Source organism: Tetrao urogallus, assembly GCF_951394365.1.
Source record: "Tetrao urogallus genome assembly, chromosome: 1".
In the NCBI taxonomy this organism is placed as follows: domain Eukaryota; kingdom Metazoa; phylum Chordata; class Aves; order Galliformes; family Phasianidae; genus Tetrao; species Tetrao urogallus.
In genome coordinates, this window is record NC_136813.1 from 16,631,357 (window position 1) to 16,775,535 (window position 144,179).

At 44.1% G+C, this 144,179-nt stretch overlaps 2 protein-coding genes across 2 annotated transcripts in view; one reads left to right on the forward strand and one right to left on the reverse strand.

The window, feature by feature from the left end:
- Positions 1 to 13,189, forward strand: part of FDX1 (ferredoxin 1) — a gene marked incomplete at both ends in the record, with an annotated part of 13,625 nt that extends 436 nt beyond the window's left edge. Inside the window, 3 exons of the mRNA XM_079537201.1 lie at positions 3,840 to 3,964; positions 8,022 to 8,151; positions 13,075 to 13,189. Coding sequence (XP_079393327.1) covers positions 3,840 to 3,964; positions 8,022 to 8,151; positions 13,075 to 13,189 — 370 coding nt within the window. The remainder of the gene's footprint in view (positions 1 to 3,839; positions 3,965 to 8,021; positions 8,152 to 13,074) is intronic.
- Positions 13,190 to 34,380: 21,191 nt separating this feature from the next.
- ARHGAP20 (Rho GTPase activating protein 20) lies at positions 34,381 to 101,522 on the reverse strand (the record flags this gene model as incomplete). The annotated part of the gene is made up of 15 exons (XM_079549378.1): positions 34,381 to 35,450; positions 37,516 to 37,627; positions 38,402 to 38,591; positions 39,275 to 39,384; positions 40,616 to 40,777; positions 43,646 to 43,824; positions 48,937 to 49,119; positions 51,726 to 51,792; positions 55,019 to 55,096; positions 57,811 to 57,895; positions 59,176 to 59,217; positions 61,038 to 61,187; positions 66,857 to 67,027; positions 91,652 to 91,740; positions 101,424 to 101,522. The coding sequence occupies 15 exons, from the start codon at positions 101,520 to 101,522 to the stop codon at positions 34,381 to 34,383; spliced, it is 2,787 nt and encodes a 928-aa protein (XP_079405504.1).
- Positions 101,523 to 144,179: the final 42,657 nt, after the last annotated feature.

Here is a 144,179-nt window from a genome sequence, read left to right on the forward strand (position 1 = left end):
TGGAGGTGTTCAAGGCCAGATTGGTTGGGGCCCTGGGCAATCAGCTCTGGTATTAATGGGGAGGTTGGTGGCCCTGTATTGTGGCGGGGGGGTTGGAGATTCATGATCCTTGAGGTCCCTTCCAACCCGGGCCATTCTTTGGTTCTGTGTTTCTGGGACTGCTGGGTGGCTCTCACCACCGTGGTTGGAATCAATCCCAAGTTGGAAGGGACCTGTAAGAATCATCGAGTCCAACTCCTCTAGAATTACAGAAGTTGTTTCAGTAGTTCACTTTTAAGCTCTCCTCTAGGTGCTCTTATTTTGTTCCAGCAAATGTTCTTAGTACAGAATGCAAGGAACTTTTTAATCCAGGTCTCCTGTATGCCTGCTTAGATCTCTTCTCTGAGTGACCCAGCCCAGTGCCCTAAAATAAGTCTCCAGTGACTTGCCCAGGCTATCAGTTATTTTGAGGTCAAAACATAGAAAGGTCTTTTAAAGCGTTGCCAAGACTTCAAAAATCAAAGTTTCTGCACTAGTTACAAATGGGAGGAGATGGATCACTTAACAGTTCTCTGCTGCTGTTCAGTTCATTTGCTGTATGCTTAATTTGGGGTACCCTAGTGACGCTTGATAATAATGTCGATAGTACTGTGGCAATCATATGAAGGAATGAATTTTATTAGCAGATAGCTTAAAAAAAGAAGTTAATCTAAGCATGAATTGGGATATTTATGCTTTATGTAAATCACATGAAATATGTTTGGTTCTTTCCGGGAATCCTGAGGCTATTTATGCTTGCGTAAGATCTGGCATCTATTTCATGTTAATCTTCCACGTGCAGTTCACAAAGTGGTGGGGGTTTTGTTGCTCTTGTTGTTTTTGTTCTTGCTTTTTTTTTTCTCCATGTAGACAAAAGCCATGTTGCTTGAAATTCATAAACCCTAAGCACTGTTCCACGTAGGTCTGATTTTTCTTTCAGTGGAATCTCTCAGTTGAAAAGATCTGCCCAGTGTGCATTCTGACCCTCTGACTAGTGATGTACTTGCGCTCCTGGAAGCATTTTCACAGTCAGGCTCATGTACTATAACACCGCAGTGATCTGTAAATTGAACTTTTTGTCTGTGTCAGGGGGACTTAAGATGGCAATCGCAGGAATCACAGAATGGCCCAGGTTGGAAGGGACCTCAAGGATCATGAAGCTCCAAGCCCCCTGCCACGGGTAGAGCCACCAACCTCTACAATTAATACTAGATTAGATTGCTCAGGGCCCCGTCCAACCTGGCCTTGAACGCCTCCAGGGACGGGGCATCCACAGCTTCTCTGGGCAGCCTGTTCCAGCACCAGGAAGACAGATCCTACTGGGAGACCAAAGTGTCTTAAACTTTGTTACAAATAAATCTCAGTTTCGGTGATCAACCAGGTGGATTAATTCTCATAGGAAGGATTAATTTTGTAATGTCCTTTAACAAAAGCTGATGACTTAAAGGCGGTGCTTCACTTGGGCATGTCCAGCCCTAGCACTGCCCCATAGCTGGCTAAAGCCAGTGTAAGATGGTGGCTGCAGAAAGAGGGGTGCTATTCCTGTCGTCTTCTTTTAACCAGATGTGTCATGTAACAGGTAGATCTGACTGTACCAGTTCTGCTGTTCATATGGCCGCAGGCTTCCAAGACTGGTTTTCAGCCCATTCTGTTTCTGGCCCAGTTCATTGCAGAGCACTGTGAGTGCTGGAGGAGGAGGGAACAAAGGAGGGACCAGAAAGCCGTTGTTTATCTGACACTGCTGTTACTGCAGTCTGAAGTGTGATCACCCAGGAAGATAGCCCTATGCGTGTTGTGAAAACCACCTGGGGAGGATCTCTTAAGGAGCCTCTTAGGAAGGTTCCTGTCATCCCACAGGATTGTAGTCAGACATCTTGGTATTTGGACTGTGTTACTGGTGACTGCCTTCTTTTGTAGGGGAAGAAAGGATGTGCTTTAGATATAGAACAAATATTTAGCACTTACATGGGCATAGATGTCTATGCATGCAACTGCATCCCTGTCTCCTGCTAGCATCATGTTTGTCATATTGACAGAAATGTTTTGGTAAATGAGTGTTTCGGTGAGCTCTGGAAGGACTTCTTGAAGAACCTAAAATAAATAAATAAATAAAACCAATTAAACAAAACAAACAAAACGTTGTTGGTGGTTTTCTTTAGCTGTCAGAATTGTAATCTATACTTTTGTGGATGCAATCTAAACCTGTCAGTGAAGTTGACTTTTGGTGAAGGCAGTGAATTTTGCACTTGTGTATCTGGGAGAAGGATGCTGGTTTCCTCTCTTTGCTGTGGGAAGTAGTAATGCTGAGCAAGGGAGTGGAAAGAAGAACACAGTGGTAACTTAAACCTTTGCAGAATGGCTTGCTGGAAGTGCTGCCCTGATACCACAGGTGGCTGCAGAACACAAATTATATGATGTGAAGATGCATCTTCTAAGATTTCTGAATTTCATTATAGTGTGAGCTTCATTTGAATCATGTGGGCCCAGAGGGTTGATCCTTCCTTATTGATTATTATTTTGGAATGAATTTATGATTAATAGTCACCTGCAGTTGCCTTCCGAAGTAGGCTGAGGGGTGACAGGACAGGAGTTGGACACCACATCATGATGTGATAGCAGGTACTGCTGCCAACTGAGCTTATGGCTGGTGCAAGTGCATTAAGTGTAGAGTAGTGAGCATGTCTGTTTTCCAAAATGAGCTTCAACTTTAATTGCTAGAACTGCATTTTCTTTTCTAGCCAGTTCCAAGGATGGTTGACTTGCTGATGTTTCAGTAAGGCCACTTTTAATTTTTTAATATTCAGCCCTATAAGTTAGTTTCCTAGGAGGTGGCTTGGTTTTTCAGGCTTGTATGTGTTCTGTGTTGTAGATCACCTAAAGCCTGCAGTTATTACAAAGAGCATGTGTAATATGGAGTGAGCAGTTCTTAAACATGGATTTCACGATGAGGTATAGATGTTGCATTAGCTTTCAGTTTTTTATTTGTATCTCTCAGCATGTTTCTTCCCTGTTTCTCTAAGGAGTTTTTCTGGTGTTACTCACCCTGAGAAAGAGCATAGTCAATTGTAATGAACTGTATTTTATTTGCTATTATATTAATGACTTTCCTTTAATTTGCATGTGAAAGGAAACCATATGGAACATACGCAAAAAAACCCTGTTTTTCCATATCAAAAGCATTAGTCTTAAGAAAAATAATTCCCTTACATTCTGCATAAAAATTTAAGTATACACAAGTGCCTGAAAAGCAAAGCAGGAGACTTTTTCTTTGGTGTCTGTGTTGAGATTTTGATGCACTTCACTAGAATAAATATTTACAAGGTGAAATTCTAAGAGAACCTGCAGTCAAAAAAGACAAATACATTTGGACTATTTCTGCTATTGAAAGGAGAACAGAATTAGATTTTAGAGGTAATAAAATGCCTTAAGTTCTAACCATACATGGGAAAATTCTGAACTCGTTAATTCTTTTTAGTGTTATCTACTAGATCATTTTGTAAATGCAAAGTGTGAGTTCACAGAGAAGTGCAAAGCACTTAAAGTCAGTTCTTTTATTTGTCAAAAATACAAATAGTCTGCCTAGAAGAAAGCTTTGAATCCCTTTGGCAAAAGGTGAAGCATCAGGATGCTGTATGGCTTCTAGTGACAAAACGTAAGTGAAGGGGTTTTTGGTGTTGTTTTTCATGTCTTTGTGTTTAATGTCACCACTGAATGCCTGCACCTGTTACAGCTTTGAAAAGTGTTGTAGCAGTATTCAATCAAATTTAAAGGTCTGGAAAATAATGCATTTGCTTCTTTGGTTTTATTTTGCCCTTTTTCAGCTCAGAAGATAAAATAACTGTTCATTTCATCAACCGCGATGGTGACAAGCTAACAGCCAAAGGAAAACCTGGAGATTCATTGCTGGATGTTGTTGTTGATAATAATCTAGACATAGATGGTTTTGGTAAGTGGATTCCTTAAATACTACATTCAGTGTCTGGAAATTAGGATCTCTTACCAGTTTGTTCATAAATATTTATGAATGTATTTGTAAAACCTAGGTGTGGAAAAGAGACCAAATAAAATACTTTTTTTTTTTTTTTCCCTGTGGGTGCATAGAATATTTTGGATCTAGTTCTTAAAAGTTGGTGTGAGCCTTGCTTGAAGGAATTAAAGGAGGATAATGGTGACAGAATGGTGTCAGGGAGGAATCTGAAAAATAGTAGAATGGTTTAGCTTGAAACAGACCTTGAAGACCCTCCAGTTCCACCCTCTGCCATGGGCAAGGACATCTCTCACTAGACCAGATTGCCCAAAGCCCCATCCAGCCTGGCCTTGGAACACTTCCAGGGATGGAGCAGCCACTACATCTCTGGGCAGCCTGCTCCAGTATCTTATGCCATCTGTGTAAATAATTTTGTCGTAGCATCAAATCTAAACTTAGCATTACCCTTTGTCCTATAACTTACACTCCCTGATAAAGCGTCCCTCTCCAGCTTTCCTGTAGGTACCTTTCTTTAGGTATTAGAAGGCTACTGTAAGTTCTCCCTGGAGCATTCTCTTTGCCAGGCTCAACAAGCCCAATTCTCTCAGCATGTCTTCACAGGAGAGGTGCTCCAGCCCTCTGATCATCCTCATGGCCTCCTCTGGTTCTGCTCCAACAGCTCCATGTCCTTCTTACATGGGTGCCCCCAAAGCTGAATGCAGTGCTGCAGGTTGGGATCTTACAAGAGTAAAGTGCATGAGAACAATAATTTCCCTTACCCTGCTGTCCAGGTTACAGTTGGCTTTTTGGCCTGCAAGTGGCATGTTGCCAGCTTATATTGAGTTTTTCATCGTCTTCCTTCTCCTTCCACCCTCCCCCTTCCCAAGTCCTTCACTTCATAGCTGCTCTCAATTCATTTTCCACCCAGCCTGTATTTGTGCTTGGAATTGCCCCAACCTGGGTGCAGGACCTTACACGTGGCCTTATTGAACTTCATAAGATTTGCACAGGCCCACTTCTCCAGACTGTCCAAGTCCCTCTGGATGTATTCATTCCCTCTGCTGTATCCTGATCATACCACTCAGCTGAGTGTTGTCTGCAGGCTTTTTGAAGTTGCAGTCAATCTCACTGTTTATGTCATTGACAAAAACGTTAAATTTTGTCAGTGCCTCAAGGGACACCACTTGTCATTGATCTGTACCTAGGCACGACCACAACTCTGAGTGTGACCATCCAGCCAATTCTTTATCCACTCAGTGGTCCATCTGTCAGATCCATGTCTCCAGTGCAGAGACAAGAATGCTGTGTGGAGCAGTTTCAAATGCTTTGTACAAGTCCAAGTAGATGACTCTTCCCTTATCCTCCAACACTGTTATGTCACAGATGGTCACCAGATTTTCCAGGCACGATTTGCCCTTAATGAAATCATATTGGCTGTCACCAGTCACCTCCCTATTTTCTATGTGCGTTAGCATAGTTTCCATGAGGATCTGCTCTGTGATCTTGACAGTCACAGAGGTGAGAGTGACTGGCCTGTAGTTCACTGGGCCTTCCTTTTTTTACTTTTTAAAAAATAAGGGTTATATTTCTCCTTTTCCAGTCTGTAGGAACTTCACTGAACTGCTACAGCTTCACAAATACGATGGATAGTGGCTTCGCGACTTCATCTGCCAGTTCTTTTGGAATGCTCAGATGCATCTCGTCAGATCCCGTGGACTTGTGTGCGTGTTCAGGGTCCTTAGATGCCTCGAGTCTGATCTCTTCCTACAGCGGGCAGTTCTTCATCCTCCCAGTCCCTTTGCCCTCTGTGACTTAGTGTGGCTAGAGCAGTTGCTGATTAAGGCTGAAGCAAGTAAGTTTGACAACTTCAGCCTTCTGCATATCTCACATAATCAGCTCTTGTTTCCTTCCAGAGGGGGCTCATGTTTTCCTTAGCCTTCATTGTATTGCTAGCAGTGCTTAAAGAAGCTTTTCTTGTTGCTCTCCGTGTCTCTGGCCGCACTCAATTTTATCAGGGCTTTAACTTTCCTAACCTGATCTCTGTCTGTGTGGACAATTTCTCTGTGAAGATGAGAGATGCCACCTGTGAGATTTCTGAGCTGAAAGCTTCTGAAGGCCACACAAAAAATGGTGTATTTCTGACAGTGTTGAGTTACTTCCCTGTTGTCGTGTGATTTGAATTTATTATTTGGCTTTTTGTAAGACATGTCGCTGTAGTACTTGAATGACCAATGAAAGAAGCAGCCAGGTATGTCAGTTTGCAAAGAAGAGCAAACACTTCTTACAGAAGAGGTGAGGTAAAGGAGACCAATGTGTTAGGGATATTCTAACTCAGTACAAGTTCTGTTTAAAATCAAAACAGAAGGAAGCTTACCTCCTTTTCCTCCAAACTTTGAACTTTCCTCAGTTAATTCACAGAATCACAGAATCGTAGGGGTTGGAAGGGACCTCCAGAGATCATCGAGTCCAACCCCCCTGCCAAAGCAGGTTCCCTACAGCAGGTCACACAGGTAGGCATCCAGGCAGGTCTTGAACATCGCCAGAGAAGGAGACTCCACCACCTCCCTGGGCAGCCTGTTCCAGTGCTCCGTCACCTCACTGTAAAGAAGTTCTTGCGCATGTTTGTGCGGAACTTCCTATGCTGCAGTTTCCGGCCGTTCCCCCTTGTCCTGTCTCCACTCACTGCTGAAAAGAGTCTGGCCTCACCACTCTGTCCTCCACACCTCAGATATTTATAGACCTGGATCAGGTCCCCTCTCAGTCTTCTTTTTCTCAAGGCTGAACAGACCCAGTTCACTCAGCCTTTCTTCATAGCAGAGATGCTCCAGGCCCCTCACCATCTTTGTGGCCCTAAGTTCTGTAGTGGTTACAGGCTTCTGACTATACAAAGCAAACTTTCAGAGCATATGTTTAAGAAATAACAATACAAGTAAAGCAGAAAGTGGGATTACAGTTTTCATGAATGAATATATAGCACAGAGCAATTCCAGAGTGGGGACAAAGTATGCTAGTTCAGCACAGCTTGAAATGTGACCTGTGTTTTATTTAAGTATGAATACATGCCATTGCTAGTAATGAATCTTTAAGATTCTAAGGAATATTGTTATGGGTTGTATACATTTGAAGAATAAACTAAAAAATGCACAACACATTGACATAGCTACCTTCATTTATTATTATATGAATCTATTGTATAGGCTTATGGCTACTCTTTAGTCTACAGTTTAAGGTCCTCTCATTTCATGTTAATATCAGCCATGTTAAAACATGTAACAGTAAGGTGGAGTAAAAAGGATAATGTTGTCAACAGACTATAAATAATGTCCAAAATTAACATTTGAGATACTTTACTAAACTTTAATTTACAACATACTGTATTAACTTCAATAATAATTTGGTAATGAAGCATCATACTAGAGCAGAGAAATAATGCATTGGAAATAATGTGGAAATGTATGCTCATTTTAGAGGGGGGACAGATGATGAAGAAAAATGTAAAATGCAGGTGTTATGTGTTTACTTATATCACTAGGGGGCATCCTACGTGCAGTAATGGTAGAAATGTGTGCATAGAAAGTGAACTATTGTACAATTCAGGTGCCTTTGAATAGTTTGCTGCTGCCTTGCAGTTGCAGTAAGACCTCCCACTGCTCAAACAGTCACTTGGTGTGATTTTTCTTTTCTTTTTAACTTATTTATTACTATTTTCCCCAGTGTTAGAATGCACAGATTGTTGATGTGGCAGCTTCTACATTAAGCACTTTACAGTTCTTTAAAGTTTTCCACATGTATTTTTGTGTACGTAAAGACATATTTTCAAAACTGAATCATGCAGTACAGTATCGTGCTTGGTTTGAATATGTGCTGCTGATCCCATTGTGAAGTGTAGCAGCACAGTGCTTTCTGTGCAGTTCTTACTGTGCAGTCTGATGACGAGTGACACTGCTATTATGTTAGCATAAACATGTTCTCTATTAAAGCATTGTTGTGAAGTTCAGTTATTTGGAGTTTTCTGTTAACTTGCTGTTCTCTTTAGGTGCATGTGAAGGAACATTAGCCTGTTCAACTTGTCATTTAATCTTTGAAGACCACATATTTGAGAAACTAGATGCAATTACTGATGAAGAGATGGACATGCTAGACCTGGCGTATGGTCTCACAGAAACGTAAGGCAACGTAATGCTTTGCTATGTCACTAAATGGAAAGGAGGGTTTGCAAGTGGAGCAGTCCAGTGTTCTTAAAGTGCTTTAGTGAGCTTGTAGTGAATAGCTGCATTCTGTTACGTGGATAGGACTGGCAAGTTGAAATTTTGAGTTCATACTAATGTTGGTACTGCTGATGAAATGTTGATGAGAATGCTGTCCATTTTTGTGAACCTGAACAATGGCTCTTCATAGTTGTCTGACGTAGGAGTGTCAGGTACTGAGGTATGATCAAAATCCCAGTTTCTTCACCAAAAACTTTGCTACTGCAGTCCTGTTTGTGAACTTCCTTCTTCTTTCCCTTCTGTTTTCTGATCCCATCAACCAGCACTTAGTTTATTTTATGGATGTGTTTACACTGGTATTTTAGTTTGTATCAGACCTTCTTTCACAGAACCATAGAATAGTTAAACTTGGAAGCCATCTTTGGGCTCCTCTGGTCCAGCCCCTGCTCAAGCAGGGCTACCCAGAGTAGGGTGCCCAGGACCATGTCCAGGAGGCTTTTGAATATCTCAGAAGAGGAGACTCCACAGCTTCTCAGGCATTTGTATCTGCTGATGAGATCTCCCTTGAGCCTTCTTTTCTCCAGGCTGAAGTGTTCCACACAGCTGTGTCCCTACTCATGTCAGAGTGTTTCTCAAACATATAACCCAGATATCACTTGGGTGAAACTAAGCCCAGTGTGCTCCAATTCTGAATGGGCACTTCAGTGCCTACAACTAGACTAGCACAAGTTTGAAGGACCCCTCTGTTCTTCATCCCCCCCCCACTGTCACATGCATAACACAGACGTCACGTTCTCATCTCGGAGCATTTCATTTCACACATCTGTTCCTAGCAGGCTGGACCACTGTTCCTAGTGGGCTGCACATAGCCTGTCTCAGAGAACATAGCCCACATGAGGTGTAAGCAGTTGTGCTGAGTGAGGTTTATTAGCTTTTTCCTTCAGGTTTCAAAGGAACTGCTTGCTGAAGTTTCTGCAAGTCTTTCCAGTGATTTCAGAGGACCTTATACCTGGTCTGTATAGTATTTATTTTTCAGTGTCTCTGCAAGGAATTATTTTGAATTAAGCCTTTTATCTTCTTTTTCCAATGACACTGGAATCTTGTACAGATCTTTTCTGCATGACAGTACAATCTTTTTCCTCATTTCAGCCAAGTGTTATCTTTTTAGGAGATTGAGAAGGCAAAGAAGTCAAGCTGAGAAACCTGTTTCAGCTTCTATTTTACTCTGTCTGTCTTTTAATTAAAGGCTTAAAACAAGTTTGTTTTTTTTAATTGAACAACTGAAAAGCAGTAGAAAGCCAGAGTTCTCTGTTTAAATATTAGTTTAGTCTGAAGAATTTTGAGAGAAAATAAGTTTCAGACCTTCTGAAGACTTCGGTGTTTTGTTGGTTTTTCCTATCATCGTGTTATTCCTGCGGCCAGAAATCTTTCATGTGTGAAAGGACAGTTTTCTGAAGGAGAATGCTGGAGTGATCCTTATGTTTACTACAGGTTGCCTGGTGTCATGCTAGTGCAAAGCTTTGTAACGGCGATGGGGCAGAGCATTGCAGGAAGTTTAAGGATAAAAGTTATTTCTTGTCAGTGACTCTGGAATTGGAAAGTTTCAACTAGCAGCTGTTGTGAGTACTAATACCTCTTAAATGAGGGACTGATTAGAAAGGCTAAAACAAACTTGTTTTGAACAACTTCAGAATAATAGGGGTTATTCAACATAGGAAAATGAGAGGGGAAGAAAGCAAACCCTGACAAATTGAATGTTTAAAAAATACCAAGATAAAAACCAAACAAATACCTTTCTACTTTTCAACAAGCTGTTTGTTCTTATCAGAAGCAAAAAGGTCATCTGTACGAGGATCTAATAGATGATGCAGGAGCTGCACTTAGAATACAAAGAGATGATGTAACAGCAAACATTTTTTGCATTGTTTGCTCTGGAGATGTTACAGGATCTCCATGCACTGGAAGCTTTCTTGGCATGGGATTTCCTGGAAGATCTCTCTTAGGTGTCCATGGAAGAAGCAGTACTACAAATAAATCAGTAGTAACACATAGAAAGGGTAGGTAGTATTCACTCAGGAGCTCTAAAGGAACTCAGTATGACATTGCTGAGCTACTCTCTGTCAGGTTTAATTAGTTAACTTAGAGTGGCTTCCAAGCGATAGGAATGGAAGGTAGCAGGCTATTAAAATAACGTTATTGGCTATAGAGGGCAGTCAGTCCAGTTCCATACTGGATGTATTAGGCCTGTGTCTATTGCCTGTTGCTTTTTATAGCTTTTGCTGAATAGTGGTAAGGAAACAATTCAACAGAGCTTTATAGACAGAAGTAACAGATATCGGAGTTCTGAAATGAATCACAGAGAAGTGACTTGGCTTCCAAGTCCTTTACTGAGTACTGCATTGCTGCAGGGTAAGAGCAGGGGCCCTGCAGAGGATCAATGGTTGGTCAAAAAGAGCTGTTTTTCAACAGGATAGAAGGACATGAGTGTCTTACAAATGTAGGTGGTCAAGTGGGATCTGAAGTTCATCTGTGCTAGATTTTATGCGTTGACCATATCTGGGAAATAATAAGGTGAACACAAAGATGACGAAGTTTGTATGTAGTACTGTGTTACTGTGTAAGGGAAAAAAATCAACCCTGATTGCACCTTGGAGAATCTTCTCCAATTGATTGATGGGAACAAAATTTGATGTTGATTAGATCACAAAATCATAGGGGCTGGAAGGGACCTCTGGAGATCACCTAGTCAAACCCCCTGCCAAAGCATGTTTCCTACTGGAGATGACACAGGAAAATGTCTGGAAGGGTTTTAGATATCCGCAGAGGAGACACCACGATGTCTTTGGGAAGCCTGTTTCAGTGCTCTGTCAGCCTTCTGCTAAAGAAGTTCTTCCTCATGTTTTACAGAACTTCCTGTGCTCCTGTTCGTGCCTGTTGCCCCTTGTCCTGGGGTTGAGCAGCAATGAAAATAGAACAGCCTGTCCACTTGACTCCTGTCCTGTAGATATTTATGAGCATTGATAAAATCCCTTCTATCTTCTCTTCTCCAGGCCGAACAGTCCAGATCTCAGCTCTTCCTTAGAGGATGCTGCAGGCCTTAATTATGTTTGTGGCCCTCTGCTGTTCTCTCTCTAGGGTTCCCAATCATTCTTGAACTGGGAAGCCCAGAACTGGACACAGTACTCTAGCTGTGGTCCCATCAGGGGAGAGTATAGTGGGGAAGGATCACCTCCCTGGACCTGCTGTGTATGCTTGTCTTCATGCACTCCATAATGATGGAGAGGCAGGTGGAACAGTGGTGGCTTTACATACTTGAAATGGGCTGTCAGCTAGCTAGTGTCTTTCCAGGAATGTCTCTTTAAAGTTTGATATTTAAAAAAAAAAAAAAAAAAAAAAAAAAAAAAAAAAGGAGAGGGACATCTTTAATTTGAGGTAAAAATAGATGAAAAAACCACAGCAACAAACAAAACCCAACCAGAAAAAACTGCTGTGCCTAAATACTGATTAACTATCAGCCTTTATACTTGTGCAGCACTGACTTCCTACTTAAATACCAAGGTGTATAGGTTGAATTAACTTTGAATTAACTGAATTCCTTGAAAAAGCAGGGAAGTTAGCCTTGGACTCTGATGTTAAAACAGTGGAGAAAGATGCTGCGCCTTGCTAGGCTGAAGAAACAAAAATGGGAGAGAGGATTAATTCAGTAGTGACTACTGAGATTAAAAGATTTTTGAGATTGAGATTTGAAGAAGCTGTTTAAGTCTGTCTTATCCAATACACAAGCTGTGTTCAATCACTTATTTCTGTGAACATGTTTTGATTGGGTGGGTGAATTTTTAGGGTCAATAAAGATGCTTTTCAGAATATATTCCTGTTTTTTTCATGGAGTACCATCATCCACTTTCTCATTTAAAAAAATCCAGTTATCCTCAGCTGTAGTTTGCTTCTTTGTTTATGAACTGCTAAAAAGTTGGTAGGCTTCTTTAATGTGTGTAATTTCTGGCAACTGTTGTGCTAAGCTTGCAGTGAGAGAATTGTGAAGAGACAAAATTTTAGACTTTAGAAGTTGCTGAAGCTGTAATTTGTGCATGATAATAAATCTAGTTGTGTCCCATGCGGTTCCATTACCTTACCACAGAGGTTTTTTTTGTGAATTTAAGTCATGGGAAGATACATTTTCTTAGATACCTGCCTAAGCACTAACCATGTTAGGAGGAGGTAATTGGATATTTTGTCCTGTAAATATTTAAGGAAAAATGTAGAACTTCAGGTAGAAATTTTGTAAAAATCAAAAATGTTTGACTTGGGTGTGAACTTTTAGAAAGATACAAATGACACAAATGGAAGAAGTTCCTAATCTCTTCTCAGGCTCTAGCTTGTTGGGAAGCTGTAGAAGTTAAACTAGCCCAAGCTGTCAGGTGAGCTGTAGAAACGTGTGCTCTGTTTTCTTGAGCTGTCTTAAGACTGCAGGTGAGTCAGTCTCTGCTTTTACTGAAGCTTTCCATCTGAGTGTCTCGGTCTCTTCAGGGATGCTGAGTGTTCCGTGGCAGATCAAGTGTCTGCCTACCTTTGGCTGAACTATGAGTGAGTCATTGGGAATGGGAGGGTCACTGTCTGTACAGCAGTGAGAAGCACTCAGGTTAAACTTCCCAACATAAATATCCCAAGTTAAGGATGTAAATCTGTGACCATGATTGATATCATGTATATTTGTGTTCATGCAAGCAGTTCACTGCTGGTCTTGGTTATGACCATGCAGTAGTAGGGGATTGGTTTCTGGACCATAAAGTGTTTGGGCTGGCTGAATGTTGGGGAAGCAGGGCTGTAAATACTGGTAGGTGTGTGGTTGGCTAGAACTAAAAACAGTGTTATTTCTTACAGATCACGTTTAGGCTGCCAGATCTGCTTGAAGAAGTCAATGGATAATATGACTGTTCGAGTACCAGAAGCTGTTGCTGATGCTAGACAATCAGTAGATTTGAGTAAAAACTCCTAAAAGAAAGCATCATAGGAGTTTTGAAGAAGCTTGATTATTTTTATAACTTATTTTTAAATGTGTAATTAAATATGGAAACTTACATAATTGTGAGTTATTTTATATGACTATCTGTACTAGATTAATGCTATTTTAATTTTTCTTTACAGAACCTCCTATATTTTTACGCTTCAGATGCAATAATACTTCTAACTGATCATTGGACTATAAATGCTAACAAGTGTATTACAGATTTCATATAATTTTACTCTGCCAAAACCTTTGTTGATGACTGAAAACTGAATCACTTCTACAAGACTTGCAAAACCCCTGGGCATTGCTAGGTGTCAGGCCTAGATCTGTTAGCAGGACTTGTGAGGCTGCAGGTCTTTTTCAAGTGTTGCTTTTAAAGATATATGCTCAGAACTAATCTGCTTTCTTAGTGAGTATGATACTTCCTTTGCAAGTAGTGGATTTTCAGGGTAGTTGTGTCCCAAATTTATGAAACTTACTAGAGATGTGGCAAATCCCATCTCACAAAAATACTGTTAAAACCATAAAAACGAGGGGCCAGTGCAGAACGTGGGCACATGCAGCTTGGTTTTCGCAGCACGCCGCAACTGTGGAGATTGACGTGGCTTCCAGTAAAGGCTTGGAGCTGTTCAACAGGAACTAAACGCAAACTCTTGCCATTCTCTGAAGTTGGATATCCAAATTGAGATTGAAAAGAGCATGGTTTGTCAACAGAAAATTTGTTCTGAAGTATATTTTTCCCATGAAGATGCACTAGATTTCTTAGAAGGGCTGGTGGGACACCGATGGTGGATTATAATGGAGATTAATGTCTGAGAAAGTTCAGTTGGGTCTTATTTCAGTTGTTCTAAAGTAGGCTAAAATGAAATAATGTGTCTAAGAGGTATATTGGTTTACCTGCTCTGTTGTCAAAATAACTAACTGCAATGGTTGTCACTAATACAGTAGTTATTGCTGTTACAACACTCTTCTAAGATTTGGGGCATATTTTAATGTATGTAACGTTTATTTACATTTGAATGATTTAATGCATTCATTAATGCTTTGTTTGAACTGGTGACAATGATGCCTAGGCATCTTTACCTGCATTATTGTATTTACAGAGAGGAAAAAAAAAACCCACCAACTACTATTTTTCCAGTGTTGAGTATTGAAATTATTTTGAACTTCATTGGGGGGGGGGAGGGGGTTAGGGCAGAAAGTCCCTGTTAGAAAAATAAATATTTTCTAGAGCTGTATTGGAAAAAATGGATCCAGTTTGGGGTCCTTGATTTCCTCTCTCAGCGGGTGTTCCTTTGTTTTGTGATGCTCACTTTGGACTTCCACTTAAAGCAAGGTATGCTTAATGTGCAGGATTGCTCAGAGAACATTAGGGAGTTGGAAATTTGCTTTGTATCTCGTCTAATTACAAGTGCAGCTTCAGAGTTGAAATTTCCTGGTTTTTTGAAAGCTGGAGAGAATGACATTGGAGAAGTGTTCTGAAGGTACCGCTGTCTTCCTTTGTAACTGCTATGAGCACCTGTAATTTAGAGGTTACCCTTCCACAATAGCACGAGCTCACGTTTGTGTTGCCTTTATCACAGTTTCATTTATACACTGCAGTTCTTATTAAGTATTAAGCTTTTATAATTTTTACATGAGATGCAGCTCCTTAGCTTCCAAGAGTGAGAAGTCAGATCGTAACCAGATGTGCTGTGTCTTACATGAGGAAGAATCTGAAGTTTCAGTAGATGTGCCATTTCAGGGTGGAGTGTGTTTGTGGGGCTCTCTGTGTTATTACAGCACCAGGCACTTCTCCTGGAGGGAATCCTGAAGTGCTTAACACTGTCCTGAACAAATGTGAAAAGGCTCTTGTCTAAGTTTTCCTTCAAATACAAGAGAACAACCTTGGTTTACATATGCTGCTTCTTGTTACAAAGAGTTTGAGTCTCCTATAACTGTGCCAATGGAAGGAACAGCAGGACAAGACACGCACAAAACAAACCTTCGAAGCTTCATTTGAACTCTGGAAGTATTCCATGGTTCGTATAAATAGAAATCTCAGAAGACAAAAGAATGGGTTTGCGATCCCCAACACGCACATCTCAGATATACTTGTTTCCTTCTTGTCAAAGTGATTTGCAAATAAATCTTATTTTATACCACTTTCTGACACACCTTGTTTGTATTGATCTGTGCTCCCTTGGGATGTGATTCTGGGTATAAGGTGAAACCTCAGTTAGTGCGTAGTCAAATGTACACATGGATTATTGCTTAATCGCACAAAGCATCCAGACTAGTTAAAGATGGTTTTTGTTTACTTCCACGTATGATGAAAAATTACAGGTAACTGGTTCTCTAAATGCACTTACTTTTTCTGTTAAAACATGAAGTCAGTGGGTCCCTCCTGTCTTCTCAAAATTAAGGAGAAAGTAAGAACTGATTTTCTTCTTCTAAGCTTTAGTTTGCAACACGTGGGGGGGCAGAAACAGATTTTTGACTCTGTAGCAATGGGAGAGAACTGCCTTCTGACCTGCACAACTTCAGTGTGGTTTCTGAGGCTAGGAGGGCCCTTTGGGTTTGCTTGCATCTTTAGCAAGCCAGGCCAAAAGCAAAGGTCTGGTAACCTCTTCTGCTCTTCTGGGTGATGTCTGGGGCTCTGGGCAGCATCCCTCCAGGCCCTTAAAGCGCAGTTGGGTGAGACTCCTGCTAGCTTCTCTTCTGGACAGGGAAGCTGTCTGCAGGGGCCAGCAGTCCCTTCCCCATTTACGTCACATGTTGTGTGCTTGTGAAATTCTGTTTTGTTGGTGTTTGGAGGATATATGGAAGGGAAGGAAGGAGGTGCCTCGCGGTTTCTCAGGTTGGCATCTGGTCCTGCCAGGGGAGGTTACCATGGAAGGAAAAAGCAAATTCTCCAGGTAGTTTAATTTCTTAGTAGGAAAAACTCTTAAGTCCACCACTTCTGTTATGGGGCTCTGAAAGATTTAAGGTAGCTTTATCCACTTATTTCCCATCCACATCAGAGGCAAACTGAATGAAAGGGTATGGAAAAGCTACAGTGAATGGGTAAGGACAAGAAGAGTCACTACAGCCTAGATTTGTTTTGCTTGCATAAAAGGCAGTGTGGTATTTGAAAATGGGATAGACCAAAAAATCCTCATCCAGGATGGATCTTCAAGGGAGGAGAGGGGAGAAGAGAAACTCGAGCTGAGTAATGAATATCAAGCAGCAGAAAACATTAGGAAGCGGCTGCAGCTGCTGTAGATGACTCATAATTTTTCCTCAAATGATCTGAAAATACACAAAAAGGGAATGGGGATTTTCTGCATTGCATGAAGACATGGAAAGGGGCTGTTGTCTGTCTGCATGGACGCGTACATCCCTGTGCCCCTGCGGGCTGGAATGGAGCTCCCTTCCTCCCCACTGCACTGCTAGTGTGTGTGAGGTGTGCCTGTGTGTGAGATCCTGGGCAGTAAAAGAAATAGGAGGTTTGTTTTCCGGCCTAGTGGCTGCCTCCTTTTTTATGAACTTAAATGTTTTCATGTGAACCATTTTACAAAGGTCTTGTTAAAAGTAATTTCTGGCCAGCAGTGCCTTAGCCTTTGCAACTGGGGCACATGCTTTGCCAAAGCTATGGCCTCATTGTGTGCTGAGCAGCATCTCCAGGACCTCTTCCACACCTCTGAAGCTCTCTTGACCTTGGCCCAGGAGCAGGAAGGCTGAGTGTTCTCTGATGCTGCCCGTGTGCAATCAGCAATACTGCCAGTGTGCAATCACTCCTTGTTCCTCAAGCCCAGAAGGATGGGGATGCATCCTACCTCTGGAAAAAAAAGAAGAGGGATAAAAAATGTTTTCAGCATGCTTGGAATAGCCAAGGTTTTCCTTCCCATGTCTGACTCTAATTTTAGAGTATCTGTGTCTTGGAAAACAGGTCTGAAATTCTGATGGCTGACCCCAGGTGGTAAGTAGGACTGAGCTATAAGGGGTTACAATCCTGGGGCTGTGTCAAAGCAGCTGTGTCTGTGCTTTCTGTGCAGGCTGGTACCATGGTGTCAGCTTGGGCTCCTACAGCCACCATAGGTAGGTATGTACATGCACTGTGTCTGTGAGGTCCCCAGGGTTTTCCTTCGTGTCACTGTGCCTCTCCTCCTTTGTGTTCTTGGGGATGAGCCTGTGGCTGCTCACCCTGATGCTGTCCAGTTACAGGACAGGGTTGATGGTTCTGGTGTTTCCAGACTCATGGCAGGAAATGTCTGCAGGGTCAGCTGCTGCCTCCTGGTGCCCCACAGCCTGCAGGCTCCGGGGAGAGCTGAGGCCCTGGCTGCTTTGGTTTTCCTTCCTTCAGCAGGGTTTTCTTCCTAATGATCATAGACTCACAGAATGGTTTGGGTTGGAAGGGACATTGAAGTCCATCCAGTTCCAATCCCCTGTTCTGGGTAGGACTGCCCCCACCAGCTGGAGCTGCCCAGGACCCCATCCAACTTGGCCTTGAGCACCTTCAGGGATGGGGCACCCACAGCTTCTTTTCTCCTAATATCTAACCTAAATCTCCCCTCTTTTTGTTAAAAATTGTTCTCTTTATCTGCCTGTGTAAAGAAGTTGGTCTCCTCCTTCTTGTAAGCCTCCTTTCAGTACTGGAAGGCTGCAGCGATGTCCCCCTTCTCCAAGGTGAACAAACCCAAATCCCTCAGGCAGTCTGCAGGAGAGTTGCTCCAGCCCTCTGATCTTAGATTCCTTTGAGATTTCATTTGAAAAAATCCAATAACTAAGCAGCAAATTATGTATGATGTTTGTGAAAGCACACAATTTCAATAAAATCAACTTCATCCAAAAATTTTACTCAACAAATTTAACAGATACTCAAAGTTTATGCAGCTGCTCAGCCACCTCTGGCCAAACAACTCATTTTTATTGGTCTTTTTGACATTTTGGAAAGCAATGTAATGCTCAAGATTTTTCAGAACCTGTAACATAGGGTCACTTTAGGACGTCTTCAGTACTTAACAGAAAAACATTATGAACCAGCCTACCAGAATTAAGTAGTATCATGGACTGGCCAGCCTGGAGAAGAGGAGGCTCAGGAGGATCCCATCAGTGCCCATAGAAAATTGAAGGGAGGGTGCAGAGAGCACAGAGCCAGGCTCTGCTCAGTGATGCCCAGTGCCAGACAGGAGGCACTGGGTGCCAAGTGGCACACAGGAGGTTTCCTCTGAACACCAGGAGCACTGCTGTGCTGTGTAGGTGATGGAGCACTGGCACAGGCTGCACGGAGGCTGTGGGGTCTCCTCCTTGGGGATCTTCCGAAGTCACCTGGAGGCTCCCTGTGAGGGGAGCAGCAGGGCTGGCTGGGCTGTGTGTGTTGGTGTGCACAGGCAGTGTGCTCTGGCAGGAATACTGCAGCTTTCACTTCTGAAATAGCTCTGTGACTTGTATCAAACAATTTATTTCAATGTTTTTGCTAAGCTAAAACATAGCGGTCTGTTTGTTTTGGAAGGACAGGACGCAGGCTGTGAGGACGATCTGAAGGCTTTTTCCTTCCGTCACTGGATTTGGGTCAAGTGTTTGCAGACTGAAGCTGACAGTCAGAGCAACAGCCAGCTAAATGTGCTCCCAGGAATGAACTCAAATAACGCTTGTCTCCCTCCAGGCCTGAAGTAATGACAAATTGTCGGCACCCTCCTGTATATTTCTGTATCTGGAGAGAAGGAGAAGCCCCATCCTATGGTTCTGGTAGGCAGTGCCTCATTTGGGAACTGTCAACCAAACCTGCGGCTTGGGCGCTCAGGCAGCGCTGGGCTTGGAGCCAGTGTTCATCTCTCACTTGCGAAAGATTTGAAGAAAGGATTTTGCTAGAGCACAGGCATTTCTGGTACCTGGCCCTTGGAGGAAGGGTAACTTTACAAAACTGTGGGACCTGGAGATTCAGCTGGAAGGAAGCGGAGATGTATCAAACCTATGGTGAGCGTGGTGCTTTATGATGTGCTGGGTAAGGCGCCAAGATGCTCAGCTGACAGTGGCCATTAACCGCCCATAGAGGCAGTGAAACACTGCAGCAGATGCCCTGCGGTTACTTCACACTTTTATTCTAGTAATTAATTCCACTTGCCATGTAATTGGTTTTACCTCTTTACTGCCGTGCCCAGCCTCATCCGTTTGTCCTGCACCAGAGCCATGGCTGCATATTTCCACACAGAGCATGGGGCTGCATAGCAGGAACCCTATATTCTCCCAGGAACTCCTCAGACTTCAGTTTTTCATCAGAATAACCTGGGTTATTTAAAATACATAAGCATTTTCTGCTTAAATGCACTTTTTCCCCCTTCATGCAACTCTCAGATGCAGGCTGCTGGAACTGGAATTGCTGAAATTGCAGGCAGGCATCCCAGCCCCTGAGCCTTCTTCTCACTGAAAAATGCAATGACTGCAATCATCATAACTCAATTAAGCTGGAAGAAAGAGGAAAAAAGGGTTGAAACCTGAAGCAGGAATCCTGCGCCAGCCTTCCCCACCGACAGTCATTAATCCCCTGGAACTGAACCTGGACGAACCTTCCCCTTCCCTCCTAGCTACCACATGCCTCATCTCTATGACACCACTTGCTTTCTCTCACAGCTCTTTCCCTCTGCTGTTGAACATTCCTCTGAGATGAGGCCTTCCACCTTCATCCATGGCCAAGCCCCCTTGCCAGCTCCCTGGGAGGTTTGAGTCCATGTGCTCGGGCATCTCAGAGCTGCAGCTACAGTGTGATCCCATGTCCTCTCTTTCCCATCCTCCTCTGCAGTCCGAGTTCTCTAGGAAGGAGAATCCTTCTTCCAAGCCATTACCAGCAAACCCTTGGATGCAGTGAGAGCATCCCATCTATTTGGATATGTTTGATTCAAAACTGGGTCAGATAGAGCATCCCTTGATCAACCACAGCCTGATGCTGGAGCAGCTGAAATGCTACCTGTGGCCTGGCACATCCTTTGGCTTTTTAAAGGTCAGGTGGTACAGACTGCTCCAGAAGCAGAGATTTCATCCTGTCAGCTCATGGCAAACAAAAAACTGGGTAAGAGCCAGCATTGTGCCCCCGCAACCCAGAAATCCATCAGCACCCTGGGCTGCATCAGCAGAGGGCTGGCAGCAGGAAGAGGGAGGGGACTGTCCTCTGCTGCCCTTGTCAGGCCCCATCTGGAATACTGTGCACAGGCATGGGGCCCCCTGTACAGGAAGGATTTGGAGCTGTTGGAGTGGGTCCAGAGTAGGGCCACTAAGATGATCAGAGGACTGGAAAACCTCTCCTGTGGAAGACAAGCTGAAGAAGTTGGGCTTGTTTAGCTTGGGGAAGAGAAGGCTCTGAGGAGACCTACTGTGGCCTTCCAGTACTTGAAACGAGCTTACAGAAAAGGGAACTGGCTTTTCACGTGGTCTGATAATGACAGGACAAGGGGGAATGGCTTTAAGCTAAAAGAGGAGAAGTTTAGGTTAGATGTTAGGTTAGAAGTTCTTTACTCAGAGGGTGGTGAGGCACTGACACAGACTGCCTGGAGAGCTGTGGGCGCCCCATCCCTGGAGGTGGTCGAGGCCAGGATGGATGGGGCCCTGGGCAGTCGCAGCTGGTGGATGACAAGCAAACGATGGCACAGGGGGTAGAGTCTGAATGATCTCGCAGGTGCCTTCCAACCCAAGCCATTCAATGAGTCTGTGAAGAACTTGGAGGCTGTTTTGGTGAAATGAAAGCAGACAGAATTAGTGCAAAGAAAAGAGCTGTGCGTCTGATATCTATCAGCAAAAATCAGTCGGCACTGAGGAAATTTGTACAGAAAAGGTCCACCTGAACATGTGTCAGATTGCTGCTTCTCAACAGCATTTGCTCATAAGGAAAGAACGTGACAATAAATCTAAAATCTGCCCCATGTCAGTGATTTTGTCCCCAGCTGGGTTTTTGTGTTTTTTGGGTTTTTTTTTTTTTTTTTTTTTTTTGGCTTTATTTTGTTTTGTTTGTTGTTGTTGCTTGTTTATTTTTTAATATTGTTTCTGCAACCAGGGATTTACTTGAAGGGGTGATTCAGGGATTGCTCTTAATGCAGAGCAATGAGGTGAGGTGAATGGAAGCCAATGTTTCCAAGCATGACGTGAGCTGTGTGGCCACCATGGTGACATGTTGCTCAGGAAGGCAAGACTTGTATCTTACAGAAAGAAAAAAAAAATCTAAAGAAGCTTCTCAGAGATCAAGGCTGAGAGGAAGAAATAATTGTTAGCAGACCACCTAGTTGGAAATATGGCCATGTTTATTACAGTGAACCAGCCCTTCCCTCTCCAAAACCTGTTCAGAGCAATGGCTTTACTCCAAACTAACAGTGTTATTCATTTAAAGTGGTTGAGGGAGTAAGAGTAGTTGAAATCTCAGACTATGGAGAAGATACAAATCACAGAATCATAGAACCATAAGAATCGTTTGAGCTGGAAGGGGCCCTTAGAGGCCACCTAGTCCACCTCCCTGCCATGAACAGGGACACCTACAGCTCCATCAGATGCTCAGAGCCCCATCCAGCCTGACCTTGAGTGTCTCCAGGGATGGGGCATCCACCACCTCTCCAGGCAACCTGTGCCAGTGCCTCACCACACTTACTATAAAAAAGTCTTCCTTATTTCCAATCAAAATGTCCCCTCTTGTCCCCTCTTTTAGTTTGAACCCATTTCCCCTTGGTCTGTCATAACAGACCCTACTAAAGAGTCTGTCCCCTTCCTTCTTACAGCCCTTTTAGATACTGAAAGACTGCTCTGAGGTGACCTTGGAACCTTCTCCTCTCCAGGCTGAACAGCCCCAGCTCTCAGCCTGTCCTTATAGCGAAGGTATTCCTTCCTTTGCCCATTTCTCTGGCCTTTCTCTGGATGCACTCCAACAGGTCCACGTCTCTCTTGTACTGAGTACTCCTCATCTGGACGCAGTACACTTTTTTCCATGAAAATTTTTTTGGTTGAGCATGACAATCACCCATGGCTTTTGGTCTTTCAATCATGAAGTTGCACCTGGCTCTGTATTGGCTAGGTTTGTAGTTGCTCTGGCAAGATCTGTCTCCATTTGGTGTCTGTTGGACATGAGGTATTTAGCTTTTGAGGGTGAGACTGTATGAGTGGGAGTGCCTGAAAGGCTAGAGAGGCTGTAGATAAAACTGGTAGTTCCAAGGAAAGTTATTTCAAGGTCTGATCTGTCAGCTATTTTGTAATTATCCAACTTTCTTCAAGGTGTTCTCAGAAAGAGAAGGAATCTTACGATCTTAGGTGGGAAGCTGTTTCTTTTCCCCCCCATCAGTCTGCATGAGGTACATAAATACTCAGATACAATCATTTTATCATATCAAATTAAGGAAATCAGAGTGGGAGGATTAGAGAAATTTTTAATTACCTCTGGCTCTGTATCTAAAGTTTTTTTTCTTTGATGAAGACAAATCTTCTCACCTCCATAGAGCAGCTCCAAGATCACAAGGATTTTCTCTGCTGAGCCCCAGATGGTGCAAAGCCCATGGCTGTAGCCACATCTGCTTGCAGCAGTGGAGAGATTGGCTCTTAATCTCTCCAGTTCAGAATCCTGGCTTGTTTTAGTGGTCTACATATAAAGAGACCAGTACTGTGCTCCTCTGCTTACAGGGCTGTGTAACCCCTGCTGCCTGTGCTGCCCATGGAGGGATGCTGCAGCTCAGGAGTAGTGGGAGGGCACACTGACAGCCTTTGGCATTAAGAACCCGTACGCTGCATTTATCCCTCCAACATCTTCCATTTGACAGTGTCCACAATGACAATGCAGGATTAGAACTAATCTAGGGAGTCTTTATGGTTCATTTATTTCCTTGTCATCTCTAGTTCTCTGGTGTTAGTGTATTTTTCTTCTCTTATATTTTTAAGGACCAGCCTGGTACTTCACAACATGTTTATCTGCTGCCTTGGGCTTGCTGTTCCTACCTGTGCCTTACGGTGACTTCATGTCTCATGTTTGATGAATGTCTGTGCTCAAAAAATTTAGTAAGTTCCAGTTTTAGCAGTACCTATGCAAAAGATGCAATAGTATGTCATAGAATCATAGAACCATAGAATTGTTTGAGTTGGAAGGGACCCTTAAAGGCCATCTAGTCCCCAGCCCCACCAGGAACAGGGACACCTACAGCTCCATCAGGTTGCTCAGAGCCCCATCCAGCCTGACCTGGAGTGTTTCCAGCGATGGCGCATCCGCCACCTCTATGGACAACGTGTTTCCCCTCTGCTTAATCACTGTCCTTTGAATGAAATATGAAGACCCACCCAAATTTACCCATAGTCTCTTTGAAAAATATCCTCTATAAATATGATAGAGTTGAGAATGGAAATGTGACATTCACTTTCCAGGGCAAACATCAAACAGCATGTGGGATAAAAAGGGTAATGCATTAATTGTGTTATTTAAATGTATTTAGCGGATATTCCCTATTAGTAGTAATGACGTTATTGGGAAGCTTTGTTACAGTGAAAGACAAAAATGGAATTAATGGCTCCTGAAGGCAATTACTCTTAAAATCATAACTTGTTCCCTGTCTCAGGAGTTCAGAGAGATGAGGGAGATCCTGAACAGGGCCAGAAAAGCTGAACATGAGGAGACGTGATTCTTCCTCCTGAGCCAGGTTTCTACCTGATAAATTCCACCAACCCACCCACTCTTTGCTCTTTTCCCCATGAAATGAGGAGAAGGTCACCCCTGGGCAGCCTGAGGGCTTGCAGGGCACCTACACATGCAGTGGCCACCTCAGTAGTTCAAAGCAGTGCTTACGTGGTCGGTTGTGGCTGCTGCTGCCAAGGGGTGGGTGCAGCCTGCTGCTGGCAAGGAGCCCTTGGGCAGCATCCGGGATGTGCAATGCACCAAAATTCTCCTGCTTTGCACTGTTGTCCATGGGCCACTTCTGGAGCGATTCTGACTGCTCTTCAATGCACTTCAAAGATGAAACAGAGGTAACCATGGCTGGAGCCAGTCCTAAATCCAACTTGAAGCAGGATTTTATCTAAATTCCAGCTAAGGACATCAGAATTCCACCTAAATCCTAGAGAATCTGTTACCCATCTGCCTCCTTCCATTCCCTGTGATAGCACCAGTTCAGCTGATGTCTCCCTACCTGAATCTCAATCTTCTTGTGTCTGAAGTCGGGAGTGGGCAAGCTCTTGCAGCACCCCACTTTGGGTGCTCCTCTCTCACCCCAGCTTTACTGCATTTGCTGCTACCTCTGCAGGTCCCTGGGTGGTCACAAGCGTCCTTTCTCTGCATTGTATCCCTGGGGCTGTTGTGTATGGCAGAGCCTTGCTTTGCAGCACTTCCTGTGGTAAGATTCGTAGTAAAATGGTGCAGCGTGGATCAGAAGAAAATCTGAGGTGGCAATGACCAGATGGCCTTCAATCTGAGTTCAAACTGAAAGGGATTAAACCAAAACTGGTGGGTTGCTGTTGGGGCTGGGGGAGAATCACCATCCCACCTTGTTCTCTGCACTGCTGAGTGGCATCCTCAGATGTTAATGATCACAGGAGCAATTTTGGACGCAGAGAGCCCTGCATCCACCCTGAGAGAGCAAAATGTGCTCTTGGCTTAATGAGGAGATGGACTGAAGGCACTGCACTGCAGCTTGCACATTAGCCTACAGCAGGGAGGGATAAAGCCAGAGATTAGCCTGGTTAATCCTCTACCCAAAGCCAGTGCGAGAAGGAATGATAAAATGAAAGGATGTGAGAAATACCAATAAATTGGATTGATGTGATTAGTCAAATACACATTGTAGAATTGTTTGAAGCTTTCCCTGGAATTATCTTCTCTTAGAAGAAGACCTAAGGCAATTGCAAAGGCTGTGGCAGGCAATGAATAAGCAGCACATCCCCTTTGCTGGCTGCCTGCTGGCACGGCTGCACCCCATCACTGCTTCCCTTCCCCATTGGAGCATAATCGTAGAATCACAGAATCGTTTGAGTTGGAAGAGAACCCTAAAGGCCGCGTAGTCCAACTCCCCTGCCATGAACTGGGGCACCACAGCTCCATCAGGTGTTCAGAGCCCCACCCAGACTGACCTTGAGTGTCTCCAGGGAAGGGGCATCCACCACCTCTCTGGGCAAGCCTGGATGGGGATCTTCTGGAACACGTGCCCTGTGCCCATATCCAGCATGCTGCTCAACATGGGACCTGGTGCTCAGAACCTTGCTTGCTGTGGATAGGAGCCTGCTGGGAAACAACAGGCTGCAGAAAAAGTGGGAGGACCTAAATGCACACATGTGCTGGTGACTCCTGGCACTGAGCACCTCCAGGGATGCGGCACCCACAGCAATCTGGGTAGCTGTGCCACTGCTTCACTGCCTTCTGAGTAAAGAATTTGCTCCCAACATCTAACCTAAACCTCACCTCATTTAACATAAAGCCATTCTTCCTTATTCTGTCACTATCTCCCTGTGTAAAACAGGCGGCCCCCCTCCTGCTTGTAAGCCCCCGTCAAGTACTGGAAGTCCTAGGCTCCAGGCAGGGAGATAGACCTCTTTCCTTCCTGGGCAGCTGTCTCTGCAGTGACACATAGCACCCAATATCCCTGTGTCCTGCCATTTGCCAGAGGTACATCTCTCAGTTGAGGGCAGGCTGGTCCATGTGGCACTGGGTAACAGCTGATGGCTCTGTTGCAAAACCTTGGAAATTACTCAGCGAGCAGAAAAGTTGAAGAAAATCATGTGGAATCAAATGGGGCATTTAATTCAATGTTCAAATATTTCATATATCACCTGCAGAGAGCGTGGTGTGCCGACAAGCTGTGCAACCACCGAACAGCAGCCCCATGCCTCCCGTTTTGCTTGCAAAGAGCTGCTCCTCAGTCTCTCCTGCAGCAATAGTAACAATTGCCAATACTGCCAAGCATCTGCATTTCTGGTTTTGCTAAAGCTTGGCATTTCAGATCAGATACTTCAGAGAGCTAATCAGCATGCAGACTCATTAAATGCTAGGAAATACGGAAGGTAGATGGGGCATCCAAGCTGTTAACCCATTTCCCAAAGGCAAATACATCTCTGCCTCTTTCAGCTTTGCCCAGAGCAACTCAAATCTTCAGGGCTGCTCAGGGAACCCCTTTATACTACTGACCTCTTCTTGTGCTGGGGATCTGTGAGCTGTGGCAGTGAGGCTGTGGGGCAGTGGCACATCTCCTCCTTGCCATTCCAGCCCGTATCTGTGGAGAGAAAGGAAACCTGAGGGAAGGGATGGTAGTTCTGTGCTCTCATTCTCCTATTACTCTTTCTCTCAACGTACAGAATTGGCTGTGGCTTCGTGTGGAAGATAATTAATGATAGTAAATAATATTTCCTTGTGTTAGGAGTGAATAGTGCCCTCTGTTTGGACATCTCATTGTGACAGTGCTCTGTATTTAATTCAGCTTCACAGCAGAGGCGCACTGAATTATTCATGGCAAGTAAATGATCTGAAGAATGCAGCCTTTTTTTTCCTGTTGGCCAACCCCATCGGCTTCCTCTGCTGCTCTTTCCTGCATACAGCAGCATCCCTTCAGCAATTTGTGCAGCCAACACACAACATGGGGCTTTTGTTAGTTGTGAGCACGTGTGCTTGTGCTGGGGGTGGCAGGAGGAGGGTAATGGCCTCTGCGTCCTGCTGATGGGGAAATGGCAAAAAGCGATGCTGAACGTGCTCCTCATCTGTGCATACATGGAACACACACGTAGGTATACCCAGCCTTGTGCACACTGGGGACCAGAGTGTGTGGTGCTGTGTGGAGCCAGGAGTTGGACTGATCCTTATGAGTCCATTCCAACTCAGGACATTGTATGATTCTGTGATTTCACACGTGCTCCAGGTAAGACCCACAGTAAGCCTGCAAAGAAGAGATGCAGATGGCACCCTCTTGGGCTGGTTTTGGTGTGAGGTCCCATGTTACTTACCAAATACTTACCATGTTACTCATCCAATCTGCATCTGGACAAATATAAACCTCTCCTACACAGCTTCAGCCCATAGAAGACTATTGAAGGGCAGAAAAGAGGGAAGCAGAGCAGGTGCCATCTCCAGCCCTAAGTCTGCAGGGTGGCTCTTCCTCCATGGCCAGTCCCAGCACTAGGTGGGTGGGTGGGTTTCCCTGTCCTCGTGCTCCTGGATCCCACCACTGGAAGGAGTTGTTGCTCTGAGGTATTTGGTTGAAAGCTTTGATTCCATTACGATTTGTAATGTGTCTGGCTGTGAAGCGCCCAGGTTGAGCGGCACTGGGCAGCCTCTCAAGGACACCTCCCATGGGGTCTTCCAGAGCTGAACTCAATATGGACGTTCCTTCTCCAGCAGCCTGAACACAGGGCACATGGCAACACATTACTGCGTCTCTGGTTTAAGTTTCATGGAAAATGAATGAAAGTTGGGATTTTTCCAGGCTTCTCACACAACGCTTCTGTTTGCTGCTTTTTTGTTGTTGTTTCGTTTGTTTGTTTCTTCTAACGAATAAGGTCACCTTTGTAAGAAGGTCTTGTTTTTCTGTTAAAAAAGAGCATTCAAAGTGTATTTTTCCTTTGGAAGTACGTGAGCTGACAGAAAAAGAAATCTTAGATGTGTGTTTTTGTCAGCTCCTTGTAATCAATAACACCTATATAAAAGAAAAAGCTGAAATCAGGCATCAGCAAGGGAACAGGCTGAGCTTGTAATATTTGGGCTGACCTATTTTGTACACATTTGTTGGGAGGAAAACATAACAGCAATCCAGGTTTCTGCCTCCAGCTTGATGCATTACCTTGGGTTGGTTGGATGCTCAGACCAATGTCCCTCAAGCATTTTGTGAGGACAGCAGTCAGATGCATTGACTGGGATCCTGGCTTCACTGCCATCAGTGGGGACATGATGCTTGGGAGATGGCATGAGCTGAGGACATGATGCTCAAAAAATGGTTAGGATCAAGTTTCATCATCCTGAGAATGAGTCTCCTAAACCTGCCCTGAGCACCCTGTAATATGCCCATGTATGATGTGAGATCACAGGGAGCATCTCTGTTGACAGGCAAGGCCCAGTCCCGAGCAGGGCACCTTCCAGCCCTGCTGCAGGCTGCCCATCTCCTGGCTCAATGCGTGGCACAGAATTGTTGCAATAAACCCCTCTCTTTTGGCTCTGTTACGTTTCAGGGCCTTATTCTGGGATGGCCATGGAAGAAAACCAGATTTGGGAGTGTTCGTTTCTGTATGCAAGCCTACAAATTCCAAGTAGAACGCTGAGCACATTCATACGTGGGCTGTATGAACGCTATAAATATTTTGGGAAGTCGGGCCCAGCTAACAACTCGCTTCACAAGGGCACCTGTTGTGCCCCCACGTTGTGTGGATCTCCCACCCATGTGATAGAGAGGGGTTTTGTTCACAGACCTGTGGCTTTTACATCCCGTTTGAAGGTGAGAAAAGTGAAGAATTTACATAGTAAACATTCTTGGCAAAAGTCGGAGCCTCCAGTCTCTGTGTGATAAACTAATTATTGTGCTGCCGAGTTTACACACATCAGACAAGCATACTGGAAACTCATATCCCAAGGTAAAAAAAATGCAAAAAATTCACACTTTGGCTTTGCCAAATGGTTTGTTGGACAAATTCTTCATTTTTAAAATCTAGACAGAACACACAAGTACTGAGTGCTTTTTCTTAGTACTTACCACAATGAAAAAATATTTGCTAAGTCTCTATTTTGTAAAACAGATAGATCTCTGCAATAGAAATTAAAATTGAGAACAGAAACTTGATAGGGAGCAATTTTTCCAGGAACGCAGGAACATCTGGTATGGTTTCTAATTTATTTAGAAAATAGGCACATGGGCTTTTGCCAAGTGAGGAATTTAAGCACATAGATGACATTATTGCACTTCCCTGGGACTATTTATACTTTAAGCCAATCCCAAGGCCAGGCATGCTGCTGAGGTTCACTTTGCAGACCCTTAATGCAATGAAGCTGTGAGGGGTCTGGAGCACAAGGCTTATGGGGAGCAGCTGAGGGAGCTGGGATTGTTAGTCTGGAGAAGAGGAGGCTCAAGGAAGATCTTGCTGCTCTCTGTCTGAAAGGAGGTTGTGGTGAGGTTGGGATCAACCTCTTCTTGCACGTAACTATGATAAGACGAGAGGGAATGGCCTTAAGTTGCACCAGGGAGGTTCAGGTTGGATATTAGGAAAAATTTATACTCAGTAAGAGATGTGAGGCAGTGGCACAGGCTGCTCAGGGAGGTGCTGCAGTCATTTTCTTCGAGGTGTTCAAGGAACGTGGAGATGTGTCACTGAGGGATGTGGTCAGGGATGGGATGATGGCTGGACAGATAATCCTAGAGGCCTTTTCCAGCCTGAATGATTCGGTGGCTCTACGGAGAAGTACAACATCATTTGGATGCTCACCCTTGGAGCCATTTCTTGTGGGCAATGAAAATTCATCAGAGTTTGCATGGATCTTAGAAATAATTAGAGAAAAATTTACAGACCTGGTTTTCCCTCTGCACATTTATGCAAATATTTAGTAGGGAGACATCTGTGCCACAGAAGTACTCAGATGGGCATGAGCAATGAAGTGCATCCTTCACTGCTCTGATCCACAGAGACCCATTTCTGCTGGAAAAGGACACTGAGGCCTGGACGTCCTTGGCTGCCTGCTCACCTTAGTACTCTCAGAGTCAAAAACTCTAGTTTTCAGGACAGTGGTGTCAGACATTCATTTTAATAGCAGCTGTGCCAGCAAAGCACCCAGCCACTGCCTTCCTTCATCCTCCTGCCATGCCAAGCTGCCTCGCTCAGCTCTGCAACAGGAACAGCTCATGTCAGTGCCTTCAAGGGCATTTCAGCCGAAGTTGGTTTGTCCAAGTGCAATATTTTCAGTTAGTCACTTGCCTTAGCAAAGGAGGAGGAAAAGCATAAGGAGTTGAGCCTTCCTTCCCCTGTAACATCAGAATTACAGCTGCCTTACAGAGCATATTTGCAGCAGTTTGACAGAAATAGTTTGTGATAAGAGAATCAAGTGCAAAGAAATAATTTCTGCATTGAAAACACCTCTCTTACAATACGGTCACCAAATGGCCAAATTCTGAAATATTCAACTTAATGTGGCTGGCAGTAGCTACCAGACTGCTTGTCCTCGAGGAACTGCTGACATTTCTAGAGAAGCCATTAAGAAATCCAGACAAAATAAGGCCTGGAGCAAACCTACTGTTAAGAAAAAAACATTATGAAGTGAATTGTACATATTTATAAAGCACAAGTGCTGCCCAGAACCTTTAGGCTCTGTGTGACAGCCACATCCTAACAGAAATATTCAGCACCTTTAACCAACTGCATTCCCTTGTGGATACTGGTGGGTCAAGTAGTTTATCCCCACAGTGGCTTCCATACAGAGATGTTGTCAGCTCAGGGAGCAAGGGAAGCCTTCTGTGAAGGAGAGGAAGTTGTCTGGGATCCCTGAGCACTCACTCAGGGCTCTATCAGCCAGCAGACATCATGGGAAAGGCCCAAGTGTGCTCCAGTTAGATCCTCCTCCAGGGGATTCCTCTGGCCTCATGAGCACATCAGGCCACTCAGTAGTGTCACTGAGGTCATCTCCCTACTGTACTGTGCTGTGCAGAGTCCAGGATGCACGTGTTACATGCTGAAGGAAAATGTGTGTCTTAGGCATACAATCCTGATATAAAGACAACCTGAAGGCTGGGTGTAAGACACAGCTTTTGCTGGTTTCGTAAAAATGTTTTAGATTCTAAGAATCAGCAGGACTGTCTGTTCCAAAAAACTTTATTTAGGTGTCCAAGCCAGTGAACTTTTGCTAAATTCCCCCAGTCCTGATGAATAGCAGTGAAGCTGGTTTATGACTATCTTTCCTTCAGGGGAAACCCCTTAAGGGTTTGGACCAGAGGTCAGGAGGTTGGACCAGAGACATCCTGAGGTCCCTTCCATCCTGAATAATCTTGTGCTGCTATCTTTTTAGGGATGAGAATCAGGCTTCAGAGGACAGAAAACAGAACAACCATCTTTGTGTACATATTGCTATGTCCTTCTTGAGGTGATGGGAGGTTTGGATTGAGCACTAGAAAGAATTTCTTCTTGGAGAGAGTAAAAGCATTTTTGGAGAGCTAAAGCATTGGAATAGGCTGTGCAGAGAAGTCACCATTCATGGAGGCATTTATGAGACGTGGTTGTGGCACTAAGGGACACGGCTTAGTGATGGGACTGAGTAGGTCAGGCTGATGGTTGGACTTGGTGATCTGGAAGACCTTTTCCAACCTAGATTTTATTATGGTTCTGTGATTGTAAGACAAATGGAAACAGGGAACAGAGGAGGCAGGTAAGTGCCAAATGTCACAGAGCACACTGGGAGCAAAGCTGGAAATGAAATGTAGACCATCAAATCCAAAAAGTACGGGGCAAAAGGACGTCTCCAGAACAAGGAAAAAGTTGGAGCAACAGGTGTTAGCAGAAGCCTGGTGGTCAGAAGCATGGCTAAAGGACAGCTTCACTTTGAAGGTCACTTCCCTTTTAGTATTTCCCAGATTATTAAAATATTATTTCCTGTCTCAGCGCCCTGGGATGCTCAGGGGAAAGCAACAGAGGCCCCTGCTACATGGATGTTGGCTCCCCAACAGCAGCACACCTGGAGTCATCACATACTGAAGTCCTCAAGGTCACATCCAACACTGTGAAAAGGCTCAGTACAATTTACTTTAGAACTTAATAGCATTTATTTTCTTTAGTGAGCAGCACAGACAGTGATTTTCTCCATTAGTGCTCATTTTAGTGATTGTCACAGAATGAGCCCTGTGCAGCAGCAGGGTGTATGTCTTTCAAGACAGAAGCGTGTATTAAATTGTGCTGGGTCTACATCCAGCTTGTTCACCATATGTTTAAATTTGAAAGCACTCTAACATTAGCTACAGCTCAAAAGCAGACACATAATTTGTTTCACATTGAAGCACTCTTGGATATACTTTAACTTCAGCCTAGCAGAGATAAATGACTTGCTGGGAGATACCATTTCTAGGACAGAACATTTATATTGTAGAGACTAGAGATTTTTCTAAAGCTTTATTATTCTTGCAATGAATCAGCATTTGCTCCTTGATGTAATCTTGGCAGTGTGGCAGTGTGCTTTCTGCTATCTTGAAAAGAAACGTGGAGTAGCTGTTTTATTTCAAAATAACATCTTTTTTTTTGTTGTTTTGTTTTGAAGGAGGTGCATATGCAGAGCTATTAGAGGGCAGGTCTCAAAATACACACAAAGGGTTTTTACCTTTGGAAGGTGACTATTACAGACCAGATCCTGCATTTTTATTAGAATAGCTATATATGAAAAATGTGAAAAAGAGAATTTGTAGTGAAGTATTTGAGCTCGTAAACATGCTGGTATAGCAGCAAGTGCATGGTATTTTATTGCATTACGAGGTTGTCTACAAACACCTCTCTGTTCACTGATAGAACCACGTGCAGGATTACAGACCCAACCAGCAAGTCTGCGATTCTGTATCTTTAGGTAAGGTTATTTCTAACTTTGTTAACACCCACCCCAAATCCACTGGACATTATCCACTCTGCCTGACACAGAGCTAGCAATCTTCCTAACTGATAACAGCTGGAAATGGCTTATAGCACTGGGCAGTGTTTGCATTTTTTCAGGAGTGCTGAGCAATTGGGGAGCACAAGTAGCTTTACCAGAGCGTAGCTGAACAGAATAAGATCTGAAACTCCAGGATTGGCCAGTACAAACTGGAGTGGGCAAGGGCTTTTGAGAATGGAAAGCTAATGAACGAACGTACGCAATTTCAGAAGTGCTGTATGCATGCACACACGGCCAGATGCGTTTTCTTTAACCTTGTCACTCCTTCCTGCCTCCGTAATCCTGCTGATGTTAAATAAGAGATAACTGCTCTTCTCCTTCCTTTCTCTCTGCCCTAATGTCTATCAGCTGAAGGTATCTCTGCACCTTGGCAGGAGTGTCCCATTAGCAGAAAACACTTTTTTTTCCAGAGGAAGAACGAAAGGGTAGGAATTCTTGTTTGAATCGTATGAAAACTGACAAAAGTTAACAGCATGACAACATGCACTTTGACTGATGCCACCCAAAGAGGAGGAAAAATGTTGCTGTCCTTTCCTGGGCGACATCAACAGTAGCATCACTGGGACTTTCGCTTTGGCGATAGCTTGCAGAACTAGAAATAACCACCTAAAAACATTGCAAAGAATATAAATTGAATGGACGACATAACAAATAATATTTAATATATAGCATTGAATGCATACACATCAGTACCAGTGCTGTAACAACAAAACAGAACTCATAAAATTAGCAGCAGTTTTTGCAAGTACAAAAATACACATTTTTTCAGAACATATATAATAGCAAAATTTATCAGGATATATTATACAAACTCGAAGCATTTAGATAATGCAGTACTTTTAATATATTATACGATGTTTTAGGTGCTGCATAATAAAATTACATGTGTTCTGCTTGCAATAATACATAATGCCATTTACAGCGATGTTAAGAAACAATTCACAACTTAAACATGAACAGAACAGCCAACAAAGCACAATAAATGACTGAACACACGGAGTTGGGAGGTGTTAGTTACAAGCTTCAGCATTTACCTTTACATATTTCTGAGCTTATTTCTTTTCTTTCCTTTGCAGCATGAAAGAAATAACTACACCTATCGAACGTACCCCAGAAACACACAGAAAACAATACACTTATTCCTTGACATACGAAAGTCATACCTATCTGTTTCAGAACAGTAGTATAATACCACAGTTAGGGGATCTACACTGACTTTGCACGCTACGTCAAAGCACACACGACTGAGACTCACATGGGCAAGGCTCAACACACGAGTGGTCATGGGGAGTCCCAGCGGGCGCCCTGCTGCCCATGCGGCTCTGAGAGCAGGGTGCTTTCTTACTTAGAGCTTGGGACCTTGTCTGATTTTCAGGAGTTTCTGTTTGCTTGCTTTCAGCAATTGGGATTATTCTTACAACATTCTTTCGCAAAGCTTTACATAGGAACGTTAACGGTTTCCTGGAAAAAGAAAACCCGTGAGTTCAGGGACTGCTCAATTGAATTTGAACAACCTGGATATTGAACTTAAAATGAACACACATTAACACTGAAGGCATTTTCTTTATGGTGTTTATTTTAAGTGTTAAGATTCCTCTGCAGAAAAAAAAAGCTTTGGTCAGTCTCTTCAAACTTTGGATTGCTGCAATCCTTTCCTAGACCTCCTCTTTGATCTCAGATCATGAAGTCTGTCTCTTCCTGCGACTTTCAGAGGCAATGGCTGAATGTCAGGCTTAACCAGATAGCTGTCGATTCCTTCAGTAAGTTTCAGAGGTGCCAGCCTGCTGTTGGGCTCCAGCAAGCTCCCCTCAGCCAGCGCCTCGGTAGGCTGTGGAGATGGGGGCACCATACTGGGTGCAACCAAATAGTCATCAGGAGGCTCAGCAGCAGTCTCTTCATGTTTCTTTACTGGCTGAAAAGTGCTGATATCAAAAGGGGAGGAGGTTTCAGTTGGGGTAAACACAGATTGATCTGAAAATTGAGAGAAAGCACTGTCCAGGGAGCTCATTGATGACAGAGACGGAGATGTCCCTGGAGAAGAGAGGCTAGAAGAGCTAAATCCTGAGCAAATATTTAATCCTTCTGGTGTTGGAGGCAGAAGGCAATGGGACAAGTCCTTCTTTTCAACATTTTGGTTTGTGTTGTCACTTTTACCAACATTAATCCCTATGATCAAGCTCTGATTGATAAGTTTTTGTCCTTCCACTTGCAATGACCGAAGCTGATGGAGATAGTCTTCATCTTCGTAGGAGAGGACAACGTCACAGCTGGCTTTGCGCGCTGCCTTCTTGTGACCATCACCAGTGTGGGCAAAAGTAGGGGCGAGGAGACCGATGGCAGGCTCTGAGGAGCGCCTGTGTCTCCTCAAGGTTTTGAGGACACCTGAGGTAGTTGCTGAAGTGAAGCCCAATGCGCTGGAGAGAGAGCAGAGAGGCTCCTTCTCTGAATTTTCTTGTGATGAAAACTTATGGTGAACATCAACAGAAATTGTCAACTGTTTTGATTTGGTTTTATTTTGGATTTCATCCACCTCAGTCTGCTCTGAATCGCCGTCACTCAGGGTGAAGACGGACTCCCTGCTCCTGTTATCCTGATCTCGGTTCTTGATCCAGTCACTGGAAGAGGAGTCGGCTTCATCGTTCGCCTCGTTTTCCAGGCTGTCATAGGAAGAGTCGTTCAGATGGAGGGAGGCCACATCTGCAAGGACAAACCAGGTGGTAGCATGTCAGTGACCGAACCACCCTGCTTATGTGCAGCTGCATTTATTTTTGCAAGTATCCCTTAATTTTAGGAACATTTGCCATTTATTAAAGTCTCTTAAAACAGAAATATCAGTAATTTCAGAAAAAAATACTGTCTAAAAAACCTTGAAATTAGAGGTAAGTTGCAGGTCAGCTAAGAAACACAGAGTAATGGGACAAATAAAATTTCTTTGTGTGTTTTGGTGTTGTTTTTTGTTTTTGTTTTGTTTTGTTTTTTTATGTGAAGACTTCACTAGTAAAAAAAATCCAGCTCTGAACAATACTTTATATGTAGAATATTAAATCAGAAAAAATACTGAATGTTTCTTTTTGTTACCGAACAGTGAAAACATCATTTAACCTTACATTCTCTCTTCTATACAACTGAAGAAAACAGGACATACTTCATTCAACTAAGCCCTGCACACACGTACCCTGTTCTGTAGACATGATAATTGGAATTACATTAATCTCTTTTGCTCCAGGCTATGCTAAGCTGACTTATCTCACATTTGCAGCAGGCTGAGTTCAGGTATGGGTAGTTACTATGCCCCAATGCCTGCTGGAAAACCTGCTCAGACACATTAACCTACCATGGATCTGACAACTCACAGCACAGCACCACAGGATGGCTGAGGCTGCTGGGAGTTCTGGGTCTACCAGCTGCCCTTCTCCAGCAGGGACACCCAGAGCAGGGAGCCCAGGGCCATGTCCAGGCAGCTTTGGAAGATCTCCAAGGAGGAGACCCCACAGCCTTTGGGCAGCCTGTGCCAGTGCTCCATCACTCCATCAGCTGGTGCTCAAAGAGAACCCCCTGTGCTTCAGTTTGTGTCCACTGCCTCTTTGTCTTGGTACTGAACAGAGCCTGGCTCAGTCCTCTTTGCACCCTCCCTTCAATTTTCTTTGGACACTGATGGGATCCCCCTGGGCCTCCCCTTCTCCAGGCTGAGCAGTCCCAGCTCTCTCAGCCTCTCCTTACAGGAGAGATGCTCCAGACCCTGCATCATCTTGTTGTCCTTCTGTTGCACTGAGCCCATGATTCTCAGGTACTGGAAGGGCCAGAAATGGACCCAGTATTCCAGATGTGGTCTCAATGGTGCTGATTAGAGGGGAAAGATAACCTCCCTTTGCCTGTTGGTGATACTTTGCCTAATGAAGCCAAGAACATCATCAGTCTTCTTAGCAAAAAGGGCATACTGATGACCCAAGTTCATGGTTCTTTTTTTTGGGTAGGAGGACAGGTCAGATTTCATCAAATTCCACTGGAGGTCGTGCATGAGGATTTTTGGATATCAACAGAGTCAGACTGGCATTCCAGGCAAGTGCCATTACCACTTTCAGTGTAGGCCTGTTGTACCAAAATCTATTTTGCAGAAATGCAGCTTTGCAAATCATTTAAGGAGAGACCTGAGCCTCAATGATCTGAGAGGTAAAGTGAGAAAAAGAATGATATTCTGGAACACGCTGCATATCAGCCAACTACCCTGCTGGACATTTTCAGTCCCCACTTCTATGACTTTTCTGTGCTAGAACTAAAATCTGTCTGTTCCACTAAACATCTGGAGAGCTCTCTTTTTTGATAATAAACAATGCTTTCAGCCCTAATATAATGGAGTGAGAACTGTATGATAACTTGTTGATGTACTGATGTACTGACTTTCTGATGTACTGAGAAGACACTGTCAAGGATGCAAATTCAATACCTGAGATGAAATCTTTTCACTGTCTCCCTCCCTCCTTCTTTCTTTCCTTCCCCCCTACCTCCCCCTCAATTCTCCTTCCCTTTTTTTCAACATAGTGGCTCAAATGAATGGAATAGGAGCAAGGAATTCTTAGGGAAAGCTGTTTGTGGTGTGGTTTAGTTCTGTGGTAAGTTGGATCACTATCACCAATACTTTGGGAAAGGAAAAGACAACAGCAGTATATGGGAACACCATGTGAAGAGGGAACAGCCTTCTTCCACGGACTATGATTGATCTTTGTCTGGTTGGGATTAGCTAATAGGATCAAAACTTCATTACCTGAGCCATTTTCTCTCTTGCATGTCATCAGGATTTCTCCAAAGAGGGAGTTAATCTCCTCTCCAAAAATCTTGCAGCAATTCTCAGTGAGGAACTGCACCAGACTGGAAATCTGCAACAAAGCAACAGAGGAGAGATGTCCTGTCACATCCTGCATTATTACATTCAGGGCAAATTCATCTTACAGAGGAGGAACACAAGCAAGCTACTCATCCATGAAGTGTTTAAAATAGTCTAAATGGAGAGGCTCACCTCAGAAGACCTTGGCAGACCATTCCTTGGTGGCCCAGCCCTGAGCTCTTGCCATGAGCCATCCCTGAGCTCTCTCAGACGTGCTGAGCCAGGGCCTCCAAGGTGATGAGGGAGAGACAGGGAGAGCAAAGTGACATCTCCTGAACATCACCCAGCCTTGTCTGTTATATCTTATTGCTAGAGTTGTTTTTACCAAGTGTTTCCCACATCATACCAAATTCCACCTTCTTCAGCATAAGAGTAGCTGGTAGATGGCATTCATCCCATTATCTCCTTCCCTGACACCTTTTGCAGTCCTCTCTCCCATCTACATTCCTTTGACCCTTGACTGGGGTCCAAATACTGGTAGTCTTCCTGCATATATTTTTTCCATTTTTACTCTGTCCTGTTTAAGGACAACTGGGGATCTTTTTGATGACAGAAGTCCTCTGCTAATGCACTGTGTATTTCCTTATGATGTCTCTCCCCTTTTCTCAGGCAGATAATAATAATGGATTTATGAATGTTTCTGGGGTGCTGATAAGAGGATGAGAACCGATCTGAAGAGGTACCACCTATTCTCACCTTTGTAACCAATGGACTGTTTGTACAGGAATATGGTTATCTGTGTTTGCTACATTGTGGTGTCTCCTACCTTTCTTGTGAATTCACTTTCTATATCAGGAGTTGAGGAAGCAGGAGGCCAGAGCAGGCTGGGCGCAATGCAGATGGCAAGATTAAATGCATTCATCTGGTTCTCTTCAGATCGCATTTCTATACCATGTAGCACTCCAAAGATGTAACGTAGGAGAACAACATTGGCTCTGGGGAGTTGCTCTATTAACCTGAAAGCATGTACAAATGTTATTCTTCAAATTACTGACTAGAAAAAGTAAAAACCTTGAAGATAACTCTGTATTTCACTTTAGTTGCTTGACAGTTCACTGTTCACTTCACAGTTCAGTTGTCACTACCCGCCATCCAGTTGCCATAGGTACATATGTATGTAAATATGCACCAGGTTCACTGGTGTACAAAGCTCTGTTCCCCATAACATAAACTTTGCCCCCTTTCTGCTTGGTATCATCTGCAGTGTGGAGGCTTCCCTGGTCACTGAGCTCCAGTGTTTCATTTACAATTCCATCTTCACGTGGGGGAAAATATGAGGAACTGATTTTTGCTCCTCTTCCCCCTCCATTTTCCCTGTGGATAACTCTGGCTTTGGTATGAGGCAGAAATCCAGGTCTTGGACAGCAAGTTTATAAATATTATAAATGTTTCCCATGAAGGCATGTTTCAATTATTTGTCAGTATCCACAAAAGGCAGAGATGTATGACAAAAGAGAGTCAGAAATTTGCCCCATATAGGCTCTTCCTTAAATATATATGTAAGTTTAAATGCTCTGTATTTTAGCATTTATTTAGATTTGTGGATTTTTTAATTGCAGGTTTTGAGTGGAATGTTTGGGATTCTGCATTCCGGGATATCATTTAACAGGAGGAGAATACAGAATATAAGTAACTCTACCTTTGGATGCTTTTTATCTTCTCTTCGTTATTTCCATGATCCATCACAGAGACCCACTTATCACAAAGCTGGGATGTCAAAATGCTGCCTGGGATGTTGCGAAGAAAATCCTTATCCAGAGAAAAGAAGAATAAAATGTGAACAGCTGTTCCAGAGGGGGGGAGGAAATAGGAAGAAGCAATGCAGATACAAGAGGATGTTTCAGTGGGATAGCACTAACTGACAAGCATCTTGATCCACACAGCAACCAAAACCAGCAGAAAACCACCTCAGATAAAGAAGCACTTTGGATTATGCTAAAATGGATTTTTTTTCCTGACCTGTCCTCACTCTTTCTTATCAACAGAGGTATCTGGATGCTTCATGTGCTGTTGATGAACTGAAAAAAACCCTGCAGTGGGTCCAGTTATTTTGATAATGTATATCTGCATTTACTTATCACTTGAATTCATCCATAGCCCCTGTTTGTTTCCCTCAGCTGACAACTTCTTTCAACACCACCAGACCATAAGCACTCCCTGCCTACCTTCCTCTGGACACAGTCCTCTGTGGTAAAGGAGTATTTACCCTGGTCAGGGTTAGTCTTCCAGCTCCTGTCTCCTCAAATAGTGGCAGATAAACTACTGCAGCTTGGGAAGAAGCCCAAATTCCTGCTTCCTAAATCCCAAATCCCAGCTTCCCCAACAAGTTAAGTTAAGGGAAGCTATGGTTTGTACAAATAACACATTTGCTCTTAATGTGATGCTGTCCCCCAGCCTCTTAAAATGCCCATCCTAAACCATCAGCAGCAATGCAATGGTATCTTAGCCATGAAAACCTCTCATGTGACAGTAAGAGAAATGCTTGTTTTGTTATACTTCTGTTATGCCTTTTTTTTTTTTTTTTTTTTGTCCAAAGCAGTGTTTACTTAAGAATGAAGACTATTATTTCTTTTAAACTAAAAACCACACACAAATGGACATACTATAATAAAATGTGAAGACAGATATGCTCCTTGTAGCTGATATTTTACTGAAGGCTTGTGATGCTTTTTGCACAAACAACATTGCTTTTAACATAGAAGATTTTAGGAGATAATCCATGACAAAATGAACTGAGATTTTTTGGGCAACACTATACACTAGCAATGGTCTGAATAAAGAAACAAGACTGCAAATCTGCCTTTTTGGCATTTAACTGACTTTCAGGTGAGGCTAAGAGAATTATGTGAATATGTCAGTCCACTCTTCTTAATTCAGCCTATCAAGGCCTCTCCACCCCTGGCGAAAAACCCCACTTGTTTGTGCCTAAGATCTGCGCTGCTCTCAACTGATAAGGGAGAAAGGAACATTCTTCACGTACCTTAAACAAAGATGCTGTCACAAATATGGATTCGCACGCTAGGTCCACTTCAGCGCCTGAATCAAGCTTCTCCTTGAGCTCTTTGCAGGTTTTTGCACTCCCAGAGCGTCTGAAAATACCCTCAGTGGAAGGGCCTTCTTGGTACAGGAGAGAAAGCATGTCCTAAACAAAATTAAAAGGCAGAGAGTGTTTCTCAGAAATATGTTTTACCACTGTAATGTGGTTTTACCGCTTTGGTCACAGGCAAAAACCTGTGAGTCCTCAGAAAGCTTACACACAGGTCAGGGCTCACCTCCAGACAATTTGCACAGCAAAGCTATGGCCCAGGGTGCTGATTTTGGTAAACATCCCTTCAGAAGCACAGTGCCGCCACTGCTGAGCACTGACCTCATGCACAATCTCCTCCAGCACCTGGGCAACTTTTAGCCAAGTCATTGACACAGATAAACACCGTGGCATGGGAGAAGGCTACTGTCTACCTAATGCAGAGCTCTGCATTTTATTCTCTGCAGGAAGATAAAAAACCCTTCCTGCTTATCAGCACGTTCAATCTCATCACTGATCAGAGATGAAGATTTCTGTTCCAACTGACACCCTGATGTCTGTAGAAAAGGAGATTTCATCTGCTTGGAAAGTGATTGTTTATATGTACCCGCAAGTCTCCACCAGATCAGAGCTGGATTTTGCCCCTTCTTGGACTTGGGAGCACAACGGCACTCTGCAAGCAGCTCAGGACTGCTGGTTAGACCAGCTGCAAGGCTGGACTTGGCTGCTGACTCCTTTGGGCTGTCTCTCTGATGTGCCCATGATCACCTCTCCAAAGATTTGCTCTGAGAAAGAGAGGTAATGGCTTCAAGTTGCACAGGAGGACTTTCAATTGGGATGTTAGGGAAAAATTCTTCTCAGGAAGAATGGTGAGGCAGTGGCACAGGCTGCCCAGGGAGGTGGTGAAGGCACCGTTCCTGGAGGAGTTCCAGAAACGTGTGGATGTGGCACTGAGTGATGTGCTTAGTGGGCATGGTGGGGATGGATTGACAGTCAGACTGGATGATTTCAGTGGTCTTTTCCAACCTTAATGATTCTGTGGTTCTACAATTCTAAGCAATGTGGGAGTTGTCGCGTTTATCTCTTCTGAGGGAAAACACATGCACAGTCTCTCTAACTATGTGCAAACACATGCTGGTCTGAGGACTGAGCTATCAAAAGGAATGAGGAGAAAAGGTACACGAGGAGAGAGCCTGACATCACAAAACCAAGTCACTCTAGCAGTAATGACTAAGCAGAGGCTTCTGGCTTCTTTCAGAGTCTGGCCCTGGCACACATTAATACAGATGTCACTAATGGAAGCTGTATTTGTAATCTTTTAATCTTTACTTTCTTCATGTTTCTTTCTTACTCCTGTAGAAGCGGAAAGTGATGTGTGTGCAACAGGAGCACCTCTCAAGGCAGCAGGACTCATGTCACCATTTACATTTATTTTATGGGGATTTACAGCTCTGCTGACAAAACACCAGTCTCACTGCATAAACACCTTTAAATTATTTTTGGAATAAAATAGCCACAAGATCAAAGTTGGAAAAAATGTAGTAAATCCAAAAGATTACACAAAGGGAGCTAATGGTGTAAGATAATTCAGTGAGGCAATGGCTAACAGAGAGCCATTCAGCTGTGAAAGCAAGTTTGGAGCTTTGCAGCAAAGATATCAAACACGCCTGCAGCATTCATTCCTAATATCTTCCTTCTCTTGCAGATAAATCCCACACAGTATCTCAGATGCAATTTTCCATTCTCCAGAGATGCTGCATGAAATCAAAAGCCAGTTATATTTTGTGGCATAAACACAGCGTTCTAAGATTCAAACCACAAAGTCTACCAAGCTCTGATTCTATACTTAGTAACTCTGCACTTTCTTCAGATGCAATTTTCCTAATTATTATGTTTTGCAGAAATTTCCAAAATGCAGCTTTGGCTCCCCTGTCAAAGGGAGAGAAAGAGAGAGACCAGGTCCTCACAGGGTTCATCTCTAAAGGGCTTATTTAAACTATGATAAAAATTTACACTGCCCCCTCAAAAGAAAATACCAAACCCACGCTCTCAAAAGACCTGAGAAGTCCTGGTGTGATTCACTGCTCAGGAAATGATAAAGCAGCACATCAAGCACGAACTTTAGAGACAAACACATCTGTTACTGTAAACTGATGTAACCCCATTGATTTCACATTGTTCCAGCTGGAAGTCAGTCTGCTGAAACAAAGGGCCCAATCCTGCACCGCTCATGGTGGGAACTGCTCCCTCCCTTTGGCAAACATTTCAATTGCTGTACCAACAACAGGATAGTTCTAAGGACACCTTCCTGACCCAAAGTCGTAGAACCATAGAATCATTAGGGTTGTAAAAGACCACTCATATCATTCAATCCAAACATCAGCCCATCACTGCCATACCACTAACCACGTCCCTCAGTGCCACATCTCCACATCTCTTGAACCTCTCCAGACTGCACCATCTCCCTAGGCAGCCTGTGCCATTGCCTCACCACTCCTGCTGAGAAAAAATGAGGACTTAGAGTGCTTGTCTGCCCTAGGGTGTCTCCAAGAAAGGCTCTAAAATGGTTTGAGGGCAGGTAGCATTTCTGTGCAAGCATGGGCTGCCTATGCTGGACAGCAGATATCACCTGCTAGGAGCTGGGGATTCTACAGAAACCTTAGGAGTAATTTGAAAAGTATGCATGAATACGGTGTTTATTTGCACTGCATAAGTGAGGATTTGGGAACCAGCCTTACAACATGGGCTACAGAGAAGCAACAGCCCAGAGCAGTCACATGCTTCTCAAGCTGTCTGGCATTAACCAGGCCTCACCACAGCATATGTTAAAAACCAAAGTTTTTTTTGGGAACCATAAATGAGGTTTCCTGCTGTTTTCTCTGCTTGAGTAATTGCAGCGTCCCATTTCCACAGCATCCCCGTGTTCTCATTGGCTGCACAAAGAAATTCCACTGCTGTAAGAGCCAGCCCTGTGCCTGGACTCACCAGGAGAGGCTTGGGCAGGTTGTCGTCCTCGCAGATGGCTGTTAGCAGCAGGCCAAAGAGCTTCCCAGGGGCAGCCGATGTTGAGGAGAGGGGCGCATTATCCAAGTGGGTGCCTGGACCACGCCAGAAAGCCCAATTTATGATGGATCTTTTCCTTTTAAATGACTTCTGGCTCAAGTCTGGGAAAAGAGAGAGGTGTTTATTAGAAGAAATGCATTTCAATTCTAATTCCAGTATTTGTTTTGCAGTGGTTGCTATGGAATCAAAGGAAAAAATGTCATGAACTCAACCAACATCCTGGCATCCGGCTCGGCCTAATCCACCATGCGCATACCTGTGTGTGTGACTGCAGCCCAACCACGCTCTCCGGAGGATCACCAAGAGCCACTGCATGGCCTGACCACTGACCCAGCACCTCCACCCGAGGACTTTGCATGTGGTTGGCCTGTGCTCAGGGCCTCATCTCCCATTTGCAGGTGTGAAACCACAGACCTTCTTTGGGAAAAGTGCATACATGAACACCACTGGACTCCCCTGGCTGACCATCTGGAGGTACCCTACTTCTCCCGGCACTGTGATGAGCTTCTGCTGTTGTGGAGGGCAGAGGGTAGAATTAATGCTTGCAGAAGTACAGACTGCAACATAATACCATAATATGAGATTTTTCTCTCCTATACTTTACTATGTGTGTTTCTTAGCCCAAACGGTGATTTTTGCTATACATCATTCCAATCTGGAAGATCATGCTCCCTTAGGGAATGGGCGGAAGGCTTTTCATTAGAGATTTACAGGATGAAAAGTTACAGTTTAACTCAAAATGTGAACATACACATGCTAAAGCCTGATGAAAAATTCCTTTCATAAAAAAATAATGAGGATATACATTTTAAGCCCAAAGCTCCATGAAATATAAGCTTGGCAGTGTCTATAGCTTTACTTGACACATCGTGTTTTGGGAGAACGCAAGCACAACTTTCAAAACAATAATTTTTCTTTCAGACGAGCAGGATATTTGCACATGACTATGGCTTGGTCCACTTGGAGCTCTGGACACACAATCACAAATATAGTTTGGTGGGGTTTTTTTCTGATAGCTTTGTATATCTCAGCAAGTAAAAATGAAGGAGAGATTCTATTTTGGAGGAAAAAAGAAGTAGCAGAAATGACAGAAATAGAGTCTTAAAATAAGGAACTTTTCTCAGCCTCTCAACTCTTGAAAGCCATGGCCCAAATGGGTGATGTGAGCAATGAGTAACTGTGATTAAATGCAGCTCTCCTGGAACTGGAGGCAAACCTTAATTGGTGTTCTTCAGCACAGCAGGACAGAAACCAACAAGCAATGCCAAGCAGCAAAATGCCACCTCACTTACAAAATCAACACAATGAGCAACAGAACTCATTTGTTTCCCATTCCTATTTCAAAAGGGGAGAATTGTCGGTGTAAAGAGCAAACGGGAAGAGGAAGATGTAGACTTTCTCTTCTTGAACCTGTGCAGAGCTACATTTGGTGTACAGCTTGCTCCCAGCCAAGACAGATGCAAGTTATTACTCTGTGGAAGGCACAGCTCCCATATGGAGACACCAGAGTGCACCCCAGGGCCTGCTATGGTGGGTTATTCTAGCCCAGAATCAGAATAAAAGCAACACCACGTTGGATGCAGACCTTGCTCGGAGCTCACAACAGCTGCCATCTGCCTAGGGATCAGCTGGGCTCATATCTTACATACAGGGAATTCAGTGTCTTCATTGGCAGCATCTCAGCCACACAAGTGCTCATTTCCTCTTCTCACAGACTAATCAGGAACTTCCAAAGAAAACCTCAGATTAGCTTAGAAACACAGCGTCCTTCCTGACCAAATCCTTTCGAACAGCTTTCAAAGACCTCCTTTCTGTATTGAGACTAACTCACTGGAAATTTGCTCTCTCTTTTACCAGACGATTAAATAACAATTTGGATGACAGACGAGTCACTGACAGCAGTCAGTTCTTTCAAGTCATACTTGAGGCAAATTAACATTTATGGTATTTTTTACACTCGTGCTCGTGAGCATGACTTAATGGCCGTGTTCAGCAGCTAGGTGCTGGTCCTGTTAGGTGTCGAAAAGCTGCAGGAGGGAAATATCATGGCGTTCCCACACAGTAAATTCTCCTGTAGGTTTTTCAAGTATCCTGCCAGCACTGCTGACAAAACTACAGCAGCACAGTTGGTGTCCACATAGCTTCTTATCTCACAGGACAGCCACTTGTCAGTTGTGTCCTCCTGTCACCACCCACTTGGCGTTGTGTGGTTCAGCCAAGCAGTTTCATAGAATCGTAGAATTGTGTGAGTTGGAAAGAACCCTTTAAAGGCCACCTGCATTTAACAGGAACACCTACATCTCCACCAGGTTTCCCAGAGCCCCATCCAGCCTGACGTGAACTCTCCATAGATAGGGCATCCACCACCTCTCTGGGCAAACTGTGCCAATGTCTCACTATCCTTACTGTGAAAAGCTTCTTCCTTATATCCAATCTAAATCTCCCCTCTTTTAGTTTGAAATAATTTCCCTTTGTCCTATCACAACACACCTTACTAAAGTGTCTTTGTATCTTATATCCTCCTTTAGATACCAAAAGTCTGCTTTCACATCTCCCCAGAGCCCTTCTTCTCCAGGCTAAACAGCCCCAGTTCTCTCTACCTGTCCTCGTAGCAGAAGCTTCCCTTTGGTGTGAGTCTTGTCCAGCAACACTAGTGCCACAGCGACTGGCGTATCACAGGAGATGGCATTGGGATGGTATGAAGAGGCTTGGTGGCACAGAGTTGCTTGCCTCACAAATGTGAAACCCTGGCCAGGGTAATATTTGATTAGAAATCATATGATTCTGAACTTGCCAAGGGTGCATGCTAAGTGTGTGCTGTGGTTACGGGGAGAGTGGCTGAAGATGCTGCTCAAACTTGGATTCCAAGTTTCTGGTTTTATCATGTTTTCAGGAAAAAAAAAACAGAACACTGTTAGTGCTCAGGTAGCACCACCACCAGAAGAGCAACCACTTGCTGAGGAGCAGGAAAGTCCTCTCCTGCCTGGGGAGAGTTTCTCTGGAGCATGTAAGGAGAGTTACACAGCATATGGGCATCAAATATACATACCCTCCTCCCTGTAATTTGCCGCATACGTGGTGCATACTGTGCTCAGCAGTCCCACACTGCTTGGCTTGCTGACCTGAAGACAAGCCCCAAAACAGATCATAGCCTTGGTTAGCACACAGACACCTTTCATCCTTTTCCAAAACCAAAACAGGTGAGAAAGAAGTGGGAAGAGCACAATGAACAGCAAGGTGACCTGGTTTGCAACAGCGAGGCCTATGGAACTCTAACAGGTTCAGCCAAGGATGGAAACAGGTAAGGCACAAGGACACACAGATTTTCCTCCAGCCGTGTGGCTCTGGCCCAGCTTCAGTTTCACAGGCTGCCCAGTGCCAGCCTGGCCCCCTCCCACAGCTCACACTGTGCTGCCGACATCACATCTGTGCTGATTTGCATTCCTATTTTCTCTTGCCAGTCAATGTCAGCTGCCAAGCGGGGCCTGTAAACCTAATTACACCCCTCTGTTAGATTGCCTCATTCTTGAAATATGCTGTGAAGTAATACATGATACAAATTACTTGGGGAGGGGGGTGAAGGAGTGTGGAAAGGAAATTAATTTATATAAAAACGCAATCAATTTCCGGAATAATTTGTAACAGGTACTAATATTGCCTTGCTACATTTAATTTCTCAAAACATTACAAATGGATTCTGCTCGTACTTTTTAGGAGATCTTGATTGTTGGGGGTTGCAGAGTATAACAGAGTGCACATATATTATTTTTATTGCTACATAGTCATTAATGGGGAGGAAGGGCAGAATTCCCAACTAAGCTTAGCGTGATAGCGTGTGAAGCACCATAAAAACACACTGTGGGATGCATCCTCGTCACATGGTGTTTATAGCCTAACGCCCCAGCCTGTAAAGATCTGCCCATATGTTCTACCCATGAGCAGTGAGCAGTCACTGTATCGTTGACAACAGAGTGCAAAACAGAGAGCAGGTGCTCGTATTTTTGCAGGACCAAGGCCAAAGGCAGGAGAAAATATTACTGTCTTCATCTTACTCAGGGAATAGTGAAATAAAGAAGCTGTATTCCCTCACTTCATCTAGGTACAGTGCCACAGAATCACAGAATCATGAAGGAGCACTGAGATCTTACAGTCCAACCATCCCCACCATGCCCACTAACAATGACCTTCAGTGCCACATCTCCACACTTCTTGAACACCTCCAGGGACAGTGACTGCACCACCTCCCTAGGCAGCCTGTGCCACTGCCTCACCTGAGAATAAATTTTTCCTAATACCCAACCTGAACCTTGTGCAACTTGAGACCATTACTTCTCACCCTATTGCTGCTACCTGGGCGAAGAGGCTGACCTGCACGTTGCCACAACCTCCTTTCAGGCAGTTGCAGAGAGCAGTAAGGTCTGCCTGGAGCCTCCTCTTCTCCAGACCGAACAATCCTAATTCCCTCAGCCACTCTCCATAAGCCTTGTGCTCCATATCCTCCATAGCGCTGCTGCCCTTCTCTGGGCACACTCCAGGGCCTCTATGTCTTTCTTATAGTGAGGGGCCCAAAACTGAACACAGTTCTTGAAGTGCAGCCTCAGCAGAGCTGAGTGTAGAGGGGTGATCCCCTCCCTGCTCCTGCTGGCTGCACTATTGCTGATACAAGCCAGGATGCCATTGGCCTTCTCGGCCACCTAGGGCCATCTGGGCACACTGCTAGTTCATGTTCAGCTGACTGTCAACCCCAGAAATTCATGCCCAGGCTGACCCATGAGACAGGTGCCAGTAAGGGAGGCGAGCAGTCCTTGGTACCTTGTTCAGACAGAAGGTGCTGAATTTTGTGCAGAACTGAAGCCTTGGCTTCTGTACCAGACAACCTCCTTGCTTTGCTGCAGAGCACAGAAAGGGGTGCAGGGAGAAGCTCCTTTAGGCTTACAAAAACCTGCAGGGGGAAGATCTTGTCTTTCTTTTGCTGGTTTTAGAGCAACCTCTTGACACGCAGCTTGTCAAACTGTAACTTATAAAAACAGCACACGGGCAACAGCATTTGCTCAAACTGGGGAGAACCACACAGCAAAATTCCTGTGCAGCTGGCACTGACATCTGCCCACTGCTCCTCACTGCACACCCTCCATCCCAGCACTCTGGCTTCCCCCAGCACTGCCAGGCCACAGGCAGGCTCTGCGTTCCGGAGGCAGCAGCAGACCACGTACCGTGCAGCGGCGAGCTCTCGGCCAGGCGACTTGGCTTCAGCACAAACTGGCACTGCAGCTCCTGGGGCAGCTGCTCTGTCAGGAAGGAGCCCTGCAGCTGCCTGGGGCAGGCACAGTGCTTCGAGCCATGGGGCATCGCATCGCGGATGTGGCTCATCTTGATCCCAAAGGGATATTCGTGTCCTGTGCAAAAAGAAATTCCTGTCATTTGGACTGGACTGTCTGGAGGCTCTCAGAGCTCCCATCTACCTCAGAAGAAAAGCAGATTCTGCATGCTGGCCACACAATTTCTCAGTTACCTGAGAACTGTCATTTTTCTGTGTGTTTACACTGGCATAAATAATACCTGGGCAGATGTGGAGTTACTGCATTCAGTGTAACTAAACAGATGTAAAGGTACCATCGGACCTATTACAGCCACCTCACATAAAAGCCATAAAAACAAGATTTTGAGAGCAGTCATCTGTCACCTGAGCATGCAAAACAAAACAAAACAATTCACTACGAAAGTGATCCTCTCTGCCTGTGCATGGTAATGAAGCCAGGAGAGACACAAATGCACCTACTGCATGAGGCTGAGAGGAAGGAAACACAAATCCCAGGGCTGCTGCAGGTGAGCTGCATTCAACAGCACCTTTTGGAACTGTGCAAAGGCAACTCATTTCTGGAGGAGCTTTCAAAAATACCAGCAAGAAAGACATGTTTCGAACTTGTCTAAACACGTGGCAGCTAAAGTGCATTAAATCTGAAATGCATTAGTTAATTAAATTAGTTATCTTACACTTAAATTTGAGTGCTGATAGTAGAAGTAAACCTATTTGAGACTGTAGATAGGATGAAACTGAAGTGCAGTCAAACTGCTTCAAATGTGCACCTCTGATAACAGTCAGCTTTATCTGATAAACTTTTATGTAAATATCAGGAACAGCATCAGTTGGATGTCAGATTCTTCTTTTACAAAGCTTGTACCTCAAACTTCTAGTGACAGAGTGTCAGTTAGAAAGGTCTTCCTCATTTCTGAATCCTCTGGTTCTGTATTTAAAACTACAACTGTGATTTTATCTGACTGAGCTACACATAATAGCCTAAAAGACAAAGTTCAGTTTCACATTTCAAAGACAAAACATCTTGCAATGTCCATACTCTTTCTACTCTGCCCTGGTAAGACCTCATCTGGAGTACTGCATCCAGTTCTGGGCTCCCCAGTACAAAAAAGACAGGGATCTCTTGGAAAGAGTCCAGCAGAGGGCCACAGAGATGGTGAAGGGCCTGGAGCATCTCTCCTATGGAGAAAGGCTGAGTGAACTGGGTCTGTTCAGCCTTGAGAAAAGAAGACTGAGAGGGGACCTGATCCAGGTCTATAAATATCTGAGGTGTGGGGGGCAGAATGGCGAGGCCGGACTGTTTTCAGTGGTGAGTGGAGACAGGACAAGGGGAAACGGCCGGAAACTGCAGCATAGGAAGTTCCGCACAAATGTGCGCAAGAACTTCTTTGCAGTGAGGTGACGGAGCACTGGAACAGGCTGCCCAGGGAGGTGGTGGAGTCTCCTTCTCTGGAGATGTTCAAGACCTGCCTGGATGCCTACCTGTGCGACCTGCTGTAGGGAACCTGCTTTGGCAGGGGGGTTGGACTCGATGATCTCTGGAGGTCCCTTCCAACCCCTACAATTCTGTGATTCTGTGATAAGGTGTGCAGATTAGATGTTTCATTAATATTAATGCTGCCTGACTACAGCAAAGCATTTGTAGCTAAGGATGCTTTAAGAAGGAATGCTAAGATTAGATTTGCAGGAGGAGAACAGAAATTTCACAATATTTTCTCGATCTAATTGTGTGTGAACTCTGCTGGACTTCTGTGGGGGAAAGGTTCTTAAAGGTTCTTAATAACGGGAGGGATTTGTTCTCAGAACCACAGCCCAAAATCAAATCAGCCCACCTCATCACTTCTCAGCTTTGAGTTGGTTTCTGTTGACAGAACGTTTAGAAAAGCATTGTACGAAGTCAGTAAGAACTGTTTGCTCCTAGTCAGAGGAGAGCAGCCAGTTGAGAATCATCGAATCATTCAGGTTGGAAAAGACCACTAAGATCATCCAGTCCGGCCATCAACCCATCCCCACCATGCCCACTAACCACATCTCTTGAACACCTCCAAGGATGGTGACTGCACCACCTCCTTGGGCAGCCTGTGCCACTGCCTCACCACTCTTCCTGAGTAGAAATTTTCCCCAATATCCAACTTGAACCAACCCAGTGCAACCTGAGGCCATTCCCTCTCATCCTATTGCTAATACAAGTCTGCAGAAACTCAGGTTTGCAAAGGCCCACTGGAATCAGGTGAACTGTGGAAGCACAGAGCATTTCTCAAAACTCTGCTGAGCTGTGCTGAGGAGGAGAGTAGAGTAAACAATGCTATGGGACTGTAGGAGGAAATACAGCAAAGCTGGAGTAGCTCCACGGGAGGAGGTGGCTGGGGGGAGAGTTTGGCTCTGGGAAAGACAGAAGCTTGTGCAGCCAAAAATAGCAAAAGCAGAGCAGGAATAAATGAGGTTTTTCTGTCTCTGTGAATGTGACACAATCAGACATGTTGCTCTTCAAAATTAAGGATCAGCATCTATTTGCCTAAATAGGCAAACTTGGTAACAGGGAAATAAGAGGAAGAAAGGGGAAAAAAACAACAACAACAAAACAGAAGAGGGAACTGCACATCAGTAATCTCTGCATTTCTTGCTTCCTTCAGCACTAAAGACAACGAGTGAACACTGAAAAATAAAATGATGTCATCGACATACCAATAAGAGGGTACGGAGCGTCTTCTCTTCCTGAAATCACCCACAGCTTGTAGTCTTTTTCAGATCCCTTTGGAAGCAAAATCAAGAATAAGTTTGCCAGCTATTATGAAAAAGTTTGTGTCAAATTTCTCACAATATAACAATAACCAGCAGCTTGCCACTGGCATCAGTGGAACCCAGTTTACTTCCACAGTGCCCAAATTTGACACCATAAAAGTTTCTGAATTCTCTGCCACAGGGAGTGCAGCCCCCTTGCCTGCAGCCATCCCAGCTGGTGCCAGGGGTGGGTCCCAAGGGACTCATGGCACACAGCACAGCCCCAGGCAGCCTCGTTTGCTGTGCAGCTACTGGGGGTTTAAAGGCTTGGGAGCATTGGATGCTGCTTTAAGACTGTGGAACCCTCCTTCATAATTCACAGAGGAGAGGATAAATTTACATCAAAGGAGACAATTTCCAGAGGATTGGAGAATGTGAGCAACTTTAGGCAAAGCCTGTAAAACTGCTGATTTGAAAGCACATTCTAAATATTGCCCTCAGCATAAATATACAAGTCAATGTTACAGCTTACTTGAAGGAGGAGAATAGCACATTATTTCAGATATGAAAGTGAAGCAACAGAGACAGAAAGAATGACATTTAATACAAAGCACTTTCAGAAGGAAGGGCAACAGTGAAGTGGATAAATACCGTATGAAATGTGAACTATTGCACCTTAAATGCCTTTTCAGTGAGGATAATTAAAGTCTAAAAATTCTCTTTTGGCTACCCCAAAGCAGCATTAAGCTTAACAATTAAATCCTACCTCCTTGTAAACAGATTTGCCCACTGTCAGGTAGTGTCTGGACCTTTATGCAGTGTCCCCAGAGCTCCTGAGACTCTCCTGCTTGCTGCACACACCCGCTGTAGTGCCAATACACCCCATAAAGACCATGCAGTTTGCTTGTTGACTGACAGAGCTCTCTGGGCCATATTAGCACTGCTGTTAAGTCAGCTAGCAGGAGGCAGAAGGAAAATAAATAGGCTTTGGAGACATCTCTGGTGCCTCAGGGCAAGCTGCCAGCAGCAAATAAATACAGCTGAGGAGCACAAGAAAAGTATTTAGTTTTCCTTTTAAATATATAAATATATATATATATAAATATATATATATATATATATATATATATATATATATGAATGGGTTAGTTACTGGGGAGAGGGGGCAGGCAAGGGGAAGAGCAAGGCAGGGTTCATCTCCCGATTGCAAATGTTGTCCTTTATGGGCTTTATGAGGCCATTTGTCACTGGAACTCTGGTTGTCCCAGAAAAAGCAGCAAGTGTACCCATAGAGCTGGGGAGCCCAAGGCCCTTCTTTCTGCTCCCCATGAGCATCTGAGAAAAAGGCTCAATGTCATTTTGTGAGAACTAGTTGTTGTTTTATCAGAGAAACCAGAGGGAAAAACCCCAATGCATGAAAATAGAGTGAGCTCAGCCAAAGTAACATGAACTACAAACATGGGAAATGTAGTTTTTATAATTGCTATTGAAAAGTCACAGAGCTCCTTTCAAGTGGTTCTCCCTGGACACAAAAAGCCCCTCGAGATGGTGCATAAGGGAAAGCTCCCTCGCAGTCAGATCAGTCCTTTGGAGGAGCTGGGTGATATATAGACTGCAGCTTAATTTATTTAGCTCATCTGATTTTATTGCTAATCTGATGATCTGCCACTAATGAAAAAGGCTTTATGCTATGCAGATGCAGTGCAAAGATGCAGTATATTACTCTGAGCAAATGATTCCGTGGGCAAGATTGTACGTCTTGCAGAAGGCTTTCTTTTTTTTTCCACTTGAAATAAAAATGTAAAGAGGAAGAATGGCCTGATGCTGCTACATACAAAAGAACACAGAGCTGCAACAAAGCTAGCTCCTCCTCCCATGCACCCCAAACACAACATTCTTTTTTGGCAACACCACCTTCCTGATTTTTCTGTAAAAGAAATGAGGAAGTACAAGTGACATCCATGAAATGGGTAAAAACGAAATGTACTGCATTACAGAATTGCAGCTGTAATGTAATGTGGTATTGATTTCTGGCATAGACGGGGCAGACAGAGGGCTTGATTTTAGCTCACATCATATCCTCTTCACTTCTATGAATTAGAGCTACCTTCACTGAACAGAGAGCAGGACTGTGAGCTTGGGCCACAGCCCCAGACCTGGTGTAGGTGGGATACAGCAGCTGTAACAGCAAAAAATGCTGCGCCCAGGAACAACCATACCAGCAACGTAGTCCTCTAGACACACTAAAAGCCTGTGCAAATTAGGGATAACCAATGCTAGGGAAAGCATATTCTGGAGTTACTCTAATTTGGGCTAGGGGTCTCAGGAAGCACAAGAATGGCATGTGGTCATGTTTGACTTCTTATGCAGGGCTGCAGTAAGGAAAGCCTTGTCAGACTCCTTGCATTTAGAACAACAAAGACACCAAGACCAACACGTTGAAAAACATCTTGTTACCCAAACAGCCAACTGTAGGCCATTAAAAACCTGTCATCCAGGAGCTCCCATAACCATCAGCATTGATCAGACACATAATGAAAAGATGGGATAAAAGGCTAAGGGAGTTGGAACTCTTACGCACGGCAATGACTCCTGTCACCATCTGAGGGACTTCCTTTTCTGGTTTCAGGGAAAGGAAGTTCATTCAGGATCCACCGGGAATTGCTACATGCACTCAGTGCACTATTTTGAGGTATCTTAGGTAGTTTCAGACCAGTGCTTCAATTGGGTGCATTCAGATTCTGTGCAATCACTTGGCTACTCTCATACCTCACGTGACACCAAAGATCTGTGGGTATTTACAGGGTCTGATCTGGACATTTGAGAGCAGTGCTTGTGCCTGTAATCTGGGGACACAGCTGATCATGCTTTTCTGCATATTTTGAAACTGACAGACAAACAGCTAAGCAGATTTCCTGCTCACACTGAAGTACACAAAAGGAGTGCAACAAACTCATTTTTTTTTGTGTCAAGATGTCTCCTCTTATGCATCAGAAAAATGGATTTAAAAGCAACTTCAAACATGACTGATTCATTACAGGGATGGGATTTTAAGGCATTTGATGATCTCTGGAGGTTTTAAGGCATTTGATGATCTCTGGAGGTCTATATATTAACAAAGTATTGCTTCATTCCAACAACACTGAATTGCTAATGATAAAGGTTTTAATTTACGTTCATAGCCTAAATCTTGGAAAAGGTAGAAGAGAAGATTTGATTATTAAAAGCGACTCATTAAGACCAGTGCAAGTACTTACAGAAATTCCCAGCTGCTGCAGGGCCATGAGAATGACATCATTGGCTGTATCAACATTGGTTACATTTAGGGTTTTTGACTGTGAACAGGGAAAAAGGAGACAGGCAAAATGGCATTAAAAATTGGATTTGCACAGAGTATCTGAAGTCAAATAACTGCATAATTCATTGCAGAAACAAAAGGGAGTTAAAATTTTGCTGAATAAGTAAGTTATACTGCAGAGAAAGACCCAGCTGCCCGAGACAGAGGCCTGACTCCTCTGCCTTGTCACACACTGCCTGTATTCGCTCCCTGCTTCCCTGAGAGCTCCATCAGAAGGGCACAGTGCCATGATTCCTGGGGACAAGATGCATGCATGTCCTCTTTGAAAAGAAAAGAAACATTTCAGTGAGTTTTTTCACTGAAAAAAAAGATGGCTTCATACCAATTGTAAATCACTTCCTTCCCTTTCTATTAAAGAACTCCTGGTAAGAGAGCACTGCACATAGGCTGTTCTCTATATTCTTTGCCACTTTCTATATAGTCTTCTCAAAGCTACATTTGGCTTAACACCAGAAACACTTCCTCTTGGGAATGCGTCCTCCAGTTAAAATTACAGCCCCTGCAGCACCCTCCTGCCTCTGCACAGTAGCAGTACAGAAGAACACGGTGGGCACAAAGGCCTGCTTTCTGCATAGCAACAGCAAGACTCAGCACCTGCTGCCTGGTACCAGGCTTCCCCAGCATCATGGGATGCTGCTCTGCACCATCACGCTGCACGTCACACATTTCAAGCACACCAGGATTAGCAACTCCATTCCTAGCCCCGCTGCGATGCACAGCACCACTGCTATCACCTTGCATGGGGGAAAAGAGGAGGAGAGAGCATGTCCAGAGCGCCTTTTGCCAAACCTCCAAGACATATCCAATGGCCCAAAGAAAGGAGGGGGGCAGAGACAGGATGCCAATGCTCCTGCCAGATCCAGGACAGTTTGCTGTAGCCTGCCGCTCTGCGCAGCACATCAGTTTTATACTGGCCATGTGATGTTTAGGTGAAACAGCCGCCTGACATTCTGCATTTAGACAAGATCTGAGCTGTACAGTGTGTAAGTCCCTGATGGTAACAAGCTGCCATGGCAATCAAATGAAAGTAGTGAGAGTATTCTACATCTTGCTTGAGGACATATCTGAACGCTCATACCATAAAAAATTTAACATTTGCCCAAAGCACTGACATCTGGCTCTCAGCAGTAGGTCAGCACATTTGCATAAATTTTGCTCTGGGCTAGAATACAATAAAACGGTTTTTGCCTTGTGTTTACCCTTCCCTACCCTCCAAAAATGAAATATTTCTCGGGCATCCCCAGCTGCTGTAGTACAGGCAGCAGAGTGCCATAAGACCTATTTGTATCACAAAGTTTCCATGTGCTCCTCCACAGCTTTATTACTGGTAATAGCTAGGCTGCAGCGTGTCATTTCTAGGACTGCCAGGATCAAGAAACTGTATTTGGCACATGAGATAACTATAGCAAAAGAGAAAAGACATACAAAATCCCCCCAAACAACCCTGGTACAAGAGTGCAACATCTGGGTGCAGGTGTGCTTTATAGACGTTTACACCTGAGCACACCTTGATCTGCAGTCCTTCATTTGAACTACCACAATTATTAATTTATTAACATTTCTTTTAGCAACCCAGCAATTCTATTACAACTCACCTTAACAATGATTTTTTTAAAAAGAATTCTTTATGCTTCTGTCAATGCAAGTACAGAATTCAGTGATGGGCACAGACGTCCAACAAAGTCTAACTGCAGTGAAAACTTCCCACATCCTTGAAAATGGTCTTTATGCTTCTGAGCATAAAAAGCATGTCTTAAAAGTACCATTAGAAGGAAAGGACAAATGAATAAGAGAAAGAATTGAGGGATTATCACTGAATGCCAGTGTATCCCTGGGGAACTGCCTACCTACAAGAACTTTGTTTAAATTGGTTAAAAATGGCTTTTAGAAGATGTAAATCACCCTGTGGACAATCTTTCTCTACCAACTTCCTTTGTGCCCACAATATACCAACACCCCCAAGCTGATGCAAACCACATTGAAGGTAATTTCAGAGTGTTCGTATACACAGCTTTACAGATTTATGATCATTATAAACAATAAAACACGTTGCAACTTTTGAATTGAATGAAGGCAGCTGTGAGTTTAAATCAGCTTTAAAAGCAAAAAAAGGAACACAGTACATTTCTTAAGATGTTTATGCATAAGTTGTTTTAGATGTGTTTTTTGGGGAGGGTTTAAACTCTATAGTCTTTAGCTTGTGTGTTGGATCCAGTATTTATAATCATAGAATCATTAAGGTTGGAAAAGACCACTAAGATCATGCAATCCAACCATCAGCTCATTCCTACTAGGCCCACATCCCTCAGTGCCACATCTCCACATTTCTTGAACACCTCCAAGGACAGTGACCGCATCACCTCCTTGGGCAGCCTGTGCCACTGCCTCACTACTCTTCCTGAGTAGAATTTTTTCCTAATGTCTAACCCGAACCTCTTCTGGCACAAACAGGCCATTCCTCTCATCCTATTGCTGTTACCTTGGAGAAGAGGCCAGCCCATTTCTTACTAAAAAAACTGTCTTTAAAAAGGAACTCACTTCGTAAAGACGGGAAGCACACACTTCAGGGCTGCATATGCTAAGTCTTCTAGAGGGGACTAGATCCTTAAAGGAGGCTGTAACCCAAAAGAACCTGACATGCACAAGATATAAAGATGATGTGAATTTATACCCCTAGATTAGAGCACTTACATATGCACAGGTTCCAACATCCTTTGCAATTATCTTCAGAGGAATACTTTTAGGATAGTCTTTTTCTTTCTCTTCCCTTATTCGACTGCCAAAACAAATGCAAAACAAGTGAATTTTTAACATAGTAAGCATAAAGACCAACATTCAAATAGCAAGCAGAAACTGAGAAGGAAGCAGATCATTTTCAGATCTACTGCAATAGAAAGACCTCAGAGGAAATGGAAGCTTCCAGCACAGTCTGAAGGGATACTGCCCATGGTACCTATTAATGTCTTGTTGTGTCCAAGTTCCTACATTGCAGAAATCAGTGTAAACAGCAGAAGAACCAGATTTAAAATCAACATGCAGAGTTCCCTGCAGTTTTCATTTTAAAGAGACCATCAACATGACATCACTCTGCTTTAGAATCACAGAATCACAGAATTGTTTGAGTGGGAAGGGACTCTTAAAGGCCTCCTAGTCCAACTCCCCCACAATGAACAATCAGGTTGTGGCATAATTCAGTGATTGTGATAATTTGAGACCATGACAACTACTTATGAAGGATGTTAATTCCTGAGAAGAATCGTTGCACAGGAGTGTCTATACAACTAGGCCTAACTATGAAGAATGGGCTGCAGCAAAGTCAAGACAGTTTTAAACAGAAATTGAGATAAAACTACTAATCACTGTATTGTCTTAGGCTGTACTATCAGCATCTGCTGAAATCATTTCCAGTTCATTGTCCTGAACAGTGAAAAGGACTGAACAGGAGAAGAGTGAATTAGAAATCACCCCCAGCAGGAGTGATTTGAACAGCCCTATGAACTGTAAAGAATGAAATAAAGACAGAAAATTTAGCTGTGGAGAAACCAAAATCACTTCTGGTAGTATTCTGCTCAAAACATTGACTGAAATCAGAGCTTTGTTTACCCAGAGTCCTGTGTATAACCTCTGGCTGAGGGAACATTTCATACAACCGAAGTTAGCCCCACTGCTCTCCACTGCCATGAGCAGCAGATAGGTTAGAACAGAAGTTCCTGAGCAGGGCTTGGTTAGATGCCATCAATGTCGAAAGAGCCAAGTCTCAACTAGAGTGAAGGTGGCAGTGTATACTTCAACAGCAAAGGAAAGGAAACACATTACAAATAGCTTCAGTTTTCTGTTGGGCCATGGTCAGAAACAAGGAAAAGAGTTTTCCTCCTTGACTAGTTACTGGTGCACAGAGGGCACATGCAGCTCTCAGCAGGGAGAAGGTGTGGAATGACTTTTTTCTTTCTTTGAAAGAGCTACTATAATTATGGCATTTGTAGCACCGCTTAGGAATCACTGGTCTAGATGACTGGGACTTTTTCCAGTGCCTTCAAAGACTCTATAATAAAGTACCTTTGCAAAAAGGAGAGCCATGTTTCCTTCTGTTCTGCAGACCTGCAAGAATTATAGAAAAAGAGAGACAAATCAGCTGTCATTCTAATAGCAAAAGAGCCCCTGAACAAATCACAGTGAAACGCACTGCTTCTTGATTGCAAATGCCATAAATATATACAAAAAATAAAAGAGTTTTTGAAATTTCAATGAAAAAGCTGTTTCCCTAAAAAAATCAACAGGAGAGCCTGCCAGGGAGATCAAAAGCCCCAGCTGTTATCTTGATCACAGGAATCAAAGCTTTACTGTGAATTCAGTAAGGAACTGATGTCCAAAGAGAAGAGTACTCTGCTTAAAAATGAAAGCTTAATTTAAAAGCATAAAGGTATTTCCTCAGGTACATAGGCTTCCTTCTATTTCCACTGTTTATTTATCTTCTTATTTACTACTTGGCTTACCACCAAGTTACAAAGTACACATAAACCATTTCACTTAGAAATGCTTTGGACTTTTTAACATCCGTCTTGCTTCGACACTTTCAAGGATAAAAAACTACCCAGGTAAATGTAGCTAATAATAGGACAGCACAAGAAATTTAACCTAATTGTGTGCCAACTTCCTTCATCTACATCCTGCCCCAGATGGAGTAGCTGCTATTCCCTCTGCTACTTATGCAAATCAGGTTCTTCACATTTTCAGAGGAGGCATTTAGGGAACTACAAATCTACTGAATGATGCTGCTTCAGGGGCAGGCACTTCACAAACACTGTAACTGTGATTCTGCTTTGGCTGCTTCAGTTCTGTAGGATATGCTATCTATGGGCTCACACATGGTGTTTTATATTTTCTATGTGCTTCCAGTCATAAAACAATTTCCCTTCTATAGATCTCTGATTCTGGATTGGTGCTATTGCTTTCATTCTCTCCTACTTTCTAATAGCTATAAAGGATCCTATAGCATCTCCAGATCAAAGCTCATGTTTATTGGCAGGAGTTCAATTCAAAATCAATAGAAAATTTAAGTTTTGTTTCAGGATTATTAAACAAATAAACAAAAAGTCACAAACAGAACAAACATCTCAACAAAGAACAGTTTGTGCACAGTACTCTGGATAAGGACAATGTGATGTAAAATCAAGCCACGTTGCTTTTTGCTCTGATGGTAAAGAGGAAAATGCATTTTTCAAGACACAACCACTATCTGGAATTTAAGGGTGACACTGCACTCCCTCGCACACAGTGATGACAGCCCTCTCACTGAGAGTGAAATTAGCCTAATCACTGACATTACCTCTATAGCCCTTATGTGTCCTACAGCCAATGCTGCAAAGATGGACCAAAATCTTTCAGTGATTCTGCTTCAGGAGGAATTTTAACATTTTCTTTGGCATAATTTTATGAAAAAGAGAAATAGGAAAAAAAAGTCACTACTTTGCCCTATGTCTCCTGTTACTTCCAGTACAAGCACTTCTGCCTGAAATTGTCCTACAAGGATCTCTTGGATTCTATCATTAGCTTGGTTGTTTACTATTTCTAATTCATTTTATCAATTAACTGAAGTATGTACCAATTATAGAAAAAAAACAAAAACAACAAAAAGAGACTTCCAACCGAGCAAGTCTGCAGCACAGACAGTGCTCTGCCAAATCACATGCTCTCTCAGATTTTTTAAGTGATAAGAGAGCACCGCTGCTACATTTGCAGAGACTGAAGATGGGGCACGGAGGGTGACTTGCTCACAGCAGTAGAGGGAACTACTTTTAGAATCGATTAATTCTTCCCTCCTATATTCACTGGTGCTGAAATGACTCTATGGCTGTCTCAGCCTCTCAGCCTAAACACATTTCAGTAACTTGCTAAATAAAACATGCCTCGTTTCTTACCTGAAATTTGCCACACAGTTTGTGGTGGGCCAGCCCAAAACAAAGGACCTATCTGGGTCGGTGCTGCCTTCACAGACTTCTTCCGTGCAAAATGCTGTCCACATCTCACAGAGACGTGCTTGGCACTTCAGTTTGAAATGAGAGTGAGACCTGATGGCAGAAATTCACACGTTTGTCACACACAGGAATACATAACAAGACAGGTTAAATAACTCAGAATTTCCTCTTCCTTTGAGCACATTTGAAAAGAATTGATGGAAAGAGCACTTCTGCTTTAGTTAAAGAAATCAATGTTTTGTTTGCATTGCATGTGAAAATAGAGCAATTTCTGATCTAAGTGAGATCAACAGAATTGATATGTGAGATAAACAGGTCCCTTGGCATCTTGCTTTCTGTGACAAAACTGCCCGTGTCTGGAGCTCACTTCCAAATTTCACCATCAGGCAAAATCACTCTTGGACTTCAGCAACTTCAGCACTGCTGAGGTGTTAACAGTATAGTATGATTGCTTAGCTCCACGGCCAACAACTGTGCTGACTGTGAATAGCAATAACTCGATCAGACTGAAAAAGCTACTCCTCAGGAAAGACACAACAGCCTGGGTCATGTCAGACCTCCACAGACTAGCTGCAGGACTTTACAGCATCACAGAATGGCTAAGGATAGAAAGGACCTCTGAAGGTCATCTGGTTCAAGTGCTTCCTCATGTCTACAGGAAACCTCCTGATTCGAGTTTGTGCCCATTGCCACTTGCCTTGGCACTGGGCACCACTGAGCAGGGCCTGCCTCTGAGCTCTTTGCACCCTACCTCCAGACATTTATGGACACTGATGAGATCCCCCTGAGCCTCCTCTCCTCCAGGATGAACAGACCCAGCTCTTTCAGCTTCTCCTCACAGCAGAGGTGCTCCAGTCCTTTCATTATCTTGACGGCCCTTCATTTGACTCACTCCAGCATGTCCATGTGTCTCTGTTATTGGAGGGCCCAGAACTGGACTCAGCAATTCAGATGTGACTTGACCAGAGCTGAGGAGAGGGGAAGGATCACCTCCTTTGATCTGATGACAATGCTTTGCAAAATGCAGCTAGGAATACTGTTTGCCTTCTTAGAGGCAGAGGCATATTGCTGACTTGTGTTCAGGAGCATTGTTGACTCATGTTTGTATGTCCATCAGGACCCCCAGGTCCATCTTTGCAAAGTTCTTCTCCTTTAAGAACACCCACTGTGTTCTCAAAATATCTACTTATTTACAAAAAAGGTATTTTACATGATTTTTTAAACTTTTGAAATTTAATTTACATTAAAACCATGAGCTTGCTGTACTAGCAGGGAAAGGCTGAAGAATAAATGGCACTTCCCTGAAGGCCCTTCTAATCCGAGGATTGCAAACAAGAGCATGTCAGCTCATCGCACTGCTGCAAATATGGATGGGGACAGCACCAGGCAGCATGCCGATTAGTGCTTTATAAATAAATATGCCAGGTAAGCAGTTTCTTAGGGCTCTGGTACACAGAGACTACCTTCTCTGAGATTAGTCTCGTTTACAAGGTATTTGATTTAGGACAGACTGAACTAATACGGTCTGAAGCATGAAAGCACTTGGAGTCTGCAGCTCTAAGGAGGATTGCGATGAACTTGCAGTACTTCAGTTGGTCCAGCTGACATTGTGCTAACAGGTATCTCTGGACAGAGCACTGCTGATAGCCCTGCCACATTCACAGTGCTGGGAAAGAAAAGACCTCCAGTCCGTACCACAACAAAAAGATGCACTTGAATGAGAACACTGTAAAATACTGTAAAATACCATCTCAAGCCCATGCATTTTTTAAACCATACCATAGGGTTTCCTGCCAGCTGAACATTTCAGTTCTCTTTAAGCTATCACACTTTGTTACCCTGTCCAAAAGAAGCTTAGAATATTTCAATACGCTCATTATCGAGCCAATTGTGATCTAGCAGATAAGATGAATACAGAAAGGACTGTAGCAGACTGTCCACAGAATGAACTGTATAAATGGAGACTTACAGCCAAATACAGACATAAATTGTAATGTAAATCTTAATAAATGGGTGATTGGCCTGACAGCACCATTAAGACTGGGGTTATGCTGGGGATAAGTCTGCTGAGCTTCCCTTTCTCCTCAATACCTTTTCCCCAGTATTCAGTACAGTAAACTCTCTACAGGCTGCTTCACTTCTTAACATTTACAGTTCATAAAGCCAGGCCCCTGCAGTGCCAGCAGCAGGTGTTGGCAGGGTGAAGCACAGATCTGCTCTCCCTGTCGTTCCTGATGTATATCCTTACCCTATTTGCCATGCCTAGTCACAGCTCTCAGCTATCATCAGTATTCAAGTGGCCTGGTTTCTAGAGGCGCTGAAAGGGGAGCCTCCATTAACATCTAAAGGGCCCGAGGTATAATTTTATCCCTATCTGCCACAATCTTTCTCCAGTCCGTGAGTTCTCAGTGCTGCTGAAAGGTGAGTCGTCTATTTAAGTGCCAAGGCATTACATCTAGAAGTGAATTTATCATTACTGACTAAGGAAGAAGCATGGCTGAACATTGGAAAAATGGAAGGAAGGAGTATCTCCTTTTTTTTTTTTTAAAAAAAAAAAGATGATTTTTATCCAAGATCATTTTTTTAAAGCAGTCTTGAAAAGATCAGGCAGATCCAATTTGCACTGAAATCACAGAAAATTCATGCTCATCAGTGGTGGAGGTACTGATGTACCCCAAGTTGTCTTACCTCTGCAGGGCAAACTCAGATCCTTTGGCTTTCTGTAAGTGGCAATTGGATACCTTGAGGCTGTTAACAGATGGAAGATTAACTTCTCACTAGATTTGCTAATCCTCTTAATAGGACCTTCTGACAAAAGCATTAATGGAACTAGTGGGCAATCACTACCGTAATTCCACATATTTACTCAACCATTAATCTCTATGTAAGCAAGTTTGGAAAGTAACCCTAAAATGAACATGTATATGTGTGTGTATGTGTTAGAGAGAAGAAAGAGGAGGCCATTTCCTTCCCTTACAAAAGCTTATGTGAGAAACCTTGATCGGTGAACTGAAACACCCTTGAAATATTTACTCTGCCCAATTAAAACACACAGTCTCTGGAAGAAATCTAATTAGTAAATGGAAAACAGCATACAATTCTGCACCCTTAGTATTGGGTTAGTGAAAAAAAAACAACCAACCAACCAACCAACCAATTAATGTATGGCAATCCTCACATGAAGGCATTAAATGAAAGGACAGGAGACAGACAAGCACAGAGTATTAGTCTTATTTTTCATAAGCTGAGTTAATGGATGAACTGAAAAGATAACAATCTGCATTTCAAAAACGATTAGGAAGTATCAGAAAATGGACCGATAGGTACCTTGTTCAAAGTCACACCAGATCAGCTGTGGAGAGGACTCACCTCCCCACATTTCCATGGGAGCAATGCCAATTCATCCCTTTCAAGCAGGAGCTCAGTGCTGGGCAGGACTTTGCTCAGCCAGCTTAGAGGACACCAGCTATTTGTTGCTCTCTTTGGAAAAACGTATGCCCATTTGCCAATCACACAAAGTCTAATTACACATGAGCTCCCTTGTGCATTGACCAGCTACTTCCAACTCAGTTGGCACTGGCAATGTACTGAGCTGCACCTAAGAGGCATCTCTTAGATACGTATAGGCTCCGAGTTGGAAAAAACTGCCTAATGAAAAGAATATTACAAATTTTTAGCATCTGCGCATGGAATAACCCTGAAGTTAAATCAGACTCAGCTGTATCAATTCCACCTAGACATTATCCTGGTGACCTTCTGGCCTGACTCTGCATCCACTATTAGAAAGTAAACAGCAATCCCTAGTTACGGCTGCAGAGCAGTACATACCACTCAGGTTTTCCCTTTAGGAATCAGAAATGGTATTTTGGTGTGTGGTACCTTTAAAAATGCTGATTTTCATATAGTGTTCATTAGTGACAGCTGTGATGCTTTAATTGCTGTCAGGGAAGCTGTAGAGAGAACATCCCAATGAGTTCTTTAAAATGCATGAATATAATTCAAAATACATGAAGTGATATCACTTTACTATTTTTACCACTTCTAGCAAAGATGTGGCTTATTTCTCCCCTTTTCTTTCCACATACAGCACAATTTGTTCTGTTCCAACTCCATCAAACATTGCAGACTCCTCACCACATTAAATCAAGTGCTGTAAGAGCCATTATTACTCCCTAGGGACCATATTTTAGAGTGGTGACACAGAATAGGGCTTTCCAATGCCATTGGGAGCCAGTCAGACCTGCTGGTATGCACAGCCCAGCCTGGGGCTCAGCATGCTGACCATGTGGGAGGCACCCATCTCACCTGGCTTCAGCCTTCCACAGCTCAGGAGCTCACACCTAAGGCAGTGAGGTGATGCCTCTGAAGAGTCCCCTCCCCACTGCTGATGCTCTTTTCTAAAGGAGTGGGTTTGCCACAGGGAGGTGTTGGCTTTCCTCTACTGAGACAAAGGAGCCCAGGTGAGTTGCAAATACATAGCATTTGAAAGCTTAAATTGCGTTGAATCCCAGCCTAAATACAACACAATCACAAACAAATGCAGAAACAATCATATTACTGCAACTGCTGGTAGAACAGTAAGATGCCCTGTAAAAATCTCAGTGTTCACCAAACAACCTTAGCAGAGCGTGTTTGGGTACAGTATTCTCCATGTTGTCACACTACATAAAGTGAAGGAGTTCTTCTGGGGGGTTGTATTTACTGTGTGTTATTCAAACAGACACTGCTCAGATTTCTACTGAAAATGCAGATTTATTCTGGCTTTTCCCAGCAGCCTCTGAAACAACTGCTTAAGTGAAGAGACACATTGCAAAAGCCCAGGATTCACATCGAGATTACCCACCCTGTGAGACTACAAACAGTGCCTAACAGAGAATGAAGCTGCTTCAGGATCCTTTATGGTTATTTCCCCATAACAACAAGCGAAAGCACCCTCTAAAATTGCCTTAAACTACAAATGCTGCATGAAGCTGGCATGCTAGACACAGCTTGTAAATCTGATTTAATTGTGAATGGTAGAGTGCACAATCAGAGCTTAGCAGCAAGCCTGACTGCACAGGAGCTCAGCACAGACCATTGAGCACTGCTTCCTATCCTCATGCTGCTTCTGGCACAGCACTGTGATGCTGCCCGTGACCTCTGTTCTTAGGCAGCTGCTCATCAGCTGCTCAGAATCTTTCTTCTCAGAAAGAGTGGTGAGGCATAGGCTGTCAAGGGAGGTGGTGAAATCACCATCCCTGGAGGTTTTCAAGAGAAGGGTGGATGTCACACTGAGTGACATTGTCTAGAGTGGTCACAGGCATGGGTTGATGGTTGGACTAGATGATCTTAGTGGTCTTTCCAACCTTAAAACTTCTATGATTCTATGATCATTAGAGAGCATCAAAGTAGCTCCCAGGTAAATACGAAAGTCTGTAGCCTCTCTCCAACACAGCAAACACCTAATCCTTAGCAACTTTCAGTTCAAGGCATCCCAAGGGACACACTGAGCAGTGGTGGGTTTATAACACTCAGTTCCCAAGGCAGGGAACATGATATAATGCAAACAGTGTATTCAAGAACATCTGCTGCTGCTCTGTACTGTGGCCTGGATGCTATGGGTTCTAGGGTCTACAAAAGTGACTGCTGAGTTCAGGCACCTAATTCATGTTGACAAAAAAAAGCTGCTTGATGATTTAGGGGAGATTTACTACCGAGAAAGCATGAAGGAATACCTCTACTGAAAAAAAGGGCTACTTTGTAGCAGGGGATGCCATACTCACTTGGACTTGGCAACAACCAGAAGGTCTGTGAAGAGGAAGAGGTGTCGCTCCTGGGTCTGCAGGCCTGTCTTCAGCTGCACGTGGCCATCAAGGAGGAACGTCCTGTTGTGGCACATAAAGGACTGCACAAGGGGACATGCCTCCGGGCTGATGGGGGAGAAGCAGCCTTCCCTGCAAAAGGAAGAAGGAAAGAATAAAGGAACCCAATTCACCCAAACGTCAATGAGTGAGGACTGGGGACTTTTCACAGCTACCACAAAAAGGTCATTTATTTGACCCACTTCTGTAAAAGGTTACAGGGACACTGACGACAATGAGATGTTTGATTACATCTCATGGGACTATCCTTGCTAACTCTTTTACAGCACGAGAACATAGACAGCCTTTAGCAAATGACAATGATTAAAATACAGCCTTCTCCATTTTGTCTATTTATATTACTCTCCCTTTGTTTGAATTCTTAGGGAAAACACTGCACCTTCTGAAGGCTCTCCATACAGAGGTTTCCTAGGAACAGGTTGCAGGGCTTCTCCGGGTACAAGTTTCCACTGGAAAGCCAGAGATGTGACTTCCAGTTCTCCCAGCAGATGACAGAACCAAATCTGTGCTTCCTGCATTATGGTATGCTTTACCTAAGGAAATTCTCGATTAAAGCCAGGACCCATCAGCATTTTTTCTCCAGATCTTGCAGATCTGACTTTTTCAATTACTTGCTTTCTCTAGAGGTCTTTCCAAACGAAACCCTTCCTTTTGGTTGAACAAACAGTTCTGTTTTCATTCAAATACATTCTTCATATATTCTTCAGCAAGGAAAAAATAAAAGAAAAATCAAGCTAAATCTTGGTTGGATCGCCTTGGAAAGAAAAGCCTGAATTGAGCAGCTTTGAGCTTACAGTTTATTCCTATACCCACTGGAATGAAAGACAAACACCTAATGATTTTGTTGAGAGAAGAAACGGACATTACAAAGTGAAAGCCCCAAAACACACAGGAGAGATATGAAAGAAAACAAGAGTGAGCAGAGAAAATCTTTGAAGAAGATTACAAGCCTCCTTACACCTCCCTTACAGCCTGGCTGATTTCCCAGCCTCCTCTCCTCGCTGCCTGTAGCTGGATTACTCAGGAAATTATATAGGAAATCCTGGCAGCAGAGAGAGAAAGGATAAGCTCTCAGATTGGCCTACATTAGCAGGACACACTTTCACTGATCTGTAAGGGGCTGGTGAGCATCTTGGTTTTTCTGCTTTCCCCTTTCTGGTTAGTAGCCTGAATTTATGAAGGCATTCCTCGACTTAATTCACAGTCTCCCTCTTGACTTTAATTACCTGCTCCTTTAGGGAAGAGAGAAAGAAGAAAAACATCTTTCAGATGAATAACGCAAGCCAAAGTTATTTGATTGCTTGTAAGCAGGAGGGTTGCTCATGAGAGCAGAGTTAAAAAACAGAGAGGAACTTTGGTCCAACACACTGGGTGCTGCTGACACACACTGCGGCCCACAACATGCCACTTGCATGAGAATTCACCAATTCAACAGTTCATCGGTGACTGGCAGCTTGATGGTACTTGGCCCAGAGACTTTGACAGAAATCGAGAAGGATGAGCAGTCCAGCTGTGCAGGAATCATGCACGGTCTTCACCTCAAAGGTTAAGTGGAGAAATAGTCACTTATATTTGAATCCAGTAATGACAACAGTCAGAACAAAACCTTTCATGTTCCACTGCTGCAACCAAACAACCACAAACACTCATAAAACCGTACTCAAATTCCTTGCTGGCTCAGCCTCAAATATTTCCATATAGGCAACTCAACTTGGGTCATTTCTGTTTCCACATTTCATTGGCGTGATTTGTCATCCCACGAATTCATCAAATTAAACGAAATCTTTGTCACACAGATAAGCGAAGGAGGGTGTACTAGGTTTACTGATGCCAAGGCTCAAACAATGGAACAAATGGAATTTGGTTTTAGAAAAGGAAAACACAATAATATAAATCACGGAGTCACGGAGTCACGGAGTTGACCAGATCAATCTATGTCCGTGACAGGGGCGACAGGCCTCTGCCCTCCCCCCCCACCCCAGTCCCACAAAAATGGGGAGGAAGGAAGGGAGGAAAAGAGCAGCGGCACCAATCTATGGAGGAAAACTTATTTTACTATAATATTGGAATACAAGATAGCACAATATATACAATTTAATTGAAATTGAGACTAATGAATCAGGCAAGATGAGAGAGAGAGAGAGAGAGAGAGAGAGAGTTCCTGGAACCGAGTCAAACCTGAAAAGGCTTGGAACGGCTAGGAAAGCACCCTCCAGCACCCACTGCCAGGCAGCAAGAGAGCGCCCCCCCCACCCGGAAGGGCCAGATCCCGTGACTTCTGTAACATACAGGGATAGGTACTTGGAATTGGGGCAGTGATACTTTAATGCCCCGTATACTACATGATGTTTTGATGTGGAATACTGAAACCCAGAAACAAAAAACAAAACAAAAACAAAAACAAAAACATAGAACCATGACATTCCACCCCTTATTCTACATCATTACATCATGCTTGAAATTTATACACATATATATACAAACAAACAAAAAATGATTAAAATGCATTACTCACACATGGCTATATATATATACATAGAATTACTGACTGCACTCCCCTGGCATCAAGTTTCCTTGTGGTACACACTGAACATCCCCATTCTTCTGCATCACCCACCAAGTGGATCCTGGTCCCTGGGCAAAAACTGTACCACGGAGAGGTTTGCCCTTTCCAGAAGCTGGAAGAACCCAAACTGCCTTTCCTAACATGTTCTTTACATGTACAACAGGGACTTTATCTCCCTCTACGGTATGTAGGGAACTGGATTGGTTAGGACCATCACGATTGATAGATCCTCTGGTATTGACTAACCAGGTAGCTTCTGCTAAATGCTTCTCCCAGTGTTTAAATGTTCCGCCACCCAATGCTTTTAGCATCGTTTTTAACAATCCATTGTATCGTTCAATTTTACCAGAGGCTGGTGCATGATAGGGAATATGGTAAATCCACTCAATGCCATGATCTTTGGCCCAAGTATTTACAAGAGAATTTTTGAAATGAGTCCCATTATCTGACTCAATTCTTTCTGGGGTGCCATGTCGCCACAGGACTTGTTTCTCGAGACCCAGTATGGTGTTTCGGGCGGTAGCATGGGGTACTGCATATGTTTCAAGCCACCCAGTGGTTGCCTCCACCATAGTAAGCACATAATGCTTACCATTGCGAGATCGTGGCAAGGTGATATAATCAACCTGCCATGCCTCCCCATATTTATACTTTTGCCATCGCCCTTCCTCCCAGAGAGGTTTCATCCTCTTGGCTTGTTTGATGATGGCACATGTTTCACAGTTATGAATAACCTGTGCAATGGCATCCATAGTTAAGTCCACCCCTCGGTCTCTGGCCCATTTGTATGTTGCATCTCTCCCTTGATGACCTGAGGTCTCATGGGCCCACCGAGCCAGAAATAATTCACCCTTGTTCTGCCAGTCCAGGTCTATTTGAGCCACCTCAATTCTGGCAGCTTGGTCTACCTGATGGTTATTTTGCTGTTCTTCAGTAGCCCGACTCTTGGGCACATGAGCATCTACATGGCGCACCTTCACAACCATATTCTTTGTTCGGGCAGCAATGTCTTTCCACAGTTCAGCAGCCCAAATAGGTTTACCCCTTCTTTGCCAGTTATTTTGCTCCCACTGCTGTAACCACCCCCATAAGGCATTTGCTACCATCCATGAGTCAGTGTAGAGATAGAGCATTGGCCACCTCTCCCGTTCAGCGACATCTAAGGCCAGTTGGACTGCCTTTACCTCTGCAAATTGGCTTGATTCTCCTTTCCCTTCAGTGGCCTCTGCAACTTGTCGTGTGGGGCTCCACACAGCAGATTTCCACCTGCGATGCTTCCCCACAATACGACACGATCCATCTGTGAACAAGGCATATTTCTTTTCGTTCTCTGGTAGTTCATTGTATGGTGGGGCCTCTTTAGCACGAGCTATTTCTTCTCCTGGTGGTGTTCCAAACTTTTTACTTTCAGGCCAGTCCATGATGACCTCTAGGATTCCTGGACGGCTGAGGTTCCCCATCCGTGCTCGTTGTGTAATCAGTGCAATCCACTTGCTCCAAGTGGCATCAGTAGCATGATGGGTGGAGGGAACTTTTCCTTTAAACATCCAGTTCAGCACTGGCAGTCGAGGTGCCAGAAGGAGCTGTGTTTCAGTACCGACTACTTCAGAAGCAGCCCGAACCCCCTCATAAGCGGCTAAGATCTCCTTCTCAGTTGGAGTGTAGCCCTCTTCCGACCCCCTGTAGGCTCGACTCCAGAATCCCAGGGGTCGGCCTCGGGTCTCTCCTGAGGCTCTTTGCCACAAACTCCAAGTGGGACCGTTCTCTCCAGCAGCAGTGTAGAGGATGTTCTTTATACCCTGTCCCGTCCGTACTGGCCCTAGGGCCACGGCACGGGCTATCTCCTGTTTAATCTGTTCAAAAGCCTGCTGCTGCTCAGGGCCCCATGTAAACTCATTTCTCATTCGTGTCACATAATAAAGGGGGCTTACAATGAGGCTGTAGTTTGGAACATGCATTCTCCAAAAGCCCACTGCACCCAGAAAAGATTGTGTCTCTCTTTTGCTAGTGGGTGGAGACATAGCAGTGATTTTGTCGATCACATCTGTCGGGATGTGACGACGACCATCTTGCCACTTTATACCTAGGAACTGAATCTCCTGGGCAGGTCCTTTCACTTTGCTTCGCTTAATAGCAAAACCAGCACTCAGAAGAATTTGGATTATTTGCTCTCCTTTCATGAAGACTCCTTCTGCTGTATCGCCCCACACAATGATATCATCAATGTACTGCAGGTGCTCAGGAGCACTGCCCTGTTCCAATACAGTTTGGATCAACCCATGGCAAATGGTCGGGCTGTGTTTCCACCCCTGGGGCAAACGGTTCCAGGTATACTGAATGCCCCTCCATGTGAAAGCAAACTGTGGCTTACATTCTTTGGCCAAAGGAATGGAAAAGAAGGCATTAGCAATGTCAATGGTGGCATACCATTTGGCCGCTTTTGACTCCAGTTCATACTGGAGTTCTAACATGTCCGGCACAGCAGCACTCAGTGGGGGTGTGACTTCATTCAGGCCACGGTAGTCCACCGTCAGCCTCCATTCTCTACTGGCTTTACGCACTGGCCATATGGGGCTGTTAAAAGGCGAGTGAGTTTTGCTGATCACTCCCTGGCTCTCTAGTTGACGAATCAACTTATGAATGGGGAGCAAGGAATCCCTGTTGGTGCGGTACTGCCGCCTGTGCACCGTTTTTGTGGCAATCGGTACCTGTTGCTCTTTTACTCGCAGCAGCCCCACAACAGACGGATCTTCTGACAGGCCAGGCAAAACAGACAGCTGCTTAATGTTGTCTGTGTCCACAGCAGCTATTCCAAAGGCCCATCGATACCCCTTAGGATCCTTGAAATGCCCCCTTCTGAGATAATCAATACCTAGTATACATGGAGCCCCTGGGCCCGTCACAATAGGATGTTTCTGCCAGTCCTTACCAGTGAGGCTTATCTCAGCCTCCAACACAGTCAATTCTTGAGAGCCCCCGGTCACTCCAGAAATATGGATTGATTCTGTCCCTTCATGACTCGAGGGCATCAGAGTGCACTGTGCACCAGTGTCCACCAGGGCCTTATATTTCAGTGGTTCTGATGTGCCAGGCCATCGAATCCACACAGTCCAATATACTCTATTATCCCTTTCCCCCCCCTGACTGAGGGCAGGGCCCCCCTGTTCATTACCTGTGGTAACTGGAGCAACTGCACTGGTGGTTGATCTGCCTTGTAATTCTTTCACCCGTGCTCGCAGTACAGCAGTAGGTTCACGGTGCCACTTCCTCATGTCTTCTCCATGGTCACGTAGGTAATACCATAAGACAATTCGCGGTGTATTATCCCTTACTTGAGCTGGAGAACGTTTGCCTCTAACAGCCGAGATTTTTGATGGTGCACGTGAGAAGGAAGGTTCATCGTCTTTAATTAGGTGGGCTCGCATAAATTTCATCATCTCCTTCACCTCCTTCACATCCTTCGCTAGACTCGTTTGATTATCCTGATCTTCATCAAGCGTTTCTGATACTGCTACAGGTTTGTCACGGTTAATCAGTTGAGATACTTGCTCCGTCATTTTTGATATAGCAGCCACAGCAGCATGAATTGGGGACAGCAATTGTTCGTAGTTTTGGAGCGTAACAATTAATTCATAAACTAAGGGTGTTCTCTGTTGTTCTTGGTATCTGTCACATGCTGATGTTAGTGTAGCGGCATATTTGTCCGGTGCTGTTGTCACGATTTTCTGCCATATCTCAGGCGTCGTCCTCACCTTTTCAGGGTCGCGGTTTTGTTGTGGGTGGTTAGGAACAAAGTTAGGGTCATACAACATTTCCACCACGCCTATTTCCCTCAAATACTGGATACCCTTCTCCACTGTATCCCACTTTTTCATCGCAATCTTCAAGCCATTTTTGAAGGGATACTTTTCCTTCACGGCTATTAACACTCGTTCCCAGAGGGAGGCAGCCTCATCCGAACATCGACTAATTCCTCTGTCAATAGCTGGATCTCTGGCAATGGCACCTAGTTGGCGAGCTTCATTACCATCCAGAGACAAGCTATGGGCCCCACTGTCCCAACAACGAACCAGCCAGGAAACAAGAGTTTCATTCGGGCGCCGTGTAAACTCCTTTCTTGAACCTTGGATTTCAGTCATCTTTAGAGGCCGGCGAGTAGTAATAGAGACTTCCTCTTCATCACTTTCTTCTGCATGTCTCTTAGTTTTCCCTTTTGCCTTTCGCGATGGTGGTGGTTCTGAGGAGGGCCCCTCGCCTGGATCTTCCTCCTCCTCCTCCTCTTCTTCTCTTTTTCGTTCAAGACGCGAAGACACTCGTTTCCATTTCTTGCCCTCCACAGGAGCAACCGGTATTGTTACTGGTGTCTCCTGTGATTGATTAGATTTGACTTGGGGATTTTCCCCTTTGGCTTGAACCTCAGCTCGGAAACTCTCTCTCTCCAGAATGGTATTATATAGGGCACGGTAAGCACAAGCCAAACCCCAAATAAGTTGTACCTCCTTAGATTTATGTAAGCCGCATAGTCCCTGACTCAAATACTGGCTTAGTTTCTCAGGATCCCACAGGTGTTCAAGAGTAAAATCCCATGACACTGAGGGTCCCCATGCTTCTAAGACCTTTCCTAAACCTCTCCATATCCCCTGCCAGTCATCATTCTCTAGTTTTTGAGGAGACTCCTTATTACGAATGCTTAGGAATACATTCAGGAGAATTGATGACACGAACAACAACATGAGTATTAATTCAAGATTCGAAAAACGTTTTACAAACCGAAAAGAAAACCCGGAGACTGGTCTGAACATTGTGTTGTTTGTAAAATTAGCTATTCCATTTGGGATGTAGCTGTTTGTGAAATTAGCCAGTCCTTCTGGGATATAGTTGTTTGTGAAATTAACCATTCCTTCCGGGATGTAAATGTCAAAATTCAAATCATACCACATTGCAAGTAGGTAAAACATAGGTGTCTCCATCAGTGCCATTATGTACCTATATACGGACGCAATTCCAACACACGTAAGTGCAAGATGGATTATTGGCCAGTAGGTTGTGAGTAACACCATTGCTTTAAATCCTTTACACAGCGCCCCCACGATAACGAGTGGGTTCATCAGACGTGCCTGCTAAAAAGGGGTTAATGTATTGAAGCTAACAAGAGCGGGGAAAAAAAAAAAAAAGGCACTACCCAGACTAAGTAGTGCTCAAAGTTTACAAATATCCCAGAACACTGGCAGTACGCCTAATCTTTCAAGGTCAGGTTTTCCAGCACAGAAACTTGAACTACTGATAATGCTCCCTAACGAAGCTCTCTAAGAGCAGAGAGAAAAAAAGATCCGTTCTAACAGCTAAAAAGCAGCTCGTGCCCCACGTTGGGCGCCAAAAATCTGTCACGGAGTTGACCAGATCAATCTATGTCCGTGACAGGGGCGACAGGCCTCTGCCCTCCCCCCCCACCCCAGTCCCACAAAAATGGGGAGGAAGGAAGGGAGGAAAAGAGCAGCGGCACCAATCTATGGAGGAAAACTTATTTTACTATAATATTGGAATACAAGATAGCACAATATATACAATTTAATTGAAATTGAGACTAATGAATCAGGCAAGATGAGAGAGAGAGAGAGAGAGAGAGAGAGAGAGTTCCCGGAACCGAGTCAAACCTGAAAAGGCTTGGAACGGCTAGGAAAGCACCCTCCAGCACCCACTGCCAGGCAGCAAGAGAGCGCCCCCCCCACCCGGAAGGGCCAGATCCCGTGACTTCTGTAACATACAGGGATAGGTACTTGGAATTGGGGCAGTGATACTTTAATGCCCCGTATACTACATGATGTTTTGATGTGGAATACTGAAACCCAGAAACAAAAAACAAAACAAAAACAAAAACAAAAACATAGAACCATGACAGTTATTTTAACGAAATCTGCCCCTAGACTCAGATCTTGAGTTCTTTCCATTCATCTCTATCATCTGAACTCTAAAAAGGACTGACATGTTTTAATGGAGTTTACCCGACCAAAAAAAAAATTTAAAAAAAGGTGAAAATCTCTTCTTTCTTTGAAACAAAGCAGAAGAAAATCAAAGCTATTTATCCAACCAGGCCTTCTAAAGCCCTGCAGCTCAGGAACATGGGGGAAAACCAAAAGCATCCTTTTGATCCTCTCAATTGATGTTCCAGTTTTTTCAACTTTTGAAAGACGTGAATGAAACCCAAGCTTTGTTACACTGAAGAAAATGCAGATAAGCTGTAACCTCAGGCACAGGGATTTACATGAAAGGTAATGTTGAACTTCAGTTTTTAATGGCTCACTGATTTTTCAGGCCATTAAGTGGGTATAATTTGAAAAAAAAAAAAAGCTAAGCACTCATATATGCACTCTTTGAAAATTCATTCAAATAGAATTATGCAAAAATCAGTGCTTATGCCAATGTGATTTATGACATAAAGTATGTCAGTAATCTCAGGCCTTCTCAGAATTCTCTACGTTCTTCTAAATTCATTCTAAGATCAATACTTCTGGGTCCCCACTAAGTAACACCTTTCCAGTCTGTAAAGAAAAAAGCCTTCATCCTCATTTGTTAAGAGGGACTGTGAACTGATTTCTGAAAGACGGGGTTACCCTGCAAAGTCGTGTTCTGCTTCATGTAGAATCCAGGCTCACATTGGCATTTCGATGGCATTCCCTCTGCACCTGTCCAGCAGTTGGGTATTTCTACACAAAGGTACTATTTTGGGGTCTGACATTTTCATGCATGATTTTAACCAAGAAGCAAATTCTGTTATTTGACGATATCTACAGAGGGACTCCCAGGTTACTCGGGAATACATTAAAATCACTCTACTGCCTGAAATCAGTGAAAAGATAATTGAAGACTTTTCTCTTGACATTTTCAGGGCCCTGTTTTTACAACTATTATTTTTCAAATTAATCAAAATAGGTGTTTTGTGCCTTTTTTTTCAAAGCACAGTGATTTATAAGAACACTTCAATTTTGTGGGTGTAGCATATGAAGCTGAAAGCTCTCAATAGTCAGCCAAAAACAAAAAAAATCAGATGATAGAGATGAATGGAAAAAAATACCCCACTGCATCCAGCATGAAAGCAAACACATCCATGCTCACTTCAGCAATGCTGTATTTACCAGAAACCACAAAAAAAAAACCAAGCAATACTCCTTCTTTCCCCACTGGAGCTTCCGTGGGGTTTCTCAGAAAAACAGATATCTGAACAATATGATCCCCAATGTGTTTATTTTAATTCTTAGTGTGGTGGAGTCATCAGCTTAATTGTTTGTTTGTAGTGAAAGCAATGGAAGAAATTATAGATACCCAAAAAGATTTTAATAGCCTATGTTAAGCTGTTATTAAATCCATGATACAAAGGTGATATACACCAATGGGAAACTTCCCCTTGATTCCAGAGGATGACTTCACCCTATCTATCATTTAAGGAAGCAATCTGTCCTCCAAGTTACCTAAGCTGGAATGAGCTATCACAGGTATCTCAGCTACATGACATCCTTTTCACACACTGCTTGTGCTCCATCCTAACCACACACCTTGTTTTCATTATTGTCCTCTGTCAGAACCTTCCTTTGCTGATGACAGCTTCTGCAGCTGCAGAAATCTATTTCCTCTAAGGATACAGTCTCAATGCTCTCTCCATGGCTGATTTCTCTGGAGATAAAACAACACTCTGTTCTTTGATCTCTGAAGCCATAGAATCACAGAATCATGATCGGAAAAGATCACTAAGATCTTACAGTTCAACCATCAACCCATCCCCACAATGCCCACTAACCACGTCCCTCAGTGCCACATCTCCACGGTTCTTGAACACCTCTTGGGACAGTGACTCCCCCATCTCCAGCCTATGCCAGTGCCTCACCACTCCTCCTGAGAAGACATTGCTCCTATTATCCAAATGGAACCTCTTCTGGTGCAACTTAAAGCCATTATGTCTTGTCCTATCATAGTTGCCTGAGAGCAGAGGCTGACCTCCACCTCACCACAACCTCCTTTCTGGCAGCTGTACAGAGTTGTAGACTTGAACAGGGCTCCCCTGGGCCTCCTCTTGTCCAGACTGAGCAACCTTAGAAGTCCTTCAAGGGAGGTAGGTGAGAAATGTGCAATTTCATTAGAGGAGGGACAATGGCAGCTACGCATTGGGCTGGAATGCAAAGCAGTCCAGCCAGGTGAGAGCCTGCCCAGCAGCTACGCCTACATCAGACCTTCCAAATTCCTCCCAAAGTGAACAACCTAGCCTAGGCTCATTTCACAGATAGGTATATTAAATAAAACATTTTACCATGTGCAATATTTGTGCCATTCTGAAGCTCAAGTAAAGATTCAGTTCTTCCCAGTCACCTGGCTCTTCCCAGTTTTATCCTTACATCTGAAGAGCTTGCAGCTCACGGCACAAACTCAACTTTGTTTTAGACACAGGCTGCAGAGCCCATCAGGCAGAGCAGATGCCAGTGCTCACAGCGTTCACAAGACCACAAGATTATTCTGTATATCTCAGGGGCTTGCTTTGGATTGATTTAAAGAATCAGCAAATTATCTTTAGTAAAAACACAGCGCATTAATTTTCAACTTTTGCATTTACATTCTCACCACTGAGTCAGAGCGCTGGATTGGAGCAACCCAGTGAGAGAAGCAGGAGCTCTTCACACCTTCCCAAGGCTGGGGAAAACAGCAGCTATCTGCACAGCCAGAACTGTATACAGCCAGGCCCACATTTCGGATTTTTGCCAAAATAATATATCCGTCAAGGCCAACGTGTGATTTGTGACTAGCAGAGACTTCCCCAAAACAATTCTGACCCAGAAAAATTAATTCCTGTCATTTTCTTAATGGAGCTTATACTCGAGATGAGATACTGATATTTGCACTTTCTTTCCACGTCTCTTTCTTTGACACTTAAGTTCCTAAAACTTCCTATCAGGAGAAAATTCCATGTCAGCTTAATAGATGTTTGCTTCATATTTTTGCTAACGACACTGGCTTTGTTAACAGGAGCTTTGAAGCCAAGATTGTTTACTCTTGAAATCATTTAATGCATAAGGTATATTAACCACATTGTGTGGTTAGGAGGTACTTTGCATCCAATATAACAAACTTACTAAGGTATCAATAACTGGGTCTCTTCAGTCTGGAGAAGGTGCCAGGGGGGCCTTACAGAGACCTTCCAGTACCTGAAGGGGACTTACAGGAAAGCTAGGGAGGGACTTCTTGTAATGGCAAGTAGCATCATGACATGGGGAAATGGCTCTAAACTAGAAGAGGGTAGATTTAGACTAGATATTAGGAATAAATCCTTTACTGCGATGGTGGTGAGACACTGGAACAGGTTGCCGAGAGTCATTGTGATGCCCCCTCCCTGGAAGCACTGAAGGGAAGCTGGATGGGGCTTTTAGCAGTCTTATCAAGTGGGAAGTGACCCTTCCAATAGCAGAGCATTGGAACCAGATGATCTTAAAGGCCTCTTCCAACCCAACCCACTCTATAACTGTTCTTTAACCAATCAAAATAAAACGGCTTCATAGTGCTGTGCAGTCCTGTTTTTTTCTGAGATAAGGTGGGAATAAAACCAAGACCTGTCTTACGTAAGTGAGCACTGATCCGTGTCCCACAGCTGCTTAGAGTGCACTCAAGTGCAGTGTTAACATTTCAAGACTTCAACATTTATCTAATTTCATCATGATAGTTTGGATGTGTCATACTGTATCTCACCAACCTGGCAGTATCATGGTAACCGATTGTCACATTCTATGTGTGAAAAAGAGAAAAGCAAAAAATGCAGAGACAGAAGAGATTTTCTTATACACTGAAACTTAACAGCCATGCTTGGGACCAAATGCAAGACAACAGGAACAGTCCTGCTTATGTTCTTGATGAGCGTAGCCTCTGTCAGGCTCATTAATGCACATGGCTTGAAAAGAGTCCCTGCCATACAAGAAAGGCTGGGGGTGCAACTGGTTTATCACAGGAGATTGTCTGAACTGCATCAGTCAGGGACTGTGTCTTTGAAGAATGGCTGTGGGACAATCAAAGCCCTGTGTGGTTACTTTATTATTTTCTCAAATCCAGCTGCAGACGCAAAGAGGCAGAAACTGGGAAATACGACACATGGTTCTGCATGTTAACACTGCCTAACTGGAGGTGTCCTTGTGACACAGCTCCTGATTTGGCACAAACTCATACCACTTTATGGAACGAAAAAGATGCTGAGGATGAGGATGCCAGCAAGCAGGCCCTGTCCCCAGCAGGATTCTTCATGGCCACACCAAGACCCTTTGGCTTCAGGGCCAAGTGCTCACAGCTCCTCCTTCCATGAACAAAGCTCCATGCAGTCACAACTCACCCACAAGAGCAATCCGCAGGTTCTGAACCCTATTTAGACAGTTAGATTTAATAATAACATTAATAATCCAGTGCACTTTAAGGTGCAAACCACATGCTACCTTTCAGCCACAATCAGTGCATTGGAGAGCCACCCGCATGCCCAGAATCTTCCACATGTCTTCCCACTTCAGCTTCTCATGATTTGGAGTAAGCTTTTCATCTAAGTTTATGCAGCACTTTATTATAATAAATGGTAATTATACCTGGAGGGGGAAAGTAAGCACAAAAAGTATCAGCCTGGAGGGTAGGAGTGCTTTCCAGCTTTCCAGGAAGGTGGTAGGTAAGAGCTGACAGAAAATCAGAATGCTGTTTAATCTCAAGCTGACTATTTATAGAAGGGACTTGGAGAGGTAAGTATAAAAACTTTCTTAATCACACAGGCTGCAAACCCATTTCTGAAAACCTGCTGTCAACCTCATCCCTGTTCTGCTAAGGGCTTATTTTTCTGAGGATGCAGGGCAGGTTTGCTTGCTGACATCTATGGTAAAGCATACAGAGTTGAAGCAGCACTGTGAAAACAGTACAGCATTCCAGAAATAGCAAGTCTATTTTCTGCAAGCACTCTATTAAAGTTCTCGTAGGCCATTGCCATCACGTACAGTAGCTTTTGTACAGTGAAGCTAGTGAGATCTACTCAGATTTTTAAAGAGCATTAGTTATTATTTCTAAGTACTAAAATGTCTGCTTGCATTTGCATAAATGTGCAACTAGTTGCAACTTCTTTACTGCTTTTCTGCTTCTAAAATTCAGTGGGCATATTATAATTCAAAATACACTGTTCACAATGTTCCAACCGAAATTATTCTAGAATTCTGAAAGTTGTTCCCTAAGTATCTGAAATCATGTTTGCATGACGTTAAAATCTGCTTTAAAATAATAAAAACTATTACAATGAATCAGCATGGTTTACATTGGTTGTTGGAGGTGCCAAAGTGTGTAAGTGTACTTTTCTACTGTAGACTTGCAGTAAAATATCAAATAGCTTTAGGGTAAGAAGCATCATTAAAAAAATCCTCCACGTTTCAGAATGGAAGCTTGGCAGCTTATCAGAACACAAACAGCACTTAAGTAATTTCTGCATAGCCAAAAGGACAATATTCTCTGTAGAGCAAACGTATTACAGTGTGGTGGCTGGAGACAGGAAACACACTTGTGGTTTGGTTTACTTCCAAGATTTTTAAAAATTATTTTATTTTAACAAACAGCTGCAAGGTGTTTACTCTGAACATTTAGCATAAGGGCAACATTCTCTACTGGTAAAAAGTAGCACCACACGTTTCAGTCATATTTTGCCTATTTGCACCTGAAAAGAATTTAGTGCAAGTTAAGTAAAACCCTAGTGAAAAGCTCTTGCTGTGTGGGTGTCCTCCAGTCCTTGCCATATAGCCCAACTGGAGACCACCAAGTCTAAGGGATGTTGGTCCAACTCCTCTTACAAGGGGAAGAAGTGTAAAGGAGGACATATCCATGTGCAGAAGTCAGTGAAATCTGTTTTGGTCTTGGGAAGAACTGATCCTTTGTTCCGCAGTGCACTCTCACTGCTTTGGAGTGTCTCACAGCCTACAAGAAGTCTGGAGGAGTTCTTGCCTCCTCCACACTGGCTCCTTTGTACCCATTCTACTGTCATAGAGGAGAGCATTTTGGAGTTCCAGCTTCAGCCTTGTCTCCCTAGATGGGTTCAGCATTATTTTAGTAGCCTGAAAGGATGATGATTATGCCCTACCATAACATTTTGTAAAATAGCAATCACAACTGGGACATTTAATCAACGTAATCCCAATTGGGACATCTAAGAGCTTAGTTCAACTCAGCTGATCGGGAGTTACATCAAGGTTGAAATTAACCCTTACTCCAAATGGGGGTTTCAAATACCTTCTGGCAAAACGTATTACAAGAGTTCAGTGTAGGTCATGCATTAGCCAGGAATTCTAGGCTACCAAAAATAGCCAGGACATGCTGCAGAGCTCAGCAGAAACAAGCCCTGTCAAGCTGAGGTGTACATATGACAAGCTTGGTGTGAGCATCTTTAGAAATCCCTTCTGGCCCATCATTTGTGGCTGTCAGTGAGCCCACATGTAAGCATCTGCCTGCAGCTACGCCACTATCTGCATCTACCTGTTACATAGGCTGTAAATGGGCAATAACAAGACTATTGTGGGACTGTGTCCTTTTAACAGGGAAATACAGCAGTTTCTAGGTGACTGCCTGAAGGTTTATTGCCTGCCAGACACCTCACATAGTTATCAGGTAGTATCAGAAGGGTTGTTCTTGATCTTTGAAAGCCCTGTTGCATCTGATTTTGCCATTCCTCAAGAAGTGGTTCAGCAAGGCTCTTCCCCTCAGATCCTGACACATATGAAGAGTACGCAGTTGCGCAGCAACAAGTTTTAAGAGAAGCATTCAAAACAGTGCAAGACTTCAAAACATGTGGCCAGGCAAAGCAGAGATAGAATCCACCAGAAGCTGTTCTCTGAATGCCCTTTTCAGGAGAAACTTGCTGATGGTAAACAAAGTAATCATACACAAAACAACCTAGAAACAGCTCAAGAATTGCCTTTACAAGATAAGGCCTCCTCAGAAGTATCCTTTGGGACCACTTTCCTATGAGGAACAGCCAATACAAGTGCCTGTGTCAGAAGGGACTATCACTTCACTGCACCTGTCCCGGCTCTAATCTGGCTTTGGTTTGCTTCAAGGGCTTTAATTCATGTTTTGATACTAGTACTGCAGCACAGGAATTATCCTATTACAGCAAAGAGATTATTTGATATGCCTGCTGCTGCCAGCCCTTGCATATGTGTGACCCAGATTCCTATGGACAGCCAGCAGCCACATCAGGGGCAGCCACACATACCTGTTTACCCCTTACAACTACCTGCCTGCATGTGCAAGAGGGTTTTGGTGGGTTAGTCAGAGGATTCTACTTCACTGGCGGCCTGTGATGGGGGAAGAAGATATTAGAGGGCACTCCAAATCCCCACACCTGATGGTAATAAGTAATTACATAAATGGGAAGCATGCAACCACTCTGAGCTATGGATATGAAAGGCTGAGCCTGGATGTGTCAGTGAGCCATATGCAAAAACAAAATCCCGGGAACAGACATAGTAGTTGCATCACTCTTTTGGGAAGTGGAAGATGAGGTGTCTGAGGAAGGAGAGAACTGAGCCTGGGCAATTCATTTCCAGTGAAGGTGCACAGGCTTCATGGCCAGCAGCTTCACAAAGAGTAGAGGTGACCAGTGAGGGACCTGACCAGTAAACAGGCTAGAAACATCCCTTGCCTTTGTCCAGACAGGTTAAGTGGGGTCAGCAGAATGATGGTTGCAGTGCCCCAGGGGACAGCGTTCAGTTCTTTGGCATTGACCTGTTCAGTGCCATCAGCAGCCAGGCAAAAGCACAACTCTATATATATGGAGAGCTTTCCTATTAGCTGGTTAATGCCTAAAGACCAGAGGCACTTGGGAGATCAGGCAGCCACTGAGGACTTTCAAGTCATGGCTTTAAATTCAGGTACCTAAATGATTCCCATTCCTTGCTCCTGAGAGCATTATCTTTCACTGGATCTAGCCTATGATATTCAAGCACTTAAGACACAAGCACAGAAGAAATCCAAAGATAGATTGTTATTCTCACAGTGTGATCAAAAACTCCCCCCAGCAGTTCTGTATTCCATGAGAAAGCAATTGGAAGTGGAGAAGCGATGCTCTATCAGCCAGGAGGAGAGTTCAATGCATATTTAATGCTGGTCCTTGTCAGAGGTGAGAACACCAGAGGCTGCAGATCACCCTGCACATCATTAGAGGCTTTCTGCTCATTTACACAAGATAAACGGCCACAAAGAAGTCTGAGCAAGTCAGTCCTGTGATTTCCTCAGGTATGCTGCTGCCCAAACTGCTTGGCCAGACTGTAGTTTGGCAGAGATTTCATTGTCTAAAACCAGGGATACACAATGGCTGGACAAGGGCTGCATTTTGCCAGATCTCAAGGCTTAATCCCAAAAGTCCCCAAGTCGGCTGAATCCAAAAGCAGACGTGGGCAGAGAGACATCTGGATGAGCACTCATCCTACTGAGCGGTGCCCTTCGCCTCCTTCGTCTTCAGATTGTCACAACTCCATCCAAAGGGGAATCGGCTTAAAGCACGGGTGTTAAACTATTAGTCATTTATTGTAAAATTAATCCTTCATTTAAACTCCAATCCTTCCAAAACCCCTCTTCCAAGCCTGCAGTCTTTTTACCTTTACTCCCGTTCTTTTAATAAAAAAGCAGCAGATCTCTGAGAGCCCCAGCTCATTTCAATCTCCAGATGTACAAACATCGTTATAAGCCACTTTGTATGTAATAAATGAAGACCTGATGTGTTTTATCAAAAACAAACATATGCACACATACACACACATGCTCACACAAAACAAAACAGAAAAAACAGCGGGGCTACAGGAATGCCAGTCTCGGAGCTAAAAGGCCATTTGAGGCCTCAGAAAGTTCACTTTGTTCCTTGTTAACAGTTAATAAAATTTTATCCCCAGCTATTACTACATAAAAATAACTTATGCATTCAAGTATGTGGTTTAAAGAAACAACACTCCAGTGTAATAATTAGCTTAAATCATGGATGAATCAGAAATACTATAAAAATGACAAATAGTACATTCACAGAATCACAGAATAATAGAATCACCAAGGTTGAAAATGACCTCCAAGATTATCCAGTCCAACTATCCACCTATCACCAATATTTGCCACTAAACCATGTCCCTTATTACAGCATCCAAATGTTTCTTGGACATCCCCAGGGACGGTGACTTCACCACATCACTGGGCATCCTGTTCCAATGCCTCACTACTCTTCCTGAGAAGAAATTTCTCCTGATGTCCAGCCTGAACCTCCCCTAGCGCAACTTGAGGGTATTCCCTCTAGCCCTATTGGTAGTTACAGGGGAGGAGAGGCTGACCTGCACATCCCCAAATCCTCCTTTCAGGCAGCTGCAGGGGGCAGTAAGGTCTCCCCTGAGCTTCTTCTTCTTCAGACTGAACAATCCCAGTTCCCTCAGCTGCTCCCCATAAGCCTTGTGTTCCAGACCCTTCACAGCTCTGCTGCCTTTCTCTGGACACTCCAGGGCTTTCTCGTAGTGAGGGGCCCAAGACTGAACACAGTACTCAAGGTGCGGCCTCACCAGAGCTGAGTGCAGAGGGACGAGCCCCTCCCTGCTCCTGCTGGCTGCACTATTGCTGATGCAAGCCAGGATGCTGGTGGCCATCTTGGCCAGCCAGGCACATTGTTGGCTCGCATTCAATAACATTATCATCATTATTTTAATTAAGTGTGATTAATTTAAAAAGGAAGAACAATTTGAAGAAAAATAGCTTTGTCTTTCCTAAACTTTTCACTATCTGTATACAAAGTCATGTTTCCTTGCCTTGCATGTGGAAACAAGGCATACTGAGGGGAGAACTCCAGAGAAGTTCTCGTTCAGAGACTCACTCTCATTCAGGTAAAGATAGAATGCTAACATATCAGAACTTCTCATGAAATAGAAAATTTAAAAAAAAAAAAAAAAAATCATAGTCCAGAATGTTGAGATTTAATTAAATCTCAAAATTAAATACAGAAGTAAAGGGCTCTTCATTTGCATTGTTGGATGAGTCTTTGGGAATATGACTTTTGCTCCATCTTGACACTGGAAATTTAATCTCTAATGAAACTTGCTTGCAGTTCTCACAAAAAACCGAAGCTGTGAAATTTCAGAAGAGGCCTTCAGCCCAGCAGGCACTGTGCTGTCCTCGCTCCTCCCACCAGGAGTTGGTTGGGGGCTGTATGGAAGCAAGTGCCACAGGAGCTGAAGAGATGGCAGCTGCCTGGGGCCTCTTCCTGCCATAGTCACTGCAAGCAGAGAGGTGCATCCAACCCAGTGCATCCTGCAAAGATCACTTTGCAGAGGAAAAATTAATTGCTACCATGGAAACGAGCGAAGAATGAGCAGAACGATTTCAAGCAAAATACCTGCTTAACAAGTTAGTTACTCACAGTGAACTTATTCCATTCCTATTCACAATCGCATTTTTTTGAAACGCCAAGCACTCATCTTCCCTGTGAAAAGGAGACAGTTAAGGCCTCCTGGCAATTCACATTTATTAGAAGCCTCTATTTTTGTCTTCAACCAGTCACATAGCTTGGATCATCCACATATCTTCTGACTAAAACCCTGAAAACACAATGTACAAGACTTCGGGAACACTTTGTATTTGACTTGAGCCAAGTGGAACGCATTCCTAGATTACACATATGATCTTCGTTATCTGGGATATTTAGCATTTGGCATTGGCCCCTGGAAGATAACACACCACAGTCATCTACTGTGCATCAGAATAAGAAAGAACAGCTTCACCATGAGCAGCACAGCTCTGCTTCTATGTACAGGACAGGAGAACACCCTTAGAGATTTCAGAAATACCCAGTCTATACCTTTAAATTCTTTGATTGTTCAATCCAAATAATAAAACTAGGGAGGGCTGACTTTTTAGTATTTCCTTTTCAGGTTCTGTAAAGGTTTGCTTGTAAAGCCATTAAAAACGATGCCTGATTTTATTTTAAAACCAGTCCTGCTTCTCGCTTATACCAAAATAATATCATAAAGATTCTTAACTCTGTAATAAAGAATAGTTTAATTACTGATATTTTAATGTCTTTAGCATGCAGAGGCACATACCTATAAATGGCCATGAAGACTAAGCAATGTAAAATCATATTATTAAAGCATGTAAATAATTATATTGTTAAGCATGTAAAAATATGATTTTCAAAGATCTGGTGGGAGCGTGCACGAGGAAAAGGAAAGCTGCCAGCAAAAGCAAGACAGAATTTGGCTGTCCTGTCAAGTATTCTCCATACGAACAGAAGTCCGCCAAAACAGAGCAGAAACTTGGTAGCTTGGGCTTTGTCACTTGTGAAAATTGAAGGACAGCAGAACAAAGGCTGAAAATTTTGTTTGAAACAAGTCTTTATTATTAATGTCAATGATTTTGAGAAGACATGCCCTGATGCTTAAATCAAGGTCTCAGACATTTCTGTTCTGTTTCAAGCCCATAATTTGTGCTGCACTGAAGTATACCATTAAGTAGTGTAGTTTTCATTAAAGGACATAACGAAAAAAAAAAAAAGGGGAAATTACAACTGTGCAACAGGTCCAGGTCCAAATATAACCAGCCCAAGCCCTTCGCTGATTTCATACATATTAATGTAGTTAACAATCAAACTTTCCGCATCTGAATATCAGCCAAGAAAAATATCAACATCTTACTCTTTCAGTGTATTCTAGAACAACTCTGCTCAAAGTGCTTCCAAAGAGGACATGTGATAATGCAAAACAGTCCTTGCATTCCTATTCATCACTACTTTACGAGGAAAGATAAACTATTCAGAAAAGAGGAAGAGAAGCAAAACCAGGAGGCAATGAATAGTTTGCATATTTTCATCTGTTGGAAGTAATGGTCCAAATTCCACTAGAATATCTATACTATTTACTATCTTCCCTTGTTGTCTACAGTTACAATTGAGTGGGACAGGGATTGCAGAGTGGTTGTATATCTGTACACCACTGTGCAATTCAAAGTTGTCTCAGAATTCCTCCACAGGCAAAGTATCTTGGCGTCTTATATGCCCAGTGTGGCAAGGTAAGATCAGTAAGACCTGTACCACATCCTTATCTCCACATTGGAAGGATGTGGATTTGGTGGGTGAACCAGTTGATGGATAAGAAACTGGTTGAAAGGCCGCAAGGCAGAGGGTGGTCATCAATGGCTCCATGTCCAGCTGGAGGCCGGTAACGAGCGGCATCCCCCAGGGTTCTGTCTTGGGACCGGAGCTCTTTAACATCTTTATCAATGACATCGATGACAGAATTGAGTGCACCCTCAGCAAGTTTGCTGATGACGCCAAGCTGAGTGGTGTGGTTGACACGGTGGAAGGAAGGGATGCCATTCAGAGGGACCTCGAGAGGCTGGAAAGGTGGGCCTGGGTGAACCTGATGAGGTTCAACATGGCAAAGTGCAGAGTTTTGCACTTGGGCCGGAGGAATGCCAGGCATCCGTACAGACTGGAAGGAGTGATCCTTGAGAGCAGCCCTGTCATCTTGATAGATGAAAAACGTAACATGAACCAGCAGTGTGCTCTTGCGGCTCAGAAGGCAAATGGTATCCTGGGCTCCATCAAAAGAGGGGTGGCCAGCAGGGACAGGGAGGTGATTGTCTCCCTCTACTCTGCTCTTGTGAGGCCCCATCTGGAGGACTGTGTCCAGGTCTGGGGCCCCCAGTACAAGAAAGACAGGGAGCTGTTGGAGAGGGTCCAGACAAGAGCCACGAAGATGATCAAGGGGCTGGAGCACCTCCCCTATGAAGACAGGCTGAGGAAGCTGGGCTTGTTCAGCCTGAAGAAAAGAAGGCTGTGATGTGACTTCATTGCAGCCTTTCAGTACCTAAAGGGAGCCTACAAAGAGGAGGGGAATCAACTCTTTGAAAGGGTAGATAACAGCAGGACAAGGGGAAATGGTTTTAAGTTGAGCGAGGGAAGATTGAGGTTGGACGTCAGGGGGAAATTCTTTCCAGAGAGAGTGGTGAGGTGCTGGAACAGGCTGCCCAGAGAGGTTGTGGATGCCCTATCCTTGGAGATGTTCAAGGCCAGGTTGGATGGGGCCCTGGGCAGCCTGGTCTAGTATGGGGAGGTTGCATTGGCAGGGGGGTTGGAGATTCATGATCTTTGAGGTGCCTTCCAACCCTGACCAGTCTGTGATTTTGTGATTCTGTAAGGAAGAAAACCAAATGATATAGCTGAGGAAAAAGAAGACAAGTTTTTGAACCCACAAGACTGTCCAATTTCTTTGTCTTTCAAGACTGAAGAAGAGCACAGCAGCACAAAACAGTGTCTGATTTTTCCAGCTTGATCTCATCTCACCTACATCCTCCTGCTGTAAGAGCTACAGCAACACAACCATTTAAAAAACTCAATTCACTTAATGCTAAAACAGCCATCTCCAGATGTCACAATGGTTTCTTTGAACAGTAATAAACTCTAAACTGCCCAAAGGTAGGTCTGTCCAAAATGGCTGCCACCACATTTTATGAAAATACCCTCTATATAATCCAAGGGCACTTGACATATAAAGCAGTGTAAAAATACCAGCTGACTTGTGCTTGTAAGTATTTCCTGCCCTTTTAAACTTTGCACTTGTTCGTTAATTTCAACAAATGTTGAGGTAGGCCAGCTGCTGAGGTGAGAGGATTCATATAAATCTCTCACAGATGTATGCTAACTTCAGATAGGAGTTTTATCATCTACAAGTCATTAATCAACCTTTAACAAGTAAGTGTAATGGAGTCCCACTATTAAGGTTCACTGCCAAAGGAGAATAATGGATTTTGTAGTCTGGCTGTGTCTACAAAAAGGGGAACTAAGAACTAAGACAGCTCTGAGAAAAAACATTTGGAGGAGATTAGAAAGCACGGGAAGTCATTTTGTTGCTCTCTAACTCGCCTTAAGAGAAAGCACTTCACAGGAGTTAAGCATTTACACAACAAACCAAGTGGAAAGTTCAAATTCATCCATCAGTTTAGTGATGAAGAGGAATGTATTTTGCACAGCCAAACAAGGAAGTCAGGCATAGGTGAGAATTATTGCTCCTGAGAACAATAATAAACACTACATCATCAAGAGTGTTACTCTCTCACTGATAGACTTTGAAGCTACAAAATCACCTGCTCTGGCCTCCAGGGTCTTCAGACTTCATCAGACACTTCTTGCTAAGGCCACAGACTCCAGCTGGAAACAAGAGGAGCAGCTAAATTGCTGCATGCCCCAGGCAGAGGACAGACAGGGCTGAGGCAGCACCTAACATCTCTGGAAGCGGCAGGATCAGTCAGGCAAGGTGTTGCTCTTCCAGTAGAACAAGGCATCATTTCCCGTTCTTCAAACCTCTCCACCATAAAGTTGGTGGAGAAACTGGCCTTACAAAAAAAAAAAAAAAAAAAAAAAAAAATCCTCCTGCACACTAAATATGGATCTGGAAAGAATTCTGCCCTGAACTATGGAAGCAAGACATACTTACATTTTAGAAACAGTGAAAATATTCTTAGGTGAAAATTACATGGTATTATCCCATTCAGTGGCTTCTTCAGCCTTGGCCAATTTCTGGTACTTATAGTACAGACAATAAAGCAAGAACAAGAAAAAGCAGAATTGAAGAAAAATGCCCAAGTCTGAACCGACAGGCAAATGACAGAAGCTCTGAAATATGAACTTTGAATATAATACATTTTTTTAGTATTGAGGACCAAGTCTTGGGACAGTTTCAAGGGAAGACAATTGCCCCATCCCTGGAGGTGCTCAGGACCAGGTTGGATGGAGCTTTGCGCAACTTGGTCTACTGGAAACTATCCCTGTCTATGAAACTAATTAATCCTTAAGGCCCCTTCCAGGCCAAACCATTCCATGATTAATGACTCTAGGCTTATGGGGACACAGGTGTATAAATGTAGGAAAATCCAACATCCAAAGGCTGAGGGATTCCATCTCTTGCCCCCTGTACCCTCCAGGTATTGCTGCTCTCCTCACAGCAATAGTCCATCTCTAATTTCAGTTTCAGTTATGAATGTGTGATCCATGCCCAAGAGGTGGTACCACAACTGTGAGTACAACTACAAATCCAATGAAGTAGTAGTAAATGGAAAATAAATACGGTAGTACAGACAACAAAAACGTTTCAGTAATCCCACGAAGGGTTTACAGAATACCAGTTCCACTTATTTTAAAGACCTGGAAACAAAGTAAAAAAGAGGCCACAGAATAAATTTTACAGCCAGAACCAGAACACGCTGCTGGCTCTCAGCCCTAAACTCAGGCCAGTAGACTACACAAAAAGGTGCAAACGCCTTTAGAAATTCAGTGCTCAGTTTACTCTTTCATGTCACAGCCAGTAAAAAGACATGCAAGTAGTTTCTACTCATTTTCCTTTCCTATTTTGCAACTCTGATGTTTCCACAAAATACTTCCACAAGTTTCTGAAATTCTGTGAGGTGACAAATATGAAACCAAGTATTAGTTAGATCAAACACAGAAGACTTTCCAAAGCTCACATACTGATTATTTAACACAACACAGTGTAGGAAAAAAATATTCCTTACAAAGCCATACTTCATTTTCCATCAATAATGTTCCTCAGTAAAGAGCTCTACACAGCTGGAAGCATTAACAACCTACCAGATGGTTCACTTCTTGATAAACACTTATGTTTTGTAAGTTTAAAGTCTAATGAACTGTAGTGCAGGAAGATAAAAGTTATGTATGCAGAACGGTTCAAACGGCAGGTCAGGAGAGAGAGCTGGACAGTGGAACAGCTCCATAGAAGCTCCCATCTTTATGGCAGCTTTACATTGGGGTGGGAAGGAGGAGACATGGCTGATCCATGGCTGGCAGATGACACAGACATGAAGTGCTGAACACATCACATTTGCACACACTCGCTCTCTCTCACAAGCTGCTATGGGAAAAGGATAATAAAAGGCAGGGACTAGATCCTGACTCACAGCATTCTCCTAAACCAGCATGAGCTTCCAGACCTCTTGAGAGAGTGCATCATAGCAGTCCATCACAGCTCAAAGTAAATTGTGCAGTCCCACAATTACCATGCCTGAGTTATACCTGGTACAGCATGTACAGCCAGCAAAACTCACTGACTCACCTTGAGACAGATCTAGATCTGTTAAGTGCTTTGACGAAGATCAAGGATGGTGCAGACTGGCGTCTTTGGGCCAAACTCTTCATTTTTTGCTTGAAAAGAGAAACAAAAAGAAATTGTAGGTGAGACTTGGAACCACTACTGCATGCATACAGACTTGTAGTAGCCAGACTCTGATTTCAGATCACAGGAGAAAAGGTGAGTTATCACCATCAGAAACCCTGGGAATGGAAAATGGTTGCAAAATGTCATACTGAGAAAAATAGGAGCATGGCCTGAAAGCCAGTGATACAGAAAAGCTGACAATTAGCGCCCATACAGAGATACCCAAAGTATTGCATACACAAAATAAACATCTAGAGCTTTTCCTCAATCACTTTTTGACCGTTAAGAATCTATTGTACTTCAAGAGTATCAAGTATCAAGTAATTTCAAATACTCAATACATTTCTGTATGAGTCCGGCAATTTATTATAAATTAATGTTTGGATTTTACCCACCTAAGTTTACACACAATATTGGGCTACATTTTTTTTCCCAAAATCATTAGGACCCCAAAGAGGTTTGAGCAAGTTCCTTTCCTATTAATCTAACTGGAACATTGCTTCTCTCTCTCAGTAGTCATTAAAGACATTTTTTTCATTCCTGATCACGCCTGGGAGGGCAAGGCAGTTCTCAGAAGGCATGGGAAAACCAGAAGGGAATGGGCAAAAGGAAACACGGGGAAAGCAGCAGGAAAAAAAAAACCAACAACAAAGCATAGGTAAGAGATGGAAATGTCAGTAGCTATCAAAGGAGCATGGATTCCCACTGAGTGAAGTTGAATACCACAATAAAAATACTGAGCAAATAGACAAAGCTGCTTTCCCTAGAGGCAGAAATTTTCAAAAGCATGCGCTGGAGACAGAAACACACATTTTGCTGCATAGAAATGTATTCATCACCGCACTGCCTCCCTCCTGCAGCCAGAAATAGGACTAAGGTGTGCTGGCCTGAGCACTGGAGCTGCTGTAGGAAATGGTGGTGCAGCCTAGCCTGCTGCTGCAAAGGTGTGTGACTTCTGCCCTCACAGGCCCTCCATCAAAGCACAGTTGTTGCCTTATTTTGCTCAAATACTTTTCATAACAGACTGGTGAACAAGCAGAGGGGGCTGAGCTCCTCCTGAGACCTAGACAGAACACGTCCTGTGGTGGTCCTTCACATCATCAGCCTGCACACAATCAGAGGAACCTCTGGCGGTCACTGCTCACGGATAATTGCACAGCAAGATTTTCTTCCCTTACCCTAAATATAATCACTGAGTTCCAGGAACAGACATGTTCGGGAACAACTGATTCTTCTGCCAATTTATGCTCAGGATGTGGCACACATTTTTTTGGGCATGTGCATGGTTTGCTCTGCTCTGAGAGAAGACCCTCTACAGAACTATGTGTTTTACCTTTGAAAAGTGTATTTCTTTCACTCACTGTAGCGCATTTGTTATTGTCATTATTTGGTTCCCTATTTATGTATGTACATTCATTTTGTTAGATATGTAGTTGCAGCTATTACACAATAATTGTTATAAATTCAACCGTGTAATTTCAGTTCACCTCTAAAAATGATCTCACTTTGCTGTTTCTTTCTTTAAGACATAACCTTCTCAAGACAGATCAATTAGGTCTGGGACTATTTAGATGTCTTCTGTCCAACTGCAAATTAACTGAATAATAGCGTAATAGATTACTAACATAAGAGATAATACATTTTTCTAGTGAATGAAACCAGTAGATCTCACTACTGGCAAATACGAGAAGTTGTTAACATTTGAAAAAGCATATTTACAAATGAGAAGGCATAAAGAGATCTGTGTCTAACAGAAAGCAAGACACTGATTTTACTCAACCATCAGTTTTTGTAGGAGTTTGTATAAAGCATCAACTCCCAATTACAAATTTACTGAAAGTCTCCTTTCGGGTAGGTGACTTACAGGGGGTGGTTTAAACTGGAGCATCTCAGCTCCTGTGAACACAGTGGAAGTTTGGTGATGTTTCCAGAGAGATCTTAAATCCTTTGATTACTGCAGTCTGAAGAGAAAGCCACTGAAAAAATGCAGTATTTTGAAGTCACTGGGAACATTTAGGTTGGAAAAGATCCCTAAGATCATCAACTCCAACCCTCACCTAACACTACAGGTTCACCACTAAACCACATCTCCATGTGTGCCATGTCCACACATCTCCAAAATGCCTCCAGGGACGGCGATTCCACCACTTCCCAGTGCCCAGTCACCCTTTCTGTGAAGAAATCCTTCCTGACAACCAATCTAACCCTTCTCAGTACAACTTGAGGCCATATCCTCACATCCTAGGCTGTTTCCTCATGTATGAAGGCTCTCTCCTTGCTTCGCAAATGTCTCTAAATTATGGCCACTCTTTTCACACTTGGGCTAGCAGTGCAGCATAGTGCCCTGATTTAAATATCTGAGGACTAAGGACTACAGCATGTTTGATTCGAGCCCAGGTGACTCAGGAGAGGATTCCAGGAGGCCTCAGGTCCGGCCTTGCTGTCCAAGCAGGGCACCACAGCCCAGGGCTGTGTCATTTCCAAGGAGGAGATCCCACAGCTTCTCCGAGCAGCCTCTGAATACAGATAGAGCTTACAGAAATAGAGCTTTATGATATGAAAAAGATCACTGATGAAATTCGGAAAAGGAAAGTTTTCAGAGCAAAAATGAAGAGAGTCAGGTCAGCCACATGCAAATAAAAATGTTACATTAACGATAGACAAAAAGGGTCATTTTGTTTTTATTTTGCCATGTACAAGAGAAAATAAGAAACCATCGCAATGACTTATTTTGAGGAGGAATAGAACAAATTCATTTTTGGCTGGGATGGACCCACATGTCTGCTCTCCTATCTCCCTGCTTTCCCATGTGCAAGGATGTCACCGTGGCAGTGCAGAGAGGAGCGGACACATCCTGGACAGCTGCAGTGAAAGCAGATGTTTGGGAGCAAAAGGAGATGCAACGACCAAGAATCCAAGCATGGGACACAGAGAAGCATTTCACAATGTGTCCCAAAACACAACCTCCCATTTTTTCATGTAAATATTAGAAAGGTCAACACAGGGAGAAATCCTCATGCTTGTTGGCTGAGTCACACCCATGTGAAATGTATCATAAAATCGGTATCCATAATTAATGTTTACAGTGTGCCAGATGCAAAGATTACCATCTTGTATCAGTCAGGACAAACTAGAGTTATCTTTGCCTTCCTTGCTTTCAAAAGCCTCAGTCCCCTACCTCCTCCCCTCCAGTTCAGGTTTAACTTCATACTTTCTGCATTTCTGGTGGTGGCTGCCTTGATTTCTTTCTTAACAGAAGCAAAAAGGGTTGCTTCTGTAGTTGGATTGGAGATCCAGCAGCACTTCAGTGTTTGGCTAGTTGTTCATCTGGTATAAACAGATGTAGGGCTATAGATTTCAAAAGAATGAACTTCCACCAGATAATGATCAGACCTGCACTCTGAACCATTATTTTGTAAACTGAGGTGGTAGGTGGTTTGTGAGCAGATCAGCCCACCATACTGAGGATAGTAACCCTGCAAAACAGTACTAAAAATACGCTGTGGCTCTTCTTGAATCAGAGTCCTAACTAAGAGCAGAGTTAGAGTAAAATCTTGACAAGTAGCACACAAGTCTGTGACCGCACAAATAATCTGCTTCTGACTGCCCTCATTCAGCTAATTTGGCTAGTGGTTGAAGTGGGTATTGATACCATATAGAATTTATGTAAATTATTATATCTAAGTTAAGAAATTCATCTCTATTCCTAAAAAAAAAAAAAAAAAAAAAGAAAGCGGCAACATCTGCATGAGATCTTTAAAAAACCATCAAGCTGAAGATAAAGCACTCTCTTGTGATTTGTGTATATCACTTAACCATATCAAGCTTGGAAAGAGAATGGCAGAACATAAATTAAATAAAGAATGCCTGAAAAAAAATGCCTTTGTAGTCAACTGAGAGAAAAGGACATGTTTAGTGCACAGTTCTTCTGTCCTGTTTTAGTTGTGCAAAAATGAAATGAGTCTTGACCTAGAAGTGGAAACTGACTTCTTCCACTGAATGCACAAGAAAACTAAAGAGACCAGGAAGGTTGAATTAATCAGCTCAATTCTCTCCTTGCTATCTGAGCAAAGGACAGGGAACAGAATTTTTAAGCTTAATAAGATACAGAACAATTGCCTTCATAGTGAATGCTTTGAGCTTAGGATGAGAAAATTATATTACCTGATGTCTATGTAAAAGATTCATATAAGAAATAGTTGAAAAATGCACTCAGTTCCTAGCTGGCAGGTGAACCCAGCAGAAATGCCTCTTCAGCAATGTGCAGACACTTGCTAAAACCCTCCCCAGAGATGAAAGGATTTCAGGCTCCTGACTTACAAGCTTGTTCCAGAAGTGGGTCAAGGCTGGGATGTGTGCCCAGGTCAGTTAACTGGGTGACATGGGCAGCTCTCAGACGGACTGGTACCTTGAGCTGAGGATTGCTCTCAAGTGGCTAAGATCTCCCTCTCACTATTTTTCTAGTGAAAGGAAATCTGATTTTAACAAAGCCTGCTATATGAAACTATCTAAGTTAATAACCATGAGGGATTTCACCCATGCAAACTCTGTTCTTGTTGTCTGAGTAACAAAACATATCTGTGACACACATTTCTGGTTTAGCTAGACATGAAGCAAAGCACAAACAGAAATCTTTACAGAGATCTGTACAACAAAATTCAGCTAACTGCTTGACAAAAAATGAAACATCAAAACAACACTCATCACCCAGCTGTTAATTTTCAAAGACAATTGGGCGATACTATTTCCCCTGTATCACCAGGCTTCCTACAAGAAACAATAAATCCTATATTCCTCTATGCCATAATCCTGCACTTGTTAGACTTACAGTGCACGGCTGCCCAAAAAATACCAGAAATAACAAGAATCTCTTATTCTTGGGTAGGGCAAGAAATGGCCCTACAGTGACCTGTAACATTCCTGAGCCCTTATAAAGAGGGTGAGAAGATGGCTGCATGAGTACGGCTGGCTCGAAAGGCAGATTGTGTGCCTGTGAGCCTGAGAGACAGCCAGGTCCCATTTTCCATAACGGCAGAGCAGGTGACAAAACTATGTGCTTGTGTTTATGCTGGCAGAATACTTGTACTTACATGGACTTTCCTAAAAGAAAGCTATTTCTGGAGGGATAACTGTGGATAAAATGATTGCAAGGGCAAAAGAGGAAAGACCTACCAACAGAAGGGAAGAAAAAGCTGGTAATGGTGGACCAGCAGCTGCAGATGGAGACCAGAGTTAAAGTGGAAATAAAAACTGATGAAAGAAACTGTGTGCAAAAGATGTCCTACCAACCATCTCCCACAAGATACTAATCTTTGGAAGCATGGATATATAGATGTGTTGGCAAGATCTCATCCATTTACATCCAAAGCTGCACATGTGGAAGATTATTAAGAACGTGGAGGAGGTCATTGTTGAATATTTAGCCCACAGGTCCTGCTGTCTGCTGTACTGCATCCACAGTGCCTGCAGCAGCACCTTCAGATGTGGTGCTGTGGTGTGTTGCCCAAGCTTTCCTACCAAGCCTCACACAACGGATTGTTAGCACACAGACATGGTTCTGCCACAGTTTCAGTACACCAGGCTTTTCTTTGGAGCAGCTGACTGATGACAGAGCAAGTATCTATAATCACAGAATCATTAAGGTTGGAAAAGACCACTAAGATCACCAGTCAACCCATCCCCACCATGTCCAGTAACCATGTCCCTCAGTGCCACATCCACGCACTTCTTGAACATCTCCAGGGATGGTGACTCCATCACCTCCCTGGGCAGCCTGTGCCAATGCCTCATCAAATAGACAATGTAAACAGACAATGATTTGCTATGTCATAGGTCCCATATGACATGTTGAGTCCTTCTCCTTCCTACCGCCATCATGCAGAACTTAAAAAAACACAAGACTGGGAAACTGAAGAGCAAGATCACATTGGTTTATATACAGTTTTCAACTTCTCACATGAACAGGCAAAAGAGGGATAGCTAACTCTCATTCTGAATTAAATCATAAGCCTAATAAGAGGCACATCACTGTAAGTCATCACCAGTCAGCAGTGCCTACCAAGGTGGTTCCATCTGAAGGACAAATGTGGATGACTTCATTAACATGGGCTTTTTCCAGTTCTCATCAGAGATGCTATAGGGTATGTCTCCATGATGACAGGAATTGTCCGACATCCAACACTTACTTCACAGAAGTGTTCCTGAAAAGCTGAGATTTCTGGCGGTGGGATTCTGACCGCAGCCCCCCATATCATCAGCCATGATCACAGTAGAGGACAAAGTCTCACAGGAAGGAGAAATCTCAGCCTTAAGGAGCTTTATGCCAAAAACCATATATACACAAGGGCATGAGACCAAGGTACCATCAAGTACAATGACAAACACATTCTTGATTCATATTAGCAGAGTAAGACAGAGGACAGGGTGAAGGTTGTGTGTGACTGCCTTTACTCTTCCAATTCAATTTGCTTGAATTTTATCCATTTAGTACACAGTTGGGAACACAGCTCTTCTTTTCCTGACAGTAAGCTGTTTCTGTATGTGTGATCAGAATTACAAAGAAACATTGTAATGGTGATAGAATACTGTGCTTTAAGCTTCCACAAATACTATTCTACAAAATGGTTAAGTTTTTTGTACACATTGTATGAATAAACATAACAAATTGCTGAGCCTCACAAAAATTATAAGCAGTCACTTGAAATTTTCAAGGAGGCAGCAAAAAATCTTAAGAGTGATTGCTTATGTTACCAAAGATTGTCTTGTGTAAAATATTCTGGTTGGAATCTAACCCTTCGAAGAAGAGAGAAGTGAAACACCAGAAACTTATAAATATAATTAAATGACCACAGCTGTTACTGCTGACACAGATATACTGGCACAGAAGACATGCTGAATCGTTTGTTTTGATAAATTTGTACAAATAAACTCCATCAGTAAAATCACTTTTACTCATCTTACTTCAGCCCATTTCAGAGTTGCATCAATTTACTGGTATTGGTTACTAAACGGTCAGTACAAAAACTTCTCTGCAGGTCGATCAACCACTGTCCAGTGACTCCAGGTAAGTCCAGTAAAGGAGGGAACCTGACCTAGAATTTTCCAAAAGGATCAATTAAAACACTGCACTTCAGTGTCACCTTCCAGAAGGGCATCTTGAATGTCTTACATGCATTTAATAAGGAGAAGCTCCCATTATTTGTGAGGTATGCTAGCATTTCAGATTGCTTTACATATAAAGAAAAGGAGAGGAAGTGTTTGCAAGACAGCAATGTAAGCGGTCCCACAAAGCACACGGAGTGAATCCTAGACAACTTCTATCTCCTGGTCCTATGATGTGATTCATCACCTTTGTTGCAACAGCCAAGCGAAAGATAAAATAGGAATTCAAATAATCACAGAACAACACAGGAAATCTCAGCAAAATACATTTGACTTGGGAAAGGTATAATTGAAATAATAAAATAAAAATGTTCACTGGTGGCTCATCACTGCATCCTTGGGGGCATTTTTGTCACAGAAGTGTTCCCGGATTGCTGAGATTTCTGGCACTATGTGGTGTGATTCTGACTGCTGTCCCCCATGTTGTCGGCCAGGATCTCCGTCAAGAGCACAGAGACTCACAAGCAATGTGAATGTATTTGCAACAATATCTTTAAACTTGCTATGTTGTGTCACCACCAGTATCAAAGCTGATCTCTTGTCAGCACGCTCTGCCACACAACTACATATAAATGCTACAAGCAGTGCAGTATGTCCTGTAATAACGAAGCCTTCTCTCTGTCAAAAAGTGCTGTGCCTTAGCACTCTGCGGAGCTCAAAACAGAGGTACTCAGATAGTCCATAGTACATAAGGAGCAAAAAATAATTTGAACTGCCATTGAGATCCTGCTTCGAGCAGATTTAGGACTAGCCCAGTGTTGAACAAGCATGAAGGTAGGGACATTCTTCCCCAGCCAAATGGAGAGGCAGCCTGTAAGGAAGCTCCAGGGAGCAGTGGGACTGTGGAGGAGGACAGAGGCTGGACTGATGCTTGTGGCTTCAGGAGGATTCCCTATGTACCCCCACTGTCTGTGCCTGCATGCTGATGAATTCCAAGAGAGCTGCCAAGATCTGTAAAAAGTAACATCCCTACTCCTTTGTCAGCATCGGCATAAACAAGATCTGTGTTCCTTCGATGGGAGCAGGAAAGCACAAGTGCTGCCTTCAGTTCTTGTCTTCAGAAAGCTGAATCAAAAAGAATTTGTAGGGAAGCAGTGTCCATCTTTGCATCACTTGAACATCCCTTCTCATTTCAGGTGGTGCCCGGCATCAGAGCAGCAAGGTGTCTTCAGCAAAAATCAAAGAAGCAGTAGAAGAATAATCAAAGCCACACATTTAGCTGCCTCAGGTTACACAGTAGTACTGGGGAGGGCAAGCATTCATTCCATCCATTTGTCCAGCAGAAGACACTCCTCCCCTTCATGTTTGCACTCCTTCTTCAGAAACTTATCAAATCAAGGTGTAGGCAGAAGTCAGTCTAAGCACTCCCCAAGCAGCCATTTTGCACTTTACTTGTGCTCTGAGATGTCCCTGGGGCTGCAGTCAGGTGCATGCCTTGGTGAGATGAGACACACAGAGACACATTCCAGGGACATATGCTCCAGCCCAAAGAGATGCTCTGGAGGAGGAGTGGAACTGTGGCTCCCCTCATCCACGGAGCCCCAGCCATTGGGTTGGGCACAAGCTACCACGCATCAGGTGGACAGCTTTAATAAAGGACACCATAACCTGGCTGTGTCCTAATCCTCCCAATGTGTTTGACAGCCAGTGACACCATATTCCTCTAAAGGCAGACAGAGCACAGATGTAAATGGCAGAGTGAAGCAGAATGGGTAAGGCAGGAAGCCACCCAGCCACACTTCGGTACATGTTAAGCCAAGGAGAAAAGAGTTCCCCTACTACATAGTGGGAAGAATGTGGTCATAGCAGCTCACTCATTACAGCACAGTGTAAGGCAGAAATGAGCACTTAGCTGCACCCAGAGAGTGAGCATTCTGCACTTGATCGTGTCACATGCAACTGGCACACCAAAAAGCTTTCACCGTCGGTTGTAAGCCTCTCCTCCATCAGTCACAACAGAGAAGGCAGAGCGCACCTCCTCAGGAAGTTGCCTTCCCATTTCTCTCATCCAAAGCACATGTGGGAGCCCCCAGCACCCCTTGCTGGGAGCAAACCTTCCCCTCCTTGCTTGGCAGATCCCAAACCCCCACTCCTCAGAGCCCCAAAGGCCCAGCCCACGGAGCCCTGGGCACCCCGCAGAGCACCCCCAGCTCTCTCCAGACACCTGCACGCCAAATCACCGCTGCTCCCAGGACAACCATAGCGCACAGACCCGGAGCTCCGGCATCCCGGAGCTCTCCGGGTGACCCCAGGCTGACCCTCCCAGCTCTCCTGTACCTCTACGCAACACCCTCGGGTGTCCCCGATCTCAGCCACCCGACCCGGCAAAGCTCTACCGCAGACCGCGACCGCCCGGACACGCCTGCACCGAGCTCTCCCGCGGACGCTCGCGGCCCCAGCTCTCCCGACGGCTCCCCCCGCATCGCCGCGGACCCGGGGAGCGCCCGGTGACGAGGACCGCGGCGGGGGATGACACCTTCCCTCACGATTTCCAGAGGAGCAGCCCTACCTTCTTGCCGTCGGCGGCGGCGAACACTCTACTCTCGCCGCTCACCGAGGATGAGCGGCCGGGCCCGAGGTGCTCCTGTTGCGGGGACATCACGTCCATGCGGCCCCGCGCCGCCGATCTCCCGCCGCGGCGACACCCCAACCGCCGCCGCCGCCGCCGCCCGCACCATGGACAGGGCGCGCCGCGATGGCACACGCCCCCTCCGGGACACGCCCCCTACGCGGGACACGCCCCCACAGGAGCCACGCCCCCAGCCGATTCGAGCCCTGCTCTGCGGCGCGGGGCGATAAGGAGGGGAGGGGGCGATGCGCATGCGCCGTCGCGCGGAGTCGGCGGCGCGCTCTCGCCGTCCTGCGCGTGCGCGTGTCCTGCAGATGGAACGGTGCGGGGAGAGTGGGTTACACTGCCCCGGAGCGGGAGGCGTTGCGTGGTCCCGGGGCTGTGGGGGTGTGTTACGTTGTCCCAGGGATGGTTGAGGAATGGCATCGTCCCAGAAGTAGGGGGTGTGGCAGTGGCCCATCACCCGCCCACCTCCTGTTCGAGGTGCTGCTGCTCCTGCTCTCCTGCTGGATATGCTATTGCTGATACAAGCCAGGATGCCCTGGGCCTTCTTGGCTACATATACTTACAGATTGGAACTCGCACCATTTCTCACTGTTGGTTCTGTGTGGTCTTTCAGCTGCTCTGTCCAAACCTTGTCAGCATTAGGAAGATGATCAGGGGACTGGAGCACCTCCCCTATGAAGACAGGCTGAGGAAGCTGGTTTGTTCAGCCTGGAGAAAAGAAGGCTGTGGGGTGACCTTATTGCAGCCTTTCAGTACCTAAAGGGAGCCTACAAAGAGGAGGGGAATCAACTCCTTGAAAGGGTAGATAACAGCAGGACAGGGGGTAATGGTTTTGAGTTGAGGGAGGGGAGATTTAGGTTGGATGTCAGGGGGAAATTCTTTACAGAGAGAGTGGAGAGGTACTGCAACAGGCTGCCCAGAGAGGCTGTGGATGCCCCGTCCCTGGAGGTGTTCAAGGCCAGGTTGGATGGGGCCCTGGGCAGCCTGGTCTAGTATTAAATGGGGAGGTTGGTGGCCCTGCATGTGGCAGGGGGATTGGAGATATGTGATCCTTGAGGTCCCTTCCAACCCTCGCCAGTCTGTGATCCTGTGCATCTGGCCCAATGCATCTGTTGTGGGGCAGATCCCAGATCTTGCAGATCCTCTGCAAGAGGGCTGAGAGGAGATTTGCTGGGGTAGGGAGGAAGCTGTACACCATGACTATGCAGAGCTCAGAATATATTTAGAGGTTTGGCACCCTGTTCCCCAGAAACATTTGCAAGTGATGATATTCTTGGTGACGATTTGGAAATTAGGCAGTGATTATGTATTTATTTTGCAAAGGAAATGTTGCACAAGCTTTCCTAAACACTCACACATGTTTTGAGGTGTTCTTTTCTTAGATTCCATAAGCGCATTTCTTACAGCGTTTGTTGAACACTGACTCTGTCACCTGCTCACTAAGATAAATAGATGAGAATCCTGCCATTTGGTTAAGGGAGATGGGAGAAGCTTCTCTGTGCATCATGAATGTGTATACAGACAGACAGACGTAGTGCAGGAGTTCTGGTTGTCGACAAGCTGAACATAAGTCAGCAGTGTGCCCTGGGGCCCAAAGGGCCAACTGTGCCCTGTGGTGCCCTAGGCCCAGCAGCGCCAGTGGATGGGGGGAGGGACTGTCCCCTCTGCTCTGTGCTGTGCAGCCTCACTTCCAGCTCTGATGCGGGTTTGGGCCCATAGTATAAGAAGGGCATAAAGCTACTAGGAGAGTCCAAAGGAAGGCTACAAAGATGGGGAAGGGTCGGAAGGACAATGAGGACAGGACGTATGAGGAGCAGCTGATGTCCCTGGGTGTGCTCAGCCCAGAGCAGAGCAGGCTGAGAGGAGGCCTGATGGCAGCTGCAGCTCCTCACTGGGAGTGGAGGGACTGCAGAGGGGAAAAGAGAAATGTGGAGGAGAACAGGATGGGTGGCTGAACAGCTCCATATCATCATCACTTGGGAGCAGTCCCACTGTAAATTTGGGCATTCCTTGTGAACAATGGCTAGATGGCATTGCCCTTCTTTTCTGGAATTCAGTACAGCAGCTTTAGGGACAGAGGGAATTTGTCATTCCTCATCTTCACATTATTTGCTGCTACTCCATGCCAAAAAGGTTGTGGTTTGCAAAGAGCATCTTCCATCCTCTGTGTTCCCTGAGGGCCTTGACAAGAGAAAGCCTGTCCTTCTCTTTTTGATGGTAGCTTGCTAATAAAATTAAGTGCTATGTAAGTAATTCCACTATGTAAGTGGAATTCACAAATGTCCAGAAATTCAGGCCATGGCAGTTATTAACATTTTGTGCACATATATTAGCATTAACAGAAAATACCCTATTCTGCCCCTTCACATGTTAGTAGAGACCTCCAGGTTTCAGTTTTCTATTTCAGTGCCAGGGGCCAAGCCTTTCTACCCCTTCCACAACTGCTACCTGGACACCAGGAAGGAAAGACCATCACAGCCAGGCCTTGTGCAATTTTGAATATCCATTTCAGCCTTATTACATATGCCGTGTGAAATTGAGTCCAGTGCATCAAAGAGAAGCTTGCCTTTGAAGGGCTGCATGTCTCCTGCATGCAAATGCTGCTCTGACTTAATTAAGCTTGATTTTATAATTGGTGTAGTTAAATTGGTATGATTCTTGTGAGCAAATAACGATTGGCAGGAGCACCTCAGTGTACTTACAGCATCATGTCAACAGAACCCATCAGCAAGTGACATTGGGATTTCCTTTCATTCACCTTTTTCATGTTTTTTCTGTATCTTACTTCTGATTTTTATGCTTTGTTTCCTTTGTTTGCTTTAATAGACTCATAAGATTGCTTATTTTGGGCTTCTCTGTACTGAAGATTTTCCTGTGGTAGTGACAGAGACAGCCCTTCAACTGGAAATTGTGAGACAAAGTTAAAAGCTGCTGGCTGGATATTCATCTGGAAAGACCTCACAGAGAACAAAATATTAGACTTGAAAGGATAGCATGTTGTTTAAGATAAGGCCTAATCTCTTCCCTTTATGGGCAACATTTCTGATCTAAATCTGAGCACTTGCACCCAGAGCTGTTTAACTTTCTCTCTCAGGTAGGTGGGCAGCAATGCAAATACTGAGAGCTAAATCTGCATGGCAGTCCTGAGCACAGCATGCAGATGCAGTAAGTGGGAGGCAGACTACCTACAAAATATTCAGGACACCCATCTGGTCAAGTACAATCTTAAACTTTCATAGATCTCACTGTGTACCCATCACACTACATGACACCTTGAAAAGCCACAGTCCACGGCATTTACTGCTCAGCACTGGGACTGGTTCCTATTTATCAACACGTTCTTGAGAAAGACATCCTATCACTTAAAATTTGATGAGAGTGTGTTAGAAGATGCTTGTCCCAAAGTTCTAGATGAGAAGCATGACTGCGTACACACAGCTCATAAATAACCCATTCTTTATTGTTGTTGTAGCTAGGTGTTGCTGATGGACTCCCTGGAGCTTCACAAAGCACTGGCCATGCAAACAGCCAGATTCCTATTTCGGTGGGTTGAAGCACAGAGTAATAAATTGCATAATGTGAGTAAGTTGGCATATATGTGCCCAGTGAGGATTATACATTCATAACAAGAACCTTTATGGTAACTAGAATGGGAAAATATTGGGGTTGCATCAAGAATAGAGCACCTTTGTTTTATGGCTGATGGGACTTGGATTTATTGGAAACAGAAGGCATACTGTTGATGCTGGCTGTATAGGAGACACAAAGGGATATCCCACAAACAGAGGACCATTCGAGTGTACCATATCAGTCATCCATAAAAATTATCGCTTTATCATCCTTGCTCTGGATTCATTGCAAGCATCGGTTTTCCTATTTCACAGCCTAGACAGATTTTACTTTGAGTGTGTTTAAGAACCCAGAGGGCCATATTTTTTGTCAGTTTGTGTTTTTAACACACTGATGGATAGTATTGCACTTCTGGTCCCTCCTTGGATTTACAGTTTTCCATTTACCACAGGGAACTCTCTTTTCTTAACAACCTGTAGGACTGTTGAGCTGTGAATGAGAGACATTAAGAAATGATGGGCAAGATTTTTAGTTGTCCTTTCATGACACACTCTGTTTTTTTCTCTGCAAGAGTGGGATGCTTTCAAAACTGACTCAGATAAATGAAAAATGGGCTAGACATCCTCCTGCAGACAGGGACTCTGAGAGGAAATAGCTATATATTTCCTGCACAAAGTGTAGAATTACTCAGTTTAATCTGATGGACATATCTTCAGCTTCTGTAAGCCAAGGTGGGAGCTTAAACTTCAGTGCACTACATCAAGCGAGGATTTGGCTCTCGTGCCTCTCTCAGCCTCTAACCACATTGCTGGTGGTTTACAGATTAAATGGTCCATTATATGAGGATGGAAATTCCTGGATTGTCTAGCTGATATGCACAATGAGGACTGTTAGACTCCAAAACAGGGTCTGGATTTTGCTGCACTGCAGGAGGGTTTAATTCTTGGGCTCCCAACAGCAGCAGGAGACATGTGGACAATGCCACCACCACTGCCATGCTGCAGCTCCCACCTGCTACGGCCAGTATCACGGTGTTTTAAGAAAAAAAAAAAACAAGGGTGGTTTTGAAGTGGCTCTGAGCTTTTCCTGACACCAACACTGTAATGATAAGAAGCAGATTTAGAAAGGGCCATAGAGGATCACTTAACCGCATTGTCAAGCAGCTTTATCTGTGTCTTTCCTGAAGGGCATCTGGATGACTTCAGAATCTGTAGTGGAGGGGATTTGCAGGCTCCCTCCTGAGCCTGTCTCTGCATTGTCCCTGCAATTAGAAACTTTTTCCTGATGCCTGGCTGAAATCACCTTCTCTCCTGCTAAGCCTATTGCAACTTGTCCTAATCCTAGGGGATACAAAAAGATTCATTCTTTCTTAGAGCTACCTTTTAGGAATTTGGACACTATCTCCCCACATCCTCTTTTCTAGTCTAAGCAATGACAAACGCTTTAAGCTTTTCCTTGCAGTTCATGAATTCTGAACCTCTGATCAATCTTGTTCTCTCAGTTCTTTCCATCTGGTGCAAAGCCTTTCTAAATGACAGTTTCCAAAGCGCGGTATGTTTTGTTTGCAAGGACCACGTGCACGTTTCTCTTCCTTTCACACCCCACCTCCAAAACAACTGTTTTCCTGCTTTTTTTTATTAGCTGCAAAAGGGAGGGTGCAGGGAGGTTGGCAGCCCAGTGTTAGCATTTTACACAACATTGGTTGTTTCCCATGATGCAGAAAGACCCTTAGCAAGGAGAAATTAATTGGTTTTGTGTTTTCTGAGTGCCATTGTAACTGCTGAAGCCAGAAAATATACATAAAGCATTAAAATATTTGGATGGCATAAGTTTAGGTAAGATTTCAACAGATATCTGTACTGCACTTGTTTCTCAATGTGAAAGCTGTGACCCAGCACTTCTACTGAATCAGCATGATATTGGCCCTGGTTATTGAGAACAGTGCTCTCTGGCTAAGGGTTATTGCTTTTCAGTTAGCACAAAGGTGATCACCACTGATGTTTGGAGGGAAAACTAAACCATTGGATAGTAGAATCATAGAATCCTAAAATCTTAGAATTGTTTTAGTTGGAAGGGACCATTAAAGGTTATCTAGTCCAACTCCCCTGCAGTGAGCAGGGACACCTACAGCTCCATCAGGTGCTCAGAGCCCCATCCAGCCTGACCTTGAATGTCTCCAGGGATGGGGCACCCACCACCCCTCTAAGCAACCTGTGCCAGTGCCTCACCACCCTTATGATAAAAAACTTCTTGCTTATATCCAGCCTAAATCTCCCCTCTTTTGCTTGAACACATTTCCCCTTGTCCTATCATCACAGACCCTGCTATAGAGTCTGACCCCTTCTTTCTTATAGCCCCCCTCCTTTCTTTATATCTTCCCTTGATCATTGTGGGCTTGAAGTATGTTAGTATTCAGGCTTCAGAAAAGAGTTTGTAACAGTATTAAATCCCTGACCTTCGAAACAGAAAACATTTTGTAAATTCTTTAAAAAATGAAATTTTTGTAGATGACAAAGAGGGAAGAAAAACATCTCAAAATGCTCATTAACCTGTTTTGAAAACAAAAATCTTTTCTCTCAAAGAGTGAAAATGTTCATCCCTCTGAACACTGGTGCAATAAGAGGGATGGAGTGAGAAGGGAGATGCAAGGCTGCGGGTGCAATGCTGCTGGTCCCCAAGGCAGCTCATAAAGTGGGAGGAAAGAGGAGGTCTTGTTGGGATGTGTGGTACCACAGCAGCAGCATGAGTGCCTGGGGAGGCTGAGCTGCCCAAGGGGACAAGCATGCTAAAAGATAACCATAGACATGAGTGTGCACAGCATTACTACAGTACAGCGTTACTACACACTGCCAAATTAATGCCAAAAAGATCACTATGCATTTGTTAAATAGAAGTGTGAAATAGCAATTGTAGGCCTATCCCCCTGCTTCTGCTGCCTTTCAGGATTTGCTGCTTAATTCTGCACAACAGAGGTTTGTGACTGGCTCGCAGACTTACAGGTCAGTGGAAACTGTTGATCCTGAGAGGTTTGTCAAGAAAATGAGTGATTTATGGGCTTTGGCCAAGCTATGTGCTTGCTTGACCAGTTTTGGTAACCAAGGCAGCAAAAAAATCCATTTCAATGAAATGAAATTAAAATGCATATGAAAGTATAGCCTAGAATTTGCAGGATTTTAATGCTTCACAGTGTGACATAATGGCACACATTTTAATGTTCTCAGACCATTTCTGTGAGTTTCAAAAGGTTGAACTGACACTGATGTCACATTATCCACTTGCTCTAAAATACATGCTGGCCTTGTGCTTTATTTAATGCTTTTCAATGTTATTTGGATGCCATAATTTTACAGTCACCTCACTGGATCGATGAGGAAAAGTAAAAAACTGCCAGATGAAGGTTATTTCATGCACTAAGTCATCAGCAGCCCCAGCTTTTCCCAGCTTACCTTCCTTCTCCACCTGCATGCAAACACACTAAAAATGTTCCAGGAAATCTCTGCCTCTGCATTAACATGTGAGTTGCTCATAAATCATATGTCTTTAATGGAGAGTTGTAATCTGATGTTAATGAAGACTCTGAGGCACTGCTGAATTTGGGAAGGGACTGGTGCCAGAAGCTGGTGCATGTCCATAGGCCTCCAATGTTATCAGTGGAAGCCTTTGGAGTTTCATCAGTGCCAGAGCTTTCCCAGCCTTCTCTATTCAAAAGTTGCTATTGGCAGAATAATAAAAATCCCCCATCGCATCTTGTGAATAGTTTACATTGCAAATTCCTAAGGCCTGACTGCTGTGGCGTGCAGGTCCCAAAGCACAGCGGTGTTGCAGTTGCCCAGTTCAAAGCCTGCTTCCCATTTGCTGCAAGGCTCTCTTGGATCTCTCCAGCAATGTAAAAGGCTCCTTGCATTAAATGAAAGATTTCTTTCATTGAAGGCCCCCTTCCAGCACTAGGTAGGTGGAGGGAGTCCTGAATGCAAACAAAAAGTTGTGCTGGAACCTCGCAGGAAAATCTGGGAGGTGCTTCTCTGTGAGGCATGGTGGCTTTTAGGGCACAGGGGCAGACCCCATGCCCTGTAAGTCCTAATCTGTAAAATAATGTCAATCTCTTCATTGTAACATAAATCTTGGCTTTTACATCAGAGCACATCAAGGTGACCTGCAGATTCATTAGCCTGGATATTGCAGCCCCTGCTTCTGCCTCCTGTTCAAGCCCTGTGCATCTCTCCCCTCTGCCCTGGGGTGACCACACGGGGTTTCAGGGCACTGGGCTGTGGATGTGAGTCTGTGTGGCATGGCCACAGCTAAGTACAAGGCAGTACAGCTGCCTTGGCAAGGAGGGTAAGTCCTCCCAGATATGCCTTCATTCAGATCCATGCAGTTATTTCTGTACACTCAGTGTCTCGGAGACTAATATCAAGGTGAGCCTGGCTTGCCAGCCAGTGGATTTGATTGCTTTATTGCTTAATTGACAAATGGGAATCAATAGCTAATTGGCATGTAAGTATTAACAAATGAGTAATGTGCATAATAGGAATAACAATGATTGACTCTGCTGGAGAGTAAAGGCAAGCAACTGCAGCAGGCTGATTGCAGAAAGCAGCTTCTTTTACTCAGTGCTTTCGATGCTATGAAATATGGCTATAAAATAAATGTCTTTTTGTTAGGCAGTAGTAGTGTCCTGCTGCTAAATTAATAACTATGCATTTCCAATATACATAGGTTGCTCCAAAAGTAATACCTCCTATTTATTTCATGGAAATTACATCATGTACAAAGAGAATCATACTATTTGACAGAGCATATTCTCAACTACAGAACACTATTTTTCAACACAATCACCACCAGCAATGAACAAGAGCCTGCATGCTGCACTTGTGAAAATCTGCAGCAGCAGGGGTGACTGACCCACTGCTGCTGTCACCACCACTGAAATACACCACCCACTGCCTCCCTGTTTGATCTCCATAAACATTCAGCAAGCATCAATGAATCCAAATGGTTGCCATTCTTTTCTGTATAAAGGAATTCAGTGACACCCCTTTGCTTCTTGTGCACTTCCATGTCAGATGCCATTTCTTCAGACTGCCTCTTCACTGCCATCTGTCACACAGCAACAACATGTAATGGAAGAAGGCTCAACCTCTTCTGCTATACCACCAACGTACCTCTGACATGGGCCAACATCACAGAATCACAGAATCACAGAATTGTAGAATGGAAGGGACCTCCAGAGATCACCGAGACCAACCCTCCTGCCAAAGCAGGTGAACATAATTATATAGGAGGCATTACTTTCAGAGCAGACCTCATACAACTGTTTTTCCTTCTGGCCTGTTTACTGACTGATGTGGAGCGGGTATACTTTGCCTGCTAGATGTGCTGCTGTCAGGTGAGAGCTGCCAACTCAGGAACTCTTGGGGCTCAGGTGCCACTCAGCACCCTCATGAGGCATCACTCATTTGCAGGTCCCAGGTGGCAGCATGAAATCAGCTGCAATGCACACTCTCATACTGACCAGAAAAGAAGTGATGTTCACTTCTGGGTGGTACCAAGGAGGCACTGGAGTAAAATGTCAATCCTCGCAATACTGTACTCACCAAATGGCCGTAAGTACAGAAATAAAAATGAAGTGTAGCTCAATAAAATAGTTGTGGTTGATATTAAGTCACTGGTATTTTAGCTGCCCATGAGGGACAGTAGAGGTGGTGATATGTGAAAACTTCTGAGAATTTTGATCTTGCTTGATTTCAAATCCTAAGTCTTCACTCAGCATTGTCACTTCCTCCTTTTAACCTCCTACAGTTACCTACAGCAAGAAATATTTTCTCAGGTGTAAAAAACTGCATTTTCTTCTTGCTTCCTTTTTATTAATTGTTCACTTTTCTAATTATCTACTGCCATTACTCATCTGTTCTCAGCAGTGCTTGCACCTGCAGTGCCCATGCCTGCAGGGACATGGGGACAGCTGGCAGCAAAAAGCAGAATGCAGGCTCAGTTCTGGGTGCAATATTGGCCCAGTCTGTAAGTTATCTCTCCCCAGCCTTGCCTTTCAGACCCAGTTTTTCTGTAAGAATGAATCAAAGACCGATCTCTCTGGTCCCTTATGATGCTTCTCTGCTCATTGTGCAGTTATTCTTTATAGCACTGTGTTTGTCGTCTCCAGCCAGCTTTCAGTCCATGTGACAATGTTTGTTTCCAGGCCAATTCTGGTTATTATTCTTTGGTGTGAGGCATCCTATCATTTGCTTTACTAAAATCCCAGAATATTTCCTTTACATCATTGTCTTTGTCCAGTAATGGTAAAACTCCATCTTAAATGTAATCAAGATTGTCTGGCAAGATCTTTTATTTAGAAACACATGTGGCTTATTGCACATAATTCCACTGCCTTCTTGATGTTTCATGATTATATGTTCAATCTCAATGTTACATTACTGTGGAGGGAAGGGGGGAGACATTTGTTTCATACCTGACCAATCATTTATTATGCATGTATACATTTCCCATGATGCAGAGCACATATGCAAGGGAGCCGTGCTATGTTTCCATGTGGTTTAGGTTTTTTGTTTACTTTATCATTCATTCTCAACAAGAAGGTCATCCTTTCCCCACAGATGTTTCTTACTTTTGCAAACTGAAGAAAATTTCTCTCCTAACTCACATAACAGATCTGGTACTTGTAAAATACACTTGGCATGCCAGTACTGTAATTGTTTCAAGAACTTTTTTCTTGCAGAGCTGTGGTTTACCACCATGCCATGGCTTACCACAATTTAGCATAGAGCTGTAGCTTTTAATCAGAAACCCAAGCCCTGACCGACTTGAAAACAAAGTGTCTAGAGTATGGGTGTGGAAGATCTGTGATAGATTTGCTGCACTGACTTCTTTCAGCTTTTCTATTTACATCCATTTTTAAGATTCTTCTCCTATATGCATAGCACTGAGTGTGACAATTGGGTAACAGTAACTACTTTGCAGCTCTGAGATTCACCAGGGAAACATAACCATCATAGAATTATAGGATTGCTTGAGTTGGAAGGGACCATTAAAGGCCACCTAGTCCAACTCCCCTGCCATGAGCAGTGACACATACATCTCCATGAGGTGCTCAGAGCCCTGTCCAGCCTGACCTTGAGTGTCTTTAGGGATGGGGCATCCACCACCTCTCTGGGCAACCTGTGCCAGTGCCTCACCACCATTACTGTAAAAAACATCTTTATATCCAATCTAATTCTCCCTTCCATTAGTCTGAACCCATTTCTCTTGTCCTATCCCTGTTAAAGAGTCTGTTTCCTGCTTTCTTACAGCCCCCTTTTAGATACTGAAAGACAGTGCTTAGGTCTCCCCAGAGCCTTCTCTTCTCCAGGCTGCACAGCCTCAGCTCTCAGCCTGTCCTTGTAGGGAGTGTTCCATCCCTTGGATCATTTTTGTGGCCCATCCTCTGGATGCACCCCAACAGGTCCATGTCTCTCAAGTACTGAGGACTCCGCATCTGGACGCAGTACTGCAGGTGAGGCCTCAGCAGCGCAGAGCAGAGGGGCAGAATCACTCCCTTCCCTGGTCAAGCCCTTTTCAGCGGGGCTATGCTTTCAACCTTTCTGGGGTTTAGATAAATTATCTTCAGTCAGAATTTTTCCGCCTGTAGAGTTTCTGATCACTTTCAATATACTCAGGTATTTCTGTGACTGCACAGACTACTGGTAACTGCAAGGAGAGCAGATTTGGAAATAAACTCATTTATACATAAGAGAGAACTGACAGGTACAAGTAAATAAATTATATTTTCATGTATTTATGAGCATGAGGGCTGTATGTATGCATACACATTTTGTCCTTGGAAGTCTTACAAGTGCATTTGATTGAGGAGATGAAAGATGTACATTCAGTGTGCAATGTAAAAATGAACTGGTTGTTTGGAAAGGGGCGGCTCATGTTTCTGATATGTCTGAAGTCAGATTTCTTCAAACAGAGTCTCCACGTTTGCCTTGATAGCATGATAACACTGGTGGGACTTGCTAGTAAGATGTATTTCGAAAGCTGAGTAAGCATCTCTGAGCAGCTGGTGGTAAGGATAGGAGATGGACTGAATTAAATCACTGTGATGAGCAGGATTTAAGGAGAAACAAATTTTAAAACTGACATCAAATTGCAGTTGTGACTTTTTCTCAGCAGAAACAGGCTGTAACTACTTTACGTAGATCAAGATATAAATCTTTTGGTCTGATACTGTAATAACCAAGATATCAGAGACAGTGTTACTTGATCTAGAGTTTGTGGCATCCTCTTAATAAGAGGAGCACTGCCACAGTTGTCACACCAGATTCAGGGATTGAAATGGTTCATCTCTTTTCCTCATCATGGGATTTTCACTACAGACAAGTCTGTGCTAAAGCAATAATTCACATCTGTCTTCCTGCAGGCAAGGACAACAGCTGTGTGCAATTCAGCATTTTTGTATGTTTTGATCAGAAATATTTTCAAGTAAGCTTTCTGCACTTGCACAGAGGCTGTTTCTCACTAGGCACTGTTCTCTGTGTTCCCTGGTCTTGCTGAGATGTGAAGAGAGTCACCCATTAGGCACTGCAGCTTTCCAATAGCCTGGGGATCAGGAATTCTGGTCATGTCTCTAAACTAAGTTATCCTGTGAAAAACTCCTGAATCAACAAATTATCTCAAAACTATTTTCTGTTCTGATAACGCAACACTCAGATAACTGAGTTCAGTTCACTGTAGTGAAGCCTGAGGCAGCAGAATGGGAAGTGGTTGTACCCAGTGAAAATGAAAGAGTGATGGGCAGGGGAAGGGAAGTAACTGGGGAGAAATTGGACTCAAGTCCAAAGGAGATCTAACTCCTTATTAAAAACAAAACAAACAGCCCAAGCAGGCCAAGCCTTAAGATTTTCTGGATTCTGAAGATTCGATTCAGTAAGTTAGGACACTTACTGAAACAGAGTTTAATTGATAAATTCAGCTATGTAAATAACTGAAGGAAAGAACATATTTTCCAATTGCTTATAGAATCATAGAATCATAGAATCACAAGGTTGGAAACAACCTGTAAGATCATCCAGTCCAACCGTCTTTTCATTACCATTGCCACCACAAGCACTAAGCCATATCTCATAGCTTCTCATCCATACGCCTCTTGAACATTGCCAGGGACGGCAACTCCACCACCTCCCTGGGCAGCCATTCCAGTGCCTGAACACCCTCTGAGAGAAAAAGTTTTTCCTCATGTCCAACCCAAACCTCCTCTGGTACAACTTGTGGCCATTTCCCCGGGTCCTGTTCATTGTCTGGGAGAAGAGGCCAGACCTTTTTGCACCACAACCTCCCTTCAGGAAGTTGTAGAGTGCAATGAGGTCCCCCCTGAGCCTCCTCTTCTCCAGACTGAACAATCCCAACTCCCTCAGCCACTCCTCATAAGACTTGTGCTCCAGACCCCTCACCAGTTTAGTTTCCCTTCTCTGGACACGCTCCAGGGCCTCAATGTCTTTCTTGCAGTGAGGAGCCCAAAACTGAACACAGTACTGGAGATGCGGCCTCACCAGAGCTGAGTACAGGGGTTACCTCCCTTATGATTGTTGACATCTACAGATAAACTAATAACAAGTGGTATCTTTGCAGGCAGCTGTCCGTAGTGACCTTCCTTTCGTGAGAAGAGGTGGAAAAAGAGGTGGAGAAGATGTGGCTTCCCTTGTCCTCGGTGGTTTGGTTTTTAACATCTTGTGTTTGTCTTCCTCATTTCTATCTCAAAAAAATCAGAGTCACTTCAACCAGAAACCAGGCTTTCTCGTTCGTTACAGTGGCAGATCAACAGATTTCTAATGCCATAAAAATGTACTCACATGCTTCTTTTCCCCATAAGGTAACAGGAAAGTCTATTCAGCATAAATGAGAAGCACTATCACCTTCTCCATGCCTTGGAGGATTTGCTATGATATACTGCTGACTCTCTGCAAGCTTCCCCAGCTCCTCCTGCTCACAACTCTGGGAGGCTGGGAGGGGAGACAAACTCATGGTGTCTTCTACCAGTCATGAGGGGCATGCTAACCCATGAGACCTTAGAGACAGGTGTCCAAATGGTGGGATTTTAGCAAACCCATATTGCTCCCGCCTTCTGGGTCTGAGAGGGCCCAGCACACCAGCTGCTGTGAGCAGCAGTGCAGATTCACCAGGAAATGGTGGCAAGCATTTGGCTGTGCATTTGCTGATGAAGGCAGAGTCTGAACTGGCCCACATGGGCCTCCTTGCTGGTGCTGCTTTGGACCTGCTTCTGCTGGCACGGAGCTCCAGGCATACCTAGAGATTCTTCTCAACCAAGCAGTGCAGTGATGTGGAAAAGATGGAAGCTGTGAACCACCAGAAGCAGCAAACATCTGTCTAGAGAAGACAAATTGGTCTTTTTCCTTGGTTCTGCTAATATCTCACTTGGCACATTCATCACTATGAACACCTCCTCTCTAAGTGAGAAATATTTTATCTGGCTAACAGATTGCCAAAGCCATTCCATGGGATATCTCAGACAATAAATCTGGTATTGAATCCCTTCTCTTACTCTAAAACCTGCTTTTTTGACAGATTTATCATTCTTATCTTCCTACATACTACATACTGTGATATACAGCCACAGCTGAAGAGTGACTCGATTGCTCCACACAACTTCCATCCTTTAGGCCTCTCTCATTAACCACTCTGGCAAGAAGTTAGCTGACTGCTGGCACTTCCACATCTGTGCAAATGTGTCCCATGCGTCTTGACAAAGCTGTCTGCTAGCTCAAAAGGCCATTGCTCATGGCACACAGCTACTTCTCCATGCAAAGGTCCCAGTTCCTCTGTTGTGCAATGTGTGTGATGTTCTAACATCACAGAGACAGTTGCTGTTTCCTCAGCATGCAGAGGAAGTCAGGTATTTTATGGATTAATGACTTTACAGCAATGAATTTACTCCAGCTCTTAGAAGAAAATAGCAACATGTAACTCCACTGCAAAAATACAAAAATTGCAACAGCATCTGTCCTCTGAGCAGCTATTACAGAGCTCCCTTTATGAAGAAAATGGAAATTATGGCATTAGTGTGAAATTGTGCTGCTGAGGCATCAGACAACAGAAGTGTCTATTTGTGCTTTATGTGAGTATGCAAGATTAGGAACCTGGTTTGAGAATGTTCATCTCAGTTTCTTCTAGCTAGTTATACATTCTGCTCTTTCCTTACAGACATTTATTGATGGTTTTCCCCTTAAAGTGTCTAGAGTCATCGTATGAGTTTGCCCTGCCAGGCTGGGTGACTCCTGGTGGCCCTAGATCTTTGGTTTCTGTGATTGAAGGCCATCAACACAGCTTCACTGGAGCTGGCTTGCTCTGTCCTGTGGAGTTTATATGCCTGACCACATCCAACACTGCAGGGCACCGGCTCCAGTTCATCACAGCCCAGCAGGCCGCGTGGGATATCCAAAGCAGCTCTCTCACACTTTGTCCCCTGTACTTTTCCACTTGCTCACTGATGCATCTAACTTTATTTTTGAGGTCTGCTAAATATACAGCCAACCCTAAGCTTCAGCAATCAAACCACAGAACCCAAACAAAAGAAAACTCATTCCTCATTTCCCTGTTTCACCCGCTACCAGACACAAACAACATCTACAACACTTCCTTAATTTAAACATGCATGATTTTCCTGCCAGCCTCTGCAAAACAAAATCAGCATCCTCTCTGGCAAATGCCAGACAAGCTGTGATGCAGCCCTACATATTTTGGCCCAGAGGCAAGCCCTTGTTCCTTTGGTTAACCAAAGAGCTGTTGCTAATATCTTTTCCGACTGTTTTTTAGCACTGTGCTCTGGATTCAATGCCAACATGAAGGCAGAGCTATTCCTGATGGCTCCTGCACAGTTCGCACCCACAGCCTCCTGTACCACTGCTGGAAAGCTCTTGTATCACTTATCATCACCTGACTTCAAAATAATTTCAAAAAAATAAAATCACCTATCCTTTGATTGCCATAGGTGAGTAAGTTTCCACCTTTTTAGTAGCATATATTTTTTAAAACATGATATTCTGCAAATAGATTTACTATGCACAAAATGAAAGCCTCAGACTAGCAACCTCAGCCAACACATCATGAAAGTGAAGTGGCTGTAAATGATCTCTGTGCATAAGATCACTTTGAAAAACAACACCTTGATGTCTGTAGAAATCCACTCCTTTTAGGCAATTTCCCCTTTTCTGCAGCTCTCAGGCTAGCACAAAGAAGCATAAAGTATCATGTGAGAAATAACTGTGAGGTCCAGCAACAATACAGCAATCTTTTGGAAACAGATGCCAGATCTGTCTCTTCTCCAGCAGTAGTGTTGCTCTCCTGCTTTCTTTGTACTTTCTTTAGATGCTCAACTCCACAGAAGCCATTGGCTTCTTTTCTACTCCCCACAAGACTCCCTCTTCCTTCACCTTCACTCATTTACCTTCTCCTTCCCTGTGACTCTACATCTCAACATTCATTCATTAATGATCTGGACGATGAGGCAGAGTGTACCCTCAGCAAGTGAGAAGACTACACAGAATTGGAAGGAAGGGCAGATGTACCAGAATGTTATGCTGCCATGCAGAGGGACCTCAACAAGCTGGAGAAACGGGGGTCCTGGTGGACACATAAGCTGAGCATGAGCCAGCAATATTCTCTTGCTGCAAAGAAGGCTCATGGTATCTTGGGCTACTTAAGCATAGTATTGGCACCAGGACCCAACGTATCCTTTTCTGCAGACCCACTTTTCAGCTAAAAGGCTTCCAGCATGGACTGTTGCCTGGGTTTGTCCTCCCCAGCTGTAGGACTTTGCAGCATGGCCCTATGGTGAGTCAGCCACTCCTTCCTCATTTGAGTCACCAGCAAACCTGTGGAAGGTACATTCTGCCTCCTCACTGAGATCATTACTGAAAATGTTAAAAAAGACTGGACTCAGTGTTGACCACAGGACTGCATTACTAGTAACTGGCCTCCAATTGGACTTTGTGCCACTTCTCACCACCCTCCAGCCTCAGCCTTTACTCCTCCTTCACCCTTTCCCAAATTTATAAGGCAGGCGATCCCCGTATTGTTGTACTCTCCCATCAGAGCACACAGGGGATCAGGATCTCTGGTGGTGCCAGGAAGCTTCTGCTTCTCCACCTTTCCCACTCATCCCAAGAGTGAGTGCTGCAGCATGCCACTTGCCCATGGAAGTGCTTACATCCCATGCAGCTGCTGAGGGTCCCTCAGCAATATTCCACCATATGGCACAACACTCCTCTGCTTTATCACATGGAAAATATCAAGATAATCAGACCTGCCTAGCTGTGATTCACGTAACCATCTGTCTGGGCTTCCTACTATTCGAGTGCTGTAATACCCAGCCTACTAGCCAGAACATAAGCAGCCTTTTGCTGTCCAAATTTCTTAATCTAAACAAACATGAAAGGCCAAATTCTGATCTGGGCTCCATTTGCAAAAATCTCATTTGTGACATTAAATGAATGAATCAGTATGAATCAGTCCGAGCATGGAGTTTGGCACAAAGTTTTCTCACTGATTTATAGTGTCCATCTGGCTGCTCTTAATCAAGGAGCGTCTGGCCTCAGTGCAGTTTTTAAACAATGACAGTATACACAAAACTCACTTATGGCCACATTTGTATTTGGTACCAGAACTGATAACTCAGTTATATCCCTGTTGCATCACATTTATGTAGCTCATCAAACAGGTCCCTGTTTGTTCCTAAGTCCTCTGCAATGAGGGTGATAAACTTTTAATGAGAGTTTGGCCATGGACAGTTTAACTGCTACTGAAGATGGCTGCTGTAAATTGTTCTTCACCATGGTCTAACACACATGTCTTCAGCTACATGGGAAAAACTGAGAGGTGAAGTGGTTGGCTCCCAGCTCTGCTGAACTACCACAGCATCAGTTACATTTAGCACTACCAGAAACATACCCAGTCCCTCTTGGGCATCAGGACCCATTGCAGTCCCTTTCCCCAGTGGCCAAAGGGAGCATCAGCCCCTGATCTCTCTCAGTAAAACCCACTCTCCACTCCTGGCCACATCCATCCCTCATCAGATGCCAATGTGGGGCTTCACAGTGGAAGAAACTTTCTCATTGCCAAGTCTCCAAGGCTGAGAGCTGAGGACTCAGCCAGTCGAACACAGCACACAGCTACCTCGTGGCCCATGGTGACTCATGGAAGCCACCGTGATGCAGTATGAAACATTTTGAAGAGTACTGTGAACATGCAGAACATTACCCTACAGAGGTGAAAGTGTGAGCAGTGCTTCCTCTTCCCGGAGATGCCCATGGACTCACACCTCTGATGTGCTAGTCCTAAAAAATGGAGGGTTTAAAACTAATATCTGTGCATTCTCTTTATTTGGAAAACAAATGATTTTTGGAGTTCCTTCTAGCCCTTTGTGCCCAATCCTTGAAATATTTTAAGACCACAGGTCTTTAAATCCAGGGAGCACAAGGTATTCATAGCTTGTTTTTAAAAAAAAATCATTCAAAAAATATCCCTTTTTCTCAAGTTTTTGGAAAAAATATCTATTGAAACAATAGAGCCTGCAGAGTGGAAGTCTCCAAATCAGCCAAAAGGCAAATAAATTGATGTGAACCTCTTAATTTTAAAACTTGAAGATTTCTGAGTGTCAGGAATTAGTGACACACAATTTGCATATAGACAATTAAACAAGCCTTCTAATCACTCATCATGATGGAAAGTCTTTTGGATGCTACCCACAGGATTAGTTATTTTTATAACCCTCATCTGTTTTAAGTTATTTTTTGAATTACTCTCTCTCATTGCAGCTTGATGTTACTTAGTGTAGAGCTGAAAAAAGAAAATGTGCTATATCTAAAAACCAGGAAGAAATAAGAAAAAGGCCTAAGGTTCCAAAAGCAATGTTGTCATAGCTACATTAGGCCTACTAATTACCATATCAGAAGTTTCTCTGAAAGTGGTGTTCAGAAAGACAATGATGAGGCCAGATAGCTCTGCTAGGGAACCCATATTTATGCATTTTGGCCTGTGTTTTATTGAAGCCAAGAAAGTCTCAGAAGTGCCCTCAAAGAGGGCAACAGCCCAGGTATGTGTAGAATGTACATTATCCCAATTCTGCCCACTCTCACATAAAGGAGCTGGAGCTGTGATGTTCCTTCCATAGGGTCTTTCCAGGCTGTTCTGCACTGTGGCTTCAGCATTACTTGACTAAGCCACCCAGCTAGCAAAGGGAAGCTACCTGTGGAAGGAAGCTATCTCTTTGAAAGAAGTAATTATTTATTGGATGGATTGAAACCAACAGCTTAAATACCTTCTGCAAACAGCAGGGAACCCAAGAGAGATGTAGGAGCCAAGGGAAAAACCTCAGTTCTTCTCTTTGCCCTGGCACACAGGCAGGAACTCTGGGCTCCCACAGACACGGACTGAGTGCTCTGGTCACAAACCTCTTCTGTTTTCTGGGTCAAGCCAGCAGCTGATGTGGACTGGTGCCCAGTGGCTCAGGCTCTGTGTAAAGGCACTTTGCTCTGGGCTGGCAACTTTTCCATCCTTCTCCTTCACTATTTTCCCTGTATCTTCTTCAGGATGGATGACAACAAAACAAGGGCTCCAGAAATAAAGGTACTTAAAAATTTCCCTGTGAATAGTATCACCTTTTGTCTGTAAGCCATTTCTAAATCCTTTTCAGCATTTTTCTGCCTATTCTATGCTGTGCTTTCTGACCTTTCAAATCAATCTGTTGTGTGATGTGGTGTTAAATTACACCCCTGGCATCTGGATAAACTGTGCCCACTGTTTCACCCTTGTCCACTCATCCAGTGAGCAAATTTATCAGGTGTGACCTACATCACTAACTGGAGAGTGACTGTAACTCACGAGAGCCTCTCCATGGGCTGGAAGCCACAAGCATGCAGCCCAAGCACTTTCCTAGAGACAACCTAATCCTGAAATTGTGGTCTATGAGCCAGTCCCACTCCTCATTTCTTCCTCCATGAAATAAGAGTAAAATCAAAGTCAGTGGAGTGACATGAGTGATTTTGGCACAGACGAGGAGATTCAGCACTGTCATTTACGATGCAAGATTATATTATATTTGTTTTCCAAGTTCTACCACCTGGAGACCCTCCTTCTCCCTCTTTAATTGAAGTCTTGTGGAGCACTGTTGGAAATTTATGTGCTGTGTCTGAAGCTGAGCCAGGTCAGCAGCCACACTGAACCACAAGACATAAAGGTACAGGGCTGGGAAGCAACCTGGGAGATAGCATCTGGCCAAGATGGACTGTGAGACAACCACACCATTCCAGGTGGATCCTTCTCCCACCTTGTCTCAAAATTCTCTAATTATCCTTATAATTAGAAAGATTTAAAATTAAATATCTCTGGTTATAAATGTAGCTGATTACCTCTTCTATGCCAAGATGCTCTTGAGGGAGATAAAGAAGAAGGGGTAAGCGGGTTTCTGAGTGCTTGTCAGTAATTTCTAAAGGCATGGGGTCAAAATACATACCAAATGAAAGACCTTGTACTGCTGTCGTACTGCTGTGCTACTCAACAAAATACAATCATCTGTGTTTTATGGAGAATGAGTACAGGCAGGAAAATGGGTGAGCATTCTGAGCAAGAAGGTGAGGATGGCTTCTCTACTGTGCTCTCTAACCTGGCAGTGTGCCCCGTATATACTGTGCTCATTACTCTTCAGTGTGATGTCACCATTGAGAAAGAAAAAACACGTGAGTTTCCTATACTATAAACCAATAATTTTCCCCATACTTCCTCCAAAATGAGTGTGAGCAATGTGCAGACATAGCTGAACATTTCCATTGCTGACAGACCCCAGTTCTTGGAGAGCAGATTTTTCTCACTGGTTTTTCTGACCGTCTCCAGTCTCAGTCATGTCCCCTGCAGCCCAGAGATTCAGCTGACATTTCACCTCTAACCCTAAACAATACTGAAGCTGGATTCTGCACTTTCTCCCGTAATTTTTTACATCACTTAGCATACATACACCCAAACTCTCATCACTATGTAAAAATACTTATTGGTCTTTGACTTAAGTTTGACCAGAAATTAGCAGTGTCACAAAGCTCTAATACTGGCAATATAAAATAACATGTCAGATGGAGCACACTTTCAAACTCCTACAAGTCACCGTCCTGAGGTAACATCTCCTTGGAAACCTTACAGCCTGGCGGTACATGGCAGCGATACCATGTGCTGTGTGCTGTGGGAACACGTGATCATGGGATACCTTGAGTTGGAATGGACCAACATGGATTCCTGAGCACAACCCCTGGTTCCACACAGCACCATCCCAAATCCAATCCCAATGTCTGAGAGCGCTGTCTAGCCGCTCCCTGAGCTCCAGCACTGGGGCCGTGCCCACAGCCCTGGGCAGCTGTTCCATGCCCACCGCCCTCTGGCGCAGCCCCTTTCCCTCACCCCCAGCCGCCCTCCCCTGACGCAGCTCCATGCCGTTCCCTGTCGCTGTCACACAGAGCAGAGCTCAGCGCTGCCCTCCGTTCCCTGTGAGGAGCTGCGGCCACCATCAGGCCTCCCCTCAGCCTGCTCTGCTCCGGGCTGCAAGCTCAGGTCCCTTTTCTGCACAGATGTGGGCATGTTTAACCTTATGCACAGTGAGTAATTCCCTTGGCTTTATATGCATGGGGCTAATTTGGGGAATGAGTCTCATGTTTCATTATTATAAACATAAACATACGCTCAGCATCAACATAAAGCTGTTCCAGTCACAATCACTGAAGTGCAGCACATCCTGGCTCCTCACCAGTGTATTTTAGGATATGTTAGAAGGAAGGGAGATCACTCACTCTGCATGGAAGCAGCTAAAACCAGAAAGCATCTGAAAAGATCACGTTTTCTTGTTTATCAGCCCTGTGTGTTCTTAAGTGCTTTATTTGTGCTCAGAAGCACAGGTTACAGCAAGGACATGATGATTTGTGTGGAGGGACATTTCTGGGCTGTAGGTTATTTATTTCTATATATTATTAATGTGTTGGGTTTTTTTCTTCAGCTACCTGGATAAAAGCATAGAAGTGTGGCAGTTTCTGTCCCTTCTGGGTGGACCTCAGCTCAGTAAAATGGGAAAATATAAGGCCTAGGCATGAATCATATCCCACCTAAATCCTGTATTTAGGAGTGAATTTCCAACACCCAGAGCAGCAATGCAGACTCCCCCAACCATAGCATCCTCCAGAGCCACTCAACCCTGACTGGCAGAATACTACCTCAGGGGCTGAGAAAATGGATGGTATTTTGTTTTTCAACCCCCTTTTACCGCAGTGAAATATTTCCAATAAAAATAGGAGCTGTTCAATGTAAGTTTCCAGCATTGCCAAATGACAGCAGCACTGGGACTTCACAGTTTAGAAAATCCCTTGTTCACCCTTATGTGATGTGTGAGATCATGGAAAGACAGAGCAATGCACCTCTTGCCTGCCAAACACCCAATCACCATTTAAAAACTTTACAGCATCCCTTGGTGGATATATATTAGCACCATTTAACTATTTGCAGATATTTTCAGAGAAAGTAAATTGCGAGTATGAAAAACAAGAGATAAACAGGGCAACCTGTACAGCAGGAAGAAATCACACACAGATAGAAAGTTAATCTTGGGAACTTATTTTCATCCTCAGTTGGGCATAGAGCTTATCTTTTAGGTAAACACAGGTTTGTTTATTGCTCACTGCTACCACTGCTTGCATTTTTCCAGGGGCAGTGATAGGAGAGAGCATCCTTCCATATCATTTGCATGCCATTAGGAAAGTGCTCAAGCAGAGCAAGTAAGTGCTGGTGTGCTTAGTAGGATCAGCTGGCCAGACTTACCTACAGCCCCATACCACTGACTGGGAAAAGTGCCCACTTGCTAATGAGCTCAGGCATAGCAATTAGATTGTAAGCACTTTGGATTAGCACCATCTGCACCACGCTCATATAGTACCTGCTACAGAAGGCCTTCAGTCCATGCTGCTGATAAGTTCCACTACACAAACACCCAGAGCAAGGAGATCACACTTTTCCTGATCTCTGCATGTCTTTTTGGAGGAAGTGGGGGAAGTGATCATTTTCAAAAGAACATCATGTTACAGCAGCTCTTAGCGTAGCTCAGTGCTGAACTCAGTAAAGATTTCCAGCTGAGAAGCAGAAAAGAGACATATGTAGATTTTTGGACTGGAATGGAGAAGATGGACTTGAGACAAATCTCCAGAAGACTTAAGTACATTTCTAGGCAAAGACAAATGATTCATCACACTTCTAAAAATGGTTGTAGGCATAAATGCAAAAGCTGTTGCAAAACACAAGCAACCAGATTAAGGGGGACCAAGAAGACATCTGTTCTGCGGATCAGGGAGAGCAAAGGAGTTTGGGTGCTGTATCTTCAGGCTGAAACCTTCCATGCAATCACCAAATCAGAATTCACAGCACAAAACATTCAGGACAAGGCAACTGGGAAAGTGGTCCTGAAAAGCACTGCAGTTCAGCCCAGCACCAGAGCAGCAGCTCATTCCCTCTGCTCCCAGGAGCCTTCTGGTCATTGCACCTTATAGCCTAGCAGCTCAGGATAGGAAAGGTTACAGAGATTTTAAAAAGTTCCTGGGATAAAATTCATCTACTTGATTCTGTATTTGTAAGATGTCTCATGTTCTGTATTTGCCAGGGAAAAATGCCAAATTTTGGTGCCAAATTTATTTGAGCATTCAATCTACTACTAATGAAACATCAGCTTTAGGCAGAACAGTAATACAAGACTCTTAACATGGTGTGTGATGTAACCAGGGACATAAGATTAACTAGGTTACACAGATGTGATGCAAGTGCCACCAACCATTGCACTGTCCTGTAGAGGGACTGAGTAAGAATTTATTTTCACAATTCCAGCATATATTAAAAAAAATATGCACTGACTGTAGGTAATACATGTAACCGTGCTGTAGGATCAGTTATATGTAGAGGTACTGATTGTTATTGATCTTGCTGCATAAGGCAGTGGCTGCAACAAAATCTTAATTAAAGTCCCTAGTCACTGCACCGAACCCAATGGTTAATGCATTTTCCCACTGATTCTGTGAAAGTCTTATTTTTGATCAGAAGCTGAGAGAAGAATTGTAGAATCCTGGAATGGTTTGTGTTGGAAGAGACCTTAAAGCTCATCCAGTTCTAACCCCCTGCCATAGGCAAGGCTGCTCCCCACCAGAAGAGCACTCAAAGATGGTGGGCAAAACACGTACTCATTGAAACAAAGATGAATGGTGGTTCTGGGCAACAGCACAACAAGGTTTATTTGTGGGTTCACCTGAGCTGGAATGGAACTGTGCGTCTTCCAAGAGGAGGAAACCTTTTAGGCTGTGTCCTATCTCCTTCTAGAGCTCAGTTAATACTATGCTACACAGCTTGTGGTTGGACCTGGCCCAGACTCTGGTGTCTGTGATTCTGTCTCCAAAGACACTGCTCCTGAAGCCTGCAGCAGAGACCTGTGTAATTCTCATCAAAAGTTACCAAATGTTTTCAAGAATATTGATCTCATCTCTCAGTAACAAGGAAGAAGATACCAAAATTAAAGCATTAAAAGCTCAGTCTAGCTTCTAATATTAGTTGTTAGTGTGTTCCAGCAGACATAGCAGACAGTCATGACAGTGAGAACAATCTGTGGAGCATCTGTCTTCAAGTTAGGAAGAAATATTAGGGGCCTGAGGAACCCTGTTATTTTTTAGAAGATTTTTATGGCATCAAACGGTTCATTAGTTTTAAGGAGAAACAGGTGGTTAATGAGAAGCTCTCATTAAACCGGGCTGTGTTTGCACATTGCAGGATGCATGAAGGCCATCTGACCCAGAGCTCATGTCCCAGGTTCCCTGTTTGCACAAATCCACCAACCCTTCCACTCAGTCTGGAATAGCAAAGACAGAGTTGAGAGGGGCTCTTTCCTCTTTATGTGTGTAACAAAAGTACATTTTGGGTGAGTAAAATGTGAAATTCTGCTGTCTGATAGACTCACCCTGGCCAGAAACTATAAGTCCCCTCCATATGCAGTGGCATGAGCAGACTGTGCATACAGCTCTCAGCTTGCTGCGAGCACCTTGCTGGAACCTGTGACAGTGAAGCCATGCCGTATCTGGCCAAGATTTCTTTCCAGGACTGATCCATGTTCTGGAACGTGGAGTCTCCAGGCAGCTGGATATAGGTGGTCAGGCAGATTTTGGTTACCCAAGCAACTCACGTGTTATGATTCCTAAACAACCAAGATGTTGGAAGGCTGGGGGCACTCGAGGGAAATGGTTATGGAAAATAGAAACAGTTTTCCAGCCATGCAGACACATGTGGTAAGATATATTTATTGAACTATTTTCAAATCCTCATCGTTCTTTGGCTGGCCAACAGATTATCAACTATCCCACCAGATATTTTGTTCTCCTGCTTTTCTTTATTAATTCTAACCTAGCAAAGGAAGACCTTGTCTTGAAATAGGGCAAGCAAGCTTCCAGCCAGCCATGCCCCACAGTGCACAACACAGTGAGCGGTGTAGTTCTCCTCAGATGTGCTACCTCTAATCAGCCATTCCCAGGTTCCAGTGGTTTCATTAGGCTGAAGGAACTGTGAAACGTTATTTGGGATTGAAAAATAGGATTATGATGATGACTGCTGAAAGCCAAGAGCATCAGGTGCTGATGGTGACGCCACACCAACCAGCATTGTTTCAGGGACATCATTTTCCTTCAGAGGGCAGTGAGGCATTGGCACAGCTGCCCAGGGAACTGTGGATCCCCTATCCCTGGAGGTGCTCAAGGCCACGTTGGATGGGCCCTGGGCAGCCTGAACTGGTGGGTGGCAGCCAGCCCATGGCAGGGGGTTGTAGCTGGGTGGGCTTTCAGATCCCATGCAACCCAAGCTGTTCTATCATTCTCTGTTCCTATGATTGCTGTAGCTAAATTCTCTTGCAGATCATCTTCACCATCCCATTTTGAGATTTCAGTTTATTTTCACCTGGAAACAGATTAGATAAACGGGTCTGACTTGAGAAGTGCTATGTTCAATCCCACACAACAAGCTGATTTCCAGCAACCTGCATTGGTTGATTTCCACTGCAGATCAGTGCCCATAACCCTGATAACCTTCACAGCTTCTGATCTGAATCAGTTCCCCAGCCATTTAATATGAAGCTTGTGATTGATTATGTAGGTAGCTCATGTTAATCAAGGGCTTGTTACCTGTCAGAATGCTTGCCTTGTGAAAGACTGTGTTCCTATAGTAAAGGTCCACCCAAGGAGAGCCATGATGTGCAGCAGGTCAGGTAGAGCAGTGCTTTTGTTCCAGTCAGTGTAATGTATTTCAGCTCTGGCAAAATTAATCAGATTTATCCTTTTCCTCTCTGTCTTCTCTGAAGTGTGTTTGCAAAGGTTAGCTGTCACTCACAGGATATAGCTCTAACAGAAATGCTGCAAATTACTTGAGATGCCCTATCAAAATATTTTCAAGGCAGGTTTTTTGGAAGTACTACTACAATGTGAGTCACCTCTGAAGTCAGACCCAAAGTAGCAGCCACTGTGATAAGCAGGCTAAATCAAATCAGTGGGTCTGACTCACAACTCATATTCATCAATTTTGCAGTGATTTGTCTTTTCTGATAGCTAGACTGCTTGCACATACTCCATTGATTCAGAGGGAAGTGCAGACCAAGCGGGCTGAGCAGCCCTGTGTAGAAGCCAAAGGAATACAAGTAACCAAATGTCACAGGACATAGGAAAAAGATCCTCCCTGGTTCCTCACTGATGCTTCCTAGGACAAGGGGAAATGGCTTCAGACTATAAGACGAGAGATTTAGCTTGGATATAAGAAAAAGTTTTTTTACAGTAAGAGTGGTGAGGCACTGGCAGAGATGGCCCGGAGATGTGATGGGTGCCCCATCCCTGGAGACACTCAAGGTCAGGCTGGACAGGACTCTGAGCACCTGATGGAGCTGTAGGTGTCCCTGTTCGTGGCAGGGGAGTTGGATTAGGTGGCCCTTAAGGGTCCCTTCCAACCCAAATGTTTTTCTGTGATTCTGTAACTTCTGTTGAAGGGCAAAGCAATCACTGCCTGAGCAGAGGAGACTACTCAGCTCTGAGTACACAGTTGATCTGCAATGTGCCAGTCAGCAAGCTAGACAGAGGCTGCAAGCCTCTTCAGGTGGAAAAAGATCACAACACTGCCAAAGCTAGTGTAATAAAACAAGATAACAAAACCATATCTATATTGGTATGCCTGTAGCCATGCAGACCTAAGAAGCCTCCACTAGCCCAAGCCTAAGGCAGCCTCTGGATACCTTGAGGCAACCTGTGCTCTTCAGAGATCCAAAATTAGACAAGAAACAGATGCTGCTCTTTCCTCTACCAGCCCGATCCTGCTCTCATGCTCTGCTCCCTCCTCCCCATTCCACCCAGCATGCTGGACACCCACACTTGTAGGGGGCCATATACCTAAAAGTAGTCATCAAATGCAGTTGAATGGGAAAGGGCTCCATACCTCTGTTAATTAACCAAGTATACCAGTCTCCCTCAAAATATTTAAGGCCAAAGTCTCTTTGACAGGTTCATGCTTATTGAGGGTTGTGGAGGTGATCTGGTTTGCTATGGAAATGATTGCTTTGCATATCTGCAAAAGTATAAAGTGTAGGTTAGATACTCTGACACTTTGGTAGTGCTAATTTGAAGATTATGGACTGTTTGTTTTAAATAATCCTAGAAATTAATAGTCTAACTTATGCCCAGGGGATCACAGTCCCAAGCCCTGGTTTTGAGTGATTCTGTGTGACACCAGGTGTTGGGCTCGATGATCCTTGTGGTCCCTTCCAACTTGGGATATTTCTGTGATTCTGTGCTTCATTAACACTTAGTCATATTCCAGCAATGACAGTATGTGGAGGGTCAACTTTGCAACCTTGAACTGTTTCTTCATGGCCACAACAATGGCCATTGTTCCATTGGCCACAACAACCCCAGGCAGCGTTACAGGCTTGGGGATGAGTGGTTGGATGATTGTGAAGAGGAAAGGGACCTGGGGGTGTTGGTTGATGCTCGGCTGAACATGAGCCGACAGTGTGCCCAGGTGGCCAAGAGGGCCAACGGCATCCTGGCCTGCATTAGAAATAGTGTGGCCAGCAGGAGCAGGGAGGTGATCATCCCCCTGTACTCAGCACTGGTGAGGCCGTACCTCGACTACTGTGTTCAGTTTTGGGCCCCTCACTACAAGAAAGACATTGAGGCCCTGGAGCGTGTCCAGAGAAGGGAAACTAAACTGGTGAGGGGTCTGGAGCACAAGTCTTACGAGGAGCGGCTGAGGGAGCTGGGATTGTTCAGTCTGGAGAAGAGGAGGCTCAGGGGAGACCTCATTGCACTCTACAACTTCCTGAAGGGAGGCTGTGATGCAAAAGGGTCTGGCCTCTTCTCCCAGGCAAATAGTAGGACCCGAGGAAATGGCAAGAAGTTATACCAGAGGAGGTTTCGGTTGGATATTAGGAGAAACTTTTTCTCTCAAAGGGTGGTCAGGCACTGGAATGGCTGCCCAGGGAGGTGGTGGAGTCGCCGTCCCTGGTAGTGTTCAAGAGGCGCCTGGATGAGGAGCTACGAGAGATGGTTTAGTAGCTTGTGGCACTGATAGGAATGGGAGGATGGTTGGACTGGATGATCTTGTAGGTCGTTTCCAACCTTGTAATTCTGTGATTCTGTGATTCTGTGATTCATGGAACTCAGTATAGTCAAATGAAGCAAAAGACGAGCCATAGAAACTGAGAAAGACTCTTGTAGCCCAGGATGAGACATGAGATGAACAGAAATTTGATGGAATGTAATTTCCAGAAGTAGGTAGTGGACACAACTTTGGAAGCTGCTAGGAGGAGAACTAATCTGTCATGGGCTTTACTCATTCAGCCAGCACTGTCCTCATGCTGATTGGGCTGACAAGGTGCAATATCCCACTGCCAATATTCCAATCACTTTTATTAAATCAAGGCTAAATAATGATGCTTTGGACTCATTGCTAGAGGTAAGAACTGTGCCTCAGTGACAGGTATGCTGTTCCTTCTTGAGAAGGCTTTTCTGGGAAAAAAGGTACTGATGAGTTTGGGAAATTGTTATTGCCTAGGATGCTCGTTGTGCTTTCAACTTCAGTCAGATGATCACAATTTGAAATGTGTCTGCTTCTTGTCTTCCAAAATTATGGAGAACCTCATCTTAAAATTTTAAAACACCCAAAGCAAACGGCTTCAAAAAGCACATACCATTCCCTGAGTATGTTCAGCCAGCTTTGCAGCTAAGCAACATACCGATTTTGGAATAGCACAATCCATTTGGGATTTGAAAATTAGCATATAAGCTTAAAATGCTTTTGATTAATTTTTCTTAGTGATTAATTGGTCTTTAACAAAGGATATTGGCTCATAATTTACTGCAACATTGAGGAAATTACAGGATTTCGAACTCATGGCTCTTCTCTGAACAGTGCACTCTATATTCACACATCTGGTCTCCTGTTTTTAAGTGAAGGTCTGTGTTGAAGTTAAACCAAGACTACAAGCAGACTATTGTATTTGTAATTTGGTCAGGAGTTCTGAGGAACAACAGAAATTTTGAACTTGTACTCTTTCTAGGCATGATGCCACTGCTCAAGTTGCTCATCATTCATGTAACAGATTAGATTTTTTGGAGAGAATCACACACTGCTAGAGGGCTGTCTTGTACCTACCCTAATCTGAAATGTTCAGCTCTACCAAGAAAGATGTGATGGTGCCTGGTGGACTGAAACAGGGAGATGACAAGCTGCCTCTTCACTTAATGAAGAAAGAATAAACAACTTCTGAGTTGGAGAAACCTTTACACCTGGCAAACACCTGTTCATTTTCCTCACTGGGGTCAGAGGTAAAGCACCACTAAACCAATACTTTACACTTAAAAAATCCTTTCTATTAAAAGAAAACATGCAAAACCAGCTCATAAGCATTCTGTAATTTAGAAGAATTTTGACTATTGCTATGTTAATATCCAGTGTATTAATATCCAGAAAAGTAGCTTCCTGGAGCTGGTTAAAAGGCACAAACCATCGCAAGATCAAGGCCTTAAACTAAGGTGAGCTTAATTTCATTATCTTACAACAAGGTAAAAATGCCATTCTCCAGGCAGGAATGGCCAGATGAGGGGTCACACACTGTTATGTATCATTCTCTGTCAGTGCTCTCTGAGATGGCAACCTGGACATGAGCAGCAATGTGCCCTCACAGCCCAGGAAGCCAACCATATCCTAGGCTACATCCAAAGCAGCATGGCCAACTGGGTGAGGGAGGTGATCCTGACCCTCTGCTCTGCACTGCTGAGGCCTCCCCTGCAGTACTGCGTCCAGATGTGGAGTCCTCAGTACAGGAGAGACGTGAACCTGTTGGGGTGCATCCAGAGGAGGGCCACAAAAATGACCCAAGGGATGGAACACCTCCCCTGTGAGGACAGGCTGAGAGAGCTGGGGCTGTTTAGCCTGGAGAGGAGAAGACTGCGAGGTGACCTGAGAGCAACTTTGCAGTATCTAAATAGGAGCTACAGGAAAGAGGGGACAGATTCTTAGCAGGGTCTGTGGTGACAGAACAAGGTGAAATGATTTCAAGCTTAAAGAGGGTAGATTTAGGTTGGTTATAAGGAAAAAGTCTTTTACACTGAGAGTGGTGAGGCGCTGGAACAGATTGCCAGAGATGTGTTGGATGCCCCATCCCTGCAGACCTTCAAGGTGAGGCTGGATCAGGCCCTGGGCAACCTGATTAAGCTGTACATGTCCCTGTTCGTTGCAGGGGTGTTGGACTAGATGACCTTTAAAAGTCCCTTCCAACTCTAAGGATTCTATGATTCTTTGATTATGTGATCCACTACAACAAGAGCTTGTGTGAAAACCAAATCTTAAAGGATATGTTAACAATTTAAATTTTCTGTAGGATTATGTGGGTCCCTTGGAGTAGTGACAGTTCAAGGTCAGACATGCTTCTGGAGGCCGAGAGGTTTTTTTTTTACTGAGAACCTAGTAGTAATGTAAAGAAATAAGGGAATTCTGAGTGAACTTACAGACTTTCCTCACTGCCATTAATTGATCATGCAGGATCAACGTGCAATGGAACTACTCAGAAGAAAAAAGCACGTTTTCCATACTATGTATATATGTGATGTCATCACTGGCAGAAATACTGCAAGTATTGAAGTAAATTCTGCTTCGGAAGAAGTGGATAGTATTTCCACCACAGCCACCACGCACTGTTACCAAGGTGATGAAGCATCTGGAGCACCAGTGTTATGGGGAGCAACTGAGGGAATGGGGATTGCCCAGTCAGGATACGAGGAAGCTCAGGGAAGACCTTATTGCTCTCAACTGCCTGAAAGGAGGCTGTGGCGAGTTGGGGGTCAGCCTGTTCTCCCAGGTAACAGCAGTAGGGTGAGAGGGAATGGCCTGAAGTTTTTCCAGAGGAAGTTCAGATTGTGTATTGGGAACAATTTCTTCTCAGGAGTGGTGAAGCACTGGAACAGGCTGCCCAGGGAGGTGGTAGAGTCACTCTTCCTGGAGGTGCCCAAGAAAAATGAAGATGTGGCATTGAAGGACATGGTCTAGGGTGGTTACAGGCATGGATTGGACTTGGTGGTCTTTTCCAACTTTAATGAGTCTATGATTCTATGATTCAAGGTAACTATATGCTTAAATACAACACTTTGCTGCTGTCAATAGCTGAGCTCCTCTATTCCTCCTCATTGCCCTCTCCCTCTCACTACAACAAGGGGCTGCTCTGGAAATGGGACTCTCTCTGGCCATGTCCCCTCTTTGCTTTCTGTGAGCTTCCCTGGACCCTGAGGACAACATGCTGAGGTGGTATGGGGAGACATGCCAGCAGAAAGTGAATTCCCCCAGGTACACAAAGAGCTGCCTCCTGTCATTTCTGCCTCTGCCAAGAGTTTACGGGCTGGTTTGGCCTAGTTCCATGACTGGTGGGGTGGAGGGACCCACGGACCCATGAAACCATGACAGCCTCGAACCAACTTATTCTCAGAGAAGCACCTAGGCCAAGGTGCTGATGGTGTGCTGATGGTGTGATGATGGGCACATCATCACAATTCTCAGCTATAGCATGAAACAGATTTTCACAAAGACTATTTCAGAAGCCATTGGAAAGAAACAGTCTCACTGAGCAGACATTCTGTGCACATGTGTATGTTTGTTTGGAGGGGTAGATTCATGGTGTCCCTTTATGTTGTGATGTTTATACTCAGGATAACGGATTACTAGCTTCCCAGTGACATTGTGCAGGCACCAACAATAGCTATATACTCACTAAGCACCATCAGCAATGCCAAGAAATGTTTCCTGAATGCCATGCAAGCTTTGCTGACACTGCTGCAAGTAGGAATACTTTCCATCCTGGAAGGCCAACACCATCCTGGACTGCATCAAAAGAGGAGTGGCAGCAGGGAGAGGGAGGGGATTGTCCCCCCTCTACTCTCCCTCATCAGGCCCCATCTCATGCAGATCTGGGGCTCTGTGCACGAGGACGTGGAACTCTCGAAGTGAGTCCAGAGGAGAGACAGGAAGATGATCAGAGGGCTGGGGCACTTCTCCTGTGAAGAAAGGTTGAGGGAGTTGGGCTTGTTCAGCTTGAAGAACAGAAGTTTTTGGGGAGACCACACTGTGGTGTTCCAGTACTTGAAGAGAGCACATAAACAGGAAGTAGATTGACTTCTTACATAATCTGGTAATGATAAAGACAAGGGGGAATGTCTTTAACCTAAGAGGGGAGATTTAGGTTAGATGTTAGGATCTGGAAGGTGGCAACCATGTCCATGGCAGAGGGTTGGAACTAGATGATCTTTGAGGTTCCTTCCAATCCAAGCCATTCTGTGATTCTATGATTTTATGATTCTGTGCTCCTTGTACCTCACTCTCTCCTTGCTCTAGCCATGGGCAGGGTTAGCTCCCGGTCAGGAGCAGACCACAACCAGTCCTGGCTTGAGCTGCTGACAGCCTTATCAGCGCTGTGATGCCCACAGGAATTATCCATGCTGATGTGGGTTTTTCCATTGTCCACCAAGCTGCATGCTCCAGCACAGATACTGTGGGTGGCTTTGCCCAACACTGCCCCTGAAGAACCATGGCCTCCCGGAGCATGGCTCCTCCCAAAAAACACCGACTTCCTCCAGGCAGAGGTGAGCCGAGCTGTGCTCATTGTTTGGTTACAGCAGAGTGAACGTGGTGCAGCCCCTAGCTGAGGTGTGTCCATTCCGTACCTGCACAAATGGGCGAAAGCTAGAAAGCCACCAGAATCATACACCCATCTGCAGTGAACAGCATCCCAGCACCCATGGAAAAGGGAAAGCATTGCTTTCAACCACAGCAAAAGCAGGTTTACTTATAGGTGTGGCTTAAGAAATAGATGCTGGCAAGTAATAAACAAGTAGGATAAACCGAACTCTTGCGGCACAGCATATATCTTCCTGCTTCCTACATTTCTCCTGCTGCTTCTTCTAATCATCTACCATTAGAATAGGCCATACTCTTCCCACTTGAATTAATCAGTATTTGCAGTGGTTAACTGACCAAAAATGGAGATCAGGATATACAAGTACTCCATAGTATGACCTTATTAACCTCCATAATCCTGTCTGTGGTTATTAAAGCTGATGACAGTTTTGCTATATATTTATTTTGTTCCATTTGGTAGTTTTCTTTAAATAGATCAGCATTTTCTGTTTGTTCTACCAGCAAAGAAGGGAAGACATGACACTGCCTCTGTCTTTCACTCTGCAGGGGAAAAGATAAAAGCTAGAGATCTGTGGGAACACCACGAAACCATATTCATAAATGAACCATCTCTGTTCTCTTGGTTTATACTGAATGTATTTATTAGAATTACAACCAAGTAATTGCAAGGACACATTCAATTTCAAAATTACTGCATCTCTGCCTGGAAATTGCTTGCTGTCCCTTCTTACAAATAAAGCTGAGGCTCAGTATAAATGAAAACATGACAGAAGGAAAAGTCCCTGTTATTCTTTGTGGAAAAAAAATTTTGCATTCACACAGCCCTCTATCTCTTGGCAGCCATCTATTGTCTCTTTGTCTTAGCAGTCACTCTCTCTCTTTAGAGGCCTGTTTGCATGGTTGCATTAGAGGGAAGAACATTCTTATTAGAAATAAAGGCATCAGGAGGTGGGAAGAGTCCCATCCACCACTTGCAAGCCAACTAAATGCAAACTGAAAGAGAAAACGTAAATGAAAATGAATTCTGTACATAAAAGTACCTGTGTGCTTCTGCTTATGCCTGTATGAAAGTATTTTATATAGGAAGGGAAAGAGAAATGGCCGTGGTAATGGGGAATGGGTCTCCTCGAGCATGTCCAGGTGTGAGCCCCCGGGCTGCCCCACTCCTGTCCCCCAGCCCCAGCTGTCCAAACAGCCTCAGACTGCCTTTCAATACCATAAAAGTTATGAATAACGGGGTCTTGTTCCCTGCCTGCCAGTGTATGACCCTCTGCAGGTCACCTTCTCCAGATATCCCCTATAATCGTTGCTGCTGGAAATCTGCTGTTCGTAAGATGCAAAATGAAAACTGTCCTTTTCCTGGCTGGAGCTGTGCTGAAGGTTCAAACGTGCAGCTCCCATGGTCCCATCAGGCCTAGCTGACCTGAGGCCACTACAGCCACCCTTCCATGAGAGGGGAGACCCCTCCACTGGCCCAGCAGATAGCAAGTGAGCTTTAAGGCCCTACCCAAGGAAAGCCTCACTTTGCACAGGATTCTCCTGTCTGAGTCAGGTAACACTGCTCCCTGTCCTGTTGCCACACACAGAGGCAGAAAAATGTCTGCAAAATGCCAGCAAAATTGTTCAAGGTGACATCAAACATTTTTCCTGACATTAAATTTTAGCTCAAACCATGTTTTTGCCCAGCACTGTTCTCCATGCAAAGTTCAAACTGTCAGAAACACAGTCTGCCTGGTGTGAGCATGCTGAGCTGCAGATGCTGTGTAGCTCCGCTCTTTCAAAAGCTCCCTCCAGGATATCCTGCCTTCCTCCTTCAAGCCAGTGCTTCTCTGGGAATGGCTGTGACACAGTTCTGCCAGCTGTTCACCATGACATCTCACACTGCACACCAGCTTCGTGCCCTCTCCGCATGGACACACACAGGGGATCACCCACCTGTGTCCCATGGCTTGGAGCACCAACAGGGATCACTTCCATTTGTCTTCTCTGAGTTTGGGGAACAGCCCTTCAGAAGGGTGAAGCATAAAGGGTGTTCATTTGCACAGTCTGCCCAGAGAAGCTGTGGGTGCCCCATCCCTGGAAGTGTCCAAGGCCAGGCTGGATGAGGCCTTGGGCAGTCTGATCCGGTGGGTGGCAGCTCTGCCCACAACACAGGGGGCTGGAGCTGGGTGGGCTTTCAGGTACCCTCCAACTCAAACCGTGCTGTGATTCTATCATAATAATTGGGGAACAAGCTATTATTGAAGCATATTGCTTTTAGTGTACGGATCACTAAGGAAGTACTGGAAGCCCCTTTCATTGCCCATAGGAGCAGTTTTTAAGTGCCTCATAATAAGAGTGCTTCCAAAGCTTTCATAAGCTTAACATTGAGTAATGAAGTAAGACTTGTCTGAACTTATATCCTTCTTACTCTCAGAAAGAAAGGGCAAATATTTGGTGAACCCATAATAAATTAAGGATAGGTGGATGGATGGATATTAAGAGCAGAATGGTCTATTCTTAGAATTATGTAAATGTGATTTAAATAGAATTTCTCACAGGAGTTGTGCAGAAAGATAATGGGAAAATTGCATTTCTAATGTACCAAGCTATTTTGAAGTCTGGATGAGTTCTTGCTCTGAAAATGAAAATTTTTCCAGTGCCACCAAGAAGAAAGGAAAATCAAGGAACTTTGTTTTAATCCAACACTTAGTTTATTCAGGTTAGTTTTCCTTTGGGTGTGTGGTTTTGCAATGGGGGCTGGTTCCAGGAAACCAAACCACAGCATCCAACTTGTGCACAGGATCCTAAGCTCTTGGCAAGGTGACTGTGAAGCCCTTTCCTCCTCAGCAGGTGCCAGGGGTGCTGCTTTTTGGGACATTCTAAGCATCCCCTCCCTTCTCTGAAGAATGCTCTGTGAGAGAGATGGCAACACGAAGCATTAACACTCCTCCAGGATTTCACACCCAATGAATTTGCTCATTATATTGCTCCTCTTCCTCCCATTGGCTTCCTGTCACTTCATGCAGCCCTTGTGCTGGACATGTACGCACCCACACCACTGATCTGATGCAGCAGATCCCCTCTTACAGCCTCCCAGCAAAACTGCCTGCACTGTGGATTCAGCTCCTTGTGGGTCATTCGAAGTGGGCTTCATGCTTGTGGTGCTTAGCAGAGTTTTACAAAGCAGCAGACCCCGGGGAGCATTCTTGGCCAGCAATCCACCTTTCATTTCTTTTTGCCCCACCAGCCCAAATATTTACGAGGTGGCATGTGATGTGATGGTATCTGGTTCCACATGTAATGCTGATGTCATGTGTTTTAGATTTAAAATGCCAGTTTCATTTTGTAGTGTGCAGTAATTTGTTTCTCTGGCAGTCCATAAAGAATTGCACTGAATGTTGGCGTACCGGCTGCAGCAGCATGGAGGTGGAGGTAGGAGCACCTCCCATGTGCTGTAGTGTTGTACTCAGAGCCATGCAGTGTGCTCCCTGTGCCTGTATTAGCAGGGCACTCTGATGCATGCCCAGAGCACCTTCTGCTCCAAAATCTTTGCCTCCAATGATGAATGAAGTCTTGCAGCATCTAGGCAAGGAGTTATTGGATATAAATATGGAGAAACTGAGGCACAGCGTCCTCCTGAGGTCACAAAGCCCACGGAGAAGAGGGCAGTGCACTCATCTTCCATGTTTTCCTAGAATCACAAGAGCCATCCGTCCTCTCCCAGATGCAGGCACCATCAGAATTTGGCTGTCTCTTCTCTAAACTGTGTTTGATTAGAGACAGCCCAAGCCTTCATGCTGGTATTCAAATCTTTCTGAAATCAGAATCATGATCTATTAAATCTTCTATCTAGTTTTGAGCCAGTTCCCAGTGCAGGATGAGGAAGGTACATTTGGGAAGCAGATGTTTAAACTGGATAAAGAAACAGACAAAGAAAAACATTTACTGTCCTGAAGTGCTGATGAACAGGTCTCAAACTTCAAATAATGGGACCCAGTGAGACACTCACTACCCACTGCAGTGGATAGGATCTTAGAATCATAGAATATCCCTGACTGGAAGGGACCCATAAGGGTTAAAGAACTGCTGCCAGATACACACACATCCTTCACAAACGTGGATGACTCTTCACACACATTTACACAGGGAACAACACCCTGCAAGCTGCAGAGATGTCTGTGGCATGCTGTGGCTTCCCAGGCACTGTGGTCTGAATGCTGCTCACTGACTGGTGGATGTTAACACAATCCCAAGGGCAGCCCTCCCTTGTGCCATCTGCAGCCCTGAAAGTGAGGGGTGGTGCTTCTGGCAACTGTGCAAAACCAATCAAAAGGAGATCATCTCCTGGCCAGGCTGGCATGCATGAATCCAGCTGCAATGAAGTGAAAACCCCTGCTGATCTCTTAACAGTGTGGTGTCCTCCAGACCTCTAGCATGGCCTAATACTTCTAAGCCAACAGAATCCTGGGCTGCATCATAAGAGAGGTGACAGCAGGGAGAGGGAGTTGATTGTCCCCCTCTACTCTGCCCTCCTGAGGCTCCATCTGGTGTTCTGTGTCCAGGCCTGGGGCCCCCAGTACAGGGAGGATGTGGAGCTGTTGGAGCAGGTCCAGAGAAGGGCCACTAAGATGATCATAGGACTGAAGCACTTCTGTGGGGAAAGGCTAGAGGAGTTGGTTTTGTTTAGCTTGGAGAAGAAAAGGGTCAGGGGACACCTCACTGTGATCTTCCAGCACGTGAAGCAAGCTCATAAACAGGAGGGAGATTGAGTTTACATGGTCTAGTAGAGACAGGAGAAGAGGGAATGGTTTTAAACTAAAAAAAGGGGAAATTTAGGCTAGATATTAGAAGCAATTTTTGACTCAAAGGGTGGTGAGGCACTGGCACAGCTGTCCAGAGAGCTGCAGGTGCCCCATCCTTGGAGGTGCACAAGGCCAGGTTGGATGGAGCCCTGGGCAGTCTCAGCTGGTGGGTGGCAGACTTGCCCACAGCAGAGGGTTGGAACTAAATATCTTTGAGGACCTTTCCAACCCAAACCATTCTATGATTCTATGAAATACATAGTGAATTCCGTTTCCTACTCCTCTCTATGCTCCAGTGGCTCTCCCCACTGAGGCAAATGAAGGGAGAGGCTGAAGGGCATTGTTGGAGAAAACATGCCTGGAGGAAGACAGATCTTTCTTTAGAACTGGCCCAGCTAAGGAACTGCTGCAGGTTCAGTTCTGGGTTTGGCCTGACTATTTTAATTCATGTCTGATGAAATGTAGAGAGCACATGATGTTAACATGAGAAAAGATGGAGAGCCACCAGTCCCATTTCAGCTCTGGGGAAGGGATGGTTGGTCCACATTTATTTTCGTCAGCTCAGTCTGCTGCTGTAATAAAGCATGCTGTCTCCTCCTACATCTATTCTGCACTCCGAGGCCCTCCTGGTGACAACACTAAAATTATTTTCTCAGCTGAAGCATTCTGATAGCAGGGTGATAAGTACAGCACAGCTGCCTTGACAGGTTGATTGATAAGGTTATAGACAACATGACAGGATTTCTGTTATTGCTGACATGGCCTAAAGCTCAGTAAGAGCTGAGCAGCTCTTTCTTGTGACACATCTAACTGCTTTTCCAGGCTGTAGAACTCTGAATAAATGTCAGCAGGCAGCAATCACTCAGGTGCATGTTGGACTCCCCACTCTGCCACCATTCCTTAGAAGAGACTCAGGGGACACATTTCTGGCATGTCAACTTCAAATTTCCCCTGTCAGAAAGCGCTTACCAAAACGGAGTAGTGGAAGGTCTCCAATTCCAATGCTGGAGATGTGAAGTCTCTAAAAGGGTGGCCAGGGGACCACCAGCTCACAACACACTTACCTTCGTTTCTGTTAACGAATTGCCTGCAAGGAAGGGTGCTTTGCAAGTTTTGCAAACATGATTGCTGTTCAAAAACATTAAAAAAATGAGCATAGAAATATCAACATACAGCCTGCTTTTGTTTCCCATGAGTGCCTCGTAACTGCACTGTGTGTTAGTCTTTTTCAAGCTCCTAATTTGTTTTGCAGAATTTCAGCCTTCTACTACTTTAAAATAAATGTCTCCAGCAGTTCTTTCTTGGGAAAAAATTCTCAATATCTGAACTCATGTAATCTGTGTGTAGACATCTGTGACTCCCATACAGCACAGAAAAACAGAATCACAGAATCATCAAGATTGGAAAACAACTCTAAGATCATTGGTGGCAATACCACCAATGCTGACCACTAGCCATGTCTCTTGAACACCTCCAGGGACAGTGACTGCACCACCTCCCTGGGCAGCCTGTGCCACTGCCTCACCACTCCTTTGGAGTACAAATTTCTCCTAATATCCAACAGCAACCTTACATAGTGGTTTTCTGGACAACATGAGTATTTCATAGAGGTATATATTCTGGACCTCTATGGTCTTGTCTTCCTAATGGTCTGTCCCACTGCCTGTGACAGGAACCTCTGCTCCCAGTACACTCATTTGACTTGTTGAACCACAAATTTCCAGCAATGAACAAGCCAGTGCTTCCACAGGCAGTTGGCCCCACTGCGTGACTGTCTGTACCATTAGAAAGTGATGCTGAACATGTGGCCCAAACTGAGCTTGATTGCTGTCAAGGCACCAAGATTTCTTATCCTGTCTCCTGTAGGTGTGGGTGCTGTTACACTCAAGTTTTGGTGGGGTGTCAGCAATCATAGAATCATAGAATCACTAAGATTGGAAAAGTCCTCCAAGATCATCCAGTTCAACTGTCCATCCACCCAACAACAATATTTCCCTCCAAACTCTTATTATAACATCTAAACATTTCTTGAATAACTCCAGGGATGATGATTCCATCCCTGTTCCAGGGCCTGACCACTCTTTTGCAGAAGAAATTTTTCCTAATATCCAACTTGAACCTCCCTTGGTGCAACTTAAGGCCATTCCCTCTTATGCTATTTCTGTTATATGGGAGCAAAGGCTGATCCCCACCTTGCCGCAACCTCCCTTCAGATAGTTGTAGAGTACAGTAAGGTCTCCCTTGAGCCTCCTCTTCTGACTGAACAATCTCAATTCCCTCAACCACTCTTTATAAGACTTGTGCTCCAAACTCCTCACCCCTCAGTATGCTGTTCCTCTCCACACTAGACCCTGGGAAGCTGTCTAGTAGTCCTTCCAGCACCAACCATTATCCCCTGTGGTGTCACTGCTCCTTGTCCCCCAGCAAAGCCTCCTGACATAGGAACAAGAGGCACTTCCTTTCCTCAGAATCTGGCTCCAGAGATTGCATCTTGCATTAGGCCAGGGTGAGCCTTGGGTGATCATGGTTTTATCAGCAGCTGGGAATAGTTTGTACACAGAAGATTCATCACCTCTTTGCTCTGACAGCATGTCATAAAATTTGAAGTTGAAAGGAATGTAATCTCCCATCTCATCAAAGAGGAGAAATTTGTTGTGTGTTGGTCCTTCCTTTAAAAAAAAAAAAAATATATATATATATATATAATCCCTCAAAATTTTTCTAGTCTGAATCAACCACAAATATAAGAGTCTGCTGCTCCATTTATGGCTCAGCTCCTTTGTGTAACTGTTTTTTCAGGGAATGTTGTCTTGGGATCCTTCATTTTCATTTTACTACAAAAAATTAACTCGTTAGTGCTCACGGGCAAAACACAGCAAGGATGAGATTTATCTGTCAACAGAACTGTCAAAAATTCAGATGCCTTTCTAGACCAAGCTGCTTGTCCCTCCAGTGGTGCAGGAGACCCAAGATGGCTGGCATGAGATGAAGCATGTTCACTGGAACTCTGAAGAAGCCCCTGTTCTTTCCTGGAAAGCTGCTTTCATATATCACTACCTCTAGCCATCCCTCTGCCCTCTGCCACTGCTGAGCATCTCTCATGAAAAATTAAGCATGAAAGATGGAAAGACTTCATGAGGAGCACCAATCTCATGGGGAGCAGCTGAGGGACCTGGGATTGTTCAGTCTGGAGAAGAGGAGGCTCAAGGGGAGACCTTATTGCTTTCTGTAACTGAAAGGAGGTTGTGGTGAGGTGAGGGTCAGCCTCTTCTCCCAGGTAACAGTGACAGGATGAGAGGGAATGGCTTGAAGTTATGCCAGGGGAGGTTCAGGTTGGATATTTAGAACAATTTCTTCTCAGGAGGAGCGGTGGCACAAGCTGCCCAGGGAGGTCAATGTTCCTGGAGGTGTTCAAAAACATAGAGATATGGCACTGAGGGGCATGGATAGCAGGCATGGTGGGGATGGGTTTACAGTTGGACTCGATGATCTTAGAGGTCTTTTTGAACTGTAATTCTATGATTCTAAGTCCTGGACATATTGTCAGCATATGCTCTCTTTAGGCCATATTCATTTACTTTGTCCTTATTTTAAGCAGGCTTCATAGCATTGCAAGATTTGATGAGTTCCATTTGTACAGCAGAGAAGGGTTTGCAGCTTTTCCTAAAGCTGAAGGTGACACATGTCCCCACTGCAGAGTTCCCTGTGGGGCTGTCAGTGCCCATCACCTCTTCTATCCTCCTTCCTCTACAACCACAACTGTGTTTCAGCTGCTGTTCCCAAAGGCAGGTTCGGAATCCCCTGTCCATGTAAGGATCTTAATCGTAGTTCTAAGGGAGGACAATATTGTAGTTACTGCTTCTCCATGACAACACAGTTCAGCCATGAAGGCGGCATCTCCTCCAAGCTCTGGTCGGCTGGGTCCATCCCAAGGACCCTCTTTTGGGTGAGTAGTTAAGGCCAGTCAGGGCTGGGAGCATGAGGGGAGTGTGGCCTGGACATGCAGGATGTGCCATAGGCTTTCTGCAGACAGGCAGGCAAATCATGGTCACATGCAGCTGAGTTACTAGCTCAGGATTTACAGCCAGAATGAATTTAGTGCTACCCATGTTACTGAAATAAAGCCCATGAAAGAGAGTCAGTGGCCATAAATCAGCCGATCCCCAAATCTCCAGAATGTCAGGGGATGAGAAATGCATGTACTGGTAAGCTCACACAGTGGGCTGCCTGGAAAGCTGGTCTGTATTTCATTTGATTTTTTTCAATTAACAACACATACAGCACAAACTGTATATATCCCACTCTTTCCATTCTTCTTTTGTTAAAGATGCCGTGTCTGCACTCACTGTCTCTTCAGCACCCCATTTCCTCTTTTTCTATTCATAATATTTAAGAACTCTTGCAGCATTTCCTCGCTATATTAATAGCTAGTAACCTTTGATTCCCTCAAAGTGTCTCATGAAATGAAACATTTGTCATTATTGCAGCCTCATTGAGAAAGAAAGCTGGCAAAAGCTGAAAAAAAGAGACCCCCAAGATGGGTTAGATCAGAAAGCTTCAACTTTCCTAACTTGGGTGCCAAGAATTAGGCCCTTAAATTCACACTGATTTTGTAATCCATGCTCACAGCACTTAGATGTGGTTTCATGGGGTGCTGAGCAGCAGACAGGTCTTCCAGGACAAATTTTCAGGTGTCTATTATGTGAAGTTGGTTCTCCCAACTGCACAGGAAGTGGAGCTGGGTCTCCACGCCCCAGCTTCGCTTTCGGAAGCATGCAGGTACCCAGGCAATGTGTTGAACCCTCCAGCACCCATGGGCTTTGGCCTTGCGTCAGCCCCGACTGTATGCTCCTCAAGGCCAGGTTGTGTTGCTTTTCATAGTCTGGTGCTAGGCTGGTACCTCAAACCATCTTGCTGCAGTTTCTCAGTTACAAATACTCCTCTATCCCTCATTATTCACCTTGGAAAGTCAGCAGCACTTTGATGTAAGCAGAAAGGCATTCCTAGAGATAGAGTTAAATGAAACATATGCTTCCAGAGGCTCCTCAGCACCTTT